The sequence below is a fragment of the Camellia sinensis genome, chromosome 3 (genome assembly GCF_055761805.1).
Source record: "Camellia sinensis isolate YWXY chromosome 3, ASM5576180v1, whole genome shotgun sequence".
Lineage (NCBI taxonomy): Eukaryota > Viridiplantae > Streptophyta > Magnoliopsida > Ericales > Theaceae > Camellia > Camellia sinensis.
In genome coordinates this window covers 224971978-225116156 of record NC_138963.1, presented here as the reverse complement: position 1 = coordinate 225116156, position 144179 = coordinate 224971978, and the positions used below count along the sequence as shown (strand labels likewise).

The window sequence follows — 144179 nt, the reverse complement described above, 5'->3', positions numbered from 1 at the left end:
TTAAGTAAAAACCAATTGAAAAGTAAAAGTGGATAAACTTAATCCATGTAAGGAATTCAACCTTTTCCGTTTAATAGCCAAGCCTAAAATTCAACTAGAACAGTAATACCCAAAATAATCATTAGACAATCTAATTTCTATTTCTTAAAAAAATAAAATAAAAAAAATAAAAAAAATAAGACCCTGATCCTATGAACAAAACCAAACAAAATGATTGAGACTTTAGGTCAAATTACACATTAGTAAAGGCATTTTGAGCATCAAAGTAGTGTTTGGTCCACTAAAATAAAATGTGAAAATATTCATTCCACTGTTTGATTGATTAAAAATAATTATAAAAATAAAGGGTAGCTAAATTATTATTCACCAAAAATAATCATTCCATCTCATTCCAATGAACTAAATATAAACCTTCAATTTGTGGCTAGACCATTTATCTTCTAGGAAATTTTTTTTTTATTTAGGCAATGAGCTAAAGTGGCATAAAACTTGAGCAGCTTCTACTTAAAAGCTGTCATTTTGTACAAATGAAACCTTCAAAAAAAAAAAAAAAAAAGAACAATACAAAACAAAATAAAAAACAAAAAAAAAAGTGTGAAGATTGAGCTTTATGTTTTATGTTTCTCTGCTTGTTTAGGTCAATCAAACTTATTCACGTGCATATGCTAACAATTGCTACCAGTCTACATGACATAAATTATTAAAATTATAAACCAAATCAAAATAAAGCTTTGTATACCAGTCTAGACATGTTCATGAAGTGATTAAGAATGTTTTTTTAAAAAAATAAAGAGACAAAATTAGAGATATTACTAGAGGCAATAACAATCACCTTGCTTGGTTGGGTTTTTTTGAATTTTTTTTTGAAAAAGTCACTTGAAAGCTATTTTTTGAAAAAAAGTGGTTGTTTGGTTTCCAAAAAAATACATCATTACCATTTCAAATTTCCCTCCAAATTAATCATTGAAACAAATAAAAAAACACAAAAAAATCACATCAAAACATTCTCTCATTTTTTTAAATATATATATATACATACATACATATATGTATATACATCATTCGTATAATCAAATTTCCCTCCAAATTAATCATTGAAACAAATAAAAAAACACAAAAAAATCACATCAAAACATTCTCTCATTTTTTTAAATATATATATATATATATATATACATACATACATATATGTATACATGATTGGACCTATGGTTACATTATGTGGCATGTACCCATTTATGGGTATATATCTTACCATTAACTGTATCACTTTTTATAAAATTTCCACTCATTGCAACCATAGAAAACGTAATTTTTTTTTCTAATTTGGCATTAAAAAATTTATTTCGTATAATCAAATTTGAATAAATGTTATGCACAAAATGAAATCATAAATTTGTATTCGCAAAATCGTACGTTGGACAAATTTATTTAAAAATTTTCAACATAATCCAACTTTATTTACAAATTTGCAAAAATGGTAAATTCATACAAATTTCGAAAAAACGTAAATTTATACAAGTTTCCAAAAAACACAGTGAATTTATGTACACCAAACCGAAAACCGTAGGCGCCATAAAAACTCCCAATTATTTCAAATTCGCATTAAAAAAAAATGTGAATCAATGTGTACATTTATTTATGAAATCCTAAATTCTTTTACAAATTTACGATTTAAGACATCACATATTTATGTTTATATTTATTTTCAAAATTGTTCAATTTCCATGAAATTTAAATAAATATTCAAACTGAAAAATAGTTCTGGGTTGTTTGTGTAAATAACAAAAAAAGGAAAATGTACCTATATATAACCATACTCTTTCCATGGATGATAGATACAGACACAAACAGATTAGGGAAAAAATTAAACAAGCAAATATAAGAGGTTTGGGTGGAACAATACACACCTTTTGTTACCAAAGCCAATATCCATATACAGATTTTATACTAAACATTCATAACATAAAATGCATAAAGGAATATGTGTGAATTTTTTTCCTGCTAAGAGTATGAAAATGTCAAACAAATTTTAAATCTAAACATTCATAACCGAAATTTATATAAGAGAAGTTGACAACTTACTAAGGCAGTGCAAGCATCCATACAATATTCAGTGCACTAACATCAACAAGGGTCATTACATATATCCATATGTCCTACTGCAACACATAAGTCAAACAAACTTCATAGGTCTTACATAATTCTAACCACAAAACATTATCCAACTGAACAATACAAATGACAACTTTAATGTGGTACTATGGATGAACCCTATGGTTGTTCCACATTGCTGTCGCAATTTCATCACGAAGTTGAACCATTTCATTCATGGCTTCATCTGCTTCATTGGAAATGCCTGCCGCAGGAGTTACGGGTGCTGCTTGGCCCGCACGTGCATTACGGCGCCTATTGAACCATGGATCATTTGCAGAGTGCATGCGAATCCAGTTGTGACAAGCACAACATGCTGTAACTATTGTGCCTTGTCGCACTTGCATGTAGTTCGGCATAGATCTCAATATAGGAAAATGATTCTTCAACACCCCAAAGCTTCGTTCTATCACATTTCGTAGTGATGAATGCCGATAATTAAACAACTCCTTATACCCATTTGGACGACGTCGACCTCCACGAAATTGGTCCAAATGATAGCGTTCTGAACGATATGGTGCGAGGAATCCTGTCATATTTGTGAAACCCGCATCGACCAAGTAATATTTACCTACATGAGTATGTCACATTAACACAAGTTTATTGGAAACTATTTTCAAGTAAACTTTTAAAAGCGTCCTCATTACAAACCAAAACCCTTACCTGTAGGAGGAAGCGGGAAGGATACATCGAGCCGTGTAAGCGCATCGGATAACACTCGCGAATCAGTTGCACTACCTTCCCAACCGGGATAAACAAAAGTAAATTTGAGGTCAAATGAGCATGCTGCAAGAACGTTTTGTGTCAGTGCAACCTTCCTACCGCGATATGCTGTTCTCTTTGAAGCCGGTGCATGCGCCGCAATGTGCGTACCATCGATTGCCCCAATACAGTCCTACATTACGCAAATATGATAATTATTACATTTGTGTGCACCCAAATTTTATGAAATACTCGTCAGAAAAATTGCAAACAAACAAGGGGTCCCAAGCTAACCTTAAACCATGGGTAATGCTTCCGGTTGTTTCGAATTTTAGGAGGAATAACATTCGGGTCAGGAGGTCGAATGATAAGGACAGCAAGACGACACAATGCTCTCATCATAATTTTGAAATGTCGGTGAATGGTTTCCGTTGAGTGTTGAAAACGATCAGCCGCAAGTCTATGTCTTTCACTATGTCCACATATATATAAAAATATAGCAAGGGATTGCTCTATAGATAACCTGTTCTTGTCCACCTTTATGAACTCTCTGCGTTTCAATTCATCACAAAGGGACCTGAACGTTGGTGCATCCATCCGCAAGACCTCCCGAATTGTGCGCGGATGACCATTCAATAAATGTTGAGTGTACATTTCTCCAGTGTATGGACATGTCCGTTGGGGCTGCTTCCCCAGAATTCCGTTGGTTGCTTCCCACATCTGGCTTACCATGGCAAAGTCCAAGTCATCATCGTCCGATGCAATAAATGACGACCTCAACTGCACTGCAATACTGTCTTCACTGTCCTCAAGATCAGCACTGTCCGGACTGTCCTCGCTGTCTACGCTGTGCTCGGTCTCCAAGCTTTCCCCACTTGAATCCATCTCCGCTGTGATGTTGTCGTAGTTGGGAAATTCATTTGACTGACTAGGGTCCATTTTTGTAAACACGAAGAAAGTAAGATGAACATGAAAATGTAATTTCACATCGACACATAAATTCATACTATTATCCATCCATAACTTTGTAGTATGAAATTTCTAATTTCTGAAATGTTTCACTAGGATTTTTAAGTGCAAGAAAAGAAATTTGAGTAGCACAAGAAAAAAAAAATGACAACAGTTGGTGTACGACAAGAAGTCCACCAAAAAAAAAAACATTACAACAGCGCGGATGAACATTTTGCTGCTGTTCTGTTGCTGCCTATGTGTTATATTTAGCAGTCTGTTTGGTTTGGTCTCTGTGTTATATACAGTTGGTGAAAATCCTCACCTTGTGTCCCATTGAAGATCCAAACCCTAACTAATCATATAATATTTTTATGTAATTTAATTATAAATAAATAGACTAACTTTGATAAGTTTAATACAAAATTAGATACGAAAGATACATTTTATAGATCATAGAAGAAGCTCCATGTACAAACACATAAAGACATAGGTAAAGGCCTCTATTTCTTTTCCGTCATGTTCATGCTCAACATAGAGACATAGGTACAGGCCTTAGTTTCAATTTTTTTTTCCTGAAATATATTAGGTGCAACTGGTCACTAGTGTTATATGCACAGAAAATCTGTGCAAAGAAACTCACATGGAAGCCAATATCACATGTGAGTTTTATATTCAAACTTCTGAGAACAACTTGATCCAATATGCATTTGGAAGTGCTAGATTATATATCCATTTCAGTGCCTCATATATGGAACATGAAGGATATACAAGTACAGGAGATTGTATTGTGAACTGCATACTCCACCCTAATACCAAACACAATTCAAATTCAAATCAATGCTATAATTTCTTCCGGATCATTTTCTACTATTTTGATAATAAATTTTTTCTAGCACAACAATAAAGGATTAATAACTGAAATGGACTTAAAAAGCCCTGTTCGAATTGTAATATTCAAAATATTTGGGGGAAAAAAGAACAGACATCACTTGTAAATATTACCAACGCTACTAATACCAATGATAAGTTCTGACTCCGCAAACATTTTGAACAGTATGCAAACAATTGTCCACATCACTCCTTGATTTATTGTTGAAATAAAAAAGCATTTCAATGAAAAGGGAGAAGCAATAAGAGTAAGCTAAAGAGGTAAATTACGCGGAGTATTCCCCATATAATAAACAAAGAAATAAAGAGGAAAAGAAAATAGTCTAAGAGAAGGAAAGCAAAGCAACTCTGATAGGTTGAAGGAACAAAAAGGCAGAACTACATAGGAAGGCAGATGATATCTATATAAGACAACAGTTACCAAATGAAAATTTTATCCAAAGTAATTGTACATATTAACCAAAGATGCACTTGTATAAAGAGCTGAATAAATATGATTACTTTTTTCTCACTACGTATATGACAATACAACTGTGGATGCTAGGGTGCTGAAGCACACACCAAAGTGAAGCATTTTAAGGAAAGGGCAGAAAATATGTATTACAAAGATTTAGGAAATCTTTCAGCCTTAACTCAGAATATTGCATAAAAACAATGAAGTCAATCATTTTCTTGAAGCACCATAAACAAATAGTCAACTACATACACAACTACAAGCATGTCACTAAAAAGAGCGCACACAATGGAATTATATACGGTAAACTGACTGTTATCTTCAAGATATAATCAACTGTTTACATTAAGAGTTCAACTTCTTCATGAACCACCAGAACAAAAACAGTTTCATGGTTATTTTTGGTTCAAGAACAATTTATGATTTAACTGGACAACATAAAAAGTATGCATCATAATAACTGAATAGCTAAGGAGAAAATTTATGAGGACCATAATCATTTCGGGTGATGCCACTTGGGCTAAAAAATTAGACCCACTTTTCAAACCCAATGATGTGCCATTGCCTTAGAATATCTAAGGCAACACTGTCTCTCATATCTTCTCTAATTATCAATCAATCATCTTATTTACATATCATTGGGTCTAGAAAGTGGGTCTAGAAAATTAACTTGTATATCATTTTCCATTTCATAATTAAATTACTTCAAACAATGGGACATTGGATAAGTAGAACAATGATAATTTGTCTTATTTGGAAGACATGTTACAATGATCTGATAGATTACCAAAAGTTTGAGGCAAACATCTTATATCCAGTCTGGTTTCCTGCCTATGTCATCTTTTTCTGGTTCTTTTCTTTTTATTTATTTTTTATTTCTGAACATTTGGACATTAAAATTTTAGAATGTTCTGTCATTGAAGTTTCATAACATTGATCCAACCTATGAAAGGAAGGACTAAAGAACAGTTTTAATATGAAGCCAAGTATATGTAGCAGCATAATTTTAAGCAACTCAGGAAAGTCAAATGAAATAAGGCTGACAAAATATTAACCAATTTTACCAATATCATATATGCAGTAAGCAAGTTAGCATTGTGTGGTTGCTTGCATAACTCAATTTTTTTTCATATATATATAAATGTTCTTATGCAAATGCTTGCGCGGAAAATGCTTCAGCAGGGGAGGTCAGTTACAGCATATAAGATAAGCAGCAAGAAAAAAAAAAGGCCGTCTATGTATCGTTAGATGTACTTCACTAATTTAGAAGAGTCCACATACCATACAAAGCAACTACAGTCTATGTGGCATAAAATGACCTGAAGAAGAAGGGAATAAAACAAAGGAGAAAAATGGAACACAATTCAAACCACTATAGTAGTATCCTAATTCATTACACCAAAGCCACATATACAGGCAAACCAAACTAATCCTATAAAGAAACAAAATCCGAAACAAATTCAACTTCATATATAAATTAAACTCCTAAATCAACTAATTTTCTTAATCTTCAACTTCATATATAAATTCAACTTCACTAATTTTCATATATAAGGACACCCTATTTTTACTCTTTTCCTTCATGTTAAAAGCACAAATATGCTGCATGTTTGACTGCCAATCTTAACTCGAGCCATAAAGTAATTTTGGCATCGCCATATCAGAGGCTTTGATAAATGCAGGAAAATGAGATCCAGAATAATATCCTTTTAAATAAATCACAACTAATGAAGACATGGAGATTATAATATAAAAAATGTGCACGAAGTATATATTATCAAAAAATATTAGATATATGATGTAGATTACAATAACTGTATTTATTAACCTTTACATAAGTAAGAAAGCTTCAATTCAAACAGTTATTAGCAACAAATTATCCTGCACCCACATATACATGAATGAATCCTACACATACATCAATAATGAAGACCTAAAAACAATTGTGAGAGTTTTCAAAAAATGGGATCTTCAAGCATTTTTCGACTTATAAAAGTTCTGTTTGTGTACTTTAAAAGACCAGAGGTGAAATCAGAGTTCACATAATTAGAGTCCACATAGTAGTCCAAGCAAACTAAGGAACTACCACATAATTAAACATTGATTTGTTTTATATGTCCAAGCAAACTAAGGAACTACCACATGGCATTAAAAAGCTAAACATTTTCAACAGAATAAAAGTTCAAGGGATCTTCAACTTTTTCAGCCACCTAGGAAAAAAATGCACTGGTACATGAAGGATATAATGAGAAAATCAATCAGAAAGGTGTTTGTAAAGAACAAAAGTCAACATAACATAGAATACCACCGCATTATGCATGACAATTTATACAAGTCCATAACTTCCTTTCAAAGTCCATAACTTCCTTACATAACCATAGTTGACAAATGAAACGGATTAAAAATATAAAAAAAAAAGTAGGCGCCGATTTTTAGTGTTTTAGCTACATACGCTCACATACAACAACTTGGATGCTGACCAAAACGAAATTGCATCAGTACAAAGTCCATCATCCCTAAGCAAGCTTACGAACCCAATGCAGCTGCATGTTGGGTAGCATCAACATGAACATTTTCCTCGTTGCTTTATCGCGGAAACTCTCACACGCCTTCACGTATTGGTCGGGAGTGATTTCGTCCATTGTTGCCAAACATTGGCTACACGCTGCAATGGAGTTTTGTTGTTTCTCAGCCTGTAACGCCCTCAAAAATATACCCATTATACATATATCCTTGACATGCATTATTTAAAGAAAACACTTTAATAATTCATTATAATATCCATCAGAGTCTTACTAAACAAAAGCATTACATGTAACATCAAAGTAAATGCCCTACCGGCTTACATCTTCCCAAGTCAACACTTGGACACAAAGTATGAGTTCTAACTCAAATATAAATAAAGCCCTAGGCTTGAGTGTTTACATGTACTAACAATGAAAAACAAATAACTAAAAATAGTCTTCAAAATCCAAGTCCTTCCAAGCTAAGTCCTTGGAGGTAGCTTATCACCTGAACCTGAAAATGATGTTCCCATAAAGGGTGAGCCACAGCCCAGTAGAAATATACTAAACCACATATAAGCAATGAATAAAGCAATAGCATTCAACAGATGGTTAACCAAGATAATCAATTACTTCATTTTACAGTCTCATGACACTATTGTCTAAGACACGTTTTACTTTCCAATTTTATCAACAAGGCTCAGAACCTAGCCAAACTTACAACAGTGAATTACATATATCATATTCACATCCTTCCAATATCAACAACAAATGAGACTCAAGTTCAAATCCAAACACTTCATACTTCCAGGTTGATACACATTTTAGTGCTGTATCAATAAAACACTTCTATATAAATAAGCACACATAAAAGTGATGCTAATGGTGTCCATCCCCTATCTCCTCCCAAACAAAATCCGGTTTAGAGGTCCATCCCCTATCTTTCCCTAAACCGTGGAGTACATCCCCTATCTCCTCCCACACAAAACAATGTATTCAAATACAATGCTCAATCAATACACGTATTTTATGTATCAATGCAATAATCAAAATTAATGACTTAACCAATGTGATTAGTTTCAGTTATTCCTAATCCACATGCAATGTCTACAACAATCACGACTATCCTCCACCGATAGCCCAAAACAGTTATTTCTAAACTGAAAATAACTATGTCAACAATTCAATAGACAAATGATTCAAATTATCCAACTATGCCATTTAATCAATGAATTTCCCAATTCCATGAATTTAACCATCTTTTCCCAATTCCATGAATTAATTATACAAATTAATTTAATAATACAACTAGGGTTTTTCCCAAAATTTACCAAAGTATCCCCAACATATCAAAATACCAAAACTTAGAACAAAACCTATAAAATGGAGTAGGAAATCCCTACCTCGAAGAAAACAACCCAAATGGTGAAGACAGAGATGAGTGCCCAAATACTAATGTGCTCCAAATCGCCAAATGTTCAGATTAAATGAAAGCCCTCGACTCCCTCTATATTTTTAATAAAGCAACTAGGGTAGAAACACCCTCTAAATAGATCAAATCTAAGAAAGAAGGTGAGTAGGGAGAGAGAGAAGTCGGACCTAGGGTTTGGAATCAAAAGAAGATGAAAAAGACTGATCAAATCCCGCTGCTGAGTATATAAACTGGACAGGCTCGCTCGAGCGAAGACTTGGTCGCTCGAGCGACCAGACACAGAGAAGCTACGCTCGAGCCAAGGAAGCCTTGCTCGAGCCAACAACCCAAAAGCTCGCTCGAGCGAAAGAAAACTCGATCGAGCGAAGAACTCAAACCCTCAGGTCTGTAACCAGACACACGCTCGAGCGAAGGAACTATCGCTCGAGCGAAGAACGAACTAACTCGCTCGAGCGAAGAAAAGCTCGCTCGAGCCAAGAATGCACAGCTACAGGTCCTAAAACAGACGCAACCTCTCGCTCGAGCTACCAAACCCCGGCTCAAGCGAAGAACCAAAAAAACAGCTCGCTCGAGCGACAAACTCCTCGCTCGAGCGAAGATCCAAAATTCTGGACAACAACACTTGGTTTCTAAATCCAACCAACCTGAAACAAACCTGCCCAACACATCCTATAAGTCCAAATGAGAAAATAAGGGACAACAACAACAATTATACAATGACAGAATCTACGGAACCTAAGTCCAGATACAATAATCAAATGGGAGAAGACCAGGGTCGCTATAACCTCCCCCCCTTCAAGGAATTTCGTCCCCGAAATTAAGCATAAGTTTTTGAAAACAGATTCCCTTTTTTTTTTTTTTTTTTTTGACAATTCATTAGTAAACATCTTGACCCAAAACTGGTCATTTCATCTCTTTATCAAGAGGCATCTCACATTAAATATATAACACAACATATATCTCAACCTGTATCATTATTATGCATTATTCCTTTCAATGTTAACAATTCCCATATCATATTCAATCGCATGATATATACAACCCATTCAACAATGTACTCAACAGATGCAATATTACACTAAACTTCTATAATGAAGCAAGTTTCAAGATACACCCATTTACCAATACAAACTCAATGTTTTAAAACTTAAGACATATATAAAGCTCTTAAGTTCAACAATATAACAAAATCTAATTATAAGATTACAAATCAACAAACATGTCCGGATATTTCTGGCGGACTTCCAACTCACGTTCCCAAGTGGCTTCCTCCACTCCGTGGTGTTTCCACAAAACTTTGACCAAAGGGATGGTTTTGCCTCGCAAAACTTGATCCCGCCTATCCAAGACCCGAACCGGTCTCTCCTCATACGAAACATCCTCATCAATCACTAAATCAGTCCAATCCAACACATGTGATGGATCCGACTCATACTTCCGAAGCATACTCACATGAAACACGTCATGTACTCCGGACAACTGCGGTGGTAAAGCTAAACGATAAGCAGCATCGCCAATCCTCTCAAGGATCTCAAACGGACCAATGAACCGAGGGGACAACTTCCCACTCTTCCCAAATCTCATCAAACCCCGTCTAGGTGATATCTTCAGAAAGACATGATCACCCACCTCAAACACCAAAGATCTCCTCCTACGGTCGGCATAAGATTTCTAACGACTCTGTGCTGTAACAAGTCTCTTACGAATAAGCTCAACTTTCTCCGTCGTTTCCCTCACCAACTCCGGACCCAACAGAGGTGCATCACCCACCTCGGCCCAACACACAGGAGATCTACACGGTCGGCCATACAAGGCCTCAAACGGTGCCATACCGATACTAGACTGGAAACTGTTGTTGTAGGCAAACTCCACCAACGGCAAGTGCCTCTCCCATGTCCCACTAAAGTCTAGAACACAACCCCGAAGCATATCCTCAAGGATCTGAATAGTACGCTCAGACTGCCCGTCAGTCTGAGGATGGTAAGCCGTGCTAAAGGTCAACTTAGTGCCTAAGGCACTTTGCAAACTCTGCCACAACCTGGCAGTAAAACGAGGATCTCTATCTGAGACGATCGTCACTGGAACCCTGTGTAACCTCACTATATCCCGAATGTACAAGTCGGCAAAATGATCTACCGAATCTCTCACGCGCATAGGAATGAAGTGCGTCGACTTAGTCAACCGGTCTACAACCACCCAAATAGTATCACTACCCCGCTGAGTCCTCGGAAGACCCACAACGAAGTCCATAGTGACGTGTTCCCACTTCCACTCGGCAATAGGCAAGGGTTGCAACAAACCCGCTGGCCTCTGATGTTCGGCCTTCACTTGCTGACAAGTAAGGCACTTAGATACGAAAGCTGCCACATCTCTCTTCATACCCCGCCACCAGAACTGGCGACCCAAATCCCGATACATCTTAGTGCCTCCCGGATGCACCGCAAGGCGTGAATGATGAAAATCTCGGAGTACCTCCTCTCGACAAGACTCTGGCACAAACAGACGGTCTCGGTATCTCACACTGAGGTCGGGATACACTGCCAAACCCTTCTCAACCTTCCCACCAGAAATCTTCTCACGGAGGGTTTCTACCTCAAGGTCACCCCTCTAAGCCTCTAACACTCGAGTCACGAGTGTAGGCTGTACAACAACAGAAAGCAAGGCCGCAGCCTCTACGGATTCTCCCAGAAGTAAGTCAAACTCCCCAAGTGTACCCAACATCTCCCATTCTCGGATGGCTATTCTAGCTATGACAGCAACAGGTTTTCTGCTAAGGGCATCAGCCACCACATTGGCCTTTCCCGGATGATAATGCAACTCAAAGTCATAATCCTCTATAAATTCCATCCACCTCCTCTGCCTCAAGTTCAAATCTTTCTATGTAAACAAATATTTCAGACTCTTATGATCCGAGAACACCTCGAACCTCTCACCATAAAGATAATGCCTCCAAATCTTCAAGGCAAATATCACAGCTGCTAACTCTAGATCATGCGTAGGGTAATTCTGCTCGTGAATTTTCAACTGACGTGAGCCACAGGCAACTACTTTCCCTTCTTGCATTAACACACAACCTAGACCCTCTCGTGAGGCATCACAATAGACTGCATAACCCAACCCTCTCTCTGGAATAATCAATACTGGAGCGGTGGTCAGTCTAACTTTTAACTCCTGGAACGACTTTTCACAAGTCTCACCCCATACAAATTTGACTCCCTTCCGAGTCAGTCTAGTCAACGGTGACGCTAATCTGGAGAAATCTTTCACAAACCGACGGTAATACCCAGCTAATCCCAGAAAACTGCGGATCTCAAACACACTCTTAGGCTGTGCCCAATCCTGCACTGCCTCAACCTTGGATGCATCAACAGACACCCCTTCCCCGGATACCACGTGGCCTAAGAATTTGACTTCCCTCAGCCAGAACTCACACTTCCCAAACTTGGCATACATCCTATGGGCTCTAAGTAACTCAAGCACCAATCTCAAGTGTTCCTCGTGCTCCTCCTCAGAAGGCGAATAGATAAGGATATCATCCACAAAAACGACTACAAACCGATCCAAGAATTTCCGGAAGATCCGGTTCATCAAATCCATAAAAGCTGCCGGTGCATTGGTGAGCCCAAATGGCATCACCAGAAACTCATAGTGGCCATACCGTGTACGGAATGCCGTCTTCGGAATATCCTCCTCCCTGACCCTCAACTGGTGGTAACTCGATCTCAAGTCTATCTTAGAGAAACAACGGGAACCCTTCAACTGGTCAAACAAATCATCAATACGAGGCATAGGGTACTTATTCTTAACCGTAGCCCGATTCAATTTCCGGTAATCTATACAAAGTCTCAAAGCACCACCTTTCTTTTTAACAAAGAGGGCCGGTGCTCCCCACGGCGTAACACTAGGGCGTATAAAGCCCTTATCTAGCAACTCCTGGAGCTGAATCTTCAACTCAACTAACTCGGCTGGGGCAAAACGATAAGGTGCCATAGAAATCGGCGCCGTGCCGGGCACTAGGTCAATAGAGAACTCAATCTCTCGATGCGATGGCAAACCAACAAGATCCTCGGGAAAGACATCCGAGTACTCAAAAACCACCCTTGGCAACACAATCTGAGACTCATTATCCTCACTAATCGAAAGGTTAGCAAGTAGACCACTAAGCTCACTCCGTCCTCGCGGAACATACCCCGATGGCAACACATTACCCACCCGGTCCCCCAGAAAATGAAAATACTCTCCGCTCACGGTACAACAAGTGACCCTCTGGCGGTAGCAATCAATAACTGCCCGGTATGACGATAACCAGTCCATACCCAAAATAACATCAAAACCTCTCATAGGCATAACTACAAAGGAAAATGGGATTCTATGGTAATCAACCTCTATATCACAACCCCTAACACCGTGTTTCAAAATCAATTCACCCCCAAGAGGTGACACTACACAAATAGGAGATGCTAACTGTGCCAACTCCAACTCCAAAACAGATGCAAATGCAGCAGACACAAAGGAATGAGATGCACCCGTATCAATCAAAACATTAGCAACCGAGTTGCAAAACAAGAAGGTACCTCTCACAACTGCTGGTGCCGGTACAAGATCCTGCGCGGTAACAGCGTACACGCGCCCAGACGACCTCTGATCAACCTGCTCACCCCTAGGAGCATAAGATTGCTGCACTGACTGGGACGATGAAGCCCCCTGATTGGCCCTCGAGGCCTGACCCGACTGAACTGGCTGCTGACCCTGAATCTGCCTCAAACCAGATGCACCAGGTGTGCCACCCAACTGCGGGCAATACCTCTTCATATGCCCTGGCTGACCACATTGATAACACGAGAGTGGCTGGCCTCTACCCTGACTTTGGCTCTGAGATCGAGCCGAAGATGATGCTGCTCTCTGCACTTCTCCCCTCTGAGGACAAACTAGAGACTTGTGGCCTAGCTGGCCACACTTGAAACAGGTAATGTCTCCCTGACTGTCTTTTCCCGAACTTGCACTCGGCACAGGAAAAGTCGATCTAGAAAAGCTACCCTGAGACTGCTGAGGATTAAAACCCTTCTGTCTCCTACCATCACTCTGACCATCCTGACTCCTTTTGGAGCCCTTCTGTCCTTCCTCCTCCTCCTGCATCATAATTTCCATGTGGGCTGCAGCATCAACCATACGCCCATAATCCCGAATCATAGTTCCCCCAACTCTCAACTTGAGGCCACGCCTCAACTTCTTCTCAAACTCAATACAACGGCGTTCCTCAGACGCCACCAACTCAGGTGCAAACCTGGACAAACTAGTAAATGCAGCCTCAAACTCGGCCACTGAAGAACTCGACTGCTTAAGCTGACAAAACTGGTCTCTCAGCTTCTCTCTGACTGCTGGAGATAAAAACTTCTCCTGGAAAGCATTCACAAAAGCCTCCCATGTACCTCCTATACGACCCTTAGTAAACTTCCACCACTGACCCGCATCCCCCTTCAACTGGAAATATGCCAAGGTCACTTTCAACCCCTCGTCTTCGATGCCAAGCATCTCAAACGTCTTCGTTGTCTGTTCGAGCCATTCATCTGCCTTAAACGGCTCTTTAGGATCACCCACAAATTCATCCGGGTTAGACCGGAAGAACTCCCTCTTCAGAAAGGAAGGTCCTGCATCCGCAACAACAACCTGAGCTTGATTCTCAGCTCTGAGAATGCCTACAGACTCCCTGAATGGCCCTGCTATCTCTCGGGCTAGAGCGCCCATAGCCTGCTGGCCTACTGGCTCGGCCACATTGGCCTGGCCAATTCCCTCCTGAACTGTCGGAATCTCCTCTGGCACAGGCACCTCCTGCCTACCCGGCCTACCACGCCTACCACGTCCTCGTCCTCGTCCTGACATCCTAATAAAGGAAACAAAGACATTAGCACATTAATAAATGTGCTGAAGCTAAACACTCACGTCCTAATGCATTGGACAACAATAATTCATTCCACGTAAGCACATAATCACATAAGCACCTACGAATTTCATTCCCGGATAATGATAGTCCCAATGCGTTACTATAGTTCAAGTTGGAAGCAGCAGTGATCAAGTGCCTTTCCAACAAGACTACAAGAAACTCAAGGGTCTAATCATCATCCCAGAAACAACATTCCATACCCACATAATCACATAAACATGTTATCACATAAGCATATAACGTTACATTAAGTCTCTATCAAACGAGACGAACCCATTGTTATACTAATCACTTCCCACGTACCCAAAGTATTCAAACCTGGTACGCTTTGATACCAAGTTGTAACGCCCTCAAAAATATACCCATTATACATATATCCTTGACATGCATTATTTACAGAAAACACTTTAATAATTCATTATAATATCCATCAGAGTCTTACTAAACAAAAGCATTACATGCAACATCAAAGTAAATGCCCTACCGGCTTACATCTTCCCAAGTCAACACTTGGACACAAAGTATGAGTTCTAACTCAAATATAAATAAAGCCCTAGGCTTGAGTGTTTACATGTACTAACAATGAAAAACAAATAACTAAAAATAGTCTTCAAAATCCAAGTCCTTCCAAGCTAAGTCCTTGGAGGTAGCTTATCACCTGAACCTGAAAATGATGTTCCCATAAAGGGTGAGCCACAACCCAGTAGAAATATACTAAACCACATATAAGCAATGAATAAAGCAATAGCATTCAACAGATGGTTAACCAAGATAATCAATTACTTCATTTTACAGTCTCATGACACTATTGTCTAAGACACGTTTTACTTTCCAATTTTATCAACAAGGCTCAGAACCTGGCCAAACTTACAACAGTGAATTACATATATCATATTCACATCCTTCCAATATCAACAACAAATGAGACTCAAGCTCAAATCAAAACACTTCATACTTCCAGGTTGATACACATTTTAGTGCTGTATCAATAAAACACTTCTATATAAATAAGCACACATAAAAGTGATGCTAATGGTGTCCATCCCCTATCTCCTCCCAAACAATATCCGGTTTAGAGGTCCATCCCCTATCTTTCCCTAAACCGTGGAGTACATCCCCTTTCTCCTCCCACACAAAACAATGTATGCAAATGCAATGCTCAATCAATACACGTATTTTCTGTATCAATGCAATAATCAAAATTAATGACTTAACCAATGTGATTAGTTTCAGTTATTCCTAATCCACATGCAATGTCTACAACAATCACGACTATCCTCCACCGATAGCCCAAAACAGTTATTTCTAAACTGAAAATAACTATGTCAACAATTCAATAGACAAATGATTCAAATTATCCAACTATGCCATTTAATCAATGAATTTCCCAATTCCATGAATTTAACCATCTTTTCCCAATTCCATGAATTAATTATACAAATTAATTTAATAATACAACTAGGGTTTTTCCCAAAATTTACCAAAGTATCCCCAACATATCAAAATACCAAAACTTAGAACAAAACCTATAAAATGGAGTAGGAAATCCCTACCTCGAAGAAAACAACCCAAATGGTGAAGACAGAGATGAGTGCCCAAATACTAATGTGCTCCAAATCGCCAAATGTTCAGATTAAATGAAAGCCCTCGACTCCCTCTATATTTTTAATAAAGCAACTAGGGTAGAAACACCCTCTAAATAGATCAAATCTAAGAAAGAAGGTGAGTAGGGAGAGAGAGAAGTCGGACCTAGGGTTTGGAATCAAAAGAAGATGAAAAAGACTGATCAAATCCCGCTGCTGAGTATATAAACTGGACAGGCTCGCTCGAGCGAAGACTTGGTCGCTCGAGCGACCAGACACAGAGAAGCTACGCTCGAGCCAAGGAAGCCTTGCTCGAGCCAACAACCCAAAAGCTCGCTCGAGCGAAAGAAAACTCGATCGAGCGAAGAACTCAAACCCTCAGGTCTGTAACCAGACACACGCTCGAGCGAAGGAACTATCGCTCGAGCGAAGAACGAACTAACTCGCTCGAGCGAAGAAAAGCTCGCTCGAGCCAAGAATGCACAGCTACAGGTCCTAAAACAGACACAACCTCTCGCTCGAGCTACCAAACCCCGGCTCAAGCGAAGAACCAAAAAAACAGCTCGCTCGAGCGACAAACTCCTCGCTCGAGCGAAGATCCAAAATTCTGGACAACAACACTTGGTTTCTAAATCCAACCAACCTGAAACAAACCTACCCAACACATCCTATAAGTCCAAATGAGAAAATAAGGGACAACAACAACAATTATACAATGACAGAATCTACGGAACCTAAGTCCAGATACAATAGTCAAATGGGAGAAGACCGGGGTCGCTATACAGCCTGGCTCGCTTCAGCCATTTTGTTTTGGGGAGCAAAAAATTGTTTTTTGGCAAGGTTTGTGGCAGTCCATGTATCAAGTGCGAAATCAAAGTGTGCACCCTTTCGCCCACCATCATTGCCACTACTCCCACCTACCTTCGGGTCAAAATTCCCACCTACCTTCAGGTCATCATCTCCGTCCATGTCGTCATCAATAGGGATGAAATTGGTATTTGAGTTGATTCCAACACCAAACAATGCACTTTGGATATCCCTTTCTTCATCAGAGGTTGGGGGTCCTTGGGTTGAAGCACGGGCAAGTGCACCAGTGGCTTGGAAGTTGGCAAAGAGGACGTCTAACAAGTCTATGTGGTCTAGACCCTTTTTCCTGAACACTTTTGCTCCGGGATGTGCCTACAAAAATAAAAAACCAAAGATATGGTAAATAAGAATTGTTCGAGTTAATGTACTGCAGTATGAAGGTTGTAGTCAATCCTACGATGGTGGTTGTTACCTTCACATAGTGATCCCAGACATCATCCGGGGCCATGACCGTTTTCCTCTGCTCATCCCAACCGAACCCCGTATGGTTTTTCAATTTCACAAATGTATTGTACGTTTGCCTGATGCGGTGGTACTTTTGTTTTAATCGGTTAACTGTGTACCTAACTCTGAACTAACTGTACAGCTCGTCATCAATTCGAGTCCAATGCCTTGTGGTAAAAGAGTTTTTTTTGGTTAATGAGGGGTCTTGCTTCACCTCCTCGACCATCAGTTGGATGAAGGCCAACTCAATCCTATTTGGCCACAACTTCAGTTCTTGCGCATCCACAACGAACCCCTCACTGTCCATCTATGAAATACACGTATGACAGCTGTGATAATTTTTCATGTGTCATGGGTAAATGTTAAGTGATGAGGTCTTACATACCATGGTGAAAGTAGCAAGTTACAAATTCCATTTGACTGACAGTTGGTTTTAATGCATTCTTGTTTCAGTAAACATTGCAAGGAATAGAGGTCTGATGTTTTAATGCATTCTTGTTTGAGTAAACATTGCATGTAACACATTTACAAAATGTAGCAAAGTAATATTTACCTCCACGTCGTTTTCAGCAAAAGAAGATGAGTCTGGTGTGTGTGCTGCCTTTTGCTTCGTCTTCAAAGCATCTTCAGTAAATGGGGGTGTACCTAAATGAACTGCACAGTGCACTTTAACAATATGGTTTGATATCCTTGTTCAAGAAAAATACATTTAATACAATTACAAGGGCTGAAAGACCTTACTCCTTTCCTCGCGAATCTTGGTACAGCGGAGATCGAATCGACCACAAGAAACTGATGGTGTCACTACATCAACAATGATGACAACAATACAATAACAAAATAAGTAAAAACAACAAAAACCAACAAAAAGAGAAGGACTTCAAATCTGAATGTATGTACACCAAACCAGAACAGTGAAAACTGGTAAAAATCTGCTTCATTTTCATGTAAGAGATGACCATTCAATACCGATTTTGAAACCACAGTTGGGAAAGGGGAAACTATGACGAACTGAACAAAATATAATAAAGCTAATTTCCGAAATGGAAAGCAAAAAATCTATGCTTACTATGTTTGAAATGTGGAAAATACATTCTGAAATCAAAACCAGTTACCCGAAGGTAGAGAAATTTCTATCAGTTTCAAATGATTAAATCATTTTCCAAAAGCAAAGCAGCGAACTAAACATTCATAATATGAATTTTTTTTTTTCAGATTCAACTAGGGATTTGGTGTATGAATCAAACCACACCAGTTTTAGGTTTATATATAAAACTTTAGTTCCGAGATTCAAGTACCATTTTCGTCTAACTGGTACCGTAGAGAATAGATTTGTTGAAAAAAATTTCATTTCCTACAAATTTATGAAGAAGAACACTTGAAAATGGAAGGGGTAAATGGAGATCAAAATGAACCCAAAAATCACACCAAAAATAGTGCGACTAACCTCTTTCTCGTCGGATCTTCGTCACCCTGAGCTCAAAGCGACCACACCTGAATAATGTCTTCGTCGCTGGCCGTCGTCGTTGCTTTGGTGTTGCCGACCTTCGCATATCAACAAAAGTGAAGATGTGGTAAAATGTTTGGTAAAGGTAATAAAGAGCAAGGCAGAGGCTATGAAGAGGAGGCAGAAGTAGATTCAACTACAGCCTACCTATTCGTAGAGAATCAGATGGCTCATTTATTTTTTTTGAAAACATAACATCACGTGAAGAATCAGAGGGCTCGTTCATTTTTTTGAAAACATAATTCATTTTTCAGAATAACCAAACAAATTGTATAAAATTTTCAAAAAACTATATTGAAAAAACCACAACCAAACACAGTGAATGTATTTTCCGAAGTCGTGTGCTTTTGCATAAAAAAATATGAATTTGGTATAAACACAAACAGTGATAATGCCCACAATACACATCAACAATGCTTGTCTCGTAACTTTGTCCTCTCCACCTAGTTTCCACATCAGTTTGCACAAAGTACAAAACAAACATCAAATAATCGTAATAACCCAAAATTTCCATGAAACCTCAACCTAAACAGTGAAATGTGATCTTATTTTATTGGACCTTTGAAAAAATGCAGCTAAATCAAGTGATATTTTATTGGACCTTCAAAAAAATGCAGATGAGTCAAGTGACGCAATGGTTGAGCAATCTCAGCAAATACTACATGAACTTCAATGCCTAACACCAAATACCATAAAGTTGGTCCTTTTCACAATAAATGCTAGTTTAGTGCACTACAAAACTTCACAACAGCATAAACAAAACTGACATCACCAAGAAATAGCATGGAAAGAACATGACTAAAAGAGGGACGAGCTTTAGAAAAAACACCTATGAATAAAGATATATGAATAAATACAAGAAGCATATACTTGGACTGCAAATAGTGAAATCGACAGCAATTAGAAATTGGCTACTTGCTCTTTGGCTAACGTAAAAAGCAGCAACAGAGTTTAAAACAAGCTTTGCCCACATTCACAAAAAGAACAAAATCAATGCTTAAAAACCCTGAAGAACATAAAGCCATAATTTCAGAACTTCCAAACTAGACTTTCAAATATGATAACCACTAAGCCATGGCAAACATTTAGCTAAAGCAAAGCACACCAACCCCCAATCATTATGCCTGATTGCTACCACCCCTTGGACCCCTGCCATCCGTCCACGGCCACGTCCATAGCTTAGGCTCAACTCCACCTAAGCACCTACTGTGTTTCAGCGTCAAAAATTAAAAAAACTACAAAAATGTTACTGAAAAATCTAGAAATCCCCTAGATGTTGATTTGTGATTATGTATCAATTTTAAGCAGAATATAACAATCCCAATCAAACAATCAAGACAAAGAGACACAACGATTTTACGTGGAAAAAACCACAATTGGACACCTCCAACTGTGATAAAAAAACCACGGGCGACATCCACAAGAACAATCCACTAAGAAGATTTAAAGGAATTACATAGGTATACTCTCAATTACCTAGCGAATCCACAACGCCTAATTGAACCAACCTCTATGTGGCTCTTCCAACCCCATCTTCACCCCGGAATTGTCTTTCTAATGAGCCACTCTGGATTCCACCAAAGCTTCAGGCTCGAATTCTTCAAAATCCACCGAAGAACAACTCTCTCTTTTGTGTATAACAAACCAAACCTTTGATGTACTCTCTTTAAATCATGAGTTGAATACTCAATAAAAACATCAAAGAAAACTAACAAAATATCCTCAGATATAATCCTTAAGAACCAAAAAGAAGATCTGGAGGAGTTCAATCAATCCTTAGTTTTGGGAGAAAACCAAGTATTTATAGAGAACCAAAAGTAATCCTAGACTGGGAAGAAAACAAACTCCTTGAGAAATCCGGATTCTGAGGCTCGCTCGAGCGAAGCTTTGCTGGCTCGAGCTAGGAGTGTATTTTTCATGATTTCTACTAGTGCCTTGGCTCGAGTAATGAATCCTTGGCTCGAGCGAGGAATACACTCTTTCAGGTTTTTGTATGGACGCAATCCTTGGCTCGAGCACGCATTCCTTGGCTCGAGCGAGCAAGCCCTAGCTCGAGCGAGAATTCCTTGGCTCGAGCGAGCAACGACGGACATGCAATTTTGAATGCAATTTTGCATTTTGCTTCGGCCGCGAGCTGGCAATCCTGAAAACATTAACATCACAAACTTCTCTGCATGGTTCGATTCGGGTTTGGATTCGCATCTAATAAACCCATAGCCTCACTGAAATAAAAGTGCGAAAATAAATACATCTGAAAGGAGTTTTGTCAAACGGGGTTGCCAAGAATAAAAACCTAACAGTTACAGCAACTCAAATGAATTCCTAAATTCTGGCCATTTCATAGAGATGGCAACGAACATGACACTAAAAATCTTGTCCACTAGAAACAAGCTCTCCATAAGATAACAGAGCCATCATTGTGAGAGAAGGTAAAGAGAGCATCAATTCATGTCAAACACTAATTTCTTTTCTACAAAAAATTAAAAACCTTCCGGGAATAACAGTCAACCTCTGAACCCCATACAAGAAAGTCACTTTTTTACAAAATCTAATAGAGCCAATCTTTTACCACAACATTAATTTTTAGTACAACGGTAAGTAAACCTTATTATCATTATCAAAGAACCTATGTTGGCATACTCACACATTAGGGGAAACCAAACCAGGTTTGCCACTACTTCCAGTTTCAAACACTATTAATAACTTCACATAGGACATAGCAGAAAATGATATCAAAAAGCAAGTCCATCAGGCAGCAACTAATTCCCCCCACTTTGTAGAAAACAAGCAACTACTTGCTCATAAGGTGCAGGTGCACATTGCCACAGCAAATTATATATATATATATATATAACAGACTTCACAATAAGGTTCACCTTCAGAATAATCAAGTGATTCACAGCGATGTAAAGTTATGATATGTTTAATCAAACCAGAAATATTTACTTATAAAAAACATGTATTTGATAGAACCAGAAGCCAATGAGCAGGCAGCTAAATGCTAGCCACTAGACACTTAAAGAACCTAAAATAAGAAGAAAACTTTATTGATGGAAAAGATTACAACAAAAACAAGAGAGGGTGCACAAGCATCATAGCGAACAAATGGATCCCAACTAGATTGTCATCCAAACGCACGCCCAATCATATGCTAGCACCCCAGGAAGTTGATGAGGAACCAACCTCCACAACACTACACAACAAACCGATTACAACACCAAAGTAACAAAGCAAATGACCCAATACTGCCCCAATAACAGCTACAGCAACAGATTAACAGATCCAGAGCAATAGAGTCAGATCAGAACAGCAAGCTGAAGAAAAATAGAGCAACAGCCAGAACAAACCAGTAGCAGAGCTCACACAAATTAGCAGCACCACACATGAATGAAGTAACAGCAACAGCAACAGATTAATAGATCCAGAGCAACAAAGTCAGAGCAGAACAACAAGCTGAAGAAAATAAAGCAACAGCCAGAGCAAACCAGCACCAGAGAGAGAGAGAGAGAGAGAGAGAGAGAGAGAGAGAGAGAGGAGGTTCAGAAAATGAAATGGCAGCCTGGTAGGGAATCAAATTAATAGGAGGAACCTCAATGAGAATGGTCACATTCAAGATTGTCGCTTTTTAAAATCAGGAAAAAAAAAATGTTATGTACCTAGAAAAAAACACTATCTGGAATTTGTAATTTCTTATTGTGAGGGTCACACAAAATGAATCTAATCACTAAATTTCAAAATTTTGAGTACTTTTCTAATACATATCCTTCTTATTTTAAAATTACCTTTTAAAATTACCAATCTGAATTTGGTTTTAAGGAGCTCCAATAATCTGACTTTCTATGTCTCATCAAAAGGTTTTGAGAATTAATGAATTTGACAGCAGTGGTGGGGCAAGCTGACAGATTTTTATTTGGTGGGGATACTGAATTTTTTTTTGTGAAAGACAACATTTTTAGGAGTTCAAAATCAGTACAATTTGAGGTTCATGACACAAGTCATATATGGACTCACTTGAGAGACTTTGCAAAGGGGTTTTTAATTGAGAAATTACGGCTTGCATTCATTGTATGTCGTGGATGTGGTGCTGTGAAAAGTCAATTTTGTTGTAGTGAAAGGCTGTATCATTCATAGTTGAATGATCAACTCAAAGGCATTCATTAGTGTTCACCAATTGCTAAGCACATTGGCTCCAGCAATAGTTTGGTTATTTTATTTTTATTTTTAAAAGCCAGTAAAGGCGTACATAATAAGATATAGCAAATATATATTGGCAGGAAATGTGATTAATATTTGTTACTTACGTTATTTTAATGTTGCATGGGAATACATTCATCGTACACATCACCACGAATAAAAGCGAAAATAAGAAAGGACAGATATACGTAGAATACAGGATTTATGTGACTATACATGCTCCTAACAATGTTTCCAAGTGAAGCAAAAGAAAGAGTCAATCATCTATTTCCAATGACCTAGCATACTTCATCCTTTGTGTTTAATAGAACCTTCAAGAGTAATCATGACAGATAACAGGCATGTAACACAAATAGTCTAAAATCCTATATATATAACCAAACTTGTAACATTATGATTGACAAGTTTTGTTTGTAATATAAATTATTTTTACATAGTTCTGGCTGCCTTTTGAAAATCAACAAAATCATAAAGCTTACCATTTCCAACATATAAAGAGAGAATATTAATGAGACCAAAGAAACACAGGTAGGCAAATATACAAGTAAATGTGTACAACTTTATAATTTGTGTAGTACTACTCGAGATATAATATCAATGCATTTGTTTATATTCTGGTTTGCGAAAAATTTTCAAAAACCAAATTCATAAAACTCAACCAAATAGATTTGATTCCCAACATCACTAGCAGTGAGGCAAGACCAAAATATAAAATGCACACATTAAAAAAGTAGGGAAAGAAGAGCATGTACATGCAATGAAACAGACCAGGTTTTTCTCTTTAAACATAAGTGAATAATGCAGCAAGCAAGCAAACAATAACAAGGAAGGTGATACCACAGAATCGATTCAATAAATCACCAAATATAACTATCTTTAAACAGAATCAAGCATGTTTTGGATTTATTTTTTAAAGAAAAAACACAAAGGTCAGTTCCCTAACTATACGATCCGCTAAGACAATAAATCATACACCTAAAATCGAATTTAAATATGGTCATAACGTAATCGTGAGTCGTGAGTGAGAGATGCAGAATCAAGTATCAGATTTACAAGAGAGAGAGAGATAGAGAGAGAGTGTCTGGAAAAACTCAAGAAAGTGAGTTCAAAATCAAATGATGATGATAAATAAAATAAAAAAGTAAACAATGATAGAAACGAATCAAAGATTGATCGCTGGTAAATTACCGCAAAACCTGAATCTGAAGGGACAGCGGGCGACTCCTCCTCCTCCTCCTCCGCTCTTTCTATCTCCCTCTCTCTCTCTCTCTCTCTCTCTATCTATCTATCTGTATATCTGTTTCTTGCAAGGGAGGGAGTGAATGGATGGGTTTAGGGTTTGTGTGAGTCGTTTGGTTTGGGTTTTAAAGTAAAGTCACGCGGTTTGTCCAGCGAAGAGTGAGGTATCAACAAAGACTGATAAAAACAAATAGGAACTAATTATCACACCATCAATGCACCACCACCACCAACAATTGAAGATCTCCAAGTGGCTTAAAAATTTAATAATGATATATTATTTTTATTACAAAAGATTAATATCGATATATTAACCATATATGTCATACACATGTCAAAAAATATTATTCCAAGAGTTGACTCAATTGAAGATCTCGTAGTCAATTCATTGTTATATTGTTAAATAACAAAGATTGATATGGACAACCATTAATGTACTAATTAGCCGTGTCCTATACGTGTGAATAATTTCAATAAATATTATTCCAAGACTCTTTTTTTTTCTAATATTCTCAACATGCAATACTATGCTGATAAACATCATGCATAAAAAGAAAAAAAAAAATCAATAAAAGTATCTCAATGGTACCACCACGTAAACAATATCACAGGTACTCATGAAATATCTAATAATTTTTCTTATTGTACAACATGTGATTTGTGACTCGTAAAAATTCGAGTTTTACTTTAAGGTAGTGTTTGGTTCACTAGAATGAAATGAAATAGAACGATCATTCCATCAAAATATTCATTTTCATATTTGGTAGATTAAAAAAATAATAACAAAATACATTATAAATAAAAATAAAAAGGTTGTGACCCCCTTTTTGAGAAACCTCCACCACCCCCAATGCATTGTGATTGGTCAACTTTTTATTTTTTTTGTTTTTTTGTCCTCTTATCTCTGGCTGACATGTGTTTGTAGGGGTTGTGGAGATAATAATAATAATAATAATAATAATAATAATAATAATAATAATAAAGTTTGTATTATTTCTGTAAATAAAATCATCATTGACCATTTCAAGAGAATGATCATTCCATATAAGAGCTTAAAAAATTATCGTATTATTTCATTCCAGTGAACCAAATAAATAAGGATGATTTTAAGTATCCGGCAAGATTAGCGGGAAAATAACAGGATGACACGAGGAAGAGGAAGAGATGCGTATGAGAAGGAACACATACATCATGCTTCCACCATGTACTAATTTAATAAAACCATATAGACTTTCAACAACCCTACTCTTTTGTAAATCTCGAACTGAGCTGCAACAGTCGAGAACAATTACGAGGCAAAGCAAAACACGACATAAGCACTTGAAAAAATTATTCAGGATTTCACCTATAACTGATATGTGCGGATAAAGTTCATTACCTACGACACACTAACTTTAAATATACATCATAAATACTCCCTCTGTCCCAAAATATTGGTCCCTTTTGGGGAATCCAACTTTTTTTGGTAGTACAATTATTGCATTTGAAAAAAGTTGATTTTCCAAAATTACCCTTTTGATAGTACATTTTTTGAGAATATCAATGTCATAATTGTACTTTTTATATTGTTTATTAATTTAAAAGAAGGGCAAAATAAGAAATTTACATTATTTTTGTACTTGATTTTTGAAGAGGGACTAATATTTTGGGACAATAAAAAATGGAATAAGGGACTAGTATTTTGGGACGGAGGGAGTATTTCATTTTCAATGTTGAAATTCTAGTTAAAGTTTTCATGCTATCTTCTATCTAGAATTATAGCTTGAGGCAGATAACAAAACTAACACCAGGTACAACCCACACAAAATTGAAATAGTCAGATACTAATACCAAACAAAAAATATATATCCATCATCAAATTCAAGTTCTGAGAATGTACAAAGTAATAGGGGAAGAAACAACAATTGATCCAGCTCTGAAACAATGTGGCCCCCCAAGGACAAATAATATGACAGAAACAACTAGAAAACAGGACAAGGTTCAAATTCACAATTGGAAAGCGATACAAACCAGATATGTGGGGCCTCCAATGGTCACAAGTCACTAGGGAATGTATGTCATGCTTAGAGATATAGATAAAGAGTAAAGTACAACCAGGCAAGTTAGCACCATCACACGATTGCCACCTTTACAGCTACATCAAGAAGCGATCTCACATGGGTATCGTTCCTCTTCCCCAATTTTGCCTTCTCAGCCTCTTTGAATGTTTAACTTTCTTCTTTCCTCTTAAGAGGAAATTTTTGAGACATCTTTGCTTGATCTGTTGTATTTCATGTGGCTCTTGACAAGCTGCCCAGCTGCAATGGCGGATATCAAGGAGAGTTCCCCTGCCAAAACTGAACCAGCTACTATGGTTGCTAAAAGCCTTGAGTTCGATCCTGGGGACTCCTTGCTTGCACCTTTCACGCCAAGAAGGTTCAGGCAAGCCGATTGAGATGCAAGTTGAGTCCCACCTCCAACTGTGCCCACCTAGAACAAACAAAAAACCAAATAAGTTACAGTTATAGAAAATGGTTTAAGAAACTCAAACAGAAATACAGTTCAATATTCTGAATACATTTTGGTTCCCTAGAAGTAAAAAATATAAGTAGCAATGCTTCACAATTAGTTGCAAAATGAAGTAATAGTGTAACAGAAAAGCACTCTGCCTTAAAGGTCCACAGATGAGGCTACACAATGCTTGCAGCACAACAGTACAGAACCAAACAAACAAAAAAACACTGATATTTGGTCAAGATGGCAATACAAGCAGTGCATTGGATTTCCCTACTCCATTTTGAAAACAAACCATTCCTATTTCATCTATTCAATCCACAAAACACTGATTTCCCAAAGAAAATCTCATCGTCGGCCCCAAAAAACTCTTAAACTGTAACCCTAGATTCACATCGCCTTACCACCGTCGTCGGCCACTGCTATTCCACTTCTTCTCACCACTGTGAAGGTTTACATCGGAAGGATGGTGGTTCGTTTTTCCGTGTTTCCCGTCGGTTGACTAAGTGTGGTCCATCGATTTCCATACCCACCCACAATGAGGAACAAAACTAAGCAACATCATTCCACCTTCTGTTTTTTAGTCATAATGTGATCACCGATGTATATATTTACATTGCCTATTACTATTGTTATTTTTGGATTTGATTTTGTAAACATCAATGATGTGAACATTCACATTACTATTCAGTAATGGATAAACACACATTAGATCAGTTAGTGAGTAAATATTCAAACTGTGACATCAATGTCAGACTTGTTAGTGTTGTTGGTTATTGATGGTCATGAAATAATAAAAGTCCAAACTATGGATGGTTGTCAATCTTGTTTTGGTTACATGTGAATTCTTGTAGGCATGTTGTAAATAATATCATATTATTTCACTTGTTATTGATTAACATCAATGTCAATATGTACATTCTAAACATAATGTCAATAATTACATTCTAAACATAATGTTAATATTCACATTGTAATATTCTGAACATAATTTTAATACTCACGTTGTGAATATAATGTTAATATTTACATTGTCACATTCACATTGAATATTCACACCATATATTTGGCTATGAATATTCACAGTCAAACACATAAGTGTGATGATGTGAAGATTAACATTGTGTATACGTCGTGTTAGTTTAATAGTTGTAATGTGTGATTGTTCTCACATCTTCATGTGAATGTTGGTTTGTCATGTGCTATCACATTTTCACGTGAACATTTGCACCAGCTATTCACATACTATTTCACCATCACCATCCCATTATTTATATGGCATATAATAATTAACACTTATTATCACTATTCATTTGTGAACAGTAATATTTAATTTGTTTGTATTTGAACAAACAGGTCTTTCCTATAGATTTGATGGCAAAAGAAAGAGAGTGGAATCCCGTGCCAAAGGCAAACTCGATCAAACAGCTAGTTCCTAACAAGTGAACATGAAAAAGGTCAACTACCAGTCAAATATTGTCACGACCCAAACCCGCCCTTAAGGGGTTAGCGTCGTAACCGGCCAGTAATCCATGATTACCAAAGGCCTGTTTTACAATAATGACAATAATACAATATAAAGGGGCAAGCGGAAGCCAATCAATAGTAACATACATCATCCAATGAGCTGTGAGGACCTGAATGGAAATAAACTTCCATACACACATATACCAATGCACACATAAGTCCAAGTCTATGTCCAACACATATATAGAAGCTTAAGTCCAAAACATCCAAGACATGTTAGGGAGTAAAACCCCAAGCCAAAAACAAAATGTAAAACATTTACTTAGACATTAAACAACTCTCCAAAAAGGGCGGAAAAAGATCACCCAAAAAGCCTTGACAACACGTTGTTTGGTTTTAATTTTTTTAAAAATTAATTTTTTTATTTTTCGTTCTTTTTATTTTTAATAAATATTTTTAAAAATTTAAATAATTTTTTTTTTAGATGCACTTTACTCAGATGTATCTAAAAAATAATATTTTAAAAAATCAATAAATACATAAGAATACGAAAAATGTATTAAATTTTCGTATTTTTTTTATATTTTTGGTATTTAGTAAATTTTTGAAAGATTTCTTTTATAAATATTATATTTTATAAGTGTATTTATGTTAGGTGTATCTAAAAATTAAAAAAAAAACTTGTTTAAAATATTAAAAAAATTTATTAAAAACAAAAAAAATTAATTTTCTGAAAAATAAATCCTGAATTATGAAACCAAACAAAATATAGCTTAGTTGGTCAGAGTCTAGATGCAAGACATTCCCCCCTCTTCAGGTTATGGCCTTTGATGTACCAAAATAAATAAATAAACATGACTCGACTTGCTACTAACATTCCAAGCTCCTGCAACATTTTTGGATGGTGATATTTTTAACCATTAGTTATGCAATAATGCTATAGTGACTAAATTTGGAATGAAATGTAATACATCAGTAACACATTAAATGATATTCAAAATTTGATGGCCATATATAAGGGAAGAGTCACAGTCAGAGAGTGTTGGTGGGATATACAATAGTTGAGCCATTTTGAAGCAAGCGGCTACGGTTTAAGGTCACTCAGGGAAAGGGGGTCCCAAATACAATACAACATGTTCTGTGCCATGCTGACACTACTGGTGTTGCTGCTGAGCCCTGCATATGCATTTCATGGGACCACAACACATACATACATACATACATACATACATATATATATATATATATATATAATAGTGAATCTTTACCTTTTCGTGGTTGCGGATGAACCCTGATCTGGAAAGCCCACCAAGTAATATTTGCTGCTGCCATGACTTGTCCAATCATTTATTACAACGTGACAGAGGTAAAAAATGGGCGGGCTTGCTGTTGGTCAAAACGGATTACGTATTAAAACAATCTAATTTAAACTCGTCCATTTAACAAACAGCTTTAAACGGATTGGATTAAACTAGGTAAGTGTAAAACAAATCAAGAGAAGCAGCTAAAGAAACTATGGCCCCTAAAATTGTGTTTAGATTATGGATAATCCCTGTCCAAATTCATAATTCTCACTTTCTTTCAAAATTACTACCCAAATCTATGATCCAAACAGTCACAAGACAAGACAAGTGACCAACAAACAATATACATCCTCATATCCTGTCCACAGCATCAATTTCAACAAAAACTAAAGTTCCATGTAATCGTGTAACATTAATTGCAGTGTTCAAATACCATATTTCAAATTAACTGGAGTCATGAGTCGCAGCGCTATTGCAAAATGAACAAGGATCGTTTGCAACAATACCCAATACAACATCTATAGAACAAAGAGGTTCTGGATATGAGAATGCTTGATGATACAACTTGTAAAAACTACAACAGAATGCCAAGATCATTTAGTCCACAAGTCCGGCTAGTCTACAGATTTCAATGGAATCAACCAGAGTTTCTTCTATCGGTCTGTAACTCCAACCCAGCTTCTGCAATTTCTCTGAACTGAGCTTTTCTTCTTCCTTTCCCTCAGTAAATCTGGCAATGTGTAATTGAATGAAACAGCAAATTTTAACCCAACAAAGGTAACCCATAGTAATAATTCAGCTACACTTATTGGTGATAGACCACAAATATAATTCAACTGCTAATACCTAATCTATTATATAATATAAAATTAAAAAAATGAAAAGAAATTCGTACAGCTGGAAAATCCTTTTAGATGAATATATTATGGAGAGACAGAAACTTACTTCTTAGGATAATTGTAGTTCGGGTAGTTTTTCCTGAGTATTTCCACCAGATCTTGTGACTTGATCATGTAAGCTGTGCATATATATACCTTCCTTCGGCTTCGGGCTTCTCATATGCCAATAGCAGTGCTTCAGCTACATCTCGTACATCTACTATCATCCTCAAATTGTTTTCGAATTCATCATATCCCTCTGTAAATAACAGGATTGCGAGAAGTCAGGACATCAAGTGCTACAGTTTTCACTGGCAAACCATTTTCAAGAAGAAAAAACTATATACCAGATGACTAGTAATAAGCAACGTACTGATGAAGTCATGGCACAACTTATGAAAAATTATGCACTGCTTGAGTGCCTTTCAAGTGTGCTCTGAGCAAGCCTCTGTGGGCTCCCATTATGCAGAAATCCCAGCACCCTGCTCAAGCACACTTTCAAGTGGGCATCAAGAGCAGCTCTATGGACTTCTATGAAGTTGAAATGTCACCACATTTCTTTAAACCTAGGGCTCTAGACATATGCAGAGCTCCCAGGGGGCACCTCGCTCGAGCGCTCTTCGATCGGTGCCCTTGGGACTTGCCCAATTAATCTTGTTTTGAATAGTTTCCGATCATAAAGACCACAAGACTAAGCATAAGTTATTCTAGTCAAACTATGACTTGAAAAGCATGTGTCCTAGACTAATACAAGATATCATATGTAAGTAGGATCGAAGCACACTTTGCATTATCTCTAAAGATCTTTAATCTTGATCAGTTACAGACAGTAACGCCCTCAAAATTAACCCATTACATATATCATTGACATGCATTATTTAAAGAAGACAATTAATTAATTCATTCATCAGAGTATTACTAAATAAAGCATTACATGTAACATTGAATAAAATGCCTTACAGGCTTACATATTTCCAAGCCAACACTTGGATACAAAAATATGAGTTCTAACTCAAAACAAGAAAAGCCCTAGGCTTGAATGTTTACATGTACTAATAATTAAAGACAATTAGCTAAAGGTAATCTTCTTCAATCCAGGAGCCAAACCCTCCCAAGCTAAGTCCTTGGAGGTAGTTTATCACCTGAACCTGAAAATGATGTTCCCATAAAGGGTGAGCCACAGCCCAGTAGAAATATACTAAACCACATATAAGCAATGAATAAAGCAATAGCATTCAACAGATGGTTAACCAAGATAATCAATTACTTCATTTTACAGTCTCATGACACTATTGTCTAAGATACGTTTTACTTTCCAACTTAATCAACATGGCTCAGAACCTGGCCGAACTTACAACAGTGAAATATATATATATCATATTCACATTCTTCCAATATCAACAAACAAATGAGACTCAAGCTCAATTCAAGCACTTCATACTTCCAGATTGATACACATTTTAGTGTTGTATCAATAAAACACTTCTATATAAATAAGCACACATAAAAGTATTGCTAATGGAGTCCATCCCCTATCTCCTCCCAAACAAATATCTGGTTTAGAGGTCCATCCCCTATCTTCCCCTAAACCGTGGAGTACATCCCCTATCTCCTCCCACACAAAACAATGTATGCAAATGCAATGCTCAATCAATACACGTATTTTCTGTATTAATGCAATAGTCAAAATTAATGACTTAACTAATGTGATCAGTTTCAGTTATTCCTAATCCACATGCAATGTCTACAACAATCACGACTATCCTCCACCGATAGCCCAAAATAGTTATTTCTAAACTGAAAATAACTATGTCAACAATTCAATAGACAAATAATTCCAATTACACAACTACGCCATTTAATCAATGAATTCCCCAATTCCATGAATTTAACCCTCTTTTCCCAATTCCATGAATTACTTATACAAATTAATTCAATAATACAACTAGGGTTTTTTCCAAAATTTACCAAAGTATCCCCAACATATCAAAATACCAACACTTAGAACAAAACCTATAAAATGAAGTAGGAAATCCCTACCTCGAAGAAAACAACACAAGTGGTGAAGACAAAGATGAGTGCCCAAATACCAAAGTGCTCCAAATTGCCAAATGTTCAGATTAAATGAAAGCCCTCGACTCCCTCTATCTTTTTAATGAAGGATCTAGGGTAGAAACACACCCTAAGTGGATCAAATCTAAGAAAGAAGGTGAGTAGGGAGAGAGAGAAGTCGGACCTAGGGTTTGGAATCAAAAGAAGATGAAAAAGACTGATCAAAACCCGCTGCTGTGTATATAAACTGGACAGGCTCGCTCGAGCGAAGACTTGGTCGCTCGAGCGACCAGACACAAGAAGCTACGCTCGAGCCAAGGAAGCCTTGCTCGAGCCAGCACCCCAAAAGCTCGCTCGAGCGAAAGAAATCTCGATCGAGCGAAGAACTCAAACCCTCAGGTCTGAAACCAGACACACGCTCGAGCGAAAGAACTATAGCTCGAGCGAAGGATGAACTAACTCGCTCGGGCGAAGAAAAGCTCGCTCGAGCCAAGAATGCAAAGCTACAGGTCCATACTGGATGCCATCTCTCGCTCGAGCGACCAAACCCCAGCTCGAGCGAAGAACCAAAACGACATCTCGCTCGAGCGACCAACTCCTCGCTCGAGCGAAAAACCAAAAACCTGGACAGCAACACTTGGTTTCTAAACCCAACCAACCTGAAACAAACCTGCCCAACACATCCTATAATTCCAAATGAGAAAATAAAGGACAACAACAACAATTATACAATGACAGAATCTACGGAACCTAAGTCCGGATACAATAATCAAATGGGAAAAGACCGGGGTCGCTATAACCTCCCCCCCTTCAAAGAATTTCGTCCCCGAAATTAAGCATAAATTAAATTTTTTTTTTTTTGAAAACAGGTTTTTTCTCAATTCCCAAAGATATTATAAAACAACAATAAACAACTTGACCCAATACTGGTCACTTCATCTCTTTATCAAGAGGCATCTCACAACATATATATAAAACAATATATATTTCAACCGGTATCAATATTATGCATTATTCCTTCCAATGTTAGCAATCCCCACATCATATTCAATTGCATGATATATATAACACACTCAGCAATGTAATCAACATATGCAATGATATACTAAACTTCTATAATGAAGCAAGTTTCAAGATACACTCATTTACCAAAACATACACAACGTTTTACAACTTAAGACATATGTAAAGCTCTTAAGTTCAACAATATTACAAAATCTAAATACAAGATTACAAATTAATAAACATGTCCGGGTATTTTTCGCGGACTTCCAATTCATGCTCCCAAGTGGCTTCCTCCACTCCATGATGTTTCCACAAAACTTTTACCAAAGGGATGGTCTTGCCTCGCAAAACTTGATCCCGCCTATACAAGACCCGAACCGGTCTCTCCTCGTACGAAACATCCTCATCAACCACTAAATCGGTCCAATCCAACACATGTGATGGATCCGGCTCATACTTCCGAAGCATACTCACATGAAACACGTCATGTACTCCGGACAACTGCGGCGGCAAAGCTAAACGATAAGCAGCCTCGCTAATCCTCTCAAGGATCTCAAACGGACCAATGAACCGAGGGGACAACTTCCCACTCTTCCCAAACCTCATCAAACCCCGTCTAGGTGATATCTTCAGAAAGACATGATCACCCACCTCAAACACCAAAGGTCTCCTCCTACGGTCGGCATACGATTTCTGACGACTCTGTGCTGTAACAAGCCTCTTACGAATAAGCTCAACTTTCTCTGTTGTTTCCCTCACCAACTCTGGACCCAACAGAGGTGCATCACCCACCTCGGCCCAACACACAGGAGATCTACACGGTCGGCCATACAAGGCCTCAAAAGGTGCCATACTGATACTAGACTGGAAACTGTTGTTGTAGGCAAACTCCACCAACGGCAAGTGCCTCTCCCACGACCCACTAAAGTCTAGAACACAACCCCGAAGCATATCCTCAAGAATCTGAATAGTACGCTCGGACTGTCCGTCAGTCTGAGGATGATAAGCCGTGCTAAAGGTCAACTTAGTGCCTAAGGCACTCTGCAAACTCTGCCACAACCTGGCAGTAAAACGAGGATCTCTATCTGAGACGATCGTCACTGGGACCCCGTGCAATCTCACTATGTCCCGAATATACAAGTCGGCAAGATGATCTACCGTATCTCTCATGCGCATAGGAATAAAGTGCACCGACTTAGTCAACCGGTCTACAACCACCCAAATAGCATCACTACCCCGCTGAGTCCTCGGAAGACCTACAACGAAGTCCATAGTGACATGCTCCCACTTCCACTCGGCAATAGGCAAGGGTTGCAACAAACCCGCTGGCCTCTGATGCTCTGCCTTCACTTGCTGGCAAGTAAGGCACTTAGATACGAAAGCTGCCACATCTCTTTTCATACCCCGCCACCAGAACTGACGACCCAAATCCCGGTACATCTTAGTACCTCCCGGATGCACCGCAAGGCGTGAATGATGAAACTCTCGGAGTACCTCCTCTCGGCAAGACTCCGGCACAAACAGACGGTCTCGGTATCTCACACTCAGGTCGGAATACACCGTCAAACCCTTCTCAACCTTCCCACTGGAAATCTTCTCACGGAAAGATTCTACCTCAAAGTCACCTCTCTAAGCCTCTAACACTCGAGTCACAAGTGAAGGCTGTACAATAACAGAAAACAAGGCCGCAGCCTTAACGGATTCACCCAGAAGTAAATCAAACTCCCCAAGTGCACCCAACATCTCCCATTCTCGGATGGCTATACTAGCCATGTCACCAACAGGTTTCCTGCTAAGGGCATCGGCCACCACATTGGCCTTTCCCGGATGATAATGCAACTCAAAGTCATAATCCTCTATAAATTCCATCCACCTCCTCTGCCTCAAGTTCAAATCTTTCTGTGTAAACAAATACTTTAAACTCTTATGATCTGAGAACACCTCGAACCTCTCACCATAAAGATAATGCCTCCAAATCTTCAAGGCAAATATCACAGCTGCTAACTCTAGATCATGTGTAGGGTAATTCTGCTCGTGAATTTTCAACTGATGTGAGCCATAGGCAATTACTTTCCCCTCTTGCATTAACACACAACCCAGACCCTCTCGTGAGGCGTCACAATAGACTGTATAACCCAACCCTCTCTCTGGAATAATCAGTACTGGGGCAGTAGTCAGTCTAACTTTCAACTCCTAAAACGACTTTTCACAAGTCTCACTCCATACAAATTTGACTCCCTTCCGAGTCAGTCTAGTCAACGGTGATGCTAACCTGGAGAAATCTTTCACAAACCGACGGTAATACCCAGCTAATCCCAGAAAACTGCGGATCTCAAATACACTCTTAGGCTGTGCCCAATCCCGCACTGCCTCTACCTTGGATGTATCAACAGACACTCCTTCACAGGATACCACATGGCCTAAGAATTTGACTTCTCTCAGCCAGAACTCACACTTCCCAAACTTGGCATACAGCCTATGGGCTCTAAGTAACTCAAGCACCACCCTCAAGTGTGCCTCGTGCTCCTCCTCAGAAGGCGAATAGATAAGGATGTCGTCCACAAAAACGACTACAAACCGATCCAAGAATTCCTGGAAGATCCGGTTCATCAAATCCATAAAAACTGCCGGTGCATTGGTGAGCCCGAATGGCATCACCAAAAACTCATAATGGCCATACCGCGTACGGAATGCCGTCTTCGGAATATCCTCTTCCCTGACCCTCAACTGGTGGTAACCCGATCTCAAGTCTATCTTAGAGAAACAACGGGAGCCCTTCAACTGGTCAAACAGATCATCTATATGAGGCATAGGGTACTTATTCTTAACCGTAGCCCGATTCAATTTCTGGTAATCTATACAAAGTCTCAAAGCGCCTCCTTTCTTTTTAACAAAGAGGGCTGGTGCTCCCCACGGCGAAACACTAGGGCGTATAAAACCCTTGTCTAGTAACTCCTGGAGTTGGATCTTCAACTCAACTAACTCAGCTGGGGCAAAACGATAAGGTGCCATCGAAATCGGCGCCGTGCCGGGCACTAGGTCATTGGAGAACTCAATCTCCCTATGCGGTGGCAAACCAACAAGATCCTCGGGAAAGACGTCCGAGTACTCACAAACCACCCTTGGCAACACAATCTGTGTTTCCTCATCCTCACTAATCGAAAGGTTAGCAAGTAGACCACTAAGCTCACTCCGTCCTCGTGGAACATACCCCGGTGGCAACACACCACCAACCCGGTCCCCCAGAAAATGAAAATACTCTCCGCTCACAGTACAACAAGTGACCCTCTGGCGGTAGCAATCAATAACTGCCCGGTATGACGATAACCAGGCCATACCCAAAATAACATCGAAACCCCTCATAGGCATAACTACAAAGGAAAATGGGATTCTATGATAATCAACCTCTATATCACAACCACTAACGCCTTGTTTCAAAATCAATTCACCCCCAAGAGGTGACACTACACAAATAGGAGATGCTAGCTGTGCTAACTCCAACTCCAAAACAGATGCAAATGCAGCAGACACAAAGGAATGAGATGCACCCGTATCAATCAAAACATTAGCAACCGAGTTGCAAAACAAGAAGGTACCTCTCACAACTGATGGTGCTGGCACAAGATCCTGCGCGGTAACAGCATACACGCGCCCAGACGACCTCTGATCAACTTGCTCAACCCTAGGAGCATAAGATTGCTGCACCGACTGAGACGATGAAGCCCCCTGATTGGCCCTCGAGGCCGGACCCGACTGAGCTGGCTGCTGACCCTGAATCGGCCTCAAACCAGTTGCACCAGGTGTGCCACCCAACTGTGGGCAGTACCTCTTCATATGCCCTGGCTGACCACACTGATAACACGAGAGTGGCTGACTTCTACCCCGACTCTGGCTCTGAGATCGAGCCGAAGAAGATGCTACTCTCTGAACTCCTCCCCTCTGAGGACAAACTAGAGACTTGTGGCCCAGCTGGCCACACTTGAAACAGGTAATGTCTCCCTGACTGCCTTTCCTCGAACTAGCACTCGGTACAGGAAAAGTCGATCTAGAAAAGCTACCCTGAGACTGCTGGGGATTAAAACCCCTCTGTCTCCTACCATCATTCCGACCATCCTGACTCCTTGGGGCCCTTCTGTCCTTCCTCCTCCTCCTGCATCATGATTTCCATGTGGGCTGCAGCATCAACCATACGCCCATAATCCCGAATCATAGTTCCCCCAACTCTCAGCTTGAGGCCACGCCTCAACTTCTTCTCAAACTCAATACAACGGCGTTCCTCAGACGCCACCAATTCAGGTGCAAACCTGGACAAACTAGTGAATGCAGCCTCAAATTCGGCCACTGAAGAACTCGCCTGCTTAAGCTGACAAAACTGGTCTCGCAGCTTCTCCCTGACTGCTGGAGATAAGAACTTCTCCTGGAAAGCATTCACAAAAGCCTCCCACGTACCTCCTATACGCCCCTTAGTAAACTTCCACCACTGACCCGCATCCCCCTTCAACTGGAAAGATGCCAAGGTCACTTTCAACCCCTCGTCTTCAATGCCAAGCATCTCAAACGTCTTCGTTGTCTGTTCGAGCCATTCATCTGCGTTAAGTGGCTCTTTAGGATCACCCACAAATTCATCCGGATTGGACCGGAAGAACTCCCTCTTCAGAAAGGAAGGTCCTGCATCCGCAATACCAGCCTGAGCTTGATTCTCAGCTCTGAGAATGCCTACTGACTCCCTGAATGCCCCTGCTATCTCTCGGGCTAGAACGCCCATAGCCTGCTGGCCTACTGGCTCGGCCACATTGGCCTGGCCAATTCCCTCTTGAACTGCCGGAATCTCCTCTGGCACAGGCACCTCCTGCCTACCCGGCCTACCACGCCTACCGCGTCCTCGTCCTCGTCCTGACATCCTAATAAAGGAAACAAAGACATTAGCACATTAATAAATGTGCCGAAGCTAAACACTCGCGTCCTAATGCAATGGACAACAATAATTCATTCCACGTAAGCACATAATCACATAAGCACCTACGAATTTCATTCCCGGATAATGATAGTCCCAATGCGTTACTATAGTTCCGGTTGGAAGCAGCAGTGATCAAGTGCCTTTCCAACAAGACTACTAGAAACTCAAGGGTCCAATCAACATCCTAGAAACTACATTCCATACCCACACAATCACATAAACATGTTATCACATAAGCATATAACATTACACTAAGTCTCTATCAAACGAGACGAACCCAATGTGATACTAATCACTTCCCACGTACCCAAAGTATTCAAACCCGGTACGCTCTGATACCAAGTTGTAACGCCCTCAAAATTAACCCATTACATATATCATTGACATGCATTATTTAAAGAAGACAATTAATTAATTCATTCATCAGAGTATTACTAAATAAAGCATTACATGTAACATTGAATAAAATGCCTTACAGGCTTACATATTTCCAAGCCAACGCTTGGATACAAAAATATGAGTTCTAACTCAAAACAAGAAAAGCCCTAGGCTTGAATGTTTACATGTACTAATAATTAAAGACAATTAGCTAAAGGTAATCTTCTTCAATCCAGGAGCCAAACCCTCCCAAGCTAAGTCCTTGGAGGTAGTTTATCACCTGAACCTGAAAATGATGTTCCCATAAAGGGTGAGCCACAGCCCAGTAGAAATATACTAAACCACATATAAGCAATGAATAAAGCAATAGCATTCAACAGATGGTTAACCAAGATAATCAATTACTTCATTTTACAGTCTCATGACACTATTGTCTAAGATACGTTTTACGTTCCAACTTAATCAACATGGCTCAGAACCTGGCCGAACTTACAACAGTGAAATATATATATATCATATTCACATTCTTCCAATATCAACAAACAAATGAGACTCAAGCTCAATTCAAGCACTTCATACTTCCAGATTGATACACATTTTAGTGCTGTATCAATAAAACACTTCTATATAAATAAGCACACATAAAAGTGTTGCTAATGGAGTCCATCCCCTATCTCCTCCCAAACAAATATCCGGTTTAGAGGTCCATCCCCTATCTTCCCCTAAACCGTGGAGTACATCCCCTATCTCCTCCCACACAAAACAATGTATGCAAATGCAATGCTCAATCAATACACGTATTTTCTGTATTAATGCAATAGTCAAAATTAATGACTTAACTAATGTGATCAGTTTCAGTTATTCCTAATCCACATGCAATGTCTACAACAATCACGACTATCCTCCACCGATAGCCCAAAACAGTTATTTCTAAACTGAAAATAACTATGTCAACAATTCAATAGACAAATAATTCCAATTACCCAACTACGCCATTTAATCAATGAATTCCCCAATTCCATGAATTTAACCCTCTTTTCCCAATTCCATGAATTACTTATACAAATTAATTCAATAATACAACTAGGGTTTTTTCTAAAATTTACCAAAGTATCCCCAACATATCAAAATACCAACACTTAGAACAAAACCTATAAAATGGAGTAGGAAATCCCTACCTCGAAGAAAACAACACAAGTGGTGAAGACAAAGATGAGTGCCCAAATACCAAAGTGCTCCAAATTGCCAAATGTTCAGATTAAATGAAAGCCCTCGACTCCCTCTATCTTTTTAATGAAGGATCTAGGGTAGAAACACACCCTAAGTGGATCAAATCTAAGAAAGAAGGTGAGTAGGGAGAGAGAGAAGTCGGACCTAGGGTTTGGAATCAAAAGAAGATGAAAAAGACTGATCAAAACCCGCTGCTGTGTATATAAACTGGACAGGCTCGCTCGAGCGAAGACTTGGTCGCTTGAGTGACCAGACACAAGAAGCTACGCTCGAGCCAAGGAAGCCTTGCTCGAGCCAGCACCCCAAAAGCTCGCTCGAGCGAAAGAAAACTCGATCGAGCGAAGAACTCAAACCCTCAGGTCTGAAACCAGACACACGCTCGAGCGAAAGAACTATAGCTCGAGCGAAGGATGAACTAACTCGCTCGAGCGAAGAAAAGCTCGCTCGAGCCAAGAATGCAAAGCAACAGGTCCATACTGGACGCCATCTCTCGCTCGAGCGACCAAACCCCAGCTCGAGCGAAGAACCAAAACGACATCTCGCTCGAGCGACCAACTCCTCGCTCGAGCGAAAAACCAAAAACCTGGACAGCAACACTTGGTTTCTAAACCCAACCAACCTGAAACAAACCTGCCCAACACATCCTATAATTCCAAATGAGAAAATAAAGGACAACAACAACAATTATACAATGACAGAATCTACGGAACCTAAGTCCGGATACAATAATCAAATGGGAAAAGACCGGGGTCGCTATACAGACACTAACCTATTCTCACTAACACGCATTTTGTCTATGGAAATTAGCAAGGCATTAAATCACTTTACAAAATACTCAGGAATAAAGGGAACATGATCTCTATCTGCTGGCAATTCATTTGCATGATGTCATCTTGAATACTGTCATGGAATCTGTGAAAATCCAAATCATCTATAAAAATTTTTACAAAATGTTAGTTACCTCAATTTATTTGGCTGTGGAGCTCACTAGGTTGGATTGTTAAGTATTTGCACGTGCCTTCTCTTCCCATTTTATTTTTTTATTGCATCTTTTTTTTACTTTTTTCCTGTGTGTGTATTTTCAGGGGTGGGGGATTGGTTCCACAAGATTGATATCCAGCTTCAAGTGTTCCATTTAAGTGCAACCAAAGTTGACATGCTGTTTCAACATCAACCCACATCCAACGCTTTAACATTTTTGCTTTTTTGAAGAAAGCAAAAATGCAGCATGTGTTTGCACAACATTTATTTGTGCATCCGTACACATCAAATTATACACAAGAATGAGTATGATTATCTGTATGTACACATGTACATTTATTATTTATACATGCTTTTATGACCACTTATATGCCTGTAAGTTCTCACATAAGTATTATACATACCTTTATGCCTATATACAAATTTATATATTTATATATGCATATTTTTCTACATAGAGATGCATTGTAAGTACTTTTATCCATACATATATGCTACACATGTCTTACTAAGGCTTGGTTTGGCATAACTAAAAGAAGTCAAAAAGTCAAAAAGTCACTATCCTATTTAAGTCACATCATCTTATTTAAGTCACATCACCTCTCTACCACATCACTTCAAACCTAACCCATATTTCATAAAGGGGTTGTTTGGGGTGTCCTAAATAAGTGCACTTTTTGTCTTTTTGGATTAAAAAGTTGGGGAAAAAATATGGATGTTTGGGTTAACTTTTTGACTTTTTATGAAAAAATGTGTATTAAAAAATTGCATAAATAAGTGTGTAGGAGAAGATAGGGTAGGAGCCGTACGGAATGGCAGTGGTGGCTAGCTGGGTGAGTAGATAAAAAATATTGTCTACTTCTCGGGCTTTGATTGGATGGTATTGTTTGGCCGGTGGGGACCCACCACGGGTCCCGTTTTTCTAATCGGAACCGTTCAATGTGTAGAACTCATCAAGTACTACATACTTGTAAAAAATCACGTTGATTGGATATCGATAACTATCTGATCGTGTTAGTTTTCTTTGTCAACTGTTAACTATAATACCATCCAATTTTTATATAAAACTGATTTGATCATGTAGTTAGCGATATCCATAGATGTGATTTTTTACAGACATGTAGTACTATACGAGTTCTACATATTGAACGGTTCGGATTATCAAAACGAGACCCTTGGTGGGCCCCCACAAGCCCAACTTTACCATGCAAATAAGTGAATGTACACATGTTATTATTTTTTGTTTTTCCTTTCATTGCAGGTGGCTGACGTATCCGTACGTTGATGGGTTGGTCAGGTTAAACTTTTATATTAATTTACTATTTAAATTAATATTTGTATATTATTTTTTTAATATTTTTTTTGGTGAATAGTGATAACTTTTTAACTTTTTTGGTAACTTTTTTACTTTTTGGCTTTTTCAAGGGTTGCCAAACCGGCCCAAAAAGTCAAAAAATGCACTTATTTAGTTTATCCCAAACAATACCTAAATTGATTTTTAAATGTATCCATACCTAATTGTACATTATATGACCACATGCTATTATCAAAAGTAATTTCATATGCATATTAATAAAGATCATGGAAAGAAAAAAAATAGCAAATCTGGAATTTTACATGAAACACATTTAGGACATCAAGAATTAAATATTTGGAATAATTTCAAGTCTTCATATCATTATAGTATGTTTTAGTAATTAAGGGTATAATGGTAATTCCAACAATTGTTGAACATAGGTTGTAGGGGTCGCCCATGGGTTTTATTTTGGGTCAAATTATTAAATGGGTCATTATATATGGGTTTTATTATGTCTAAAATAATTTTAGTAGTCAAAAGTTCAAGTTTTCTATTTTGATATTGGAGTAGAATTAGAAATCATTACAGTTTCCTATTATGATTGAAGTAGAAATGGAAGTCATAGTTGGTCTAGATCTAGAATATTAGTAGTTGTTAAATATTTTTAATTTCTATTTGATTTATAGTCCTTATAGAATTAGGAGAGTCTTTAGCCTATAAATATGTAACGCCCTCAAAATAAACCCATTATATGTATATCATCAACATGCATTACTTAAAGAAAACAATTTATTAATTCATTCATCAGAGTATTACTAAATAAAGACATTACATGTAACATCAAATTAAATGCCCTATGGGCTTACATCTTTCCAAGCCAACATTTGGATACAAAATATGAGTCCAAACTCAAATACAAATAAAGCCCTAGGCTTGTTTATTTATCAAATAAAAACAAACAACTAAAGATAGTCTTCAAAATCCAACTCCTTCCAAGCTAAGTCCTGGGAGGTAGCTTATCACCTGGACCTGAAAATGATGTTCCCATAAAGGGTGAGCCACAACCCAGTAGAAATATACTAAACCAAATATAAGCATTGAATAAAGCAATAGCATTCAATAGATGGTTAACCAAGATAATCGATTACATCATTATACAGTTTCATGACACTAATGCCTAAGACTTGTTTTACTTTCCAACATTATCAATATGGCTCAGAACCTGGCCAATCTTACAACAGTGAACCATACATAATATATTCACATTCATCCAGTGTCAACAAACAGATGAGACTCAGGCTCAAATCAAAACACTTCATACTTCCAGTTTGATACACATTTTAGTGCTGTATCAATAAAACACTTCAATATAAATAAGCACACATAAAAGTGATGCAAATGGAGTCCATCCCCTATCTCCTCCCAAACAAAATCCGGTTTAGAGGTCCATCCCCTATCTTCCCCTAAGCCGTGTAGTACATCCCCTATCTCCTCCCTGTTACAGCGCCCGCGTGGGCCTCGTGCTACAGTTCGGACTCGATTTGTGTCACGGTTCTTAATCTGAACCAAAGAGTCCAAATCTGGCAAATCGTTTGAGAAAACAGATTTTGTTGAAAAAGTAGTGCCAAACATGGACTGCTTTGCCAGATACAGAGTCGCCACCTAAATATTTTAAAATGGGGGAATTTAGGAAACCCTGACTCGGTGCCGAAGGCCACGTGTCCGTCATCACCGGAGTTGTCTCGGCTCGGGAGCTTGGGTACGATCGGGGAAGGTCAGCTATGAGCACCCCCTTTCGCCCGGTCCGAAGACCGGCCTCTACTAACCGTGATATCCGTTTTTGAAAACTTTACGTGTTCTTATTCCATTTATTAGCCTAGAATTACTACGTTATGCGCACAGCAAACAAGTATAGACTAGATTGCCTAATTTGGAAATAAACATTGCATATCCGTTTGGTTTGAAAATGCTTTGGAATTTGCTACTCGCAAGTAGGCTAAAATACGGATTTCAATGAGTTCTTCCAACTCAAACAATCCAACCTTAACCCACAGGCATCCAAAACAGTTTAACACATAAGCATCTAGCCACATGTTAAGCATGCTGTCATGGTAACATTCACACTCATGCGATATGCTAAAGCGGAAATACTTACATAGTACTCCGTGCCAAAACAAAGAACTTGTTAGCAAACATGCATGATCCAAGTCCATGTGAAGTGCCTAATGCATCGCATACAAAATGTTACTAGAATAGGCTCGGCTATCCTAAACATGTCATGTGAAAATGCACAATTATCACATATTCAGTTTGGAACTGAAGTACTGATGCAGTTAGCGTGATGTACCGAGCCTAATGCATGTAATACGAATGCATGGATGCACGCATGCATAGCATGAGGTATGCTAAATTAAACGTGTCCTAATCTACCATCAAAGCGGGTAAGTAAAAGGGAAGAAAGAAGTGAGGTTGGAAGACATACACACCACCCACACACACTTATTACAGATTTGCCCTCGCTCAGAGGGACCGAATAAATATTACAAATTAATTAACTACGCAAGCTAATTAAATATTACAAATTAATTAATTAACAAATTAACTAATTTAGGAAAACAGTAAAACGTCTCGAGAAGCGCGCCGCCATGCGCAAGCTGCCTCTGTTTTCCTCCCTTTCTTCCTCTGGAGGTTGTCAAAACCTCAGGACTACATCCTTGGACAGAGGGGATCATCACCGGCTAGATGAAATTTCCACCGGCAGTGTTGTATGGCCATCGGCACAAAGTTGAAGCTGTCGGCAGAGAAAATAGTGCCGGTCGGCACATTACACTGCCGGTCGGCAGAGTATTCCTGCAGAACCTGCAACTCACAGCAACAGAGGGCAAAACAAGGCATGGCAGCACAATTCAAAGCATGTATGCACCAACCATGTCTCTTATCATTGTAATGACTCAAAGGGACATGTGCCTCGGTTCTCGGACCACCAATCACGCATTTCCATGCATGATGGCCCAAGGAACCAAGTATGCAACTTTGATTTCAAATGCATGCAAACCAATCAAACAAATTAGGCCCTATTCCTATCACCAATTCAAGGAACAAGGCATGCATGCAAAATGCAATGCAACCTAGGCATACAAGCTAGGAATGCAACATGGCATGGCAATTAACTCATGCAAGCATACAAGCATGCATATGGCAATACAAATGAGTGCAAAGATGGACTTAAACATGAATTAGGCGACTCTAAAATAGGCCTAAAACAGTAGCTATAAGTGCTAAAGAGTGAGAGCTAAATGGCATGCACACACATATGCACATAAGGACCAACACTTAAGCACAAAACAAGCAACATTCAAGCACACTTGAAAGGAGGAGTCATGGACTAATTAGCATGCAACATGAGCCCTAAAATTATGTTATAAAATGATGCCAAATCAAGTTATAAATCAAGCCCAAACATGCAAAGAGTAGTCCAAGTGTTCAAGGCAAATCAATAATGCATTGAACTACACTTATCATGACCAAACATGGCATGCATTAAACAACTAAAAACAGATTTTTAGCATGTTAAAACAAAGCCAAAGGACTCCTTAGATGGCATCTAAGTGGCCCAAATTCAAAGGCATACACCATGGCCAAAACATGGAGCATTGTAACACATGCTTTCAAAGCATTAAAGAGGCATGCAAGGCAATCAAACAAGCATGGAAATGGGACTGAAATGACATGTAGAATGATCCCAAATCACCAAAACAATGCAAAGATGGCATGCTACACATGCACATACTCAAGGCCAACAAGCCCAAATACAAATGAGCTATATAATGCATGCAAAGATCAACCCAAACGACTATGGACAGAGCTAAAACATGGCAAAATAAGCACATAAACTTCACAAATGCAAGCCTAAAACATGCTCCAACAAAGGCTAACAACCTAGAACATATTAAGGCACAAATAGGGTATTACATGGCAACTATGCTAAACATGCATGAAGTTCCAAAACCAACTTGAAATCATGTTATATCATGGATATATAAGCATGAAAAACAAACCAAATATGCTCAACACACATTCAAGCATAGGCTTCCTTAAGAGGCCAAAATAGGTCCTTTTCAAGGACAACAAGGAGAGGGGGTGGCCCTCTCCTTCTTGGGACTTCAAAGCATCATCTTCACCACTGAAATCCCTCAATATTTCAGTGGTGAAGAGACCTCAACACCAAAATCCCGGAGCTAGCACAAAATGGCTCAAAATGAGGCCTTTTGAGGCCTAAGGGTGGTCAACAACCCTCAAACAACAAAACACTCTTAATAAACAATAAAGAGGGCTTAAAAATAGAACTTTTTTATGTTATACAATAATCACAAAAACAGCTCTAAGACTAGTAGAAAATTGATGTAAAAATGGGGAAAAAAAGGACTAGGATCTCACCCTTGATGCCTTCTTCAACAAAGATGCTCCAATGGCCTCCTTGAGCTTGAATCCAAGACCAAAACTTCAAAACACACTCTTTAGAACCTCAGCTCCAAGAGGAAGGTGAAACACTAGGTGTTTGTGTGCAATAATGAGACACAAAACACCTAGTATGCAAAATGAGAGGAAAAGAGAGATAGGTTGTGTATGTCTAACCCTAACCCTAGAAAACCAGAGCTCTCCTCTGTATTTTCTCTCTCAAAAATGTCTAAAGGCCTCCTTTTTGCCTTAGAGAGAGCTCTTCTCTATATGCCTCTTGTAAAGCTTACAAGACAAGCTTTGCAAGAGGGAGATCCCTCCATACACGTGTATGGAGGGGAGCAAAAGCTATACAGCTGTCTAAAAATATCTGCAAAAGCAGATGAACAGCAATCGGCCGGCAAAAAATGCCATCTTGGCCAAACAAAGTGCCGACCGGCACAAAATAGTGCTGACCGGCAACAAAGAGTGCCGGCCGGCAAACTATATTGCCGGTGGCAGCAAAAACCAGCCGGTGGCATCTAGCCACTGCCGGTGATGGGTGGGGATGGTCTACAAGCCCCACCCTGCCCTTCCAAGGCAGGATGCAAGTGTTTGGTGCAAAACCAGACACTAAACGGTCGAGTTCGGAGATCCTGAGGCAAGGCACGCAAGCCGAGACCTCCGGGAACTCCAAACGAACACAAACATGGATAATCACCGGGTGTTCAAACGGTGACGTCCAAGTCATGAGGACGGTCAAAAATGGGGTGTCTACAGTTGCCCCTCTTCGACAGAACTCGAAAGTCATAACAATGACGGGAGTGAATGTCAAAGCCCAGAGACGACCCATTTTTGACAAGGCCGAAGACTTAGACAAACATGCAAGACAAAATAAGATATGCGCCCGAAGGCAGGGGCAAAATGCAAGACAATGCACAGAGCCGAGCATAACTTATGATCATGCAAAGAAAGCTGTAATGAAGCAAACATGCGACAATTTTAAGCTAGCATACCAAACTACACTACAATGCAGAAAGGATGTAAGAGAATTATGGAATTCTACAACAAGCACGACTATCCTCCACCGATAGCCCAAAACAATTATTTCTAGACTTGGAAATAAATATACCAACAATTCAATAGACGAGTGATTTAAATTAACCAACTACGCCATTTAATCAACGAATTCCCCAATTCCATGAATTTAACCATATTTTCCCAATTTCAAGAATTAATTATACAACTAGGGTTTTTCCCAAAATTACCAAAGTATCCCCAACATATCAAAATACCAAAACTCAGAACAAAACTTATAGAATGGAGTAGGAAATCCCTACCTCGAAGAAATAGCCCCAAAAGAGAAGATGGAGATGAAGACCCAAACTCCAAAGTGCTCCAAACTACCAACAATTCAGATTAAATGGAAGCCCTCGACCCACTCTATCTTTTTAATATAAGATCTAAGGTAGAAACTCACTCTAAGTAGATCAATCCTAAGAGAGAAGGTGTGTAGAGGGAGAGAGAACTCGTACCTAGGGTTTTGGAAATCTCGCTCGAGCCAAAGACCTCTGCTCTCAGGTCTTACTACAAAACGTAATCCTCGCTCGATCTAAGAAACCCTGGCTCGAGCGACGGACCAAAACAAAGAGCTCGCTCAAGCGAAGAAATGCTCGCTTGAGCGAAGGGTTAAAATTTTGGGCAGCAACCCATTGCTCCCAAGCTCAACCAACCTGCTATAAACCTGCCCATTGCATCTCCCAACTCAGAAATAGGAAATTAAAGGACGGTAACAATCATAATACAATGGCAGGACCTACGGAACCTAAGTCCGGATACAATAATCAAATGGGAAAAGACCGGGGTTGCTATAATCTCCCACCCTTCAAAGAATTTCGTCCCCGAAATTAAGCATAAGTTTTTGAAATCAGATTCTTTCTTCTTTTTTTTATGTGACAATTCATTAGTAAACATCTTGACCCAAAACTGGTCATTTCATCTCTTTATCAAGAGGCATCTCACAATATAAATATAAAACAACATATATTTCAACCTGTATCATTATTATGCATTATTCCTTTCAATGTTAACAATTCCCATATCATATTCAATCGCATGATATATACAACCCATTCAACAATGTACTCAACAAATGCAATGTTACACTAAACTTCTATAATGAAGCAAGTTTCAAGATACACCCATTTACCAAAACAAACTCAATGTTTTACAACTTAAGACATATATAAAGCTCTTAAGTTCAACAATATAACAGAATCTAATTATAAGATTACAAATCAATAAACATGTCCGGATATTTCTGGCGAACTTCCAATTCACGTTCCCAAGTGGCTTCCTCTACTCCGTGATGTTTCCACAAAACTTTCACCAAAGGGATGGTTTTGCCTCGCAAAACTTGATCCCGCCTATCCAATACCCGAACTGGTCTCTCCTCATACGAGACATCCTCATCAACCACTAAATCGGTCCAATCCAACACATGTGATGGATCCGGCTCATACTTCCGAAGCATACTCACATGAAACACGTCATGTACTCCGGACAGCTGCGGTGGTAAAGCTAAACGATAAGCAGCCTCGCCAATCCTTTCAAGGATCTCAAAAGGACCAATGAACCGAGGGGACAACTTCCCGCTCTTCCCAAACCTCATCAAACCCCGCCTAGGTGATATCTTCAGAAAGACATGATCACCCACCTCAAACACCAAAGGTCTCCTCCTACGGTCTGCATAAGATTTCTGACGACTCTGTGCTGTAACAAGCCTCTTACGGATAAGCTCAACTTTCTCCGTAGTTTCCCTCACCAACTCCGGACCCAACAGAGGTGCATCACCCACCTCGGCCCAACAAACAGGAGATCTACACGGTCGGCCATACAAGGCCTCAAACGGTGCCATACCGATACTAGACTGGAAACTGTTGTTGTAGGCAAACTCCACCAACGGCAAGTGCCACTCCCACGACCCACTAAAGTCTAGAACACAACCCCGAAGCATATCCTCAAGGATCTGAATAGTACGCTCGGACTGCCCGTCAGTCTGTGGATGATAAGCCGTGCTAAAGGTCAACTTAGTGCCTAAGGCACTCTGCAAACTCAGCCACAACCTGGCAGTAAAACGAGGATCTCTATCTGAGACGATCGTCACTGGGACCCCGTGTAACCTCACTATGTCCCGAATGTACAAATCGGCAAGATGATCGACTGAATCTCTCACACGCATAGGAATGAAATTCGCCGACTTAGTCAACCGGTCTACAACCACCCAAATAGCATCACTACCCCACTGAGTCCTCGGAAGGCTCCCAACGAAGTCCATAGTGCCGTGTTCCCACTTCCACTCGGCAATAGGCAAGGGTTGCAACAAACCCGCTGGCCTCTGATGTTCGGCCTTCACTTGCTGCCAAGTAAGGCACTTAGATACGAAAGCTGCCACATCTCTTTTCATACCCCGCCACCCGAACTGGCGACCCAAATCCCGATACATCTTAGTGCCTCCCGGATGCACCGCAAGGCGTGAATGATGAAACTCTCGGAGTACCTCCTCTCGACAAGACTCCGGTACAAACAGACGGTCTCGGTATCTTACACTCCTGTCGGGATACACCGTCAAACCCTTCTCAACCTTCCCACCGGAAATCTTCTCACGGAGGGTTTCTACCTCAAGGTCACAACTTTGAGCCTCTAACACTCGAGTCACGAGTGTAGGCTGCACACCCACAGAAAACAAGGCCGCAGCCTCAACGGATTCGCCCTGATGTAAATTAAACTCCCCAAGTGCACCCAACATCTCCCATTCTCAGATGGCTATACTAGCTATGTCACCAACAGGTTTCCTGCTAAGGGCATCAGCCACCACGTTGGCCTTTCCCGGATGATAATGTAACTCAAAGTCATAATCCTCTATAAACTCCATCCACCTCCTCTGCCTCAAGTTTAAGTCTTTCTGTGTAAACAAATATTTCAGACTCTTATGATCCGAGAATACCTTGAATTTCTCACCGTAAAGATAATGCCTCCAAATCTTCAAGGCAAAAATCACAGCTGCTAACTCTAGATCATGCGTAGGGTAATTCTGCTCGTGAATTTTCAACTGACGTGAGCCATAGGCAACTACTTTCCCTTCTTGCATTAACACACAACCTAGACCCTCTCGTGAGGCGTCACAATAGACTGCAAAACCCAACCCTCTCTCTGGAATAATCAATACTGGAGCGGTGGTCAGTCTAACTTTCAACTCCTGAAACGACTTTTCACAAGTCTCACTCCATACAAATTTGACTCCCTTCCGAGTCAATCTAGTCAAAGGCGATGCTAATCTGGAGAAATCTTTCACAAACCGACGATAATACCCAGCTAACCCTAGAAAACTGCGGATATCAAACACACTCTTAGGCTGTGCCCAATCTTGCACCGCCTCAGTCTTGGATGTATCAACAGACACTCCTTCTCCAGAAACTACATGACCTAAGAACTTGACCTCTTCTAGCCAGAACTCACACTTCCCAAACTTAGCATAAAGCTTATGGGCTCTAAGTAACTCAAGCACCACTCTCAAGTGTTCTTTATACTTCTCCTCAGAAGGTGAATAAATAAGGATGTCGTCCACGAAGACGACTACAAAACGATCTAAAAATTCCCGGAATATCCGGTTCATCAAATCCATAAAAATTGCTGGTGCATTGGTGAGCCCAAATGGCATCACCAGAAACTCATAGTGGACATACCGTGTACGAAATGCCGTCTTCGGAATATCCTCCTCTCTGACTCTTAACTGATGATAACCTGATCTCAAGTCTATCTTCGAGAAACAACGAGAACCCTTCAACTGATCGAACAGATCATCTATACGAGGCATAGGGTACTTATTCTTAACCGTAGCCCGGTTCAATTTCCGGTAATCTATGCAAAGTCTCAAAGCACCACCTTTCTTTTTGACAAAGAGGGCCGGTGCTCCCCACGGCGAAACACTAGGACGTATATAACCCTTGTCTAGTAACTCCTGGAGCTGAATCTTCAACTCAACTAACTCGGCTGGGGCAAAACGATAAGGTGCCATAGAAATCGGCGCCGTGCCGGGCACTAGGTCAATAGAGAATTCAATCTCCCGGTGCGGTGGCAAACCAACAAGATCCTCGGGAAAGACGTCCGAGTACTCACAAACCACCCTTGGCAACACAATCTGAGTCTCATCATCCTCACTAATCGAAAGGTTAGCAAGTAGACCACTAAGCTCACTCCGTCCTCGCGGAACATACCCCGGTGGCAACACATTACCAACCTGGTCCCCCAGAAAATGAAAATACTCTCCGCTCACGATACAACAAGTGACCCTCTGGCGGTAGCAATCAAGAACTGCCCAGTATGACGATAACCAGTCCATACCCAAAATAACATCGAAACCTCTCATAGGCATAACTACAAAGGAAAATGGGATTCTATGGTAATCAACCTCTATATCACAACCCCTAACACCTTGTTTCAAAACCAATTCACCCCCAAGAGGTGACACTACACAAATAGGAGATGCTAACTGTGCTAACTCCAACTCCAAAACAGATGCAAATGCAGCAGACACGAAGGAATGGGATGCACCCGTATCAATCAAAACATTAGCAACTGAGTTGCAAAACAAGAAGGTACCTCTCACAACTGACGGTGCTGGCACAAGATCCTGCGCGGTAACAGCATACACGCGCCCAGACGACCTCTGATCAACCTGCTCACCCCTAGGAGCATAAGATTGCTGCACCGACTGGGACGATGAAGCCCCCTGATTGGCCCTCGAGGCCTGACCCGACTGAGCTGGCTGCTGACCCTGAATCGGCCTCAAACCAGATGCACCAGGTGTGCCACCCAACTGAGGGCAATACCTCTTCATATGCCCTGGCTGACCACACTGATAACACGAGAGTGGCTGGCCTCTACCCTGACTCTGGCTCTGAGATCGAGCCAAAGATGATGCTGCTCTCTACACTCCTCCCCTCTGAGGACAAACTGGAGACTTGTGGCCCAGCTGGCCACACTTGAAACAGGTAATGTCTCCCTGACTGCCTTTCCCCGAACTAGCACTCGGCACAGGAAAAGTCGATCTAAAAAAGCTACCCTGAGACTGCTGAGGATTAAAACCCTTCTGTCTCCTACCATCACTCTGACCATCCTGACTCCTCTTGGAGCCCTTCTGTCCTTCCTCCTCCTCCTGCATCATGATCTCCATATGAGTTGCAGCATCAACCATACGCCCATAATCCCGAATCATAGTTCCCCCAACTCTCAGCTTGAGACCACGCCTCAACTTCTTCTCAAACTCAATACAACGGTGTTCCTCAGACGCCACCAACTCAGGTGCAAACCTGGACAAACTAGTAAATGCAGCCTCAAACTCGGCCACTGAAGAACTCGACTGCTTAAGCTGGCAGAACTGGTCTCTCAGCTTCTCCCTAACTGCTGGAGATAGGAACTTTTCCTGGAAAGCATTCACAAAAGCCTCCCATGTACCTCCTATACGACCCTTAGTAAACTTCCACCACTGACCCGCATCCCCCTTCAACTGGAAAGATGCCAAGGTCACTTTCAACCCCTCGTCTTCGATGCCAAGCATCTCAAACGTCTTCGTTGTCTGTTCGAGCCATTCATCTGCCTTAAGCGGCTCTTTAGGATCACCCACAAATTCCTCCGGATTAGACCGGAAGAACTCCCTCTTCAGAAAAGAAGGTCCTGCATCTGCAACAACATCCCGAGCTTGATTCTCAGCTCTGAGAATGCCTATTGACTCCCTGAATGCCCCTGCTATCTCTCGGGCTAGAGAGCCCATAGCCTGCTGGCCTACTGGCTCGACCACATTGGCCTGGCCAATACCCTCCTGAACTGCTGGAATCTCCTCTGGCACAGGCACCTCCTGCCTAACCGGCCTACCACGCCTACCGCGTCCTCGTCCCCGTCCTGACATCCTAATAAAGGAAACAAAGACATTAGCACATTAATAAATGTGCCGAAGCTAAACACCCACGTCCTAATGCATTGGACAACAATAATTCATTCCACGTAAGCACATAATCACATAAGCACCTACGAATTTCATTCCCGGATAATGATAGTCCCAATGCGTTACTATAGTTCCGGTTGGAAGCAGCAGTGATCAAGTGCCTTTCCAACAAGACTATTGGAAACTCAAAGGTCCAATCAACATCCTAGAAACTACATTCCATACCCACATAATCACATAAACATGTTATCACATAAGCATATAACATTACACTAAGTCTCTATCAGACGAGACGAACCCATTGTGATACTAATCACTTCCCACGTACCCAAAGTATTCAAACCCGGTACGCTCTGATACCAAGTTGTAACGCCCTCAAAATAAACCCATTATATGTATATCATCAACATGCATTACTTAAAGAAAACAATTTATTAATTCATTCATCAGAGTATTACTAAATAAAGACATTACATGTAACATCAAATTAAATGCCCTATGGGCTTACATCTTTCCAAGCCAACACTTGGATACAAAATATGAGTTCAAACTCAAATACAAATAAAGCCCTAGGCTTGTTTATTTATCAAATAAAAACAAACAACTAAAGATAGTCTTCAAAATGCAACTCCTTCCAAGCTAAGTCCTGGGAGGTAGCTTATCACCTGGACCTGAAAATGATGTTCCCATAAAGGGTGAGCCACAGCCCAGTAGAAATATACTAAACCAAATATAAGCATTGAATAAAGCAATAGCATTCAATAGATGGTTAACCAAGATAATCAATTACATCATTATACAGTTTCATGACACTAATGCCTAAGACTTGTTTTACTTTCCAACATTATCAATATGGCTCAGAACCTGGCCAATCTTACAACAGTGAACCATACATAATATATTCACATTCATCCAGTGTCAACAAACAGATGAGACTCAGGCTCAAATCAAAACACTTCATGCTTCCAGTTTGATACACATTTTAGTGCTGTATCAATAAAACACTTCAATATAAATAAGCACACATAAAAGTGATGCTAATGGAGTCCATCCCCTATCTCCTCCCAAACAAAATCCGGTTTAGAGGTCCATCCCCTATCTTCCCCTAAGTCGTGGAGTACATCCCCTATCTCCTCCCACACAAAACAATGTATGCAAACACATAACATATACAACACACAATCAATACACATAATGTCTGTATTAATTCAGCAGTCAAAATTGATGACTTAATCAATGATTAGTTTCAGTTATCCCTAATCCACATGCAGTGTCTACAACAAGCACGACTATCCTCCACCGATAGCCCAAAACAGTTATTTCTAGACTTGGAAATAAATATACCAACAATTCAATAGACGAGTGATTTAAATTAACCAACTACGCCATTTAATCAATGAATTCCCCAATTCCATGAATTTAACCATATTTTCCCAATTTCAAGAATTAATTATACAACTAGGGTTTTTCCCAAAATTACCAAAGTATCCCCAACATATCAAAATACCAAAACTCAGAACAAAACTTATAGAATGGAGTAGGAAATCCCTACCTCGAAGAAATAGCCCCAAAAGAGAAGATGGAGATGAAGACCCAAACTCCAAAGTGCTCCAAACTACCAACAATTCAGATTAAATGGAAGCCCTCGACCCACTCTATCTTTTTAATAAAAGATCTAAGGTAGAAACTCACTCTAAGTAGATCAATCCTAAGAGAGAAGGTGTGTAGAGGGAGAGAGAACTCGTACCTAGGGTTTTGGAATCTGAAAGTGGATGAAAAACTGATCTGAAACACGCTGCTGCCTATTTAAACCTGACAGGCTCGCTCGAGCGAATACTTGGTCGCTCGAGCGACCAGACACAGAAAAGCTACGCTCGAGCCAAGGAAGCCTTGCTCGAGCCAACAACCCAAAGGCTAGCTCGAGCGAAAGAAATATCGCTCGAGCGAAGAACTCAAACCTTCAGGTTTGTAACCAGACACACGCTCGAGCGAAGGAACTCCCGCTCGAGCGAAGAACGAACTAACTCGCTCTAGCGAAGAAAATCTCGCTCGAGCCAAAGACCTCTGCTCTCAGGTCTTACTACAAAACGCAATCCTCGCTCGATCTAAGAAACCCTGGCTCGAGCGACGGACCAAAACAAAGAGCTCGCTCGAGCGAAGAAAAGCTCGTTCGAGCGAAGAAATGCTCGCTCGAGCGAAGGGTCAAAATTTTGGGCAGCAACCCATTGCTCCCAAGCTCAACCAACCTGCTATAAACCTGCCCATTGCATCTCCCAACTCAGAAATAGGAAATTAAAGGACGGTAACATTCATAATACAATGGCAGGAGCTACGGAACCTAAGTCCGGATACAATAATCAAATGGGAAAAGACCGGGGTCGTTATAAAATATATGTGTAATCTCAATGATTGAGGAAAAAGAGTTAATATTATGAAAATTTAAGATTGTGTTTGTGTGATTGGCATATTCGTTGTGAGGGTGAAGCACCTTTCTCTCTCTCTCTTTTCTTCTTCTTCTATCCAGCAAGATCACTGTTCACAGTGCTTAGAACAACCACCTAACAGCCTCTAAACACTTGTGTTTTCATTCCCAAAACCCTACCCCTTTACAAACCCTTAAACTCCTATATTTTTAAATACTTTTGCAGTCACAAACTCCAACCAAATCTAGTCCTATAAGTCTATTATTGTTGCTTCCAGTATAGTTAACCCAAGCTCACTACTTGTAGGAAAGTAATTCATACTCGTCCTACATTAGTTTGGTATCAAAGTGTCAAGATCCTATCTTGTTCGTTACCAATCTTTTGATGAAATTTCTTTCTTTATTACAATGTTGACAAGCATTGAATTAAATTTGAAATTTGAAGCCTCGTCAACAAATTATAGAGCTACTAAGAAAGATGTTGTGATGTTAAAGGAGGATTTTGGGATAATTAAGGAGGATATTGCAACAATAAAGAGTGATGTGCATACTATCCAGACAACTTTGAATGGATTGAAAGCTTTCATGAAAATATTAGTGGCTGTTGCTTTAGAGAAGATTAATATCTAAAAGCAAAAGGATGATAGTGTTGAAGATTTTGAAGAAACTGTAAAAGAGCAAGATGAACATGTTGTTAATATTGAAGATCTTGAAGAAATGAAGGCGAAAATTAATTTGTTTACTAAAGAAACCATGAAAGATCATCATGATCAAGAATCTAAAGCCAAGAAAGCCAAAGAAAATAATAAGAATGCCACTGAATTTTCTAGTCTTCACAAAAAAAATGAAGTTCACATTGAGTTTGTTATTCCTAATAAATTTGATGTGGTCAATGGAGTGATGACAACATTGAATTTTTTGATTTTCTCATCGTTCATTCAAAACAATCAATTTAAATGTTTGCAAGTGCAAGATTCCATAATCCTCATACTTCAACATTATAAAACTCGAGGTCGAGTTTTTTCGAATGCAAGGGAGAATAATGAGAATCATAGAGAAAAGAAAAAAGAAAAGCAAATCTGGAATTTCACATGAAGCACATTTAGGACATCAAAAATTAAATATTTGGAATAATTTCAAATCTTCATGTCATTATAGTAAGTTTTAGTAATTTAGGGTATAATAATAATTCTAATAATTGTTAGGCATGGGTTGTAGGGGTCGCCCATAGATTTTATTTTGGATCAAGTTATTAAATGGGTTATTATATATGGGTTTTATTTAGGGATGGGCACGGGTCGGTTGCGGCCATAGAACTCCTAATTCATCATCTGTCCATCAGATTGGCGGATTGGAGAAAATCAATCCGCATCGGTCCGCTAATCCAGCAGATGTGGATTGAGCGGATTGGCAAATAGATGCGAATCGATTTGTCAGTTTAAAATTTTATAAATTTTCAACATAATTCAACTTGTGCACTTCCTAAAAAAAAAAATATTACGTTAATGACTTAAAAAAGTATTAAAATCACTGCATACCTCATCCACATATTACAATCACAACATGCCTCATCCACATAAAGTATTACAATCTGTGATTCCTAAAATATAAAAATAATTCAAACCACCAAAATCATGAATAGAGTAATGGTAGAGATTGTATCTCTCTGTATTGTTACATCTATATCTGTTTTTTAAAATAAAAATCAACCAATATATATCATCTTTTTTATTTATTACTTTCAAATTTAGATTAAAAAACCAAAAAATATAGATAAATAATATATTTATTTTTTTCAATTCAAAAAATATATTCAAGTTGAAAACTCTTTTTCAACAGACTATATTCAACAGAATATTTAAACTCTTTTTCAATTGAAAACACAAACAAAATATTAAACAAATTGAAAACAAAGTCTTATAAATTAGTAGAGGTGCTGGTGGTTTGGCGGTTCGGTTGCGGCCAACGGAACCTCAAATCCGTCATCTGTTCAAAATTAGGCAGATTGAAAAAATCAATCCGCAACTATCCGCTCGTCATCACGCATCCGTTCAAAATGCGGCGGATTTATTCGGTTCAGTTCGGTCGGTTTGGATGGATCAGTATATCCGCTGCTCACCCCTAGTTTTATTATGTCTAAAATAATTCTAATGGTCAAAAGTCCAAGTTTCCTATTTTGATATTGAAGTAAAATTAAAAGTCATTAAAGTTTCCTATTATGATTGAAGTAGAATTGGAAGTCATAGTTGGTCTAGAATATTAGTAGTTGCTAAATATTTTTGATTTCTAAATTTGAGTTATAGTCCTTATAGAATTAGGAGAGTCTTTAGCCTATAAATATATGTGTAATCTTAATGATTGAGGAAAAAGAGTTAATATTATGAAAATTTGAGATTGTGATTGTGTGATTGGCCTATCCCTTGTGAGAGTGAAGCACCTCTCTCTCTCTTTCTCTTCCCTTCTATCCAACAAGATTACTGTTCACATCACTGTTCAGAGATAGCGACCCCGGTCTTTTTCCTTTAGATTATTGTATCCGGACTGTCACGCCCCACTTTTTATTACTCGAAGTCATTACCAAATTCATTAACTTAATTCAATTTCAAGGATAACATACGGAAAATAAACTGATACATTCAATCCGTAGAAGTGATTAACAATACTCTCATTCGTATGCAAAGTAAATATTACATGAACATACTTAATAAATTGCCCATGGGCTTACATCACTTAAGATACAAGAAGAAGGGTGTAACCCTTTTACAACAATGGCATTCCGCCAACATAACTGAGGCCCCGTGGCCAGTAAATAAGTAGATCCAAATCTTGCAGCTCAACCTGCTTAATACCTGAAAAAGATTCAACAACGTGGGATGAACATATAGTCCAGTAGGGAACTCAACATGATCCTCAACAATAACAACTTACAGATAGCTATGATCATGAACACTCATTCTCGTACTAGAATAGTAATGTGACAGTTTATACAAAATATATATGTATGAACTTTTCTCGAAAACAACCGTTTTATTCAACGCTACAAGTGGTTTGTCTTTCCTTTTTCCTTTCATTTATCCCCATTCCCAATCTTTCATAACATTAACAAGTACTTAGGAAATAATCTCACTAAGCCCGATACCCTCTTCCATTTCCTATAAATACTCAGATGTACCTTTTCAAACATGTTTATCTATAAAACATTCGTTCTTCTCCATACTTTCCAAAAGACAAAAATGACATTTTGGTTCGTTTCCATTTCTATCATAACTATACATGCATATCTTTGTAAAAATATAAATTTACGACCCACCAACATGTATACAATCAACCAATGGAGCAACTCGGTCCTCCGAACTGTAACCAATCAAATCCATGATATTTTCAGTTACAACGAAACAACAGCAATCCCATTTCACTCTACTAGCTATGTGCGTAGTAAGCCAACAATACACCCCACTCAACAACATTAACAACAAGCCAGTTTACCAGGCGCTAGCTGGAGGGGTATGGTACCTTCGATTATTAGCGCAGTCAGTTCTCCAGGCGCTAGCTGGAAGGTAATGGTACCTTTGATTATAAGCGCGGGGTATAACACCAACAATCACAGCACATCAAGGCATAACCAACATGTATAATGCATATACATAAACTATCAAGACACCAGCAATGTGTTAAAATATATGAACACATGATTATCTCCTTCCGAGCAAATATACATATATATAATGTATCTAGCACTTCATCACATACGATGTTCAATTAATCAATGGCACAATGCATACCCGACAATTCTACACAACCGTGTCATCCTCCACCGATGACCAAGGACAAAACCTCTAGATGCATATAGTTAGTACATCTATTAAAAGACTCAAATATCATGAATCACGAACCCAACAACAATATTAACATGATAGTTAAAGATACAACTTCTACATGTGTGTTCAACACTCAAGATACCACAATCCAATTCTCAAACTTATTTCGAAAACACTTCCCTCATTTTCACAAAAATGATTCCATTTCCTTGTTGTTATCACAAAACCAACTCCACTAATCATGTTTCCATAAAATCAATTCCCAAGCCATGGTTAATCCTTTAGGTATTAACACCCTTACCACACTCATTTGACAAAAGAGATTTACACACAATGGTCAACAAACCCCCATTATAATTTACTCAACCAAAATATAATTTAGGGCTTTTCCTCATTTAACTACAACATGCTAATTTATATTTATTTTAGCCAAGACAACAATCAATGAAGCCAACCCATTCTCTACACAACCAACCCTAGGTTTATTTCATGATTTTCAAACAAATCCAACGTGATACAATTTTCATGCAATACAAAAATTATCACATGTCTATCTGTAGACGGAGTATTGAAAAAGAACAAGGAGAATCCCTACCTCAAATGAAGAACTCAAAAAGAGAAGATGACCCGACATCAAAGTGCTCCAAATCCCAAATTTCTTGGATCACAACGAAGCCCTCGACGATCAACACACTTCTTACAAAGGCCCAAGGTGAGGAAAACACTCTAGCTAGATCAATCCTAAGAGAGAAGTTAGGTTTTAGAGTGAGGTGCTCTCCAATGGCTTTTCGGAAAAGTAAGAGAGAGAAAGGAAATCAAAAAGTGATTCAAAAAGCTGAATCTCGGTGTGTTATACAGATCGACCCGCTCGAGCGTCGAACTCCCCGCTCGAGCGTCACTCACAGATCCCCGCTCGAGCATCCAATTCCCTGCTCGAGCGGCGGATGCACGCTCCCAGAACTTTTGCAGAACAGGTCCCCGCTCGAGCGTCCAACGCCCCGCTCGAGCGTCACACACAAACTCTTGCTCGAGCGTCAAGCCTCACGCTCGAGCGTCCAACACCATAGAGGAAATACTGGGAAGGTGATTTTCCCGCTCGAGCGCCGAAACCCCCGCTCGAGCGGAGAGGCCAAAAACTGGGCAAAGATTCTAAGTTCTAAAACATAACCAACTTATTCCCAACAAGTCCAACACAACCCAAAACTCTAAGACAAAGAGTAAGGGATAGAAAAGAGGATAAGACAACAACAAACCTACGGAACCAAGTCCGGATTACAGTTCAATAACAACAGGGAATACCGGGATCGCTATATGGACTTAGGTTCCGTGGATCCTGTCAGTATATATTGGTTGTTGTCGTCCTTTAATCTCTTTGTATTTGAGTTATAGGATGTGTTGGGCGGGTCTGTTACAAGTCGGTTGAGTTTAGATGCCAAAACTAGTTGCCCAGATTTTGACCTGTCCGCTCGAGCGGGGATTCTTTTGTTGCTTGTCCGCTCGAGCGGGGGTTTTGGTGCTCGAGCGGGATTATCACCCATCCAGTATTTCCTGTGCAGTGTTGGACGCTCGATCGTGGGATTGGACGCTCGAGTGGAAATGTGTGAGTGCCGCTCGAGCGTGGAGTTGGACGCTCGAGCGGGGACCTGGTTCTGCAAAAGTACTGGGAGTGCGTATTCGACGCTCGAGTGGGGAGTCGACTACATCAGTCCGTGATTTCACTTTTTAGATCACGTTTTGACCTACTTTTCTTTCTTAACTTTTAAAAACCGCCCCTTGAGAGTCTCTCTCTCTCAAAACCTGCATTCTCTCTAAGAATTGATCTACCTAGGGTGAGTATCTAACCTTAGTCCTTTATTAAAAAGATAGAGTGAGTCAAGGGCTTCCATTTAATCTGAACGTTTGGTGGTTTGGAGCACTTTGGAATTTAGGTCTTCATCTTCGTCTTCTCCATTCGGGTTATTTTCTTCGAGGTAGGGATTTCCTACTCCATCCTATAAGTTTTGTTCTAAGTTTTGGTATTTTGATATGTTGGGAGTACTTTGGTAATTTTCGGAAAAACCCTAGTTATATTAATAAATTAATTTGTATAATTAATTTAAGGAAATTGGAGAAATTGGTTAAATGCATGAAATTGAGGAATTCATTGATTAAATGGTGTAGTTGGATAATTAAAATCACTCGCCTATTGAATTGTTGATATATTTATTTCCAGTCTAGAAATAACTGTTTTGGGCTATCGGTGGAGGATAGTCGTGTTTGTTGTAGACATTGCATGTGGATTAGGGAAAATTGAAACTAATCAATTTGTTTAAGTCATAAATTTAGACTATTGAATTAATACAGAAATTACATGTATTGATTGAGCATTGCATATGCATATTGTTTGGGAGGAGATGGGGGATGTACTCCACGGTTTAGGGGAAGATAGGGGATGGACCTCTAAACCGGATTTTGTTTGGGAGGAGATAGGGGATGGACTCCATTAGCATCACTATTATGTGTGCTTATTATATTGAAGTGTTTTTACATGTTATTGATACAGCACTACAATGTGTATCAAACGGGAAGTATGAAGTGTTTTGATATGAGCCTGAGTCTCATTTGTTTTGTTGATATTGAAAGTAATGTGAATATGATATATAGTTCACTGTTGTAAGTTTAGCCAGGTTCTGAGCCATGTTGATAATAATGGAAAGTGAAATGTGTCTTAGACATTAGTGTCATATAATGATACAATTGATTATCTTGGTTAACCATCTATTCAATGCTATAGCTTTATTCAATGCTTATATTTGGTTTAGTATTTTTCTACTGGGCTGTGGCTCACCCTTTATGGGAACATCATTTTCAGGTTCAGGTGATAAGCTACCTCCAAAGACTTAGCTTGGAAGGATTTGACTTTTGGATTTTGAAGACTATCTTCAGTTAGTTGTTTTGATTTGATAGTACATGTAAACATTCAAGCCTAGGGCTTTACTTGTATTTGAGTTAGAACTCATATTTTTGTGTCCAAGTGTTGGCTTGGAAAGATGTAAGCCCGTAGGGCACTTAATTTGATGTTACATGTAATGCTTTTATTTAGAAATACACTGATGAATGAGATAATGAATTGTTTACTTTAAATATTGCATGTCAGTGACAAATATATAATGAGTCTATTTTGAGTGTGTTACATCAGAGTACTTAGAACAGCCACCCAACAATCCCTAAACACTTGTATTTTCATTCACAAAACCCTACATTTTTACAAACCCTTAAACTCCTATTTTATTAAATACTTTTGCAGCCACAAACTCCTACCAAATCTAGAACTATAAGTCTATTTGTTGCGGCTACCAGTATACTTAACCCGGACTCACTACTTGTAGGAAAGTAATCCATACTCGTCCTACATCACATATACTTCCATATATGGCCATTTCATCCTTATGTAATGACTTTAATAGGAAAGCATAATTAAATTCTGTAGGGTGACTTCAGTGCTTTTGAAAGGGTTCAATCAAAGCATTGCAAGACTGAACTTTGGAGCTCAATTGGCCTCACCTTCTAGAAGTTCAATCATAATGAGAATGATTGGAAAAACAAGCATCACCATTCCTCAAGGCTTAACATCACCAAAACTCGGGCATTATATATATATATATATATACACATTTATCCTTTTAATAGAAATTGGAGTCCTAGATTGTAGGCTTAAAGCATAACAAGAAGGATAAAGCAGAGCAAAAATGCTTCCCATATGGAATGTAATACCAAAAGTAACTTCTCAAGCATTAAAGTTCAAAAGTTAACATTCCACCGCAGCATATAAACATGCATAGGAACACATATGAGCACATCATTTAGAATAAAAGAAAACAAGATTTACATGGATAAAAAATGCTACTTCTACCTGAGAAAATAAAATGATATAGGTTTTATTCAATTAGGTACCTTTTGAAAGCTTAATGAGAACCAAACTACTAGCATTTGCTGTGGACTGGAGCATTGGCCCCAAAACATGGGTTGGACACACTCTTACAACATCAAGCCCACTTCTTTTCGCATACTCAAAAGCCTCACTTTCTGCTTTTGTTTTGGAAAGACAATACCAATTCTAGGGCAAAGAACCAAAAAATCAATATAAATATAGAAAACATTAGCATGGAACCTACAATTTTAAAAAGCTTTGAATAATATCAAGCAGAAATGCACTACAATCGCAACATAATCATTACAAGTTTAAAGTTGGCTTGTTTAATTGATTACATTAGTTCTTCTGCAGTATTCCGCATCAGACCAACAAGTCTCGTCCTTCACTTGACCCTTGGGCCATTCAGGGTTCACGGAAACAGCAGCTCCAGAAGATACAACCACCACTCGTTTGACATTTGCTTCAGAACATGCCTTGAGTACTTTAAGAGTACCCTTCACAGCAGGCTCAATTAGTTGCACCTGCACTAAAGTTATTAGATACTATGGAAGTAAAATAACTCACCAAACTCGTAACACATTAAAGTCCCATTGAAGATAAACATTCAATGATTACACATGTCATCACATTTCAATCCTGTGATTACCTGTGGATTAACTTTGCTATCATAGATGCAACTAAAATGCCAGCAACTCCCCCAAGTGACATGCCACATTGATCCTCAATTGGTGAGAAGTAGGGAAAGGTGCTAACACTTTAATAGACAAGTGCACATAAAGAAAGTAGTCCAAGAGTGTAAAATACAATTAGGAACTTGGAACATAGGAACAATAACAATGATTGGAAAGAGAATGAATAATTTTTTTTTTTTACAAGAAACAAATGGGTAAAGGAAAATCTAAAGCAGTTAAGGAGGTTAAAATTAAATTGAAGGCTTACAATGCTCTCTATCTTGAGTTGTACGGATGGAGAACAAGATACATAAGATGAAGAGAAAAAAAAGACGGAGACCAAGTTCAGGTAACAATTTGGATATTATCTATCTACTATGTCACCAATGAATGGTGGGACTCATTAAACCAATGGGTTGGTGACACAACAAGTGGTATTCAAAATTTGGTACCCAAAAGTCACCATAGGATAACTTGCTCAAAAAATGAACCCATGTAGGCAACCCCAATTAATTGGGACAAAAGTTTTGTTGAGATGAATTAAGAATTGAACAAAACACAAGCATGGTCGGACCGGTATCATATTTTCACGATTCTTATTCTCGTAAGTTGGCTCAGTCCAAAAAAGTAGCAAAATCAAATAGCTAAACACATTAGATAAAGAGATGCAATATCCAGAAATTCTCGCTGCCATAAGAATCCAAGTTACAGTAGAATTGAAGCCATATGGGCTGATGCAGGCTGAATGTATGGACTATGAAGCAGTGTTACGTGGTCATCCTAATATCAAGATGAGGACAATATGCAACACTCCACATAGGTTCAGAAGTCAATATAGATATAAAATTGCCAAGAAGAATGCAAATGATTTCAATAAACAAGTTCAATCACAAGGTATTCTTGCCTCCAGATCTGGCAAGCTGCCGGGGGGAACTGGACTGGCGACATGGAACACTCCGACACACCTCGTGATGGCTGCAGAAAGAGAGTTGTAATCCAGCAGGTCCACCTTGAAGAGTTTAAGCTTCTCGGATGCTTTTTCAAGTTTTTTCAAATGAGAATTTTTCTCATCATCTGCAAGATAAATTGAATAGGATTTACAGAGCCATATGAAAATCTTTTAGATCAAGGAATATATGTTCATAAACATGTTATTCTAAATTAAAACAGAAAGAGCACACTACAACAAAAGTAATCTATGGTGACAAAAAGTAGTGAAGAAAATAAATTTTGTCACTAAATAAGAATAATTCGTGACGAATTATAAATTTTTGTCACATATAATAAAAAAATGAAACTAATAGGGGACAAAATTTATTTTCGTCAACAAATACTTTTTTTTAGGTGAGGAAAAATTAAGTTCCGTCACTGAAGGTTTTCCCGCTAATTTTTTTTTTTTTTTGTGGTGCCAAAATCTTGAGACTTTTGATGAGAAAAAAATTTGTCACTAATTATAAAATTATTAGTGAAGAATATATTTTCGTCACTAATAATTTTATATATATATATATTTTTTTTTGAGAAATTTGATTTTAAATATTTTAAGACCATTTGGTTAGAAATATATTTTTGTCAGTAATGATTTTTAATATTTTGAGACGTTTTAGTGAGACAATTGTTTTATCACTAATTTTGGAGGGAAAATTTTGACATATTGGGCGGTAATAAAAAAAAAAAGACTACGATCTTTTTTTTTCCCCTCTCTCTCTCTCTCTCTCTCTTTTTTTTTTTTATCAATTTTCCTCTCTCTCTCAAAACAAAACACAAGTTAATTAACTTTCTAAGTAACCTATCGTGACGAAAAGTAGTGAAGAAAATACATTTCGTCACTAAATAAGAATAATCCGTGACGAATTATAAAATTTTATCACATATAATAAAAAAGTAAAAATAATAGGTGACGATATTTATTTTCGTCAACAAATACTTCTTTTTAGATGAGGAAAAATTAAGTTTCGTCACCCGAGGTTTTCTTGCGAAATTTTTTTGGATGGCGCCAAAATTTTCAGACTTGTGGTGAGAAAAAAACTTGTTCCTAATTATAAAATTATTAGTGAAGAATATATTTTCGTCACCAATAATTTTTTATATATATTTTTTTCAAAAACTTGATTTTAAATATTTTAGTGACGAATTTTTTGAGAAATATATTTTTGTCAGTAATAATTTTTAATATTTTAAGACTTTTTAGTGAGGAAATTATTTTGTTACTAATTTTGGAGAAAAATTTTGACATATTGGGCGGAAATGAAAAAAAATAGACTACTAACGTTTTTGTAAATTTTTTTTTTATCAGTATTGCTTTCCCCTCTCTCTCTCTCAAAATAAAACACAAGTTAATTAGCTCTCTAAGTAACCTACACTATAGGTAATTACACTTTTGGCAACTAAAAAAAATTTAGTCGGCAAAAGTTGTGGAATTAGCAACCAACAATTATATTAGTTGGCAAAAGTCACTACTCCAAAAATACTTAAAGATTACACTTACAGAAATTAAAACATGACACTTTTAATGAAAGTGTGATTGAAAAACTCAAATCAATATTTCAATCACATCTAATTTAATTAAATAGAATTATATTTATTTTTTAAGTCACTTTTTAATTAAATGTGATTATATATAATTTTTTAATCACACTTTTAATTAACGTGCGATTATATATAAATATATAAATATAATTTTATTTTTATATCTAATATTCCCTCATCCTTATTCTGAAGAACATGAAGCATCGTTCGAAATGTCTACAGCCTCCCCCTCTCTCATTTCAAACCCTTATTTTGAATCTGAGGAAACCGATCGACTCACTCACTCTTTCCCTAAACCCTAATCTCTCTCAATCGATCGAATCAACAATGATTCATCTTAGTGATTTCGATTCATCTCAGAGAGGGGGTGAGAGATTCATCTCAGTGAGGAATCTCTCTCAACCGATCGAATCAACAATGAGACTTGTTGCTGTTGCCACTACTCTCTGTTTCATCTCTTCCTCTCTTTTTCGCTTCATCTTTTTCCTCTCCTTCTACTCACACACGAAAACCACTTTTACCGACCCAATGGTTTAGTCAATTCAAGGGTTTCCGAACCCAAAACCTCAAAGAAAATGATGATACAAAATAAGAAAGATAGGGTTCGAATTTGGACCACAACGGAAAAAGAAGAACAACAGTTAGTCTATGAAAGTCTTTTTTGGGGGTAATTTTTAAGCTTTATATTTTCTTCTTTTATTTATTTTTTTTAACGCTTAAGGGTTTGGTTTGTTGCTAATATGTACCCTGTTTTTGGAGCTATATATTATATTTTCAGTTGTCTTTTTCTTTTTTCCTTTTTTCCTCCCTTCAAAGGCTGCAATTGAGTGCATGCTACTAATAATTTTCAGTGATTTGCAGGTCTAGAAGGTTCGCATTTGGACCACAACGGAAAAAGAAGAACAACAGTTAGTCTATGAAAATCTTTTTTGGGTAATTTTTAAGCTTTATATATATATATCTCTCTCTAGGTTTATATATATCTGTTCTAAGCTTTATATATATTATACTTCAAATTGAACGAAAGGTGGATTTTCGGTCGTTTTGTTTCAGCTACAAATGTCGCAATCTTTCTCTTTCCATTTGTTGAAATCAACTAGATTTAAGTTGTTGCCTTATTTGTTGCAATAGATCAGTTTTATGTTGATTGATAATTGGAATTTTATGGAACAAAATAGCCTAGAAACTTGGAATCAAACCGATTTCTATAGCTCAAATACACATCTTCAGTGGTCTGATTCTAATCCAAAATTTATGGAACTGTACGGACCGATTCAATCGTAGGTCCACTCCAAAACCGAATCAATCTGGTCCACGAAAACCCCTAGTTACTATAGTACAATTTATAACCCCAAATAAAACTATTCAAACCTAAAACCCTAGCCAATCAATATCCTAACAAAATCCTACCTCATGGCATTCAATCTAATACCCAATCCTCTTAAAACGATGGTTCTCTAGAAATTCTAGTACCTAGTCTTTGCAAATCAAGCAAATACAGCCCTTCTTAAAAACCCAATAACCTTTCTCTACTATATTTACAAACCATAACTAACTAAATTGAATTATCTCCTTGTCTTGTGCATGAAAATGATTACCGTTCTAACTATGTTATTTTGCATAGATGTCCACCTTGATTGTGAATCCAGAATCGCTAAGTTTTTGGGAACTCTTGATTGCATACTATATCCTTATAGACTTTCCACCATGTTCAGTGCAATTCCATCTCTTTCTAAGACGGGGGATATTATTGTTGCGTGAGTATTATCTTTACTGTTTAATTATTGATTTTCATTTGGTATGGCATAAATCTTTTACATTGTGTTTCCCTTTCTCTTTCCAAATCCCTCTCCAAATCCCCAAACCAAACACAACGTTAAGGCTACGAGGACTTTCCTACAAAGGTTACTATTGAAGAATGCATGACAAGTATTGTTCAATGGTTGACTATGTTTTATTTAGTTAGTCGTTGAAAGTGCTAATATTGTTATATGAAAACATAATGATATGTTATTGCTTTTGTATCGTTTCTTGACTAAATTTACCTGCTGTAATATGATTGTGAAAAGAGCGAAGAGGGCTAAGACTGCATATTAGCTGACTGTGTTCTGTTGATGTAAATATAATCATTTGAGTTTATATTAAGTTGTGGATATTTTATATCATGAGCTTATAATAAGCCATTCAGCTATAATAAAGATGCTGATCAATGGTTTAAATGGTTGTGCCATATTGGATCAATCACGATCAATTGGCAATTTGCTTTCTCTTTTTGTTGTTTAGTTTTTTGAGAACCTCTATTAATTTGTATTTTGGAAACATTTATGCATATACATGGCAATATGAGTAGTTATTGGCACATTTTTTTGGGTCCCTTAAAATTAGCATTGGTTTGGCTTTGCAATCTGCCATGTATATGAGGTGAATTTTTTTTCTCTCTATTTTAGAGCTTTTCTTATTGATTTATTTATTTGGGCTGGGGGTGGGAATTTTTTAGGGATGAGGGTGTCCACTGGGGAATACAAAATGGCCTTTATCTTTCCAGAAGCACAATTGTGTATTTCAAGCACAATGACATGGAGTCTCTACAAAGTACTTCGGAGAAAGTTACTGTAGAAAATAAGCGAGCTAAGAAGCTAAGGCGCTATATTGTGGTTGAAGCTGTGTACCAGGTATCTTTTGGCAATTATGCTTTAATTTTACTATGTTGATAACATATCTTGTAGCTTTCATCAGACTAGTATTGACAATTAACAGTTTCCTTATTTACTAATACCATATTATCATGTATACCTTGCATTTCTATTTCCCGTGCAGGATTGGGAAATGTTAATGTTTTGACAGATTTCTTCAATTTGCAGAATTCAGGTCAAATTGCTCCATTAGATGAGATCATCCGACTGAAGGAGAAATATCGTTTCCATGTCTTATTGGATAAGAGCAACTCTTTTGGTGTGCTTGGCAGTTCCGGAAGAGGTATCACCGAGCAATATGGGGTTCCGGTATGTTTTGAAGATATTTTAGATTTAGTCAGTTCATTAATTCTCAATTTGTGGTTTTATGATGGTGTTGGTACTTGGTTGGGTAGATTGAGAAGGTAGATATCATAACTGCTTCCATGGGACATTCATTGGCCACGGAAGGAGGATTCTGCGTAGGAAGCGATAGAGTCATTGCTCATCAAGTATGAAATTACCACCACTTGAAAAAGGGAACCTTGTTTGGAAGAATTTTTTTTTTTTTTTTTATAATCAGAATTCAGTGTCTATGTAGTTGTTTATTTACTGATTGATATTAGTGCTCTTTTTTCCTAGTTTTCTATTCTTAATTGTTGATGACATGTTACATGTTTGCAGCGTCTCAGTAGTTCTGGTTATGTCTTCTCTGCTTCCTTGCCTCCGTATCTTCCAACTGCTGCTATTACTGCTATTGATGTTCTGGAGGAAAATCCTGATGTTATTACGAAACTGAACAAAAATATTGTTGTACTATGCCAAGGTTTGTTTTATTTTCAGTCTCTTTTAATCTATATCGAAGTGCTAGGTACTCATTGGGGATATGGTTGATGTGTCAGCTATCCTCAACTTGAGATCACTTATAAAGTGCCTATGTTACTATCTCGAAGTGACTCGGGAAAATCTTGTAGCTCCATTGGCATCAGATGAGTCAGTGTCACTGATATATTGATCTATTGTTGGATGCATGGACCTCTTAGTCTAGTTGCACATGTGATGCTTAGAGGTTATGTAAATCAACCACTTGCAGCTAGAGAAAGCATAAGAAAAATGTTAATCTGGTTGATAACCTTTATGTTTACAATTTTCTGCTTATATTTGCAAAAAAATTGAAAATTGGAAATAAAAACTTGTTTGTCATTTGTTTTGGTTTTAAAAAAAAAAAAGTTCAATTAGTTTACAAGAAGTTACTAAATTCTATAAACAAAAAAGTTATTTTTATTTGTTTTAAAACAAGGTTTCATTCCTTTCTCCCTTCCCCACCTCCTCCTGCCACCACCCACAGCCTATCAATACTGCTGGCGACCCATCCGGCCACCACCCAAGTCATCGGCCACTACTTTTGGCTGCCAGTCACCACCTCTGGCTTGTCCCTTCCACCTCTGGCCCCATTGGTCACCATCTCCGGCGAGTCCCCCTCCACCTCTGACCCCCTCCTGCCGCCCCTCCCTTGTACATGTGTTTTTTTACCTTCATTCTTATAAATATATATATATATATATATATAACAAACATGCTTAATGTTGTGTGTAAATAAAAAACAACAAATAGTCAATGTTACCAAACAGTAGGTGTTTGTGGTACTAGCACTTCTTTATCCTGCATCTTTGCTAGCTCTTTCAAGTGTTGCTGAAGGTGTTGGTTACCAATTCAGGGGTATGTGTGGCTTTCACCTTTCAGTCAAAATAGAACAACAGAACTAAATTGTTTTTATCTGATCGGTCTTAACCATTTGTCTCTTATATTGGCAATTGCAGGATTGTCAAATATACACGGCCTCAAGATTGTGAGTGACGTGAAATCCCCAATCGTCTTCCTTGGACTCAAGAACTCCACAGGATCCTTGAAGAGCGACTCACAATTGCTTGAACATATTGCTGAGCAGGTAATCCAGCAGTTCTCAGATTTCTTTCACTCCTACTTTTTGGCAAGTCAATGTGAGTTACTGGTTACACATTCTGATGGAACGATTTGTGTTTGTTGGAAAATTGGGCCTTTGGCTCATTTCTGTGAAATTTCAACTAGAGAAAATGAGTTTTGGCAATGTGCGAGTTGGTTTATAACTTTAGTTTTGGGAAAACCATTTTCAGGTTATGTATATATTGTATGGCATCATGATCACTTGCCTACACAATTTCGAGGTCTTAATGTTTGTGCACTTGCAGGTATTGAGGAAAGACTTAGTCTCACAAGGTTTCCATAGCAAAATCAGAGTGGGTGTCTTCTCCTTCAAACTCTTTGATTTCAAGAGAATTCTCTCTTTCATGCACCATGAATATCAATAAACGTTAATCTTATGTAACCCAAGGGTACTCTTGCTTTTACTCCCCACTACAATTCACATAATTCACAAATCTTATGTAACCCAAGGTTTTGTGTACTGAATTTTGATCATAACTCTGACAACACAATTCGCACAGTTTTTGGCAATTTCTGTTTTGATTACAATTTTATGCCTACATAACATTTTATGTTGATTTTTTATTATTGCTGAACAAGATGCTAGTTTCATTTAACTTTCATTGCAGCCAATAAAAATGATGGATGATTTTTTGAGATTGGCACGAGAAAATACTGCAAAAAATTTAGAAACATGTGGTGTTCTTGCTGGTTCATTGGTAATTGGTACAAGATTTGTGAATACAAAAAGAAAATGATAACTATGTTTAGATATTTTATACTCGTGGTTACTTATGTACTTGATCACATTTTGTAGAAAAACAGGGTGTTCCATATCACTACACTGATAGTCCTAAAGCAAGAGTCAACTTCAGACTCGGTAAGATAGTTTTTCTGTGTTGTGTTAATTATTGTGGTGCTGTTAGTTCTCCCCTGCTTTCTCTTCTTTCTTTTCAATTTTAAGTCTTGTATATTTCTGTCTTGATATTTCAGCTTTGTTAGTTTTTGATGTTGTCAACTTGAAACTAATGAATAGCTAATTGCAAATCGAGTACCACTTTGGTATTTTTTTGGTAGAACTAAGGTTCTATGATTAAGTGATATGATATCTAAAAAAGCCAGAATAGTCCCATTTTCCATTTTGATATATTTATCATGCTTTTGCCACCGATACAAATGAAGCAACATTCCTCACTGGTTAATGTGTCCTAAAATGGAGGTGAGGTGGTTATGAAAGAAAGCAATTTAAGTTAAGGGTTTTGATGAAAATAGTTTTTGATAAGTTGCAATTTTAAAACATGGGCAAAATATCGTGGTTAGTCTCTTGATATTTGAAAAAAAAAAAAAATAACAGTAGAATAATTTTTTTTGTTGTTGTTGTTGTTGTTGTGAAAACACTTAAAAAGTCTGAGGGAACTCTCAGTCATAGCCGTTCCACAACAGTGGCATCAAATCTTATAGAAAGCTTCTGTGTGTGTCATTGATGTCGAGTCCTACCCCATACCTGCAGCATGTCATGTAGTGTCCATGTGGGCCATTGGTTTCACGTTTGCAGTTTTTTATTTGTAGCTACTGATAATTTGAATGATGCTTATCAATACATTTTTTAATGTTCAGTGTCAGACCTTGAATGAAGAAGAAATTTTTGAAGTCCAAGACAAATATTCGCTTTTTCCTTTTGGGTGGATCCATGTAAGTGTTTCAGTAGCTTGAGGAAGAAAAAGCGTCAACTTGAGAGTAAGGAAGAAAGCTGCAGCTGTATCTGTGTGGTTGCTGCTAGTGCTGTTTATGCAACGCTTTTCTTGGGTTTATTCTCTAGTTTTGCTTGCTTTTTCTCTCTTAAGGGTTGTGCAAGTGTATTTTGTATTGTTTTTGGCTACTCTATTGAATGTTCTTGTTTCCTCATGTGGCAAACGAACATTCCTTTGTGTGGTTTATTTCAGGATGATTCTGTTTATAGTTTATTTAGTTTAGTTTATCTGTTTGGTTTTGTTTCTCTTGTATAGCTCTACTTTTTTTAGTTTGCTTTTGTAAGGCCTGGGGAATGCCCCTTCTATATCTCTAATGTTTTTCTTGTTTATTTTCTTTGCAGATTGGTTTTTGATGACGTATGGAAGGATACTTGCAAATTAAGATCAAGTTTTGAATTTTTTTTCCTAGACTAATACTTAGTTCTAGTTGCAAATCAAGATCGAGTGTTATTTATTTTTGTTTTTTTTGTGAACTCCACGATAGTTCATTTTAGAATTTGTTATGATGGTTTTGTTGTTATACTTAATGGTTTATATTATTAAAGTTGTTTAATGGATATATTTTGATTTATAATATAAATTGTTTAGTGAATTTTTGTGTGGAGTGATGTATAATAGCTAGTAGATTTCTTAGTACAATTAAAAGGCTATTGGAATATGAGCATCGATATTTGTGAAATAATAATTGAAATTGAAATTGAAATATAAAATATGGAACAAGTTTAGTGACAAATTTGTTTCGTCATTTATACTTGTTATTATGACAAAGTGATTATTCGTCACTAATAAATATTTTTTGTGACAAAATTTATTGCAGTTTATATATGGAAGTTTTTATTGATTTTGTTGTTTGGTGGCGAAATATATTTCGTCACGTATATATATATATATATATATATTTGCGACGAAATATATTGTCACCCATGACGAAATTTTTTGTCACCTTCACATCTTTCTGTGATGAAATTATTTCCTCATCAATGATCAACATAGGGGACAAATTTATTCGTCAACTAAAACTATAAATATGGTATTGAATAATTATTTAGTGACAAAAATGAGAATTTTTAGCGAAAAAATGTTGTTTTATTGGTGACAAAAAATTTCGTCACTGAAGTAATTTCATTGGTGACGAAATTATTTTTTGTCACGGTGGTTTTTAGTGACAAACATTCAATGACGAAACCGGTGACGAAAATATTTCCTCACAAATATCTATAGTGACGAAATTAGTTCTTTGGAGACAAAAAAAATTCGTCATCCAAGACCCAATTTGTTGTAGTGGCATCAACTAGAGAGAGAGAGAGCTACAATAATCATACGAGTTGAATAGATGATGAGATTGGTATGTAAAAGATATAACAGTGGTTAGAGAGGCGATGGAAAGTTGAGGAGAGGGAGAGGGAGAGGGAGAGGGAGAGGGATAGGCATAGGGATTGGGGGACTTACGAGGATCTCTGACGGTTCCATGGATGGAGTAACCATTGGAGAGAAGAAGCTTCACCAACCAAGAACCTACGTACCCTCCCGCCCCTGTCACGCACACTGTGCCCTTCTCTTCCGCCATTCACTCGCTGAGTCAACCACTACTACGCCCTACAGCCACCACAACCCACTCATACTGCCCTCACCTCATCAAAAACACACAAGTCTTATAAAAAAGATAATTACGAGTCGGTTACGGAGGCTTTTCCATATTAAGTCTATTTTGTATCTTAATTTTTAAATTAGGTCTAGTTTGGAAAGAATTCTCAAATCAAGCTAAAGCGTTATTACAAATCGCACTTTCACTGTTTGGGGCCGAAAAGTTGAGGAACATTGAAAGCGCTATTCGAAATCGCGCTTTTAATTAAGTAAGCGTGGTTGCAAACCATGCTTTTAACATAAATTTTTTTTCTGAAAAAACGTGATTTCAAACCACGCTTTCACTGTGCATCCCATTTTAATTTGTGTTCTGAATTTCACAGTGCATATAATTTTTTTTTTCCTGAAGAAAGCACTATTCAAAATCAAGCTTTTACTGTTCACTACAAGAAGCGTGGATTGAAACCACGCTTTCACTGTTCATTTAATTTAAATTTTTTTTTTCTGTTGTCATTGTTTTTGGTGGTAATGTAATTCATTAAAAAAAAAATTCTTTTGCCTTTGTTTTGGGTTTGAAGGTGTAATTGAGAAATTTTTTTTTTGTCTTTACTAAAACCGTTTTCATGTAATTTTTTTTTTTATTTTTTTGTTTTGGGTTAGAAGGTGATAATGTAATTTATAAAATGTTTTTGGCTTTACTAAATTTTTTTTTGGCTTTACGAAAAAATATGTATTAAAAAATTATATAAATTAGTGTATAGGAGAAGATTTGATGGAATAGGCGGTATAGTGGGCTGAATCCAAGGATAGCGTCGGCAGAGTAGAGGCTAGGAGATGATTTCCTGCTTTTTGGGCATTGAATTGGAGGTGCTGTTTGGCCCGTGGAGGTGCTGTTTGTTTTACAGGGCGACAGCAACGGGCTCTAGGGGAGTGCGACGGAGGATCCGGATTCATTTTGGCAACGCAGACAGAAGCCACAGAGAGAGAGAAAGAGAGAGTGACAGATTCTTTCCTATTCCCTGACCAACTACGCCGTGCCACCTCATGTTTTGATTGAGATCTCCCGCCACTTGGCCGATGATACCCGAGTACTAACAATAAAAGACTCATTTTACCTCTCTTGCCTATGCTCTCTGCTACCCTTCCTTGTGGGGTCTTTCTACTAGTATTACCATATCTATCAACATTTTTTTTCACCAATTTTACACTACATTTTTTTTCACCAATTTTACACTACATTTTTTTTCACCAATTTTACACTGATTTATTTAGGACTGAGCATGAAATCCATGAAATTCATAATCTGATTCAGTTCAGTCCAATTTGATAGATTTAGATTGATTTTTTTAATCTGTGGTTCAGTTCTAGATTGAACTCCACGATTCCGAATTGGAACCGATCCAGACCATATATAAATAGTCTATATTTTTATTATACACCATACCCCATAGTATCTTCTCTTATTCCATATAAAACCTAAACCCAAACCTAAACTCGCGTAGGATCTTTTTTTATTACTTTTGTTTGTTAGTTTTTAGTTTTAATCTGTAATGGTCTTAATACTTATGGTGAAACTAGTTTTCTTATGGTTGTTTAAATTCTAGAACAATATGTCACTATTATAGAAAGATATGTTGCTATTGTGAAACTAATATAGTGTTATGTTTATGTTCTTATGAAATTAAAGTGTTATATATATTTTTTTGTTACTTAATTATGTGAATCTGTGATAATAAACCGATCCAATCTGTGTTTAAATGGATTGGTTTAGATTGGTTTCATAATTTAAACAGATTGGATTGATTTCAATTTTTCAAGAACCGTAGATAACGGATTGGTCTTGGTTTTACCTCAATCCGGTCCAATCCGGACCATGCTCGCCCCTAGATTTATTCATTTAAATATCAATTATAAAATAAATTTTAATTATTCAATAACAAAAAATTAAAGCCTCATTTGACAACTCAGTGCTTTAGCCTAAAAATCAAAAAATTAGTAAAAAAACTAAAAAGCCAGCATTTTATACCAAAAAAATCAAAAGATCTCTTTTCTCTCTACTTTTTGCACATCTTTTCATAAAAAATTAAAAAGTCATTCCAAACATACTAGTTTTTTTTCCTAAAATAATATGTTCCCAAACGAGGCCTAATTGCTTCAATAAACTCTTTTTATTACTACATAAAAAGTAAAAAAAATAAAAAGTTCAAACAAAATTGAGTTATGAGGCAACATTACCTTCAAAATAAAAGAAAATTTTGTGTGCAAGAAACGAAATTAAAATTGAAATAAAAATACTAGGTTGTATGAGAAATTTTCATATAAAAAAAAGTTGTATGTTTTTTATTTTTTTTTTTTTTGTTTAAGTAGTATATTCTGTGCGCTTTCCACCTTTCTCATCATTTGGTGAAGTATCTCTGTATTTTTTTTAATGAAATTATGGCTCATTTTTTCATTCAAGGAAGAACTCTTCCAGTGTTAAGGTTTGACCCCCATGGAGCTGGACCACAAACAAGGGTAACCTCTGTGATTGTACAATTGTTGCTGTGGATTTTTTTTTATATTTAAAAATATATACATTGGAATACAAATACAACTTTTGAAATAAAATATTAGAAAGAACTTACGCACGCACGTACGTTGGGAGAGTAAAAACCCTTGATTTTCTAGTGAGATAGAAGATCAAGTGCTTCGGCTAACTGGGTATATCAACGGGGGTTATGCTCTAGCAAAGTGGGGTTATGGAGCCAACCAACCAATACTTCCTACTTTTACTTCCAGACCCCTTCATATGTATGTCCCCTTATTATACGTTACTCAGCACAAGAAACCAAATAACCCAATAATGGATAGGAAAATCTACAGGAAGTGTTGTTCTTTATATGGTTCACGGTTTCCAGGATTAACTGAATTACAGAACATGAGGTATTACTTGTTAGAACAATCTTCTGTGTAAAAAAAATAAATTGAAACTAAATCAAACAAAATAAAATAAATAACTTACAGAATTTATTTTTTTGAACTGAATGAAAAATAAAAGACCAAGTCGAGTGTGTGACACTCTGTTCTTAAGACAAATTCGCCCTGGTTCGGTGCTTCCGGACTAATGGCGTCTATCTCCCAGGATATAATTATCTTCACAAATTTATAGTAGCACTCCAAATAAATTTGTCCGGTGAACTAGAACCTTGTGTTCTATACTCTCTTTAATTTTTCTCTAAAACTAGAATGAAGAATAAATAATGCAAACAGAGCAAAGTTGGACAGCAAGAAAATCAATTTTTTCTGTCTATTTTCTGGATGCAAAGACTGCAGAGCAGATCTGAATTTATAGGCATCTAAGACAGCCGAACAGGTGCAGTATTTTGAACTGAACAGGTAAGGTTTCAAATGAACAAGTGCAAACACCAATTGAACAGATAACTGCTGGAAATAAGATCTGTTTGAACTGTGTGAACCTATCGAACAGTGCAGATTTGGAACTGTAACTGCTGGGCAGTTATGAGCAGTTTTATGCAGTTAATCTGTTGAAAATACGGACTGAATTTGGTAATATATGGACAGAAAATTAATTTCAATTTTGACACAAAATTGGAATTTAATTTCATTAAGATTTTCTGGAAAAAATTCAAATAAATTTTATCCAAAAAATTAATATCAGAACCGACCCACAACCGCGCACGGCTCGGCTCGGTCGGACGGGCGGCGGCGCGCGTGTGGTAGTTTGGGCTAAGGTTCCATTTGTCCATAACTCCTCCCTTCTACAAACTTGGGGTGCCCCTTGGGGCCCAACCCAAGTGTTGTAGTCTAGAGCTTGTATACAACAAAAAAACTTTCTTAAAGTTTCAATGTGGGACAACCCATTTTAAGGAAATCCACATTTAAATCTTTAAATGTCCATTCCACGAACCCGAAAACGACGTGAACTTCCCATTCACTCATAAATGGTTTTGACGAACCGTCTTCGCCGTGTGACTTGCCACACGGCAAGGAATACATCACCTCTTCAGACCCACCCCAAAAGACATTTGGAGCCCCCTCCATTTTGGGCTCAAAGTTGGCCCAAAATAAGCCTTATAAACCAAATTTTCCAACATTACTCGTATTTCAGGACGACAGCTTCAAGAATACCATCAGATCTGAAGTGGGGTGAAAAAAGCCTTGGATCAACAGGTCCTGGCGGACTGAAAGAAAGTGTGAATGGTCCGGGTGGGCATTGTTGCTGAAATTTCATTTCATAAATACGGGAATGTCTCAAAACAGTTTTTCCACCAGTTGATGTCACACCCCGTACATGGACCTTTCGATCACGTTCAATCTCACAGCTGAACTGACCTGCTAGAATAGATGCTATCAAGTTCTTAAAAGTAAACACAGAGTCTTGTAAAGAAAGCCACCAAAAGAGCAAAGAAAAAGATTTTTTAGATCACTCAAATGAAATACAATTACATTATCCCAAATGCAAGACAGATTTTGGTTTTAACTCGTGAAAGACTAAAAATAGAAGATCATGCATACCATGTGTGTACATGTTTCTTGAAGCAAAAGAGTAGTCATAGTTATTAACTAAATTTAAATGGTCTAATGCAAAAACAAAGATAAACTAAGGATAAATGCACCATAAAGCAATTGTTTATCCACTCCCAAGGCATACGTAAATGCACCAAAGTACGTTCTGAAAAATAAACTAAGCATAAATGCACCATAAAGCAATTGTTTATTGACTCTCAAGACATACATAATTGCACCAAAGTATGTTCTGAACAAATAATTTCAAACTATCCTATTTATAGATTCCACTACAAAATTTTAGTAAACAAATTGACCACATGCTGGAGACGAATCTCATGAATCTCTTTCTATAAAGGTTGTCTAGATAACTCCTGCACTTCTATTTTACTGCTGGCCTTTCGGGAATTATCCAAACCTAAGTACATACTGAGCAAGTTGACCACACGCTGGAGACAAACCTTGTGATTCTCTTTCTATGAAGGTTGTCTAGATAATGCCTGTCATAAAAAATAAAAACGAAACCCATAACTAATTAGTAGCCTCCATAATTTCCAAGAATGCAGATCCATTAACTGGCAGTGCCATTTTTCATCCAACAATTGTAAACCTGGTGGTGCAGTATAGTGTTCTTACCACCTTCTTTGCAGATTTTTTTCCGGTAGAGTCAAGAGGGTTCCTTACACAGTCTTATCAATCTAAATAACATGTTTGGCAGATATGTAGTTTTATGCAGAATAGTACGCCTAGGCTGCTGTATATTCATCCTTACAACATGTTTTGGTGGTCTGTGTAACATGCAGTTCCATACCATAAAAAATAACGTGCTTATAAGTTTTGTTGGCATGTATGTAAGTTTATGTAGTATATGACGTCCTACTTCCTCATAGGTTTTGTCCTTTCTTGGTTTGGTTTTGAGTGCAGTTTTCTAAGTGATTTGTATATGCACACAGAAGTTTAGTTTCTAGGCTTCAGTTTTTATATAGGGTTTTCGCTCCTTTAAGGTGGTTTTGGTAATAAATTTATGCTTACAAAAAGAAAAAAGGCCGTCTTGCTTGCCAAATAGGCAATATTTTTGAAGAAAAACATTTATTCATTTCATATCTGTTATGAATTACATAACAGTATTTATATACAATGCTGAGACTGAAAGATAACTAATCACTGTAACTTCTTAACTAATTCCTAACCACTTAACCAATTCCTAACTGATTTCCTAACTGACTATACAATGCATTTGATATAACAGATTTTGAATGGACAGCTGGAGCTGTAGCAGTTGCAACTGATGCAACTGATTCTGAAGCTGAAGCTAAACCTGGAGCTGGTGATGCTGGAGCTGAAGCTGCTGTTGTGGTTGTCTTATCACCCTCTTGCAAGCTGATGGGAGAAGGAGAGACCAGAAGCTTGGCTTGAAGATATTGAAACCGAGACACAGAGAGAGGTTTTGTAAAGATATCAGCAATCTGATCCAGAGAAGGAACATAACGGAGTAAAATCCGTTTGCGGGCAACTTTTTCGCGAATAAAGTGACAATCGACCTCTATATGTTTTGACCGAGTGTGAAACACAGGGTTGGAAGCTAAGGCAATCGCCGAGAGGTTATCACACCATAAAATGGGAGCAACCGAGGAAGGAAGCTGAAGTTCATGAAGCAACATTTGTAACCAGGTGAGTTCAGCAGCAGTATGCGCCAAAGACCTGTATTCTGCCTCTGTGGAGGAACGAGACACGGTGGGTTGTTTTTTTTGCGGACCAAGAAATAAGATTCGAACCAAGATACACACAATAGCCTGACGTACTGCGACGATCAAGAACATCACCAGCCCAGTTAGAGTCAGAGAAAGCCTGTAAATCAAAAGAACTAGGACTGAATGTGAGACCATGAGTTAAAGTCCCTTGAATAAAACGCAGCAATCTTTTGACTGAAGCAAAATGCCCAACAGTTGGAGCATGCATATGTTGACAGGCTTGATTAACGGATAGTGACAAATCAGGCCTGGTGATTGTAAGGTATTGTAGAGCCCCAACGATACTGCGATAAAGTTCAGGTTGACGAAATGGAATATGAGAACCTGAAGAGAGAGAAGGCTTGACAGAACTTGGGGAATGGCAAGGCTTGCAATTGGCCATCCCAGCCTTAAGAAGAATGTCAGAGGCGTACTTATGTTGAGACAGAAAATAAGAATCACCACAATCCTTAATGGAGACCCCTAAAAAATAGGAAATATTCCCCAACTCTTTCATGGCAAAGGCAGTATGCATGTGGGCAATAAGAGAGGCAATGTGAGAAGAATTATTACCTGTGACTAGGATATCATCAACATAGACTAAGAGAATAGTGATGGTAGAAGCTGTCCGTTGAATGAATAAGGAATTATCACAGTGACTGTTAATGAAACCTTGAGATAAAAGAAAAGTAGAGAATGTGGAGTACCAAGCTCTCGGTGCTTGCTTTAAACCGTAGATAGCCTTTTTTAAGAGACAAACATGATGTGGATGAGCAACACTAAGAAAACCAGGTGGCTGAGTCATGTAAACTTCCTCCTCTAAGGTTCCATGAAGAAAAGCATTACTTATGTCAAGTTGCTTTAGAGGCCAATGATAATGCAAGGCAACACATAGTAAAATGCGAATGGTGGGTTGTTTGGCGACAGGGCTAAAAGTGTCAGTATAATCGATACCCTCTTGTTGGAGAAACCCCTTGGCAACCAAACGAGCCTTATAACGAGCAATAGAGCCATCAGAATTATGCTTAATGCGAAAAACCCACTTGCAGCCTATGGCAGATTTGAAAGAAGGTAGAGGAACCAATGACCAAGTACCCTGGGCGAGAAGAGCATTATATTCCTCCGACATTGCTTTATGCCAGATAGAGGACTGAAGAGCTTGCTGATAGGTCAATGGTTCAGTGTCAAAATAGGCAAAAGAAGCAGCAGAAGAAGAGGCCAATAAGGCTTGAGAAGAAGTTTTAGATCGAGTGAGCATAGGGTGTGTGTTAGGGATAGAAGGAGGAAGAGGAAGATCAATAGAAATAGAAGAAATGGGAATAGAAGAAGGAGGCTGGACACTAGCAGAAAGAACCTGATCAGTTGAGACAGGAGACGGAGAAGGATGAGCAGACGATGGTGTAGGCTGAGACAGGACAGTAGGAAGAGGGACAGAAACAGATTGAGGAAGAGAGGAAGACTGAAAATTTAAAGAAGGTGACCAGAAAAAAGACTGGAGCTGAGACAAAGTCTGAGACAGGGGAGCAGCAGAGACTGTAGCTGTAGCTGTGGTAGAGGTGGTACGAAATGGAAAGATGTGCTCATGGAAGATGACATGACGAGACAAATACACCTTCCCAGAGGAAGGATCTAAGCACCTGTAGCCTTTGTAAGAAGGATGATACCCGAGAAATACACATAAAGTAGATTTAGGTTGTAGTTTATGAGATGTGTGGGGTTTGAGCCAGGGAAAACATTGGCAGCCGAACACACGCATAAAGGAGTAATCTGGAGATTGATGGAACAACAATTCATAAGGAGAAGCATGAGGAGTGGTAGAACTAGGCAAACGATTAATCAAGAAAATAGCTGTAGAAATGGCATCAAACCAGTACTTGATAGGAAGGAATGAATGATGAAGCAAAGCAATAGCAGTTTCAGTGATATGCCTATGCTTCCTTTCAGAGACTCCATTTTGAGGAGGTGTATGTGGACAAGAAATTTGATGGAGAATACCATGAGTGCGAAAATATTGAGTCATAGATGAATTAACAAACTCAGTGCCACCATCAGTGCGAAAAATTTTCAGATGAGTAGAAAATTGATTTGCAACATAAGCTGTGAATTCCACAAATTTAGCAAAAACTTCACTCTTGTAACATAAGGGAAAAAGCCAAGTAAACTTGCTATATTCGTCAACAAAGATTACATAGTATTTGTAACCAGAAACAGATGGTAAAAATGGTCCCCAAACATCACTGTGAACTAGTGAAAAAGGTTTATTTACAGTGGAGTTAGAAAGATTAAAAGGTAGTCTATGACTTTTGGCCATAGAGCAGTGAACACATGGGAAATCATTATTCTTGGCTTTATTACAAGCAACAGAAAGAGAAGACTTCAGTTTATTAAACTTGAGAGGTGATGGATGACCCAACCTCTGGTGCCAAACAGTTTCAGGCACAGCAGTAGCAGTGGAATGAAAGAAAGCATTATGAGCAATAGAAGGAGGAGAAACAGCAGCAGCTGATGAAGAATATGCAGGCTTGGATGGTGCATGAAAATGATATAAACCATGGGAATTAAGGCCCTTGTGTAAGATGCCCTTCGTGTGCTTGTCCTGAATAATGAAGGAAGAATCATCAAATGTAATGGTACATTGATTATCTTTAGTGAGTTTATGCACAGACACAAGATTAGAAGTAATAGGAGTGTGCAAAACTTTATTGAGGTTGAAAGTATGATGTGGAGTAGGCAAAAGACCTTTACCAGTATGAAGAATAGGGATAGAATTACCATTACCAACAGTGATATGATCAGAACCTTGGTAGGGTTGATGAAGACTCAGATTTGACAGATCATTAGTCATATGATCAGATGCAGCCGAATCAAGATACCATGGGGAAGAGTCATAGTGAGATGGAGCAGAGGCCACATAAGCTTGAGAGTTTGACAGTCCAGTTGATGTGCTAGTTGATGATTGTGAAGATTGATAAGATGGAGAGGCAGTTTGCTGAGACTGTGGCTGTGGCTGATAAGCAGCATCTAACCTATGCCAACAATCCAAGGCTGAGTGATTAGTCTTACCACAAATTTGACAAATCAAGTTGTTGTAGTGTTGGTGTTGTCCTCCTGATAATTGTCTACCTCTCCCTCTAGGAGAGTATCGACCTCGGGAGCCAAATCTAGAACCACCTTTGGTACCTCTGAATGAAGACCTGCCTCGGCCAAAAGAGCCACGAGTAGTAGCATATGCAATGGGAGATTCATGTGCCTGAAGCTTCTTTGTTTTGGAATCAATATGCAGAGACTCTGAACAGAGGAGAGAAGAAAGTTCCTCCATCGAAATAGCTTCAGTTCTTGCTCGAATTGTAGTCTTCAAAGCATCAAATTCATCTGGTAAACCGTTCAAGGTGAGAAGAACTAGATCTTCTTCTTCTATAGGAGAAGAAGCAAGTGCAAGTTGATCTGCCAGAGTTTTAATCTGAGACAAGTATTCTTCAATTGTCTGAGAGCCTTTAGTCAGATTATTCAAACGATTCTTCATTTGATGAATATGACTACGAGACACAGTAGTAAATCTTTTACAAAGAACATTCCAGACCTCTGCACTGTGTTGCAGATGCAAAATAGAAGAAAATATCACAGGTGTGAGTGTAGCTGTAATACAACTCAGGAGATGTGCATCAATCTGTTTCCACTGTGCATAATCTGGATTGATTTCTTCAGCTCCATCAACATTTTTGATTGTTAATGATGGAGGAGGAGAAGAACCATCCACAAACCCTATTAGATTTGTAGCTCGTAGAATATTAAGAACTTGACTTCTCCAAATGATAAAATTTGATGAATCTAGCTTAACAGTTATAAAGGAATTGAGATTTGAGATGAGAAGACTGAGATTTGGAGGAAGAGTGCTTGAGGTAGTCATTGAAGATAGGGAAGAAGTCATTGAAGATTTGTGAAGCTTCTTGTAGATGAAGAACTACAGAGAAATTGATATCAGAATTTTAGAGTGCTCGTGAGAGCTATAGACGCTCTGATACCATGAAGAAAAACATTTATTCATTTCATATCTGTTATGAATTACATAACAGTATTTATATACAATGCTGAGACTGAAAGATAACTAATCACTGTAACTTCTTAACTAATTCCTAACCACTTAACCAATTCCTAACTGATTTCCTAACTGACTATACAATGCATTTGATATAACAGATTTTGAATGTACAGCTGGAGCTGTAGCAGTTGCAACTGATGCAACTGATTCTGAAGCTGAAGCTAAACCTGGAGCTGGTGATGCTGGAGCTGAAGCTGCTGTTGTGGTTGTCTTATCAATTTTAAGTTTTTATAAAATTTAGAACAAGGCAAGGGAAAGGAAACACTATCCAAGAGAAAATTGCTTGAAAGCATTATATTGCTACAGGCATCAGTTGCAATTACGTTAAATGCACTAGATCAAAGTGTCAGGTGTACATGGTTGTCTCCAAGAATCAAACTCGTTCCCAAATGACATAGATACTCCATCAGCATAAAAATATTTATGCTAGAAGATGCAAAAACACACAGGGTAGCCCAATGCCTTGGATTCCTTGCACTGGATAGAAAGAACATGTCTTCTCATCCTTAGATGCAATAGAATCTTTTTGACCCAGTTCAGCATTAAGAAAAACTTGGATTTTTAATCCCCTGTAACTTAAAGGAGTTGCCTTGTTGGTAAGCAAGGACTATTAAATAGTACGACAATTAATGTTATCATAATTTATCTATAAATATAGCAAAAATTTAAGAAAAAAAGAGAAACAAACCAGGATCTTTTTTGACCCCAGGCAGAGCAACTTGAAAAAAATAGGCAGATTTGCTAACACCAATGTCCACAGCTCCAATAGCTGGTACAGTTCCCCCTCTTGTAGCTGTTCCAGTCAAGATAACAGATGCCTTTGAATTAGACTGTGACGTATTTGGAACCGGTAAAAGGGGCATCATGAAGGGCCCATCCAAATTGCTTGTACTTGGGACCAGTGACATTTCAAAAGGATCACAATACCGCCCTTTTTCCATTTCATCTTGAAACTTTGCCGATGAGTTTCCATTTGCATGCGAATCTTTTCCTTCCATGGTCTCCCACAACTTGTTCATATAACCCTCTTAACCTTCTTCTCTAAATCTCTGGTCAAAGTGTTATGAATTTGGAATTCCGAGAGTTAAACTTGAAATTATATCTCCCAGCTAAGCGTTTAACCTTTCAAGGCTAGCCTCTTTCACATAAAATTAAGTTGATCATGAATAATAACAATCAACAAAATCTTGGGCCAAATTAAAAGAACCGAAATATAGATAAAGAACTCAGTCCCTAGCCAAAACTTAATATTAAACTAAGAAGTATGGACACAGACACGTGTGTAGACACCCCATTTTTGACCGACCTTAAGACTCAGACGTCACCGTTTGAGCACTTGGTGATGTTGCGTAATGTGCTCGCTCAGAAGTTTCAGAGTCGCGGCCGTGAGCCCTGCCTCCGGACTTCCGAACCCTCTTCTGTGCCTTGTCTCGGTTTGCGAACCAGACTCAGTTTTCTCTGTTTCTTTTCCTAAGGGGAGGGAGAGGTTCAGTAGACCATCTCTTAGTGGCCGTGGGCTACATTTTGTGGCCATAGGCCATTTTGCCCATTTTAGAGTCCGGTTTCCGGTTTTTCGGGACCGTTGGCCGTGTGCTTCGGTTCGGGACCGCCTAACCATCTCCGTTTGTTCTGATTTTTGGCATACTTCCTTTCTGCTCCCTTTTGAGGGACACTGGGGTCTGAGAAACCCACTTCGTGGCCGAATGCCACTTTCGGTGCTTAGTAGCCCGTTTTCGGGACCCCGAACTGCGTGTTTTGGCCCCCGAGCATTCGTTTTGCATCGGTTTTTGTTCATTTTTGGCAGGTGCCTCTGTTTCATCACCAGGAAGGTCACTGGAGGGAGGGAGGCCAGCAATTATCTTGGCAACCAGTTATGTTCCATTTTCGCCCTCCGACACCCGTTTTTCGCACTTCCAAGCCAATGTTGAACACCTTGGGGCCACTTTCTTCAACCCCAAACCACATATTTGTGTTGTATACACATGGGAGGACCCTAAAAGTTCATGGCCGGCCAGAAAATCCAATTGAACCTTTTGAACCCTTCCTTCCGAGCCAATGTTGAACACCTTGGAGCCACTTTCTTCAACCCCAAACCACATATTTGTGTTGTACACACATGGGAGGACCCTAAAAGTTTATGGCCGGCCATTAATTCCATTTGAACCTTTTGAACCCCTCCTCAAAATGGCTTGTTCTCTCCTGTTTTAGAGTTTCCAAATTCGAACCACAGGGTTGTGAAGAGGAGACCTGGGAGGCCACCTTTTTGTGGTGGCCGGCCACTAAGTGAACTTGACCCTTTTGACCCCTAGCCGGCCGGCTAGGGGGGGTGGCCGGCCGGCCACCTGCAAGCCCAAAAGGTGGCCGGCCATGTTCCTCATGCCTGGTACTTTACAGCTGTATAGCTGTTTCCCCCAGAAAATATCTCAATCCGGGGGATATTTTGTGGGGGAAAGCCTTGGTCCTTTTCCCCCACCATTTCCTTCCATGCTCCCCCTCCTTTTGGTCCTTATAACCAGCTTCAAGCATTGTTCTTGGAGGTTGGAAAAATTGGTCTTCAAGCTTGCATACAAAAATCCCTCTCTATCTCTCTCATTTCCTTGGAAAACCTCTAAGTCCAACACCACCATTTCTTCTACACCACCAACCTCCACCCTTCCATCCTCCATTCCAGAAGTTTGAAGGTGTTCTCCAAGGCCTAAGGAGCCACAAACTCAAGCCAAGAGGCAACCAAAGTCAAGCCTTCAAGGGTAAGTAGTATTTTTCCCTTTTTAAGCTTATTTTGGTATCTTTTCTTAGCCATACATGCTTATTGTTTTGAGCTCCGGCCCTAACTGAAAGTGGCCTTCTTTTGAGCTCATTTTCTTGTTCCATTAAGGGCTCAACCCTGTTTGAGCCCCCCATCTTGCACTTGCTTCAATATCTCCCTTGAATGCCATTTTCTTGCATGCTTTGGCAGCCCATTACGCTTCCATTTTTGGGCATTTTACAGAACTAAAAATAGGCTTATTTTGAGCCCCTCTTCAACATTTAAGAATGTCTCAATACTGTTTGGGACCTCCATGCTATACTTGCCTTTATATCCCTCTTTGGTCCCCATTTCTTGCATGTTTTGGTAGCCTATTATGCTTCGGTTTTGGCCTTTTTTACAGTACTAAAAATAGTCTTATTTTGGCCCATTATTCATGTTTCATCAAGGGTCTTTGGCCGTTTGTGGAATATTTTGTAGACTTTGTGTTATAGCCACTTTTGAGCCTCATTTTGCATTGCATTTCTAGCATGTTTGTATACTGTTTTGGGGTTTTTACATTTCTGTAAATATGCATATTTTTGGTCCCTCTTCAATGTTGTAGAAGGGAATTTTTCAGTTCGGGCTTTGCATATTCCACTTGCCTCTTTGGCCACCTTTTGGCCCTTTTTCTTGCATAAGAGCTTAGCCATATCTATGTTTGTTTTTAGGGTTTTTACAGTTCTCTAAAGTGGCTTATTTTTTGCCCCTCTTCAATGTTGTTGGAGGGCCCTAACCTATTTGGAGTTAGCAGCTGTGAGTTGCTTCATAATCTCATGTTTAGGGCCATTTTTGCATGCCATTGTTGCCCTATCTTTGCTTGCTGTTTGGCCATGATTTGTACTGGAAAAATTCTTATTTTGGGGCTGTCTTGCTTCTGTCTTTTCATTCCATGTACCAATTATGCATGCTTTGTATAGCTGTAGTTCATTCTATGTGCCTAATTTTGCATTTCGGGAGAGATCCCATGCATCGGGTGTGTTTTCGCCTCATTTCGGGGCTGTTTTTCCCCCACATTTCATTGCTGAAAATCCATTAACATGTTTGCATATCATTTTTGCCATATTGCATTGCATATACCATTGCCTCGGTTTGCGTGCCCGTGTGCATGCATTTCGAGGCACTTCATTTTCATCCATCGGCCTCTTATATGAGTGTGGTTGAGGCTCTCTCATGTTAGTATAAGTCCATGTTGCATTCTATATGCCATTTTAGCCATATTGCATTGCGTATGCCATTGCCTCGGTTTGCGTGTCCGTGTGCACGCATTTTGAGGCACTTCATTTTCATCCTTCGGCATCTTATGTGAGTGTGGCTGAGGCTCTCTGATGTTAGTATAAGTCCATGTTGCATTCTATATGCCATTTCCATGCCATTGCATTGCATATACCATCGCCTCGGTTTGCGTGTCCGTGTGCACGCATTTCGAGGCACTTCATTTTCATCTATCGGCTTCTTATGTGAGTGTGGCTGAGGCTCTCTCATGTTAGTATAAGTCCATGTTGCATTTTCCATGCTATTGCATTGCGTATGCCATTGCCTCGGTTTGCGTGCCCGTGTGCACGCTTTTCGAGGCACTTCATTTTCATCCATCGGCCTCTTATGTGAGTGTGGCTGAGGCTCTCTCATGTTAGTATAGGCCGATATCATATTTCCATGTCATTTCCATTGCATATGCATTTCCTCGGTTTGCGTGCCCGTGTGCACGCATTTCGAAGCATCTCATTTTTATAGCATTGTGTATGTTAGGATTGTATCTTAGTCGCATTCCATGCATGTCATGCATATTGCATCGTGTTCGGGATAGGAGTTTGCCCGGGCACGGAAAACGAGGTGCATTTCGTACTCCGAGTGACGGAATGTGTCTCAATTCCCCAGTCACCGACACTCCGGATTATCCATGATGGAGTTAGGTCTTGTTGTGTTTTTATGTGCATTCATTCCATATTGAATTGTGCAATTCGACTCCTCGGCCATCATGCCTCGATATGCGTGATTGGTGGCACGAGGATCGAGGCATGCATATATCTCTGAAAATACATTGCTATGCCCCTTTCCTATTCTCTGTTGCAGCAAAATGAAGAATCAATTACTTTTCGTAGCTCGGCACGCTTTCCAAGATTAACTGCTAAACATAGGCTAATTGGGGCATCCCGGTGGATTTCCGCGCAAGACAACCCGAACATGCATCATCCATCGGAAGCAAGGCAGTCCCTGGCTTGCATGCCAGTTTTATTTATTTTCTTAATTAATTTGTTAATTAATTAGAAATTTGTATATTATTCGGACTGTAATATTTGGACTGTAATATTCTTTCATTCGGGACTGTATATTTATTCGGACCCTCTGTGCGAGGGCACAACTGTAATAAGTGTGCGTGTGTGTGTTGTATGTCTTCCAACCCCACGTCTTTCTCCCTTTTATTTATCCGCTTATGATGGTTAGATTAGGGCATATTTCAATTAGCGTACAGTATGATAGCATGTTTGCATTCATTCATCTGTTTTGCATGCACCGGGCTCGGCGCACCATACTAACTGCATTGTATTTTTCAATTCTAAATTGAATACATGTTAGTTGTAGCATTTCATATGCCATGTTTAGAATAGCCGAGCCTGCTATAGTTTGCATTTTTGCATGTGTTGCATTAGGCATTTCTGTATACTTAGGATTCATGCATGATTTCTAATACAGTTTTTGTTTTGGCTTGGAGTACTCGGTAAGTTTTATGCTTTAGCATCCTTGCATGCGTGTGAGTGACTGCCATGAATAGCATGCTTACCATGAGGCTATGTGCTTATATGATATAATTGCCTGAATGCCTGTGGGTGAAGGTTGGGTTACTTGAATTGGAATAAATCATCAAATGTGTGTTTTAAGCCCACTAGATAGTGGCAAAACCATCTTTACTAAGCCCACCAGAGGGTGGCAAAATCTGCATTTTTAGCCTACTTGCGAGTAGCAAGCCACCTTTCAAACAAGAAAACATGAGATGTTTTGTTCCAATCCAGGCGACCTGGTCTATGCTTGTATGCTGTGTGCATCACATAGTAACCTAGGCTAATAACCGGTTAAGGACACACAAAGTTTTCAAAAAATAGATATCATGGTTAGTAGAGCCCGGTCTCTGACCGGGCGAGCGAGGGTGCTCACGAAGTGACCTTCCCCAATCGTACCTAAGTTCCCGAGCCGAGGCAACTTTGGTGATGACGGACACGTGGCCTTAGGCAACGAGTCAGGGTTTCCTAAATTTCCCAAAATAAAATATTTAGGTGGTGACTCTGTATCTGGCAAAGCAGTCCATGTTTGGCACTTCTTTCAAAAATCTGTTTTTTCAAAACGATTTGCCGGATTTGGACTCTTTGGTTCAGATTAAGAACCGTGACAAATTTGAGAGTCCTGAGCTGTAGTGACCCCCAATATGAACAGAACGGGAGCTCGTTCCTCCCGGGTCGTTCGGGGACGTCTACAACGTGACACGACACGGATACGCCGACACGTTAATTTTCAAAAAATACTAACCACGACACGTGTGGAACACTCATGAAATATATGATTTTATATATTTATTATATGTTATATATATAAATATAAGTTATTAATTTAAGATTTATTAGTGCATTACCCTGAATTAAATGTTATTCGTCATTTTAATCTATTTTATATTCTTCTAAATTTTAACATAAAAAAAAATATTTCACTTCGCAGACGGGGCCTGTTTTCTGCAGAAACAAAAACAGAGAGCTAGAGAGAGAGAGAGAGAGATGCATTTGAGCGAGAACGAGGGGATAGAGGGTCAAACCTTCGTGGTAGCCGGAGGGCTTGGATTTGTTGGGTCTAGTCTTTGCTTGGAGCTCTTAAGAAGGGGTGCTCACCAAGTTCGGACCTTTGACCTTTGTACCACTTCTCCCTGCTCCCTTCATCTCCTCAACAAGGGAGTCCATTGCATCCCAGGCATCTCTCTCTCTCTCTCTCTCTCTCTCTCTCTCTCTCTCTCTCTCTCGGGTCTTCTTTCTTTTTTCTTTTCTTTTTTTTGTTTCCCTGAAAATGATGAATCAGGATTTTGAGTTCCATTTCTGCCGAACAATTCTTTGATTACTTGATTCAGGATCATTGTGTAGGATTTTTAATTTATATATATATATACATACATACATGTATTAGAATACTGATCCAAGTAAAGTAATTAGTCAAGTTAAAGATGGATTGTTGCCCTCAATGAGATCCAGTGGATTGTCTGTTCTGGTAACTCTGAAAATGAGGAAAATAAAATAAATAGATTAATTTTTGAATCTTGCAAATTTTGTTGTTTTGTTTCCCAGAAACAAATGATATAGCGATCCCGGTATTCCCTGCTATTGTTTAACCGTAATCCGGACTCGGTTCCGTGGATTCGTTGTTGTTTTATTCTCATTTCTATCCCTTACTCTTTGTGTTAGAGTTTTGGGTTGTGTTGGGCAAATTGGGAATAAGTTGGTTGTGTTTTAAAACTTAGAATTTTTGCCCAGGTTTTGGTCTCTACGCTCGAGCGGCGATTTTACGCTCGAGCGGGTTTTTGTTGTTGTCTTTCCTCTCTAGCGGCAGTTGGGACGCTCGAGCGTGAATTTCCTCCTCTCAGCATTTTGGTTGTCTGCAGAAAATTCTGGGAGAGTGCATCCGGCGCTCGAGCGGATCTTTGGACGCTCGAGCGTGAACCTGTGTCTGACGCTCGAGCGGGGTGTTGTACGCTCGAGCGGACCTGTTTTATATCAGTCCGTGAAATCACTTTTTTGATCACTTTTTTATTTCCTTTCTCTCTCTTACTTTTTCAAAACCTCCATTGGAGAGCACCTCACTCTAAAACCTAACTTCTCTCTTAGGATTGATCTAGCTAGAGTGTTTTCCTCACCTTGGGCCTTTGTAAGAAGTGTGTTGATCGTCGAGGGCTTCGTTGTGATCCAAGAAATTTGGGATTTGGAGCACTTTGATTTCGGTCATCTTCTCTATTTGTGTTCTTCATTTGAGGTAGGGATTCTCCTTGTTCTTTTTCAATACTCCGTCTATAGATAGACATGTGGTAATTTTTATATTGCATGAAAATTGTACCATGTTGGATTTGTTTGAAAATCACGAAATGAACCTAGGGTTGGTTGTGTGGAGAATGGTTTTAGCTTCATTGATTGCTGGCTTGGCTAATTAGAATATAAATTAGCATGTTGTAGTTAATAGAAGAAAAGCCCTAAATTATATTTTGGTTGGGTAAATTATAATGGGGGTTCGTTGACCTTTGTGTGTAAATCTCTTTCGTCAAATGAGTGTGGTAAGGGTGTTAATGCCTAAGGGATTAACCAAGGCTTTGGAGTTGATTCTATGGAAACAAGATTAGTGGAGTTGGTTTTGTGATAACAAAAAGGAAATGGAATCGTTTTTGTGAAAATGAGGAAAGTGTTTTCGAAATAAGTTTGAGAATTGGATTGTTGTATCTTGAGTGTTGAACACACATGTAGAAGTTGTTTCTTTAACTACCATGTTAATATCGTTGTTGGGTCTTTGATTCATGAAATTTGAGTCTTTTAATAGATGTACTAAATATATGCATCTAGAGGTTTTGTCCTTGGTCATCGGTGGAGGATGACACGGTTGTGTAGAATTGTCGGGTTTGCATTATACCATTGTTAATGAAACATCATATGTGATGAATTATTGAGATACATTATATATGTATGCTTGCTTGGGAAGAGGTAGATATGTGTTCATATACTTTAACACATTGCTGGTGTCTTGATAGTTTATGTATATGCATTATACATGTTGGTTATGCCTTGATGTGCTGTGATTGTTGGTGCCGCGCCCCGCGCTGAGAATCAAAGGTATCATACCCTTCCAGTTAGCGCCTGGAGAACTAACCGCGCTTAGAATCAAAGGTATCATACCCTTCCAGCTAGTGCCTGGAGAACTGACTGCGCTAATAATCGAAGGTACCATACCCCTCCAGCTAGCGCCTGGTAAACTGGCTTGTTGTTAATGTTGTTGAGTGTGGTGTATTGTTGGCTTACTATGCACATAGCTAGTAGAGTGAAACGGGATTGTTGTTGTTTCGTTGTAACTGAAAATTTCATGGATTTTGATTGGTTACAGTTAGGAGGACTGAGTTACTCCATTGGTTGATCGTATACATGTTGGTGGGTTGTAAATTTATATTTTTACAAAGATATGCATGTATAGTTTTGATAGTAATGGAAACGAACCAAAATGTCATTTTTGTCTTTTGGAAAGTGTGGAAGAGAACGAATGTTTTATTGATAAACATGTTTGAAAAGGTACATCTGAGTATGTATAGAAAATGGAAGAGGGTATCGGGCTTGGTGAGATTACTTCCTAAGTATTTGTTAATGTTATGAAAGATTGAGAATGGGGGTTAATGAAAGGAAAAAGGAAAGATAAACCACTTGTAGTGTTGAATGAAACGATTGTTTTCGAGAAAAGTTCATACATATATAATTTTGTATAAACTGTCACATTACTACTCTAGTATGAGAATGAGTGTTCATGATCATAGCTATCTGTAAGTTGTTATTGTTGAGGATCATGTTGAGTTCCCTACTGGACTATATGTTCATCCCACGTTGTTGAATCTTTTTCAGGTGTTAAGCAGGTTGGGCTGCAAGATTTGGTTCTACTTATTTACTGGCCACGGGGCCTCAGTTATGTTGGCGGAATGCCATTGTTGTAAAAGGGTTACACCCTTCTTCTTGTACCTTAAGTGATGTAAGCCCAAGGGCAATTTATTATGTATGTTCATGTAATATATACTTTGCATACGAATGAGAGTACTGTTAATTGATTCTACGGATTGGATGTATGAGTTTACTTCCGTATATTATCCTTGAAATTGAATTAAGTTAATGAATTTGGTAATGACTTCGAGTAATAAAAGGTGGGGCGTGACAAATGATCCGAGTAGTGAAATTAATTTTTTTTTAAGTTGCTCTTTTCTTTTCCTCATCTTTCTTAGCAACCAAATGAAGCACTTGGAAGCTTCTGCCAAATGCAATATTTTCTTCCTTCTCTTGCATATTTAGTTCATAACATAGTCCACACACTGTTTTGAATCTACAAAACATGATTGCATCAGAATCTGTTTAATAAAACTAATATGTGCTGTATGACTGTATCTCACACACATTTGCTTAGATTGCCTTTGCTATGAATATGATATTAACTGCCATTGATAGTCATAGTCATAGTCATATTGGCTGCAACTTTCTTAGCCAAATTCTTATAATGATAGGAGATGTCACCCGCAAACAAGATGTTCAAAAAGCGTTACACGGCGCAGATTGTGTTTTTCACCGTGCTTCATATGGCATGTCTGGGAAAGAAATGCTCCAATTTGGCCGCGTGGATGATGTGAATATAAACAGAACTTGCCATGTCTTGGAGGCTTGTGTTGAGCATGGCGTTAAGAGGCTTGTTTATGTGAGCACATACAACGTTGTGTTTGGGGGTAAGGAGATTATCAATGGCAATGAAACCTTACCTTATTTCCCTCTTAATGATTATGTTGATCCATACAGCCGCAGCAAATGTATTGCTGAACAGTTAGTTCTAAAGAGCAATGGGCGCCCTCTCAAGTAAGTAATTTTACTTTCACAAGTTCACCAGTCGGGCTGTCTTTGACATCTTGTTTAGTAGGTGTGCTTCTCACTTCTTTAACTATATTTTTATGACTCTTGTTGTTCTTGGTTTCAAGTTTCAACTGGTTTGAAAAATAAATAAACAAATAAATTGTCACTTTTATGTATTAGCAAATGGGTTGGTATGTGTCAAGCATCTACTAACATGAATATGAAATTTTCCATAATATATTTTTGAACTATAGAAGTAGCATAGAGAACAATGTTGTGATCTATTAAATAGAGGTTAAAAGAGTATGCATAACTTGTGATCCTAACAAGACACCTTAAATAAACATGAAAAAGCAGTACCTTGAACAGTGTAAAAATGATTCTGATGTGCATTGCCTCAAGCAGATCTATAAGACACTGCCTTTGCTTAGAAAAGTCATTCAACTTTCTTATGACTCATTGAATTCCCTTCTTTAATCTTGCAAATCCTAGCAATCTGAGTAAGAAGACAGTGTTTCAGATGCAATTCTTACTAGACCCCTACTACAAGTACAGGGTTCTTTGTGGAAATTATTGTTGACTGTTGAGAACTTCATCTTAGTTGTTTTCTCTCTTCAATTTACTTATTCAGGTTATATTGAAGAATTATGCATTCTCACTTTTCAAAATTTTGTTTGTTATCTGGAAAATAGCATAAGAAAGTCAAACTCAGATTGATGAAAATATCCTCCCTTTTTCAGATTTGCAGTATCAAGTTCTTTGCGCCTTTAGAGAAAGAGAATCAACACATGAATTTCAATGCTTGACCTGACCTCGTCTAGTTTGTAAGATTCTGATTTATGTACGATGTATCTATGCTATGTAGGAAGAAGAATGGAAATCTCTATACATGCGCAATTCGTCCGGCTGCTATCTATGGACCAGGTGAGGAGAGACATCTCCCCCGCATTATAAATCTTTCGAAGTTAGGTCTGCTGTCATTCAAAATTGGTGAAGAAAGAGTGAAGTCAGACTGGGTTTATATAGATAACCTTGTTCTGTCCCTAATATTGGCTAGCATGGGACTCTTGGATGACATTACCCAGAGGGAAGGACGTCCAATAGCTGCTGGTCAACCATACTTTATATCAGATGGTAATATTCAATCCATTTGCTTAGAAATATTTTACTTATTTCGTGGCAACTAGAGCTATTAAAGTTGAGTAATGCTATACAAACTAACACAACTTACAAAGTCACATGATTTGTACCTATTATATTATTTGAGTGGGTCCCATTTCAAATACCGAAGTCTTATGACTGCGTGTCACATATCTGTGAGAAAAGTTAGTAAGATTTGTTAGTTTGTATAGTATTGTCCATTAAAGTTATTGATTAACCCTTGATTCCAAGGAAGGACTACTTGAATGTGAAAAACTGATTAGTGACTAGAGTCAACTGTGTTTAATATTTAACTGTTTTCCATGCAATGGTTTAATATTAGGCAATGATTTACAGGGTCTCCAGTCAATAGTTTTGAATTCCTTCGCCCACTACTCCAGAGCCTGGAGTATGACCTGCCAAAGCGGTCATTAGCTGTCTCTCATGCTCTTGTTCTGGGAAGGATATTCCAGTTGGTCTACACTATCTTATATCCATGGTTGAACCGATGGTGGCTTCCTCAACCATTGATGCTTCCTACTGAAGTGCACGAGGTTCACTTCTAAATTACCTCGGTTTCTGGTTGAATATAATTGTAGACTTGTAAAGCATTCCTTACTGCTTACAAAAACAACAAACATTGGGTCTTGGGGGTGGGCTCCCTTCAAGGTTCAGGGATTGAAACCTCTTAGGTACTAACAATTCCTTGGGGCCACCGGACTAGGGAAAAACCCTTGAATTAATGGTGGTGCACTTGAAGGAAACTCCTTGCCGAGAGCCTGTGCATCCCTAGGGATTAGTCGGGCTTTGATCCTCACACCTAGTGCCAATCCAAAAATAAAATAAATCAGAGAGAAGGGTTATCTCCCTTATATTAGCGGTTTTTTCCCATATATTATAGTAGTACTGTCACGCCCCCAAACCGCCCCTAGTAGTTTGGAGCCGTGATGGCCAGTAATCCGAGGTTACCGAAGGCCGACTTACAAAAGTCACACACAATCAGAGTATGAAATATGGGGCTTACAAGTGTGGAAGCAATATATACAAAAATATGAGTAGTCCATGAGAGTCGTGCATAAGTCCAATGGAATGACATACATTTTTTACAGAGTCTTAAAACATAAATACAATAAGGAGATAAGATACAAAATACATCTTGACCAAAAGGCTTCTCAAGCTGACGTATACGAGTACACATGAAATATAAGCTAAGAAGCATGATCTTCAAGATGGTACAAAATGCAATCCCAAAACAGGTCGGCAATGCACCCAAAAACATATCGGCATTACGTCTAGGCCTCATTGCCTTCTTGTTCATCACCTACATATATATAGAGAGGGTGAGCTTGGATACTCAGTGAATGATATTAGAAATAAAGGTTTTGCAAGATTGATATCCAGGGTCTCTTTCAAAACAATACATAGCATACTATACAATCGAGGGGAAAAACAAGTTCGTTGCCGGTCTTTCAAGTTCCTTGGATGTTAATAACATCTACATATATTACAAAGGGGCGATGACATATCAAGACAAGAGTACAGTTGCATTATAGTCCCCTGACACTAAGGACTTTCAAGACAAGAGCGTAGTTGCATTATAGTCCCCTGACACTAAGGACTTTCAAGACAAGAGTGCAGTTGCATTATAGTCCCCTGACACTAAGGACTTTCAAGACAAGAGTGCAGTTGCATTATAGTCCCCTGACACTAAGGACTTTCAAGACATGTCATCAAAACAAGGTAGTGTTTGATATACAAATAGGGATAGTCACTCATGCTAGGTCAAATACTTTTCATCAAAACAAAGCAAAACGAGATTTATCAAAACAAGTATAACATAGCTTTATTAAAAATACCACTCACATAGCTCTTCCAACGTCGGGGTCGAGACAAGCCCAAGTCCTACAAACACATGGCAAAGCCTATTGAATGCACTTTCAAACAAGTTTCATATGTATACTAATGATCTCGAAAAACATGCTGGGCACTAACCAGGTCTAGGCCGAGGTTCCACACCTCCTTGCCGAGGTGTGTCCCCGAGGGCCACATGCAAGGAAAAGAGGTTGGGAAACTCTGGGTTTCCCTCTGCTGATGAACATGAAGAACATGAGTACGAAAACATGAAGAATATGAATGTTCATTTACAATCTGTTATTACAAAATCTGGGATTTTCATGCTACGAGTTTGAAAACATGGACCTGGGTACCCGTACTTGAAGTTCTTGCGGAAATAAACACAAAAACATGATTCTCTATGCAAGCTTTCGGATCAAAACAAGACTTTTTCTTCAAGAACGTATGAACATTATTTTCTCTTTCTAAAATCAGTTTCAAATTAATACATGATGTGCAGAACAAGTTCAATCATGCAATGCAGCTAGATAAACACAAGGAACAACAAGAGTAAGCCAAGGATCTAACCTCAATACACGAATCTAACGCTTCGATCTCTTGGAATCAAGCTTGAAGACTTACTTTCCCACTCTAAAACTTCCTCTTCCTCCTAGAGCTTCTCTCTCTAAAAGGCAAGGTTATGATATCAAATGATAGTTTTCCTTACCCGGTCCTGGGGTTAACCCTCTGCGGGGACACGTGGCGGCGACTGGTTGGGTTTTTCCCTGAAAAAGTGGCTGACAGACCAGACAAAGCATGGCGAAAGGGTGTTCAACAAGTAAAGCGGTATGGGCTCTCTGACGAGGCAATGACATCGGCTAGTAACAAGGCGTATCTAACAAGCTACATGAAATGGCACTCCGGCAAGGGGTGACATCGGCTAACAAAAGGGCTTCGGCAACTAAGGTGACAATGACCTCGGCTAGGAAGGATAACTCTTGACTAAGCTGTGCCACACCTTGGCCTAGATGTGCCACACCTCGGTCTAGGTCATATCACTCCAGGACGAGATCATTTGGGTGCAAAGGTAACATCTCGGCCAATGCGTCAAAGCAAGGATGGAGGTCAACAAAGGGGTTCCAAGATACTTCTAGGCTGAGGATGACCTCGGCTCGGAATGGTCTAGGCGTAACGTAACCTAGGCTTGGCATAACATCAGCTAATCATAACTTAGGCAAGGCGTGACCTAGGTTTCACATCAAGGAAGGAGCAAGGCAAGCACACAACACTTAGACAATTCACAAAGGCATCAAAACTAGGTATGGATCTCACTCACTTAAGCAGAACAAGTCACAAACATACGCATACAAGCTTAACAAGCCATAATCATACAGATGCTCATGAACATGATTAAGACGTAAAATGTGGGTTCCTACAAGTACAGTCTAAAGTACAAAAGTATCCTTACACAACGCAACATAACATAAAATCACTTCCTACTTGGATCTTATAAAGGGTCATCTATATACCCCTCTACTGGTTTCAATTTAAGTGGTTAATGCAACATATCGTCACTTTGATGCATACCTCCTATTGCCACTCGGCAGTTTCCTAAAATTCTGCAGTTCTCACTTGGCCTAGTTGCAATTGATCCTGCACCTTCCCACATGGTTTACCATAATTCCTTCCACCCCATCTCAACACCCACATTTCCAGACAAACTTGAAACATTCTCTAACATCTGTTGTTAGGTTTTGCAAGTTTCACTACTGTGTACTGAACCATATCTGATATATTTGTGTGTGTTTTATTTCTTGACAGGTTGGGGTTACTCATTACTTCTCTTTCCTAAAAGCAAAGGAGGAGCTTGGCTATGTCCCTATGGTGAGTCCTCAGGAGGGCATGGCCGCAACCATATCATATTTTCAAGAGAGGAAAATGAGAAGTTTGGACGGGCCTACAATATATACATGGATGTTTAGTGTAATTGGAATGACTTTGCTATTTATTGCTGCATATTGGCCAGCTTTCGGACCTGTGTCGTTTTTAAGAGATTTATGTCTCTTCTTCTTCCGGTCTATGTGGGTAATGAGAATGGTGTTCATTTTGGCTACAACAGCTCATATTGGAGAGGCTATGTATGCGTGGAATCTGGCAAAAAAAGTGGATCCTTTGAATGCAAGAGGCTGGTTTTGGCAGACTCTTGCGCTTGGGGTTCTTTCATTGCGTTTCCTGTTGAAGAGAGCCAGGAAGTAAGTTGGAGCATCTATTGTCGATATAATCTTTTTAGCAGCTCTATTTACTACTGTATAAGGGCAGTTCCTTCATAGGCAGTAAAATAGGACACAGCTAGGGGTTTAGATTTTTTTGGTAGTGTTGAAAAATGTGATCAGAGATCCTCTTTTTATTTCTATGAACAACCACTGTGTCTCTATCAAAGGAGATTTGATTTGATTTGATTTGATCTGCGGGAGTATCTAAAGCCCGAAGTGAATCCGCCTAGTTTGAACTTTGATTGCTGAGAAAACAGGTATGTAAAAAGAGTAGATCTACCTCTGCTAATTTGCCCTGACCCAGCTCAGCTCTTCGACCTCAAGCCCAGGGCTAGTAAGCTGAGAAACCATGCTGTTTTCCTGGGTGTTAACAAGATGGGATTAATGAGCTGGAATTTGAGTTTGAGCAAGCACACCTGGGAGCCTCAAAATGCATCCTTTAATAATAATAATAATAATAAAAATTATTGGACATTCCACCTTTCATAATTTTGTTTAGAGTAATGCTCTATAGAAACAAATTTTGTGTTGAAAAATTCATACAAATGATGTATCTTATTTGTATCTTGTTTTTTGAGGAATCTCATTTATATCTATTTATGGGGAGTTGACATATCCATCATTTAAGTATAAGAATCTTATTATCACATCATTCTTTTCTTAAATTTTGTGAGAAAATTTTGTTTGAATATCACTCCTCTTTAATATCATTTAACCAAGTTAAATTATTAAAAAGGACAAAAAAATCCTCCCTAATTCCGGCCAGTCCCTACCTAGATCTTCCTGTCATGGCCCCACGCTTTCCCATTGTTCGGCATCAACCAGACACCTCCCCAACTTACCACCACCCTATCCCCTTCTCCCAACCAATCGCACTCACCTCCCCTATTGCAAATCGACTTATCCCTCCTTTCTGTGCAATTCTATCTCTCCTCCTCAAGGCTCTCTAATGGCAACAGTGGGGGTTAGGGTTCAAGTCTGAGAGGGAGAAGGTGGCGTTGGCAGGCCGGATATGTGGAGGGTGTGTAAAGGTAAGGTGAACTAATTTTGGGTGCATCAAACAAAAATCAACAAAATTTAAATTTGAGTGTCGAAAGGTACAGGATATCCAACAATTTTTTCGTGATGCATTTAGATACTTCCATTAAATATTACCTCTGACAAACTGTGCCACCCAAAACAACTGGGAAAGAAAGACAAAGGCATTGAAATGTTCACAAGTTCTGCAACAAATATTGGATGAAGAAACTGCAATTTACTAGTACGACAGTATTAACCAAGCAAAAACTACCAGGAGAAATGGGCTAGAATCATTAAGGAAACCTAAAACTTGATCACTGGAGAAACAAAACAAAGGAGACAGTTTGGTACCATTTAAATCTAATGGACAACAACAGAGACTCTACTATTCTCAACAAAAAATAAATTAAAAATAAAAAAAAAGAGGCTACAACAGCCAAAACACCGACATACTACAATCACCATGAGCTGTTCTATAGAACCTTACTAACACAACTAATTAATAACTTATCAACACAATTGGAGAAGGGCACCCACTGTCACTACAAGGTTGGCTACTCCTAACAAGACCAAGGTCACACTGCAAAGTTAAGTCACCAGTTGTCTTTATTCTGCACCACTAAAATTACACAATGCGCGCACTTAACTTACAAACGGGGTCTCTCAAAGGGTGAACGAAAGCCAAGCTCCACAGAAAGATCACCTCCATGGCATGGTCAACATGCCTTGGGGGTTACTGTTGTTGTAAGCTCCTGTGCTGTGGTTGAGTGGGCTCCCAGGTCCACTAGATGACTCACTGAGCGGCCCATGCGATGGCGGGCTGGTAGCACCTGTTGCACCACCACCACCACCACCAACTGGGAAGAGCTTTGATGGAGCTGACAGCTGTTCCATTTGATTTATTGCCTTTGATTCCTTGCCACCATCAGCGATGAAACTGCCCATAATCAACTACAATGGAGGAAACCCATTATTATAGTTGTCATTATACAGACACGGCTGTGTGTTAAAATGGAACTTTGGTTGAGAAATGTCTAGTGGGTGGTTAAAACCTTTTTTTTTCCAATATTGATCAATAAAAATCCTTTTTTCTTTATTAATGAAAATACAAGATCTATATGTAATCAGCAAATCTGAAAGGTAATGGAAAGTATTTAAAAGGTGGAGCTGGATTAAACTATCAATGACGAAGATAGTCAACAGGAAAATATATAATGCAATAAATTACGAGGAAAATAAAAATCAGTTCTCATGCTGCAAAAGCAGAACAAATGGATGGGTGTGCTTTGTATGAATGGACTTCTCAAAACAAATAATAGGGTAGCATAGACAGAAATGTGGTATACTGATGACACAAAATGAAACCCTGATATGAAAAATTCTCAAAAAAATAGTATTCAGGAAATTATCAATGGTAAAACTATAAACATGCAGATGTATTTATGTAATGCACTCGTATGTAAATCAAAAAACAATATTTTTTTTTCCAGAATATTGATATGAAAACTATCGTTCTTTATTGGGTAAAGTGTAAGGTTGTTTGTGAGTCAGGCAGCTGGACCTCCCCTGCCATTAAATATCTACTGTTGAAGTTAATGGACGAGGGACAAGATGATGATCCATTTACATTACAGGTAATTTTATTGTGGACGTCGATTTCCCCTTTTGTAATCAATTTTCTTACACCACCCAAGGATGGGGACCTACCGGTTTAGGTAAATATCTAATGCGTTCCCCCAACTTGAAACAAAAAATAATCAACAATTAAATCAGCTTATCTATAAAACATGGGGTACACTGGATTAGAATAGAGGTATACCATTAACTTCATATGATTTTGAACTTTGAATGCAATGATGAAACAAGGGGCATGAATACATGAGTATAGGGTCTATTTTGTATCACTCTCATTTTGATGTTTCTGTTTCCATTTTTAATTTTTATTTGCATTTTTTATTTTCCAAAAACATAGATAATGAAAATTTGAAAAAACTCCAATTTTCATTTTTGTGTATAAATAACTTTAAAAAATTCAAAAAGCAAGTTAGAAGTGTTTCTTAGAAATGGGATGTTCTAAAATATAGAAGAAAAAAAAATCCGAACACAGTTGTCACAAATAGTTTGCCAAACAAGTTTTCCATGTCATTTTCCATTTCTTCTGTAATCTAGAACAGAAAACAGTATTCAAAAATGATACCAAATGCACCCTTAGTATCCGATATGAATGCAACACCGCAATAGAAGCATTTATGCTTCATAGGCAACCTTGGATACAAAAAAATGTTGTTGCAACTGCACAATATCACCTCATCAAACAATGACCAGCTACCAGGGAATGAGTATACCTGTGAGTGTGTTGCATCATTTTGAAGCATACCGAGCTTTTTTTTCATCAAAAGGGCTAGCTGGTCCAGCTCTAAACTAAAGGGAAAGATGTTTTCGAAAATGGTAATAGTGGTTTTTTGCAGCAGTGATATAAAATATCCAGTGCAAGAGGAACCACTGAATTCTTGGAAACAACTCCAAAAGGACAGCCTAATTTTAACTCAAACTTCCTAGATTTGTAATAGCGAGAGATTCATGCCATGCTTCACATTTGACTATGAATTGGAATTTCTAATTGTTCCAACTTAGCAAGGCTGTTTAGGAGTTTGCCAAACTATTGAAAGGGAATGAGAGTTTTTCATGCCACAGTTAGGACAATGAAGTAACAATACTGACTCTTTAGTTTCTCAAATTTGATTCTATAAAGTACGTACCAGAGTAAGACCAAGGATTGGGCCAGTAGATGAGGTGCTCCCTTGCTAGGGGTGATGTTTGGGTTCGAGTCTTACCTGTTGCATGATGCAACTTCCCCTTCCCTCTTCCTCCTCCTACTGATTGTTAAAAAAAATTAAAAAAATTTAAAAAGGTATGTACCAGAGTGGATCATTGTCAAAGAACAATAATGAACTAAGGCAAGTGTCTAGATCACATCCACTAGAAATTTATGTTTTGTTTAAGTATGGACACAAATTGTCGGAGCACAGAGCCTGGTGAGACTGCAACGAATTAAGCAGGGTGTAAAGTTGTGAGCTTTCACCAGAAAACCTTTCAATCACTCGCTCACCTGACTGTAAAACACGGACTTTGTGTTGAGGGTTATACTGCCTCGGGCACTGATTGCCACTGTAAAGATTGTTTCTCATATATATTTCCCCAATTATACCAATCAGAAAAAGGGAAAGAAGAGAGAGAGAGAGAGAGAGAGAGAGAGAGAGAGAAAAAGAGAAGTTAAGCTAGAAAAAGCAAAGATTGTTTTATATCTTGGCCACCCCAACACCAGTACTGATCTATTTATCAATTTCACAAGATGATAAATTTTAAAATCGACTGCGCAGTTTTACAAAATATGCAAAAGATTTGCAAGAGAACCAGGCAAACCTGAACAGGGGTTGCAGCAGCAAGAAGTCCTGCAACACAGCCACCTAAAACACGTCCATCTGGTCCAGCTAATGTGACACTCAACCCACCAGTTCGGCTCCGCTGACCCACCAACCTCTGTCAGCAGAAATGAACCACACAGTGACAGAATATCGAATCGCCCCTACATCATTAAATACAACCAACCATTTTGTAAAATAGTATTAACTATCGAAACATACACATATATTGATTACCAACCAAGCAGAAAACGTGTCAAGAATCATCATAATAATAACAAATAGATTGTGGCACCTGTATGTCACACCAAGTGTCAAACAGCCGCATGAAGAAATCACTTCCAAAACTAACTGAATCATATGGTAGATTCTCCTAACGGAATGACTCAACCATAAACAACAATTTATCACTAGTTTTGACATCAGCAATATTTTCCTATTGCAGGTGACAATTCTTCATAAACATTTAACAAAATAGCATCAATAGCACAGAAACATAGTTTAGATTCAAAATTTCGTAAATTCACCGTATTTTCCTTCAGTACATACTTGGAATTCAGGACTCATGATATTTAATACAAACTCGTAATTATTTCTGAAGAGTGGACAAGTTTGTATTCCACTGCAACATCATTGTAAAGCAAGGTTAGACAAACCTCATATGTTGCAGTTCCACCAGATGTTGCCACTTGGCGAAGTGTCACATTGAACATGCCACCATTTGCAGAAAGGATACAAACAACCCTTGGACCATTCTGAGAGAATGACATTATCTTTGATGACACATCCTGAAAATAAAAATAACTCAAAAAATTAGAATAATACCAATATAAAGGAATAGGATAATACAAATTAGTATGGAATTCTGGTAGGTGCACCAGGACTAGGCAATACTTGAAATCATCATCCCGCCTATTATTTCATTTTTTAGCATCTACTACAACATATAACAAGGATTGGCTGCAAGTTTGGTGTCGACATTTATGCCAACAATACATGCCAAATTTAACAAATTACCAAAAGCTTCCTTTAGTCACTTCAAATAATTAGTAATAAAGAATTTACCAAATCAGAACATTAGGTGGTACTCAACAAATGTTATCTTGGAAGCAACTTCCCCCTTCCCTCAATCTAAGCTTGTGGTTCTTTCTATGGCTATGGTGAGCACAAAAAATGGCATGAGTATAACTCTTGTATATAAAATGCCCACCAAAGACGTAGATGAACTAAAAATGGAAAAAAAATTAGATTACCTGCGGACCATTAATCAGGCAATAATAAAAGGGAGCCGCTATTCCCACTCCACTTTGCCCCAAATACACTTCCTTCTTTGTCCTTATTATGCATACTTACTATTCTCACGCCACTTTGCTCCAAATACACTCACTTCTATGTATTATAAGGATAAAGGAGGGAGCGTATTTGGAGCAAAGTGGAGTGAAAATAGTGACTCCCTAATAAAATGCCCACAAAGAGATATCTACAAGCCTACAAGAACATATTATTTCAAAACAAGTGTTGTAGTGATGTCGAATGACAAGGGGCCACGGGACAAGGCAGAGGCAACACAACATGGGGGGGGGGGGCGGGGGAGGACATGTATGTAATGCGCCAGTTGGCATATCCCTCTATTTTATTAATTTATTTTTTGGGGACATGGCAACTAGTTTTTTTTTTTCCCCTCACTCTTCTTTAGTGCTTTTAACTCCACCAGGGTTGTTAACAACTCCGCCGGTCCCAAGCCAGGTTAAGGAGGAGAGTTGTGTGTTAGGTAGCCTACAACCAACACGTAAAAAAGCCGCTCGAATCTCTTATGACAATAGCCCGATTGGTGGGATTGAGATTTATAATTATTTTTTGAACCAGGCTTGAACAAATATATAGAGACCCGATGTTAGGGCCGAACCGGGCCTAGTTTGGGTAAACACAAAATCCCTTATTATATAATGTCAGGTTAGCCCGACGTTTGTCCATGCCTAATATCGGGTACACAACATGCGTACAAGTGTGGCTTAGACAGACAGGGTTAGTACGCCATGGGTACATTTCAGGTACAATTATGGGTACATTTCGGGGTACAATTATGGGTACATTGCGGACATAAATGTAATTTTTTAAAAATAGAGGGGTATGTTGTGCGTATTTTTATAAACTTAAAAATTACTTTAATTATTTTGTGCATTTGATTTTTAAATTGTTACATATCATGTACTATTATAAATGACAATTTTTTTTTCCTTATCACATAACTAACTGTACATTTATCTTTTTTTTTTTTAGATTTTTCCGTATAGGCATACCCATAACGAACCATTAGCCATGCTTCCTAGACTACTAACTGAGGCTTCAACTATGAAGCACTGGCATGGGTACAAGTACTGATACCTGTACGATATGGGTACGTCGATATGTTAAAATTTGGAAAAAAGTAAGGTATGGATACGGCTTAGCACGTTTGTAAAAAAATATTTATTTTTAGTTTGGAGTAATGCAAAAATTGATTAAATGGTTTAATTTGTTAAGATCCAACATACAATTAACATTTAATGTCAAAAGTAAAGGTATAAACCAAAACTAAATATCATTATATTAAATAACTTACAAATCATAGCTTATTTTAAAATCATGCTAAGTATAAAATTAAAAATTAAAAAGAAATCTACTGAAAGAAATTTAATCTCTGTAGTAAAATGAAATATTATTTTTACTAAGGTATGGTACGGTATGGTACGGTTTGGGTATATACTAGGTACGTTTGTGTCTTGGTTGTAAGAATCGTGCAACCAGGTGAAGAATCTTCGCAAGAAATGCGATTCCGCGTTTCTTAGAAAGAAACGTGTAAGAATTGTGTTTCTATAAAGAGAAACGCGATCCTGTCCAAGATGGAATCATAGGTGGAAATAAAACAACTCAGAAGCTATGAAGCACGAAAGAGAAAGAGAGAACAAAAGAGAAAGAGAGAAGACCTTATCGGTTTTCGGTGGTCGTTGCTCATCGTCTCTTGTCACTGCTCTTCTTCTTCTTTAATCTTCTTCGATCTTCTTCTTCGATCTTGTAGAGAAGACTTACAGTTGCTATAATAGGAAACGTGCACCGTGCTTGGACGCCGACCAATTCGCCGATCTCGTGTAGGCGATGGAAATGAAAGAGAAAGAGAGAGCTCCCTCTGTCTCTGTGTTTGTGTTTAGGGTTGTTGAAGAGACCTTTATATATATAAAAAGCTAGGCAAAGCCCTAATGGGCCGTAATGGAGGGGAAGTATCGGCCCGTTGTGTATTTGGGTTTTGGATGAAACTTTGGGCCATGATGATTCATCATTTTAACTTCATTGGCCCAAAAAAATAAAATAAAAGGATAAAATGATGTTTTAGCTGTTAATAAAATATCTAATTAAATCATATATAATAAAAAATCTAATAAAATCTATAAAATAAATCATTCAATTTTTATTTATTATTTATTTTAACATATTTTATTATTCGTTATTTGTTATATATTTTTTTATTTATAATATATATATCAATTAAAAATAAAAAATAAATTAAAAATATTATCAATAAAAATAATACCTAAGATAAAAATAATAAATACATTTAAAAATAACTATTTAACTCATCTTTATATAATAAATATATTTAAAAAATAATTACTAAAATATATATATATATATATATATATATATATATATATGCATATATTACCGCTCCCTGAGGCGCTCCCTACCTAAAAAACTTCTATCGGCTCCCGCTCCCGCCTCCACTCCCGCTTCATGCAACTAAGGTTTGGGTACGTCAAAAATTAAAATGAAAAAATTTGAATACGTATTTTGTATATCCAATATGTATATAGAAATACTATACAAAGTACTATATACCAGTAAGTACCTGGTACGGATACAGCATATTTATTGAAGTAGGCATGCTCCATACGTTTTTAAACACACATTTACCAATATATGCACATTGATAAATAAGCAGGACAGGAAACTTACAACCATTGCAACGAGCACCAGGTAAAGCAACCCGAAAAATGTAGGCACTTTCGCTACGACCGATCTCAACACTACCAAAATGGTGTCCGACTCTCCGTTCATTTGCTGTTCCAGTCAAAACCACAGCTGGGTCCATATTGATGTTCCCAAATTTGGTTCTATAGACAACAACTAAAGTTTCAATTCATTCTCAAAGTTATTCACCAAAAGATTTGGGCATAAATAAACATATAGCTACGCTAGTAAAAGATGAAACCTTTGAAGCTTCACTGTTATACCATATCCAGAAACAAATTTAGTCCAACAGAGATATAGCGATCCCGGGTTTACCCTTATTGTACAGTGATCCGGACATGTGTCCGTGGATGTTAGTAGTTGTTTATTATCGTGTTTGCATCCTTTCTACTTTGTATATTGAGTTATAGGATGTGTTGGGCAGGTTTGTTACAGGTTGGTTGTGTTTGGGAGCCTAGTGCTGCTGCCCAGATTTTTGGACCTTCGCTCGAGCGAGGAGTTGGTCGCTCGAGCGAGAGTTGAGTTCGTGTCTGGTGGGTCGAGCCAAAGTGGCTTCGCTCGAGCGAGCGATTGCATCTGGTTCTGGACCTGAGAGTTGCATTTCTTGGCTCGAGCGAGCTTTCTTCGCTCGAGCGGTCTGGTTTGTTCTTCGCTCGAGCGAGAAGTCTGTCGCTCGAGCGTGCTTCTGGTTGTAGACCTGAGGGTTTGAGTTGTTGGCTCGAGCGAGCATTCTTTCGTTCGAGCGCACTTCTGAGTTTTTGGCTCGAGCGAGGACTTCTTGGCTCGAGCGAGAGTTTTCTGTGTCTTGTCGCTCGAGCGACAAAGGCTTCGCTCGAGCGAGCGTGTTTTATATCAACGGACAGTAGCGGTTTTGAACATCAGATTTTCACTTTCTTTTTCTTTCAAACCCTAGATCCGAGACCCTCTCTCTCTAAAATTGACACTCTCTCTAAGATTTGATCTCCCTAGAGTGTGAATCTAACCTAGGGCCTTTGTTAAAAAGATAGAGGGCGTTGAGAGCTTCGACTTAATCTGAAAAAGTTTGGATTTGGAGCACGTTGATCTTCGAGTCTTCATCTCCTTTTTGGCTCAAACTTCGAGGTAGGGATATCCTACTCCTCTCTATGGGTTTTGTCTTTAAATTTTAGTATTTTGAGATGTTGGGGTTGGTTTGGTAATGTGGTGAAAGTTTGGAACTTTTGTGTAATTTTACAAAAGTTGGGGTTTTATCTATAATAAACCTAGATGCATGTTTGGCATAGAGAAATGGAATAAATGTCGAATTATTGATGAAAATGGAACCTAAGGGTTGAATGGTAATTATGGATAATGACCTAATTACATTGTTTGATTAATTGGAGTAATTAATTGTGAGGAATGAGAAAATGAAATGAGATTGTTGAGATTGGGAATGCAAAGGGTTAAAGGGTGTAGTTGAATTATTTATCACTCACCGGAATGAAATGTTGATTAAATATCCATTTGTGCATTTATTTTCTGTTTAGAAATAACTGCTTTGGGCTATCGGTGGAGGATAGTCGTGATTGTTGTAGACAATGCATGATGATTAGGCAAACGGAAACTAATCAATGGAATGTGTCATGGAATTTGACGGTTGATAGAATACATTAACTGTATGTATTGTGTGAATGTATATAGAACCAATGTGTTTGTATACGTTATGTGTAGAGGAGGAGATGGGGGATGTACTCCGCGGTTTAGGGGAAGATGGGGGATGTACGTCTAAACCGGATAGTGTTGGGAGAAGATAGGGGATAAACTCCGTAGATACAGCTCATATGCTTGTCTAGAGAAGTGAAGATAGAGCTTATATGCTTATCTTTGTGAAGTGTGGATACAGCTTATACGCTTATCTGTGAATGTGGGATATTGTTGTTATACATATCTGTTGAGAATGTGGATACAGCTTATATGCTTATCTGTGAATGTGGGATATAGTTTTTATACATATCTGTTGAAATAATGATAGAGCTAACATGCTTATCTGTTGAAAAAGGGAAAATGAAAGGTAACTTGGACTCATAAGTCGTATGACATAAATATGTGATTTATGTGAATGTATCAGTGTTGGCCATCTATCAATTGCTAATCTTTTAGTCATTATTCATGATTGGTTTAGTGTATTTCTACTGGGCTGTGGCTCACCCTATATGGGAATATCATTTTCAGGTACAGGTAGCATGCCACCTCCAAGGACATAGCTTGGGAGGCTAGAGGCGGACATACTTTTGTCGTTTTCTTTTTGATGTATTACATGTAATTCCAAGCCAAGGGCTTAATGTGTAACGAGTTAGTACTCTTTTGTTTTAACCAAGTGTTAACTTGGAAAGTTGTAAGCCCATAGGGCATTTGCTTTTGTTGTTAACATGTAATACTTTTTGTAATGAGAATCTGATAAATGGAAGAATGTGGAACTATTACATATCAATGCATATCTTTATTGATGGGTTTAATCTTGTTAATTTGAGGGCGTTACAGAGAAATTAGGAAAAATGAAATGAAGGCAATCTTGGCTCAGCTCCACACACATACACATGCAAATGTAGAAACAATCTATGAGCAAGTCAAACTATGTGATTCAACTCTGTTATTGCCCTCTATGTCCACTCAGTTGTCCCTATCTTCATCATTATAAGTTACAATATTCTGCACTACTATCCATTCTATTGCAAGTGCAGATGCATCATTACTGCTGCCACTATAGTGTGATGAGGGATAAATAAGAGAGGATAATTAAATTCATGGAGGCAAAATTGTCTTTAAGAAAGAATGCTGGCATTTTAACAAACACTACAAGAAAAAAGGGTTTTTACGACGCGCAATGCATGCCGTAAAAGCCCTTTTACGACGTGCAACGGCACGTCATATTATGACCAGTCATGGAAAGTTGTTCACTTTCAATGACATGCTTCGCACGCCGTTAAAAACTATTTAACGACCTGTTTTGTACAATTTAATATTACAAACAAGCTTCACAATATATGAAAGTTTGAGAAAAGCTCTTGAGTAGAAAAGCAAGCAAGCAAACAAAAGCAGAAGCACGAGAAAAATGAAAATGAGTTAATTAATAATGCCATAGAAAATTTACCCAAATATTTTGTTGTGAGTGCATCCTACATTCACCACCTCCACGCACCCTATGTTCATCTCTACCGTTTTCCTCCCTAAAAAAATCATAATACAATGGCAAGAAGCATTTGTTTACTTAAATTTAGAATCTTAATGTAATCCATATGCAAAACGACAAGCTTGAGTAGAAAAGCAAGCAAGCAAAAGCACAAGCATGACAAATGTGCAAGTTTACCTGAGTTTCTCCATGTGAGTGTCCATTTGCCCCTTTGCTTGGCTCCTGCAAGTATTAATCAATTTTTTATTTTTACAAACTTTGTGAAATGTTCTTATATCTATGATGGGAAGTACCAAAGTTAAAAAACAATTAAATTTTATAGGAAGATAAATTTAACCTCATATATTGTGACATTGTTCTTTTTTTTTTTTTTACCTCATTTTGCCTTTTTCCTTTTAACATTTCAGCTTTTATCTCCCGGAGCTCTTGTTCTAATAGCAGCAATTTTTCATTTAGTTGTCTCATATTTTGATTTTGGTATGCTGCATCAACTTTCGATGGCAATGCTCCAAATCCAAGCCCTCTTGCACTACCACGCCGTTCTAGACCAAATGCTTGAACAATTGCATCATCTTCGATAGACATTGACCCTTCTTCTGTAGAAGGCTTGTGAATCTCTTGAACCTTATTCTGCAACATATAACATTTATGATGAGGAACCCAAGTCTGCTAACTACAAAAACAAGTGCACAACTCACCTATGAATTTTTTCATAAACTGAAAGGAAACACCACCCCCATTCCTTTTATTGAGCATAATTACGGCATGTTGCTGATGGTAATGTTTAGTTCAAGTCTCAAGAAAACAACACTAATATTTCTTCTCTAATCAAATCCAAAAACCCAAAATCCATAGTTTGTACTTATATTCAGAGAAGAAAAAGAGGAAGAGGACGTACCAACTCTACTAACTACAAAAATAGGTACAAAACTCACCTCTGAGTTACTTCACCACAATAAGACAAGCAATTATCAAACAAATTGAAAAAATGAAGTAATATCACAAGCACAACTTGTAACGCCCTCAAAATAAAGCTATAATATATATATCATTGACATGCAATATTAAAAGAAAGCAATTCATTATCTCATTCATCAGAGTACTACTATATGAAAACATTACATGTAACATCAAATTAAATACCCTATAGGCTTACATCTTTCCAAGCCAACACTTGGACACAAAAATATGAGTTCTAACTCAAATACAAATAAAGCCCTAGGCTTGAATGTTTATCAAATAAAAATAAATAACTAAAGATAGTCTTCTTCAAATCCAAAAGCCAAATCCTTCCAAGCTAAGTCCTTGGAGGTAGCTTATCACCTGAACCTGAAAATGATGTTCCCATAAAGGGTGAGCCACAGCCCGATAGAAAAATACTAAACCAAACATAAGCATTGAATAAAGCTATAGCATTTAATAGATGGTTAACCAAGATAATCAATTACATCATTATACAGTCTCATGACACTAATGTCTAAGACACGTTTTACTTTCCGACATTATCAATATGGCTCAGAACCTGGCCAAACTTACAACAGTGAACTATATATATATCATATTCACATTCTTCCAATGTCAACAAACAAATGAGACTCAGGCTCAAATCAAAACACTTCATACTTCCAGTTTGATACACATTTTAGTGCTGTATCGATAAAAACACTTCAATATAAATAAGCACACATAAAAGTGATGCTAATGGAGTCCATCCCCTATCTCCTCCCAAACAAAATCCGGTTTAGAGGTCCATCCCCTATCTTCCCCTAAACCGTGGAGTACATCCCCTATCTCCTCCCACACAAAACAATGTATGTAAACACATAACATATACAACACACAATCAATACACATAATGTCTATATTAATTCAACAGTCAAAATTGATGACTTAATCAATGATTAGTTTCAGTTATCCTTAATCCACATGCAATGTCTACAACAATCACGACTATCCTCCACCGATAGCCCAAAACAGTTATTTCTAGACTTGCAAATAAATATATCAACAATTCAATAGGCGAGTGATTTAAATTATCCAACTACACCATTTAATCAATAAATTCCCCAATTTCATGAATTTAACCAAATTCCCCAATTCCCTTAAATTAATTATACAAATTAATTAATTAATACAACTAGGGTTTTTCCCAAAATTATCAAAGTAACCCCAACATATCAATATACCAAAACTTAGAACAAAACTTATAAAATGGAGTAGGAAATCCCTACCTCGAAGAAATAGCCCCAAAAGAGAAGATGGAGATGAAGACCCAAACTCCAAAGTGCTCCAAACCACCAACAATTCAGATTAAAACGAAGCCCTCGACTCACACACTCTTTTTAATGAAGGATCTAGGGTAGAAACACACCCTAAGTGGATCAAATCTAAGAGAGAAGGTGAGCAGGGTGAGAGAGAAGTCGGACCTTAGGGTTTGGAATCTAAAAGAGGATGAAAAACTGATTAAAAACCCGCTGCTGTCTAAATAAACTGGTCAGGCTCGCTCGAGCGAAGACTTGGTCGCTCGAGCGACCAGACACAAGGAATCCTCGCTCAAGCGAAGAAAAGCTCGCTCAAGCCAAGAATGCAAAGCTACAGGTCTATACTAGACGCAATCGCTCGCTCGAGCTAAGAAAATCTGGCTCGAGCCACCAAACACAAAATACAACCCTCGCTCGAGCGACCAAGTACTCGCTCGAGCGACCAACCCAAAAACTGGACAGCAACACTTTGTTTCCGAACCCAACCAACCTGAAACAAACCTGCCCAACACATCCTATAACTCCAAATGAGAAAATAAAGAACGACAACAACAATTATACAATGACAGAATCTACGGAACCTAAGTCCGGATACAATAATCAAATGGGAAAAGACCGGGGTCGCTATAACCTCCCCCCCTTAAAAGAATTTCGTCCCCGAAATTAAGCATAAGTTTGTAAACATAAACTAGTTTTTCTCAATTCCCAAAGATATTATATAACAACAATAAACATCTTGACCCAATACTGGTCACTTCATCTCTTTATCAAGGGGTATCTCACAATATATATAAAACAACATATATTTCAACCTGCATCATTATTATGCATTATTCATTTCAATGTTAACAATTCCCATATCATATTCAATCGCATGATATACACAACACATTCAACAATGTAATAAACAGATGCAATGTTACATTAAACTTCTATAATGAAGCAAGTTTCAAGATACACCCATTTACCAAAACATACTCAATGTTTTACAACTTAAGACATATGTAAGGCTCTTAAGTTCAACAATATTACAAAATCTAAATACAAGATTACAAATCGATAAACATGTCCGGGTATTTTTTCGCGAACTTCCAACTCACGTTCCCAAGTGGCTTCCTCCACTCCGTGATGTTTCCACAAAACTTTGACCAAAGGGATGGTTTTGCCTCGCAAAACTTGATCCCGCCTATCCAAGACCTGAACCGGTCTCTCCTCATACGAGACATCCTCATCAACCACTAAATCGGTCCAATCCAACACATGTGATGGATCCGGCTCATACTTCCGAAGCATACTCACATGAAACACGTCATGTACTCTGGACAGCTGCGGCGGTAAAGCTAAACGATAAGCAGCCTCGCCAATCCTCTCAAGGATCTCAAACGGACCAATGAACCGAGGGGACAACTTCTCGCTCTTCCCAAACCTCATCAAATCCCGTTTAGGTGATATCTTCAGAAAGACATGATCACCCACCTCTAACACCAAAGGTCTCAAATGGTGCCATACCGATACTAGACTGGAAACTGTTGTTGTAGGCAAACTCCACCAACGGCAAGTGCCTCTCCCACAACCCACTAAAGTCTAGAACACAACCCCGAATAGTACGCTCGGACTGCCCGTCAGTCTGTGGATGATAAGCTGTGCTAAAGGTCAACTTAGTGCCTAAGGCACTCTGCAAACTCTGCCACAACCTGGCAGTAAAACGAGGATCTCTATCTGAGACGATCGTCACTGGGACCCCGTGCAACCTCACTATGTCCCGAATGTACAAGTCAGCAAGATGATCTACCGAATCTCTCACGCGCATAGGAATGAAGTGCGTCGACTTAGTCAACCGGTCTACAACCACCCAAATAGCATCACTACCCCGCTGAGTCCTCGGAAGACCCACAAGGAAGTCCATAGTGACGTGTTCCCACTTCCACTCGGCAATAGGCAAGGGTTGCAACAAACCCGCTGGCCTCTGATGTTCGGCCTTCCCTTGCTGACAAGTAAGGCACTTAGATACGAAAGCTGCCACATCTCTCTTCATACCCCGCCACCAGAACTGGCGACCCAAATCTTGATACATCTTAGTGCCTCCCGGATGCACCGCAAGACGTGAATGATGAAACTCTCGGAGTACCTCCTCTCGACAAGACTCCGGCACAAACAGACGGTCTCGGTATCTCACACTCAGGTCGGGATACACCGTCAAACCCTTCTCAACCTTCCCACCGGGAATCTTCTCACGGAGGATTTCTACCTCATGGTCACCCCTCTGAGCCTCTAACACTCGAGTCACGAGTGTAGGCTGTACAACAACAGAAAACAAGGTCGCAGCCTCAACGGATTCGCCCAGAAGTAAATTAAACTCCCCAAGTGCACCCAACATCTCCCATTCTCGGATGGCTATACTAGCTATGTCACCAACAGGTTTCCTGCTAAGGGCATCGGCCACCACATTGGCCTTTCCCGGGTGATAATGCAACTCAAAGTCATAATCCTCTATGAACTCCATCCACCTCCTCTGCCTCAAGTTCAAGTCTTTCTGTGTAAACAAATATTTCAGACTCTTATGATCCGAGAATACCTCGAATCTCTCACCATAAAGATAATGCCTCCAAATCTTCAAGGCAAATATCACAGCTACTAACTCTAGATCATGCATAGGGTAATTCTGCTCGTGAATTTTCAACTGACGTGAGCCATAGGCAACTACTTTCCCTTCTTGCATTAACACACAACCCAGACCCTCTCGGGAGGCGTCACAATAGACTGCATAACCCAACCCTCTCTCTGGAATAATCAATACTGGAGCGGTGGTCAGTCTAACTTTCAACTCCTGGAACGACTTTTCACAAGTCTCACTCCAAACAAATTTGACTCCCTTCCGAGTCAATCTAGTCAAAGGCGAAGCTAATCTGGAGAAATCTTTCACAAACCGACGATAATACCCAGCTAACCCCAGAAAACTGCGGATCTCAAACACACTCTTAGGCTGTGCCCAATCTTACACTGCCTCAGTCTTGGATGTATCAACAGACACTCCTTCCCCAGAAACTACAGGGCCTAAGAACTTAACCTCTTCTAGCCAGAACTCACACTTCCCAAACTTAGCATAAAGCTTATGGGCTCTAAGTAACTCAAGCACCACTATCAAGTGTTCCTTGTGCTTCTCCTCAGAAGGTGAATAAATAAGGATGTCGTCCACGAAGACAACTACAAAACGATCTAAAAATTCCCGGAATATTCGGTTCATCAAATCCATAAAAACTGCCGGTGCATTGGTGAGCCCAAATGGCATCACCAGAAAACTCATAGTGGCCATACCGTGTACGGAATGCCGTCTTCAGAATATCCTCCTCCCTGACTCTTAACTGATGATAACCCGATCTCAAGTCTATCTTCGAGAAACAACGGGAACCTTTCAACTGATCGAATAGATCATCTATACGAGGCATAGGGTACTTATTCTTAACCGTAGCCCGATTCAATTTCCGGTAATCTATACAAAGTCTCAAAGCACCACCTTTCTTTTTAACAAAGAGGGCCGGTGCTCACCACGGCGAAACACTAGGACGTATATAGCCCTTGTCTAGTAACTCCTGGAGCTGAATCTTCAACTCAACTAACTCGGCTGGGGCAAAACGATAAGGTGCCATAGAAATCGGCGCCGTACCGGGCACTAGGTCAATAGAGAATTCAATCTCTCGATGCGGTGGCAAACCAACAAGATCCTCGGGAAAGACGTCCGAGTACTCACAAACCACCCTTGGCAACACAATATGAGTCTCATCATCCTCACTAATCGAAAGGTTAGCAAGTAGACCACTAAACTCACTTCGTACTCGCGGAACATACCCCGGTGGCAACACATTACCAACCCGGTCCCCCAGAAAATGAAAATACTCTCCGCTCATGGTACAACAAGTGACCCTCTGGCGGTAGCAATCAATAACAGCCCAGTATGACGATAACCAGTCCATACCCAAAATAACATCGAAACCCCTCATAGGCATAACTACAAAGGAAAATGGGATTCTATGATAATCAACCTCTATATCACAACCCCTAACACCTTGTTTCAAGATCAATTCACCCCCAAGAGGTGACACTACACAAATAGGAGATGCTAACTGTGCTAACTCCAACTCCAAAATAGATTCAAATGCACCAGACACAAAGGAATGAGATGCACCCGTATCAATCAAAACACTAGCAACCGAGTTGCAAAACAAAAAGGTACCTCTCACAACTGATGGTGCCGGCACAAGATCCTGCGCGGTAACAGCGTACATGCGCCCAGACGACCTCTAATCAACCTGCTCACCCCTAGGAGCATAAGATTGCTGCACTGTAGACACCCCATTTTTGACCGTCCTCAAGACTTGGACGTCACCGTTTGAACACTCGGTGATCATCCATGTTTGTGTTCGTTTGGAGTTCCCGGAGGTCTCGGCTCGCACGCCCTGCCTCAGGATCTCCGAACTTGACCGTTTAGTGTCTGGTTTTGCACCGAACACTTATGTTTTGCCTTGGAAGGGCAGAGAATGCCTTATGAGGCATCCCCACACACCACCGGTAGTGGCTGGAGGCCACCGGATGGTCTTTTTCTGCCATCGGCACTTTTGTTTGTCGGTCGGCATAATTTGTTGCCGGTCGGCACTGTTTTTTGCCGAAATCGCATTTTTGGGCAGCCGACCACTATTCATCCACTTTATGGAGATATTTTGTGCCAGCTGTGATAGCTGGCACCAACTCTCCCCCCCTCCATACACGTGTATGGAGGGATCTCCCTCTAAGCAAGCTTGTTGAATAAGCTTTGCAAGAGGGAGTCATATAAGAGGAGGGCCTTCCTCTTTGATCTAGGTTAGACTCTTGCAACAAAAAACCAGACCTTGGAGATATAGATACATATTATCTCTATACCTCCCTCTCTCTCCTCCTTTGTGTGTGTTTCTTAGCTCAAAAGGTGGTTTTTACCTTACTTTTGCACCATTACACACACCATTACACCTTACTCTGAGATTGAGGGACTTGGGGGGTTGTTTCTTGAGTTTTTGGACTGGTTTTGATCAAAAGAAGAGGGCTAGACCATTTGTTCTTCAAGGGTTCTTCAAGGGTGAGCATCTTGCTTTTTATTCCCAAAACTTGCAATAGTTTTCTACCTATCTTGCTTGCTGTTTTAGCCCTTGTGTATAACATAAAAAAGTTTTATATTTTCATGCTTTAGAACTTTCATTAAGGTGGTTTGGTGTTTTGGGTGCAAACTCACTCTATTAGGCCTTGTTTGGCCACTTTTGTTGCCTCTTTGGTTAAGCTTTGGTCATCTTTGTATGTTGATCCCTTCACCACTGAAAATCAGTGTATTTTTAGTGTTAAAAAAGTCGGTTTGAAGTCTTGCATAGGGGAGGGACACCCCTCTCCCTTTATGGTCTTGTTTCCTTGAGTTGTGGCCCAAAAGGGTGACATGCATGCTTGCTTGGTTTTTGCTTCATTTCAGAACTTTTTGGGTGTTTTTAGGTCATGTGGGATCTCTGTTTTTGGCTGGATTTATGCCACCTTGTATGCTTGTAATACTTGCTTTGTATTGCTCCATTTTGCTTAGAAGTGTATCTCATGATTAGGCCATAATTCTTGTGTGTGTTGGGTTGGTTCCATGAAGATGTTAGCACTTTTTTTTCATGCTTAAAACTTGTTGGTTATCCATTTGGTCATGTTTGACATGTTTGATATGGTTGCCATGCATTTTGGCTTGTGAGCCCTTAAGTACATGAATCACTAGCATGCCTTAGTTGATCCACTTTAATGAGTTGAAGTTGTTTTCCATGTTATTTTAGTCCAAGAATCATGTTTGCATGTGTGCATGCTTGACCTCTTTCATGCCTTGGGGGTGTACTCTCTTATGCCTAGGAAAGAGTCTTGGTGGTAGCATTTCATGAGAGGTATTGTAGCTGCCATACTAGGAGGTTTCGGAGTCCCATTTTGCATGTAAAATTTCTGTTCTCACTTGTCTAAATCATGCCATGAGAAGTCATGTTGATGGGAGTAAGTTGCCTCCTTTTTGTGCCTTAACTTTGGGACCATTAGCTTGCATGTTGGCATGAATTGTTGTCCATCATTTTGGGCACTTTTTGGTGCTGTCTTGGGGTGGACTAAGGACTGTCCCTTTATGATCCAAAGGCTCCATTGCATGCTTGTTTTATGTAAGTTGCATGATTGCTTCATTAAGCCTCATAGCATGCTAATCCCATTACCAAATTGGTCTATGTTTGCACCACATTTGCACCTTGCATGCTTGGCATTACACATTTGTCATGTTGGTTGCATAGTACTTGTTGTGCTTTACATTTTGGTACCATGCTGCATTTTGAGCCTTGTGAGCATAACACGCATTGCATCGTTTGGCTTGGGGTGTCAAGCCAAACATGAGGGTCAAGGCACATTCATACTCCAAGTGATGCAATGTACCTTGATTCTCGGTCACCAGGGCCTCTGACTTCGACATGATAAGGCTTCGGATCTCATTTTGTTTGTTACATGCATCCTTACATTGAGTGGCGAATTTGATCCCTTGGGTCATCATGCTCCATTGATGGCTCAAAGATCGAAGGCCGTGCTTCTTTGAGTTTAAAACATGATAAGAAGCACAACCATGCCTACATGTACCTGAGAACCCCATGCCATACACTGTCTGTTCTCTGTTTGCTGTCAAATTGTCTTCTGCAGGAAGTTTCTGCCGACCGGCAGAATTTAGTGCCGACCGGCAATATATGGAGTGCCGAGGAATCCAACAAGTGCCGATGGGAATTTTGAAGTGCCGGTGGGAATTCTGTCCGGCCGGTGGTGCTCTGCAGGATGCAAGGAACTTGCTCCAGTACTTTGGCAATTTTCAGAAAGACAAGGCAGTACAAACAGAGGCGGCAGGAGTACAGTACGGGTTTTCCGGGCGAGACGGATTCGAGCATGCATCATTCGTGCATCCCGAGGAAGAAGCTGCGGCTGCCCTCTTCTTTCCTTTGCCATCTTTTCTTTTAAATTAAATTAGAAATCTTGTAATAATTTTATTCGTTTATTATTTTGGGACTGTAATATTTATTTGATCCCTCCGAGTGAGGGTAAAGATGTAATAAGTGTGTGTGGGTGGTGTGTATGTCTTCCAATCCCCATTTCTTTCTTCCCTTTTATTTAACCGCTTATGATGGTAGATTAGGGCATTTTTTGAAATTAGCATACCTTATGCTATGCATGCGTACATCCATGCATTTGTATTGCATACATTAGGCTCGGTACATCACGCTAACCGCATTTGTATTTCAAATTCTAAACCAAATATGTGATAATTGTGCATTTTCACATACCATGTTTTAGGGTTAGCCGAGCCTGCCTAGATTGCATTTTTGCATGTGATGCATTAGCCATTTTTAACATGAACTAGGACACGCATGTTTGCTAACTAGTTTACTGTTTTGGCACGGAGTACGATGTAAGTATTTTTGCTTTAGCATCCAGCATGCGTGTGAGTGTTGCCATAACAGTATGCTTGCCATGCGGCTAAGTGCTTACATGAGATAAACTGCTTGAATGCCTGTGGGTGGAGGTCAAATTGCTTAAATTGGGATAATGCGTTAAAACTGCGATTTTTAAGCCCACTAGATAGTGGCAAAACCATCTTTTCCAAAAGCCCACTTGAGGGTGGCAAAATCTGTATTTTAGCCTACTTGCGAGTAGCAAACCATTTTCAAAACAAACATGAAATGTTTTGTTCCAATTTGGGCGATTTGGTCTATACTTGTTTGCCGCGTGCATAACATAGTAATGCTAGGCTAATAATTGGAATAAGAACACATAACGTTTTCAAAACTGAATATCACGGTTAGTAGAGGCCGGTCTTCGGACCGGGCGAGAGGGGGTGCTCATAGCTGACCTTCCCCGATCGTACCCAAGCTCCCGAGCCGAGACAACTCCGGTGATGACGGACATGTGGCCTTCGGCACCGACTCAGGGTTTCCTAAATTTCCCCATTTTAAAAATATTTAGGTGGCGACTCTGTATCTGGCAAAGCAGTCCATGTTTGGCACTACTTTTTCAAAAATCTGTTTCTCAAGACGATTTGCCAGATTTGGACTCTTTGATTCAGATTAAGAACCGTGACACAAAATCGAGAGTCCGAACTGTAGCGAGGTCCCCCCCGCGGACTTGTTACAGTTTCTGGCGACTCTGCTGGGGAGTAATGCGAGAGCTTGACTCAAACTCGTGATATCCTATTTTGATTTCGTTTATATGGTTCTTTGCATTGCATGTGCATTGGTGCGCCTAGGAACACAGTGTTTACCATCTGCCATTCCTGAACGGTTTGCCGGAGGCTTGTCTTGTCAAGGCATGTCCATAAGGCTAACCGGCTATGGGCTCTGACAGCATGGGAACACAAACCCTGGTTTACCGGGGCACCCTTTTTGACCATTCGACCTAGTTCATATTCGGATCCATAGTGACCATTCCAAATTAGGACAGGCTGCTTACCCGACATTAGGTTGTTTGAGAACCGCTGTGTGCGTAGTGAAACCCTAGCTCCTGACAAAATAGTACAGGGAAACCCTACCCCAACATAGGGGTGTTTTGGCTCTCTTTACTTGCTATGTGCTTTTAGAATGTATTTCTACAGGGGAATGTACATACCAGTTTGCAAGTTTGGGCATCAGGCCTGAGGGCATCAGTATCAGTTTAAGAGAATCAGTTATGTGACACCCCTGTTCCGTAGTATGTTAATTGGTCCTTAACATGATGTGATTATGTATCTTGATATGATTTTGTGTTCCACTATGTGAAAATATGTGGTTTGAAATTTTATCTGTTCACCGTAGGAATATCTGTTTGAGTAGTCTGCTTTGGAAATTTAATTGAGGGCCTTATCGGCCACGGAACCCGAAATTGATTACGCCATTGTGGTTGGCATAATTTTTAGGGCCTACGGTGAAATTTAATTGAAATTTGATTCTGGTCAATTTAAACTGATTAAAGTGATAAATTAAGTACCCCATTATTTTATATTAAAATATTTGTTAGTGGGGCTTGTTGTATATTTGTATTGCACTATCCTTTAGCTCTCTAAAAACTCAAAATCTGAGTTAGACAATTGAGAGTGAGAGAGAGGCCGGCCATGGAGAGAGAAAGGGAGAGATTTGTGTAATTTGGGCCCAAGACTTGGGAATTTGAAGATCTAGCTCAAGATTTGGCTAGAGCTTGAGTGTTGAAGCTCTTAGGTAAGTGATTTCATGAACTCTTACTTGTAATTTGTAAGTTCAAGGGTTGTTTGTGATCAAGAACATGTAATGAGTTGATTTTTGTTGAGATTGAAGTCTTAGAACTCATGCATGTAAGAAATTACTTTGAATTTGCATGTTTGAGCTTGAAACACATGATTCATGTGGAGTTTTGGTTAAAGCTCATGTTGTAGTCACCATTTGTACCATCTAAGTTGAGAATGATGAGCATCTCCCACATGCATGTACAAATCATGGGAGTATAAGTCTTGAATGTTTGAATTTGAGCATGTTGATGATGGGTTTGAGATAATTTGGGACATGCATGTAGATAATTCATGTAATTGAGCTTCCTAATGTTGTAATCTTGCATTAGTAGCGTGTTAGCATGTGTAAATGTGTAATTTGAACCATTGCATGCAAGAAATGTAGATGGAAAACTGATTTGGAGCTCAAGAACACGATCTGGGAAACCCAGATTTTTGAGGTCCGCTCGAGCGGGGTAATGGCCGCTCGAGCGGGAAAATCGTGCTCCCAGCATTTTTGCAGAGTTGAATGTCCGCTCGAGCGGGGCACTTCACGCTCGAGCGTGGATTTTTGTAGACAGACCTTCAGCTCGAGCGCTCCATTCCACGCTCGAGCGCATCTTTCGTGCAACCAGTACTTTTGCAGGCCTTAAGGGTCCGCTCGAGCGGAGAAGCTTACGCTCGAGCGGGGACCCTGTTTCTTGGAATTTTGTTCATGCATTCTGTGATTCGTTTTCCGTTCTCTTTCACTTGTAAGCACTCTTAGGCATGTGTTAAGCATTGTAAATGAGTTAATGAGATAAGAACAAAGCCTAAAGAGGAATATGTGAATTAAAGAGCGGATTGAACTGTTAGTGACCCTTTTGTATTCATGAAATGTGTAGGGTCAAACTCCAGGGCGCATCCACAAGCCGATCACTGTGACTAATATCAATATTTGAAAACTTGTCAATGTCCAATTGTTATTCCCCTATAAATATTATGAGTTGTTAATTGGGATTGTGGACAAAAGTCTGACAAGAATAAATGAATGAGTGGGCCAAAGGCCGTTTTGACATGAATGAGTGGGCCAAAGGCCGTTTTGACATGAATGAGTGGGCCAAAGGCCGTTTTGACATGAAAGAGTGGGCCGAAGGCCGTTTTGACATGAAAGAGTGGGCCGAAGGCCGTTTTGACATGAATGAGTGGGCCGAAGGCCGTTTTGACATGAAAGAGTGGGCCGAAGGCCGTTTGACATGAATGAATGGGCCGAAGGCCGTTTGACATGAATGAATGGGCCAAAGGCCGTTTGACATGAATGAATGGGCCGAAGGCCGTTTTGCCTTGAATGGAAACCCGGATGGGCCAAAGGCCAGAATGTTTGGAACTACAGTTACTTGACTTGCATTTCGTATAGTTATATATATTTTGCTGTTAAACAGAAGTATGAATTGGGCCCAAGGCCGTTTGGAGCATGTTGTTCTACATATTGTTATGTAACTGTTATATTTGATATTATTCACTGGGCTATCGCTCACGCTCATTCATGTATTTGTAGGTGAGCCAAGGGAAGTCCAAACCTAGCCCCAGTGAAGTCTGCTAGAAACAACAGGAGTTTTGGGAGAGTCAGCCTTGTGCCTCGCGCATGAGACCATCCTTGCCCTTTTACTATGTACCTATGTTTTGTCTTGTTGGCAAGGACCTAGTGCATGTCTGTATATAGTCTGTTATAGGTTGACTCGTTTTGGACGATCCTGTCTGTAATGAATTTGGTGAAACCGTACTTTTGATGTGAGTTATTAACGTATCTGAGTATGGTTTGTTTGATGTGCATATAAGCACGGCTCTATGGACAAAGTTTTTAATTTTGCTTCTGTTTGGCCCCCATTAACTCTGTTAAAATACGTTTAGAACAGTCTGAGGCTGTAGGTAATCTCATGATTACTGGCCGGTTACGTCCTTAACCCACGGGGGCGGGTTAGGGTCGTGACGGAGTGGTATCAGAGCACGAGTTAATAACTCACACACTTGTCCAAAAAGAGCAATAAGCGTCTAGATAAGATCTAGGATGCATTCATGTGATAAATACGAGTTTGGAAGCATTGATTATATGCTTAAATGTTTTGTTATGAATAATTATATGTGTAAGTTGTGAACTACTTGCATTACGAATTATCTGGAAATATGTGCTCCTTAGTGTATGTGTACTTGTGTACCTTTGGTATGAAATATAATGCAAGTTTAATCAGATGGTGAGAACCAGAGGTGATGAGTTAGAGGAATCCTCTGCTGCCAGACTGGACAGAATGGAAAGACTGATTCAGGAAATGGCAGAAGCTTTGAGACAGCAACAAGAGTGGCAGCAACAGTGGCAGCAACCACACCCGCCACCTCCACCTCAGGCACCGCCCGTGCCAGATAATCAAAATGATGATCGGATAATTGCTCTCACCAAGGAGTTCAAGAAAATGAAACCACCACAGTTTCATGGTGGACTGGATCCTTTGAAAGCGGAAGCTTGGGTTCTTGGGATCGAAAAACTGTTTGAAGTATTTCCGTGCTCGGATACACAGAAAGTGCTTCTAGCCACTTTTATGTTAGAAGACGAAGCGAGAAGATGGTGGATGTTGATGCGAGAAAACCACAGGGATGTTGACTGGGTGAAATTTTTGGAAATCTTCTATGACAAGTACTTCCCGCAGTGTGTCCGGGACAGGAAAGTGGCAGAGTTCATGGAACTCAAGCAGGACAGCATGACTGTAGCTGAGTATGAGGCCAAATTTACTGAGTTGGCCAGGTTTGCACCACACGTAATTGACACTGATTATAAGAAGGCAAGGCATTTTGAAGGTGGGCTCCGAAGTGACATCCTAGAGCGAGTGAATGTCCTGAAATTGGAGACCTACATTGGGGTGCTTGACCGGGCCATTATATCAGAGGCTAACATAGCTAGACAAGCTAAGCCAACGACCGAATGGAAAGGCAACAAAAGACAAGGCTTCTTTTCGAAGAAGAGATTTTTGAAAAAGCAAAACACGGGCTCCTCAACTACTTCCGGTTCTTCCCGAGACACAGCTCCCATGTGCAACACTTGTGGCAAAAAGCACCGTGGAGTCTGTTACCGTACATCAGGAGCCTGTTTTAAGTGTGGGAAACAAGGGCATATAGCCCGAGATTGTAATCAGAATAGTGGGAAGATAGCTGCTAGCTCCACTGCATCGATCCCGAAGCCGGGAAACACTCTGAGATCTGCTACTACTGGGGATACAGTGAGACAAGGGAGAGTCTTTGCGCTCGTTCCGGGTGATACACGGAATGCCAATGCCGTTCTCTCAGGTACTATCTCGATATGTAATCAGGATGCTTTTGTGTTAATTGATTCTGGATCAACGCATTCGTTTGTGACATATGCATTTGCATCTAGACTGAAAAGACCCCTAGAATTTTTGCCATATTTGTTATGTGTGTCTGCTCCATCGGGAGAATCTGTGTTATGTGACTATATATATCGGTTTTGTGACGTGCATATTGAGGATGCTACCCTATATGTAGATTTGTTGCCCTTAAACTTTAGACACTTCGATGTAATTTTGGGCATGGATTGGTTGACCAAATATTATGCTACTATAGATTGTGTGACAAAGAGGGTTGTGTTTAAACCACCAGAACAGGAAGAAATTGTGTTTGTGGGAAATGGGGTAGTACCTCCACCATATTTGATATCTGCAATGAAAGCATGTAAATTGATCAGGAAGGGATGCCAGGGTTATTTGTGTTATGTATTGACTGAACAATCCGTGAATGTTGAATTGAATGATATTCCCATCGTTAGAGAATTCCCAAATGTGTTTCCAAATGAATTACCAGGGGAATTGGTAGACAGGGAGATAGAGTTTACTATTGAAACTGTGCCAGGCACCCAGCCTATTTCTAAAACTCCCTACAGGATGGCTACAGCCGAAATGAAAGAATTAAAAGAACAGTTGCAAGACCTTCTTGATAAAGGGTTTATCCGGCCCAGTACTTCGCCCTGGGGCGCACCAGTGTTATTTGTAAAGAAAAAGGATGGTACCTTACGCCTATGTATTGATTACCGGGAATTGAACAAGGTAACGATAAAGAACAAATATCCCTTACCCCGTATTGATGACTTATTTGATCAGTTGCAGGGATCACGGGTGTTTTCTAAGATTGATTTGAGATCTGGGTATCATCAGCTGAAGGTTAAAGTAGAGGATGTTGAGAAAACCGCATTCAGAACGAGGTATGGTCATTTTGAATTCCTTGTCATGCCATTTGGAGTGACTAATTCTCCGGCAGCGTTTATGGACCTAATGAATAGAATTTTTAAAACCTACCTTGACGAGTTTGTTGTAGTCTTCATCGATGATATTTTGATTTACTCTAAAGATAAACTTGAACATGAACATCATTTGAGGATTGTTTTACAAATACTTCGGGAAAGAAAGCTATTTGCTAAGTTAAAGAAATGTGAGTTTTGGTTGGATGAGGTTATTTTCTTAGGGCACGTGGTCAACAAGGAAGGAATTTCAGTGGACCCGCAGAAAATAGAAGCAATTGTGAATTGGCCTACACCAACTAATGTGACAGAAGTTCGCAGTTTCATGGGCTTAGCTGGGTACTACAGAAGGTTTGTAAAGGACTTTTCGAAATTAGCTGTGCCTCTTACCCAATTGACACGTAAAGGAAAACCATTTGAGTGGAATAGTGAAAGAGAATCAGCCTTTCATGAATTGAAGACAAGATTGACCACTGCACCAATTTTGACACTACCTTCAGGTACGGAAAATTTTGTGATTTTCAGTGACGCATCTTATAAGGGTTTGGGTTGTGTGTTAATGCAGAACGGAAAGGTTATTGCTTACGCCTCCCGACAGTTGAGGCCACATGAGAAGAATTATCCAACACATGACCTAGAATTGGCCGCAGTTGTTTTTGCTTTGAAAATCTGGCGGCATTATTTGTATGGGGCAAAGTGTGAAGTCTACACAGATCATAAAAGCCTAAAATACTTCTTCACGCAGAAAGAGTTGAATATGCGTCAGAGAAGATGGCTGGAATTGATAAAAGATTACGACCTAGAAATTCAGTATCACCCCGGAAAAGCTAATACAGTGGCTGATGCCTTGAGCAGGAAATCAACAGGGAGTATGGCTTGTTTGCTTACTGAATAAAGGGAGATTTTGCAAGACTTTGAAAAGTCTGAAATTGAAGTGGTAGTGTGTGAACAGGGCGGATTGATAGCCGCTATTACAGCCGAGCCGGCAATTGTTGATGAAATCAAGCAAAAACAGAAAGAGGATGAGTTCCTCAGAAAGGTAATTGATGAATTTGAAGTCAGCCCAAAAGCAGAGTTCAGTATCGAGAATGGAATGTTGAAATTTCGAAACCGAATATGTGTTCCAGTTATTCCGGAGCTAAAGAAGAGGGTCTTAGATGAAGCCCACAGATCCGTATTTGCTATGCATCCGGGTAACAATAAAATGTATCGGGATTTGAAACAAACCTATTGGTGGCCTAAAATGAAGAAAGAGATTGCAGAATATGTGTCCAAGTGCCTTCAGTGTCAGCAAGTTAAGGCCGAACATCAGAAACCAGGCGGTCTACTTCAACCTCTCCCCATTCCTGAGTGGAAGTGGGAACATGTGACTATGGATTTCGTTGTTGGCCTACCTCGGACTTCCCGAGGTATGGATTCTGTTTGGGTTGTAGTTGATAGACTGACTAAATCTGCACATTTTCTGCCTGTCAAAACTACATTTACTGCTTACAGGTTGGCTACTATTTATGTTGATGAAATTGTCCGCTTACATGGAGTTCCAGTATCCATTGTGTCGGATAGAGATCCGAAGTTTGTATCTAGATTGTGGAAGAGTTTGCAGGAAGCTATGGGAACAGAACTAAGGTTCAGCACTGCATTCCACCCACAGACAGATGGGCAGTCAGAACGAACAATACAGACTTTGGAAGATATGCTTCGCATGTGTGCTTTGGATTTTCAGGGGAGTTGGGAAGATTACCTGCCACTTGCAGAATTTGCCTATAATAATAGCTTCCACTCCAGCATCGGTATGGCACCATACGAGGCTTTGTATGGTAGGAGGTGTAGATCACCTATTTGTTGGACAGAGGTCGGGGACAGAGCTTTGCTCGGGCCTGAAATTGTACAAGACACCTCTGAAAAGATCAAAACTATTCGGCAAAGGCTCAAAACAGCTCAAGACCGACAGAAGAGTTATGCAGATGTCCGGAGAAGACCTCTTGAGTATAAGGTCGGCGACCATGTGTTCATCTGTGTTTCTCCAATGAAAGGCCAAGTCAGGTTTGGGAAAAAGGGCAAGTTGACACCCCGTTATATTGGGCTGTTTCAAATTTTGGAGAAACTCGGTCCAGTTGCTTATAGGGTTGCTTTGCCACCGGGATTTGAGCAAATCCACAATGTGTTCCATGTGTCAATGTTGAGGGGTTACCTCCGAGACCCGTTGCATGTGATTGATTATCACCGGATTGCTATTGATGAAAATATGGAATATGATGAATGGCCGGAAAGAATTGTTGACCGACAAGTGAAAGAATTGAGAAACAAATCCATTCCAATGGTGAAAGTGGAATGGAAGGAGCACTATGGGACAGATGCTACATGGGAAAAAGAGGAGGAAATGCGTCTACGCTATCCACATTTGTTTCCCGACGAAGGTAAGTTAAGTTTGGAGGACCAAACTTCCTAAAGGGGGGAAGACTGTGACACCCCTGTTCCGTAGTATGTTAATTGGTCCTTAACATGATGTGATTATGTATCTTGATATGATTTTGTGTTCCACTGTGTGAAAATATGTGGTTTGAAATTTTATCTGTTCACCGTAGGAATATCTGTTTGAGTAGTCTGCTTTGGAAATTTAATTGAGGGCCTTATCGGCCACGGAACCCGAAATTGATTACGCCATTGTGGTTGGCATAATTTTTAGGGCCTACGGTGAAATTTAATTGAAATTTGATTCTGGTCAATTTAAACTGATTAAAGTGATAAATTAAGTACCCCAATATTTTATATTAAAATATTTGTTAGTGGGGCTTGTTGTATATTTGTATTGCACTCTCCTTTAGCTCTCTAAAAACTCAAAATCTGAGTTAGACAATTGAGAGTGAGAGAGAGGCCGGCCATGGAGAGAGAAAGGGAGAGATTTGTGTAATTTGGGCCCAAGACTTGGGAATTTGAAGATCTAGCTCAAGATTTGGCTAGAGCTTGAGTGTTGAAGCTCTTAGGTAAGTGATTTCATGAACTCTTACTTGTAATTTGTAAGTTCAAGGGTTGTTTGTGATCAAGAACATGTAATGAGTTGATTTTTGTTGAGATTGAAGTCTTAGAACTCATGCATGTAAGAAATTACTTTGAATTTGCATGTTTGAGCTTGAAACACATGATTCATGTGGAGTTTTGGTTAAAGCTCATGTTGTAGTCACCATTTGTACCATCTAAGTTGAGAATGATGAGCATCTCCCACATGCATGTACAAATCATGGGAGTATAAGTCTTGAATGTTTGAATTTGAGCATGTTGATGATGGGTTTGAGATAATTTGGGACATGCATGTAGATAATTCATGTAATTGAGCTTCCTAATGTTGTAATCTTGCATTAGTAGCGTGTTAGCATGTGTAAATGTGTAATTTGAACCATTGCATGCAAGAAATGTAGATGGAAAACTGATTTGGAGCTCAAGAACACGATCTGGGAAACCCAGATTTTTGAGGTCCGCTCGAGCGGGGTAATGGCCGCTCGAGCGGGAAAATCGTGCTCCCAGCATTTTTGCAGAGTTGAATGTCCGCTCGAGCGGGGCACTTCACGCTCGAGCGTGGATTTTTGTAGACAGACCTTCAGCTCGAGTGCTCTATTCCACGCTCGAGCGCATCTTTCGTGCAACCAGTACTTTTGCAGGCCTTAAGGGTCCGCTCGAGCGGAGAAGCTTACGCTCGAGCGGGGACCCTGTTTCTTGGAATTTTGTTCATGCATTATGTGATTCGTTTTCCGTTCTCTTTCACTTGTAAGCACTCTTAGGCATGTGTTAAGCATTGTAAATGAGTTAATGAGATAAGAACAAAGCCTAAAGAGGAATATGTGAATTAAAGAGCGGATTGAACTGTTAGTGACCCTTTTGTATTCATGAAATGTGTAGGGTCAAGCTCCAGGGCGCATCCACAAGCCGATCACTGTGAGTAATATCAATATTTGAAAACTTGTCAATGTCCAATTGTTATTCCCCTATAAATATTATGAGTTGTTAATTGGGATTGTGGACAAAAGTCTGACAAGAATAAATGAATGAGTGGGCCAAAGGCCGTTTTGACATGAATGAGTGGGCCAAAGGCCGTTTTGACATGAATGAGTGGGCCAAAGGCCGTTTTGACATGAAAGAGTGGGCCGAAGGCCGTTTTGACATGAAAGAGTGGGCCGAAGGCCGTTTTGACATGAATGAGTGGGCCGAAGGCCGTTTTGACATGAAAGAGTGGGCCGAAGGCCGTTTGACATGAATGAATGGGCCGAAGGCCGTTTGACATGAATGAATGGGCCAAAGGCCGTTTGACATGAATGAATGGGCCGAAGGCCGTTTTGCCTTGAATGGAAACCCGGATGGGCCAAAGGCCAGAATGTTTGGAACTACAGTTACTTGACTTGCATTTCGTATAGTTATATATATTTTGCTGTTAAACAGAAGTATGAATTGGGCCCAAGGCCATTTGGAGCATGTTGTTCTACATATTGTTATGTAACTGTTATATTTGATATTATTCACTGGGCTATCGCTCACGCTCATTCATGTATTTGTAGGTGAGCCAAGGGAAGTCCAAACCTAGCCCCAGTGAAGTCTGCTAGAAACAACAGGAGTTTTGGGAGAGTCAGCCTTGTGCCTCGCGCATGAGACCATCCTTGCCCTTTTACTATGTACCTATGTTTTGTCTTGTTGGCAAGGACCTAGTGCATGTCTGTATATAGTCTGTTATAGGTTGACTCGTTTTGGACGATCCTGTCTGTAATGAATTTGGTGAAACCGTACTTTTGATGTGAGTTATTAACGTATCTGAGTATGGTTTGTTTGATGTGCATATAAGCACGGCTCTATGGACAAAGTTTTTAATTTTGCTTCTGTTTGGCCCCCATTAACTCTGTTAAAATACGTTTAGAACAGTCTGAGGCTGTAGGTAATCTCATGATTACTGGCCGGTTACGTCCTTAACCCACGGGGGCGGGTTAGGGTCGTGACAGAGTGGTATCAGAGCACGAGTTAATAACTCACACACTTGTCCAAAAAGAGCAATAAGCGTCTAGATAAGATCTAGGATGCATTCATGTGATAAATACGAGTTTGGAAGCATTGATTATATGCTTAAATGTTTTGTTATGAATAATTATATGTGTAAGTTGTGAACTACTTGCATTACGAATTATCTGGAAATATGTGCTCCTTAGTGTATGTGTACTTGTGTACCTTTGGTATGAAATATAATGCAAGTTTAATCAGATGGTGAGAACCAGAGGTGATGAGTTAGAGGAATCCTCTGCTGCCAGACTGGACAGAATGGAAAGACTGATTCAGGAAATGGCAGAAGCTTTGAGACAGCAACAAGAGTGGCAGCAACAGTGGCAGCAACCACACCCGCCACCTCCACCTCAGGCACCGCCCGTGCCAGATAATCAAAATGATGATCGGATAATTGCTCTCACCAAGGAGTTCAAGAAAATGAAACCACCACAGTTTCATGGTGGACTGGATCCTTTGAAAGCGGAAGCTTGGGTTCTTGGGATCGAAAAACTGTTTGAAGTATTTCCGTGCTCGGATACACAGAAAGTGCTTCTAGCCACTTTTATGTTAGAAGACGAAGCGAGAAGATGGTGGATGTTGATGCGAGAAAACCACAGGGATGTTGACTGGGTGAAATTTTTGGAAATCTTCTATGACAAGTACTTCCCGCAGTGTGTCCGGGACAGGAAAGTGGCAGAGTTCATGGAACTCAAGCAGGACAGCATGACTGTAGCTGAGTATGAGGCCAAATTTACTGAGTTGGCCAGGTTTGCACCACACGTAATTGACACTGATTATAAGAAGGCAAGGCATTTTGAAGGTGGGCTCCGAAGTGACATCCTAGAGCGAGTGAATGTCCTGAAATTGGAGACCTACATTGGGGTGCTTGACCGGGCCATTATATCAGAGGCTAACATAGCTAGACAAGCTAAGCCAACGACCGAATGGAAAGGCAACAAAAGACAAGGCTTCTTTTCGAAGAAGAGATTTTTGAAAAAGCAAAACACGGGCTCCTCAACTACTTCCGGTTCTTCCCGAGACACAGCTCCCATGTGCAACACTTGTGGCAAAAAGCACCGTGGAGTCTGTTACCGTACATCAGGAGCCTGTTTTAAGTGTGGGAAACAAGGGCATATAGCCCGAGATTGTAATCAGAATAGTGGGAAGATAGCTGCTAGCTCCACTGCATCGATCCCGAAGCCGGGAAACACTCTGAGATCTGCTACTACTGGGGATACAGTGAGACAAGGGAGAGTCTTTGCGCTCGTTCCGGGTGATACACGGAATGCCAATGCCGTTCTCTCAGGTACTATCTCGATATGTAATCAGGATGCTTTTGTGTTAATTGATTCTGGATCAACGCATTCGTTTGTGACATATGCATTTGCATCTAGACTGAAAAGACCCCTAGAATTGTTGCCATATTTGTTATGTGTGTCTGCTCCATCGGGAGAATCTGTGTTATGTGACTATATATATCGGTTTTGTGACGTGCATATTGAGGATGCTACCCTATATGTAGATTTGTTGCCCTTAAACTTTAGACACTTCGATGTAATTTTGGGCATGGATTGGTTGACCAAATATTGTGCTACTATAGATTGTGTGACAAAGAGGGTTGTGTTTAAACCACCAGAACAGGAAGAAATTGTGTTTGTGGGAAATGGGGTAGTACCTCCACCATATTTGATATCTGCAATGAAAGCATGTAAATTGATCAGGAAGGGATGCCAGGGTTATTTGTGTTATGTATTGACTGAACAATCCGTGAATGTTGAATTGAATGATATTCCCATCGTTAGAGAATTCCCAAATGTGTTTCCAAATGAATTACCAGGGGAATTGGTAGACAGGGAGATAGAGTTTACTATTGAAACTGTGCCAGGCACCCAGCCTATTTCTAAAACTCCCTACAGGATGGCTACAGCCGAAATGAAAGAATTAAAAGAACAGTTGCAAGACCTTCTTGATAAAGGGTTTATCCGGCCCAGTACTTCGCCCTGGGGCGCACCAGTGTTATTTGTAAAGAAAAAGGATGGTACCTTACGCCTATGTATTGATTACCGGGAATTGAACAAGGTAACGATAAAGAACAAATATCCCTTACCCCGTATTGATGACTTATTTGATCAGTTGCAGGGATCACGGGTGTTTTCTAAGATTGATTTGAGATCTGGGTATCATCAGCTGAAGGTTAAAGTAGAGGATGTTGAGAAAACCGCATTCAGAACGAGGTATGGTCATTTTGAATTCCTTGTCATGCCATTTGGAGTGACTAATTCTCCGGCAGCGTTTATGGACCTAATGAATAGAATTTTTAAAACCTACCTTGACGAGTTTGTTGTAGTCTTCATCGATGATATTTTGATTTACTCTAAAGATAAACTTGAACATGAACATCATTTGAGGATTGTTTTACAAATACTTCGGGAAAGAAAGCTATTTGCTAAGTTAAAGAAATGTGAGTTTTGGTTGGATGAGGTTATTTTCTTAGGGCACGTGGTCAACAAGGAAGGAATTTCAGTGGACCCGCAGAAAATAGAAGCAATTGTGAATTGGCCTACACCAACTAATGTGACAGAAGTTCGCAGTTTCATGGGCTTAGCTGGGTACTACAGAAGGTTTGTAAAGGACTTTTCGAAATTAGCTGTGCCTCTTACCCAATTGACACGTAAAGGAAAACCATTTGAGTGGAATAGTGAAAGAGAATCAGCCTTTCATGAATTGAAGACAAGATTGACCACTGCACCAATTTTGACACTACCTTCAGGTACGGAAAATTTTGTGATTTTCAGTGACGCATCTTATAAGGGTTTGGGTTGTGTGTTAATGCAGAACGGAAAGGTTATTGCTTACGCCTCCCGACAGTTGAGGCCACATGAGAAGAATTATCCAACACATGACCTAGAATTGGCCGCAGTTGTTTTTGCTTTGAAAATCTGGCGGCATTATTTGTATGGGGCAAAGTGTGAAGTCTACACAGATCATAAAAGCCTAAAATACTTCTTCACGCAGAAAGAGTTGAATATGCGTCAGAGAAGATGGCTGGAATTGATAAAAGATTACGACCTAGAAATTCAGTATCACCCCGGAAAAGCTAATACAGTGGCTGATGCCTTGAGCAGGAAATCAACAGGGAGTATGGCTTGTTTGCTTACTGAATAAAGGGAGATTTTGCAAGACTTTGAAAAGTCTGAAATTGAAGTGGTAGTGTGTGAACAGGGCGGATTGATAGCCGCTATTACAGCCGAGCCGGCAATTGTTGATGAAATCAAGCAAAAACAGAAAGAGGATGAGTTCCTCAGAAAGGTAATTGATGAATTTGAAGTCAGCCCAAAAGCAGAGTTCAGTATCGAGAATGGAATGTTGAAATTTCGAAACCGAATATGTGTTCCAGTTATTCCGGAGCTAAAGAAGAGGGTCTTAGATGAAGCCCACAGATCCGTATTTGCTATGCATCCGGGTAACAATAAAATGTATCGGGATTTGAAACAAACCTATTGGTGGCCTAAAATGAAGAAAGAGATTGCAGAATATGTGTCCAAGTGCCTTCAGTGTCAGCAAGTTAAGGCCGAACATCAGAAACCAGGCGGTCTACTTCAACCTCTCCCCATTCCTGAGTGGAAGTGGGAACATGTGACTATGGATTTCGTTGTTGGCCTACCTCGGACTTCCCGAGGTATGGATTCTGTTTGGGTTGTAGTTGATAGACTGACTAAATCTGCACATTTTCTGCCTGTCAAAACTACATTTACTGCTTACAGGTTGGCTACTATTTATGTTGATGAAATTGTCCGCTTACATGGAGTTCCAGTATCCATTGTGTCGGATAGAGATCCGAAGTTTGTATCTAGATTGTGGAAGAGTTTGCAGGAAGCTATGGGAACAGAACTAAGGTTCAGCACTGCATTCCACCCACAGACAGATGGGCAGTCAGAACGAACAATACAGACTTTGGAAGATATGCTTCGCATGTGTGCTTTGGATTTTCAGGGGAGTTGGGAAGATTACCTGCCACTTGCAGAATTTGCCTATAATAATAGCTTCCACTCCAGCATCGGTATGGCACCATACGAGGCTTTGTATGGTAGGAGGTGTAGATCACCTATTTGTTGGACAGAGGTCGGGGACAGAGCTTTGCTCGGGCCTGAAATTGTACAAGACACCTCTGAAAAGATCAAAACTATTCGGCAAAGGCTCAAAACAGCTCAAGACCGACAGAAGAGTTATGCAGATGTCCGGAGAAGACCTCTTGAGTATAAGGTCGGCGACCATGTGTTCATCTGTGTTTCTCCAATGAAAGGCCAAGTCAGGTTTGGGAAAAAGGGCAAGTTGACACCCCGTTATATTGGGCTGTTTCAAATTTTGGAGAAACTCGGTCCAGTTGCTTATAGGGTTGCTTTGCCACCGGGATTTGAGCAAATCCACAATGTGTTCCATGTATCAATGTTGAGGGGTTACCTCCGAGACCCGTTGCATGTGATTGATTATCACCGGATTGCTATTGATGAAGATATGGAATATGCTGAATGGCCGGAAAGAATTGTTGACCGACAAGTGAAAGAATTGAGAAACAAATCCATTCCAATGGTGAAAGTGGAATGGAAGGAGCACTATGGGACAGATGCTACATGGGAAAAAGAGGAGGAAATGCGTCTACGCTATCCACATTTGTTTCCCGACGAAGGTAAGTTAAGTTTGGAGGACCAAACTTCCTAAAGGGGGGAAGACTGTGACACCCCTGTTCCGTAGTATGTTAATTGGTCCTTAACATGATGTGATTATGTATCTTGATATGATTTTGTGTTCCACTATGTGAAAATATGTGGTTTGAAATTTTATCTGTTCACCGTAGGAATATCTATTTGAGTAGTCTGCTTTGGAAATTTAATTGAGGGCCTTATCGGCCACGGAACCCGAAATTGATTACGCCATTGTGGTTGGCATAATTTTTAGGGCCTACGGTGAAATTTAATTGAAATTTGATTCTGGTCAATTTAAACTGATTAAAGTGATAAATTAAGTACCCCATTATTTTATATTAAAATATTTGTTAGTGGGGCTTGTTGTATATTTGTATTGCACTATCCTTTAGCTCTCTAAAAACTCAAAATCTGAGTTAGACAATTGAGAGTGAGAGAGAGGCCGGCCATGGAGAGAGAAAGGGAGAGATTTGTGTAATTTGGGCCCAAGACTTGGGAATTTGAAGATCTAGCTCAAGATTTGGCTAGAGCTTGAGTGTTGAAGCTCTTAGGTAAGTGATTTCATGAACTCTTACTTGTAATTTGTAAGTTCAAGGGTTGTTTGTGATCAAGAACATGTAATGAGTTGATTTTTGTTGAGATTGAAGTCTTAGAACTCATGCATGTAAGAAATTACTTTGAATTTGCATGTTTGAGCTTGAAACACATGATTCATGTGGAGTTTTGGTTAAAGCTCATGTTGTAGTCACCATTTGTACCATCTAAGTTGAGAATGATGAGCATCTCCCACATGCATGTACAAATCATGGGAGTATAAGTCTTGAATGTTTGAATTTGAGCATGTTGATGATGGGTTTGAGATAATTTGGGACATGCATGTAGATAATTCATGTAATTGAGCTTCCTAATGTTGTAATCTTGCATTAGTAGCGTGTTAGCATGTGTAAATGTGTAATTTGAACCATTGCATGCAAGAAATGTAGATGGAAAACTGATTTGGAGCTCAAGAACACGATCTGGGAAACCCAGATTTTTGAGGTCCGCTCGAGCGGGGTAATGGCCGCTCGAGCGGGAAAATCGTGCTCCCAGCATTTTTGCAGAGTTGAATGTCCGCTCGAGCGGGGCACTTCACGCTCGAGCGTGGATTTTTGTAGACAGACCTTCAGCTCGAGCGCTCTATTCCACGCTCGAGCGCATCTTTCGTGCAACCAGTACTTTTGCAGGCCTTCAGGGTCCGCTCGAGCGGAGAAGCTTACGCTCGAGCGGGGACCCTGTTTCTTGGAATTTTGTTCATGCATTCTGTGATTCGTTTTCCGTTTTCTTTAACTTGTAAGCACTCTTAGGCATGTGTTAAGCATTGTAAATGAGTTAATGAGATAAGAACAAAGCCTAAAGAGGAATATGTGAATTAAAGAGCGGATTGAACTGTTAGTGACCCTTTTGTATTCATGAAATGTGTAGGGTCAAGCTCCAGGGCGCATCCACAAGCCGATCACTGTGAGTAATATCAATATTTGAAAACTTGTCAATGTCCAATTGTTATTCCCCTATAAATATTATGAGTTGTTAATTGGGATTGTGGACAAAAGTCTGACAAGAATAAATGAATGAGTGGGCCAAAGGCCGTTTTGACATGAATGAGTGGGCCAAAGGCCGTTTTGACATGAATGAGTGGGCCAAAGGCCGTTTTGACATGAATGAGTGGGCCAAAGGCCGTTTTGACATGAAAGAGTGGGCCGAAGGCCGTTTTGACATGAAAGAGTGGGCCGAAGGCCGTTTTGACATGAATGAGTGGGCCGAAGGCCGTTTTGACATGAAAGAGTGGGCCGAAGGCCGTTTGACATGAATGAATGGGCCGAAGGCCGTTTGACATGAATGAATGGGCCAAAGGCCATTTGACATGAATGAATGGGCCGAAGGCCGTTTTGCCTTGAATGGAAACCCGGATGGGCCAAAGGCCAGAATGTTTGGAACTACAGTTACTTGACTTGCATTTCGTATAGTTATATATATTTTGCTGTTAAACAGAAGTATGAATTGGGCCCAAGGCCGTTTGGAGCATGTTGTTCTACATATTGTTATGTAACTGTTATATTTGATATTATTCACTGGGCTATCGCTCACGCTCATTCATGTATTTGTAGGTGAGCCAAGGGAAGTCCAAACCCAGCCCCAGTGAAGTCTGCTAGAAACAACAGGAGTTTTGGGAGAGTCAGCCTTGTGCCTCGCGCATGAGACCATCCTTGCCCTTTTACTATGTACCTATGTTTTGTCTTGTTGGCAAGGACCTAGTGCATGTCTGTATATAGTCTGTTATAGGTTGACTCGTTTTGGACGATCCTGTTTGTAATGAATTTGGTGAAACCGTACTTTTGATGTGAGTTATTAACGTATCTGAGTATGGTTTGTTTGATGTGCATATAAGCACGGCTCTATGGACAAAGTTTTTAATTTTTCTTCCGTTTGGCCCCCATTAACTCTGTTAAAATACGTTTAGAACAGTCTGAGGCCGTAGGTAATCTCATGATTACTGGCCGGTTACGTCCTTAACCCACGGGGGCGGGTTAGGGTCGTGACAAGTTATCTGCGGGTATCAGGGTTCAGTGTTGGGAACAGAGTTTGTTTTTGGGGAAAACAGTGATCAATATCGAGGAACAGTGTGTTCGGCTCACTGACTTTGTATTGAATATCCAACTGTGTATTATATGTTTATTTTATGCTGTTGTGCTGTCCGGTTGTTGGTTTATTTATTGCTTTATTTATCTTTTTGCTAGGTAGTTTAGCATCATTGCGTCTAACCCAGTAGACATTCCCCAAGCACTCGGTATCAGAGGTCGCCGACTCCATCGATCTGAGGATCTGATAGAAGGACAACCAGTGTACCGTTCTCTACCCCCGGTTACTAAACGGAAGGCAACTAAACAGAGGACATCGGTTCAACAGTCAGTGCAAAGGGCGTCGTCTACCCCACCTGTGTACAGTAGGGATCAGGATCCCGTTTCACCCACAGAGAGGGAACGCATACCAGTAACTCAACCAGAGCAGAATAGTATGGCTAGCTTAGAGGAGATGGTGCGCCAACTTCAAGAAAGCATGAAAATGATGCAGCAGGATGCTGTCCGACAGGCAGAATTCGCCAGACAACAAGCTACAGTCATGAGTGAGCAAGCGGATTTAATTGGGAGATTGCAACAGCAAACTGGAGCATCACCTTCGCAGCAAATCCCTCCTCCATTAAGGGTTCCAATACCCGCAGAGACACCAAACGCCCGGAATGTCCAAGAGGATACAGACATCCCAACAGGGCCAGCTCCCCTCCCGATTCCACCTCAACAATCCAAGGCACCCACCCCCATCAATCTGTCGGATTCTCCCTTCGAGTCCGAGGTGGACCCCATGACGTTAAAAATGTACAAGCTTGAAAAGCTGTTCAAGAAATCTCAAGGTGCGAAGTCCATTCCGGACATTGGAGACGGATACATCGACACAGCTGTGACGCTGCCAGATCGGTTTAAGATGCCACAAATTGATCGTTTTGACGGATCTGAGGATCCCATGGTACACCTGCGACTATTTTCAGACGTCCTAAGGCCAATGGGCCTCACTAGATTGCAGAAGCTATCTTTATTCGGCCGGACCTTGTCAGGTGTGGCGGCCGCATGGTATGCCAAGTTAGACGATGACTTCAAGAGAAATTGGGACGAGATGGCCGAGGCCTTTATCATGCAGTACTCGTATAACACACAAATCGAGATCACGACCCGGGATCTCGAGACAACGAGGCAAGAACCCAAGGAGAGCTTCTCAGAATTTGTAACCAAATGGCGAGCTAAGGCTTCGATGATAACCTTAAGACCCACAGACAAAGATCAGATTCGGATGATTGTGCGCAATCTCCAGCCGAAGTTAATGCAAAAGATGATCGTAGTCCCCTTCCCTACCTTTGCTGATCTGCATGAAATGGGGGTACAGATCGAGGACGCCCTAAGACAAGGGTGGATTGATAATGACCGGGAGCAACCCCGCAGAAATTTCAATCGTAATACTAATGCAGGCCCGAGCGGCGCTACGACTGCCAGGACCTCCGAAGTGAGTATGGTCACCACTAACCCTTCCCCAAGAAATACATCGCCGGAGAGCGCCGGTGTCGAGAGTTTAGCTCGGGAATGGAGCATTTTAAGTACAGGGATCAGTGAGCAATCTACTGCATTGACACAGCCAGAACAAGAGAGATTCGAGGATTCTGAGAGGATCAGGAAAGCAAAATGCCACGTGGGGGTCGAAACCGCCACAAGTACGGAAATGGAGAATGCTGCGAGCATAGGGATAAAAGGTACTGCGAGTATCGGGACAGTTGTGCCAGAACCAGACAGATGCTTGTCAGCTGCAGATGGTATGTGGTGGGAAGACGACGATCTATGTCTGGCCCACACGGACGAGGATTGGAAAGATAACCAACCAGATGATACCTGGTATATCGGCGAAGTCGATCACATGACTAAGAGTGGACGGTATTTCAACCCTCCACACCTAGATCAACCAGAGGCGTCTGGAAAAGATAATGATGCAGAGAAACAAAAGGAGAAGCAACTCGAAGACGAGGCCGTGTTGAGACAATTAAAAAAGATACAAGCAGACATCTCCATCTGGGGACTGCTTATGGCTTCTCGAGTACACAGACAGGCTGTCCTTTCAGCCATGGACAAAGCCAAACTTTCCATAGATACCACACCCGAACAGCTGGTGGGCTTAGTCTTTTCGGGAGGAAGTTCCCCGGCATTGAGTTTTTCTGACAATGAACTGCCACCCGAGGGTGCGAACCATAACAAGCCGCTCTATATCTCTGTCGAGTGCAAAGATAAATGGATACCCGTGGTGCTTGTTGACACGGGGTCCGCCATCAACGTCTGCCCAGCAAGGACAGCTTATGCGATTGGTTTGAAAGTCGCGGATTTTGTGCCAACGGCTCAGGTGATTCGGGCGTATGACAACACAAGCTGGGAAGTATTGGGGACAGTTAAGATTCAAACAAAGATTGGGCCGGGACAGCACGAGATAGATTTCCACGTCTTGGAGGTTCCTGCAACGTTCAACCTGCTTTTGGGGCGGCCGTGGCTGCATCAGGTAAAGGCGGTCTCCTCTACCCTACATCAAATGGTGAAATACCCCTATGGGAAGGGAGTAGCCATTGTTTTTGGAAACTCATCAATTCATCCACCACTGGAGGTATCTACGCCTGTTCTAGAAATCGAGCACAGTATGGAAGATGTGTTCATATCAGGTTTTACCTTGGCCGAGGCTCGGGTCGTACAGAACATCATGGCAGCTAATGAAGGGGTGTATGTCAGTGCCCAAGCAGTCTATCTCATGAACAAACTCCAGCACATCCCTGGGATGGGATTAGGCAAGAG

At 39.4% G+C, this 144179-nt stretch overlaps 5 protein-coding genes and 1 pseudogene across 12 annotated transcripts; 2 read left to right on the top strand and 4 right to left on the bottom strand.

Moving 5' to 3' along the window:
- Positions 1 to 2073: 2073 nt before the first annotated feature.
- On the bottom strand, positions 2074 to 3795 carry LOC114280326 (uncharacterized). The gene is made up of 3 exons (XM_082918892.1): positions 3151 to 3795; positions 2818 to 3049; positions 2074 to 2725 (listed from the first exon to the last, which is right to left on the bottom strand). Exons 1-3 carry the CDS (start codon positions 3793 to 3795, stop codon positions 2262 to 2264), a joined length of 1341 nt encoding a protein of 446 aa, XP_082775018.1. The 3' UTR covers positions 2074 to 2261.
- Positions 3796 to 17893: 14098 nt separating this feature from the next.
- Positions 17894 to 19774, bottom strand: LOC114278834 (uncharacterized). Its single transcript, XM_028220972.2, has 4 exons — positions 19368 to 19774; positions 18662 to 18724; positions 18474 to 18574; positions 17894 to 18249 (listed from the first exon to the last, which is right to left on the bottom strand). Exons 1-4 carry the CDS (start codon positions 19471 to 19473, stop codon positions 18217 to 18219), a joined length of 303 nt encoding a protein of 100 aa, XP_028076773.2. The 5' UTR covers positions 19474 to 19774; the 3' UTR covers positions 17894 to 18216.
- A 10859-nt stretch (positions 19775 to 30633) lies between these two features.
- Positions 30634 to 75763, bottom strand: LOC114316508 (cinnamoyl-CoA reductase 1-like; annotated as a pseudogene). Its single transcript, XR_014365342.1, has 6 exons — positions 75530 to 75763; positions 66071 to 66240; positions 64831 to 65016; positions 64516 to 64678; positions 31070 to 31261; positions 30634 to 30854 (listed from the first exon to the last, which is right to left on the bottom strand). The product of XR_014365342.1 is annotated as a cinnamoyl-CoA reductase 1-like (transcript).
- On the top strand, positions 67855 to 74672 carry LOC114320427 (long chain base biosynthesis protein 1b-like). Of its 7 annotated transcripts, none has more exons than XR_014365341.1 (11): positions 67855 to 68362; positions 68557 to 68628; positions 69320 to 69452; positions 70193 to 70367; positions 70557 to 70697; positions 70784 to 70879; positions 71052 to 71193; positions 72188 to 72315; positions 72596 to 73209; positions 73947 to 74021; positions 74422 to 74672. XR_014365341.1 is itself a non-coding variant. In XM_082922413.1 (11 exons), the coding sequence occupies exons 3-11, from the start codon at positions 69403 to 69405 to the stop codon at positions 74431 to 74433; spliced, it is 882 nt and encodes a 293-aa protein (XP_082778539.1). In that variant the 5' UTR covers positions 67855 to 68362; positions 68557 to 68628; positions 69320 to 69402; the 3' UTR covers positions 74434 to 74672. The 7 variants fall into 7 exon arrangements, 6 of the variants coding, with proteins under 6 accessions (XP_082778539.1, XP_082778538.1, XP_082778537.1 ...); XM_082922413.1 differs by having other exon boundaries at positions 73147 to 73209; XM_082922412.1 differs by having other exon boundaries at positions 73147 to 73209; positions 73947 to 74066.
- A 3994-nt stretch (positions 75764 to 79757) lies between the features above and the next one.
- LOC145823134 (increased DNA methylation 3-like) lies at positions 79758 to 86997 on the bottom strand. The gene is made up of 2 exons (XM_082922397.1): positions 86688 to 86997; positions 79758 to 79996 (listed from the first exon to the last, which is right to left on the bottom strand). Exons 1-2 carry the CDS (start codon positions 86995 to 86997, stop codon positions 79758 to 79760), a joined length of 549 nt encoding a protein of 182 aa, XP_082778523.1.
- Positions 86998 to 92507: 5510 nt separating this feature from the next.
- Positions 92508 to 101823, top strand: LOC114292704 (uncharacterized). The gene is made up of 5 exons (XM_082922398.1): positions 92508 to 92738; positions 96055 to 96397; positions 97257 to 97525; positions 97889 to 98085; positions 101186 to 101823. Exons 1-5 carry the CDS (start codon positions 92549 to 92551, stop codon positions 101618 to 101620), a joined length of 1434 nt encoding a protein of 477 aa, XP_082778524.1. The 5' UTR covers positions 92508 to 92548; the 3' UTR covers positions 101621 to 101823.
- The last annotated feature ends 42356 nt before the right edge of the window (positions 101824 to 144179 follow it).

What these genes read in the sequence shown, in the direction of transcription:
- LOC114280326 (XM_082918892.1), bottom strand. Translation starts at nt 3,795, where the DNA reads ATGGACCCTAGTCAGTCAAATGAATTTCCCAACTACGACAACATCACA. An exon ending in AGCATTACCCATGGTTTAAG is followed by an intron (nt 3,050 to 3,150) that starts GTTAGCTTGGGA and finishes TGCGTAATGTAG; the next exon opens with GACTGTATTGGGGCAATCGA. An exon ending in CTTCCCGCTTCCTCCTACAG is followed by an intron (nt 2,726 to 2,817) that starts GTAAGGGTTTTG and finishes ATACTCATGTAG; the next exon opens with GTAAATATTACTTGGTCGAT.
- LOC114278834 (XM_028220972.2), bottom strand. Translation starts at nt 19,473, where the DNA reads ATGCGAAGGTCGGCAACACCAAAGCAACGACGACGGCCAGCGACGAAG. An exon ending in CAAGATTCGCGAGGAAAGGA is followed by an intron (nt 18,575 to 18,661) that starts GTAAGGTCTTTC and finishes TGCACTGTGCAG; the next exon opens with TTCATTTAGGTACACCCCCA. An exon ending in TTGCTGAAAACGACGTGGAG is followed by an intron (nt 18,250 to 18,473) that starts GTAAATATTACT and finishes AAATTATCACAG; the next exon opens with CTGTCATACGTGTATTTCAT.
- LOC114320427 (XM_082922412.1), top strand. Translation starts at nt 69,403, where the DNA reads ATGTTCAGTGCAATTCCATCTCTTTCTAAGACGGGGGATATTATTGTT. An exon ending in CCGAGCAATATGGGGTTCCG is followed by an intron (nt 70,698 to 70,783) that starts GTATGTTTTGAA and finishes TTGGTTGGGTAG; the next exon opens with ATTGAGAAGGTAGATATCAT. An exon ending in TTGAACATATTGCTGAGCAG is followed by an intron (nt 72,316 to 73,146) that starts GTAATCCAGCAG and finishes CACATTTTGTAG; the next exon opens with AAAAACAGGGTGTTCCATAT.
- LOC145823134 (XM_082922397.1), bottom strand. Translation starts at nt 86,997, where the DNA reads ATGGAAGGAAAAGATTCGCATGCAAATGGAAACTCATCGGCAAAGTTT. An exon ending in TGGGGTCAAAAAAGATCCTG is followed by an intron (nt 79,997 to 86,687) that starts GTTTGTTTCTCT and finishes CTATTCTAGCAG; the next exon opens with GTCAGTTCAGCTGTGAGATT.
- LOC114292704 (XM_082922398.1), top strand. Translation starts at nt 92,549, where the DNA reads ATGCATTTGAGCGAGAACGAGGGGATAGAGGGTCAAACCTTCGTGGTA. An exon ending in GGGAGTCCATTGCATCCCAG is followed by an intron (nt 92,739 to 96,054) that starts GCATCTCTCTCT and finishes TTATAATGATAG; the next exon opens with GAGATGTCACCCGCAAACAA. An exon ending in AGCAATGGGCGCCCTCTCAA is followed by an intron (nt 96,398 to 97,256) that starts GTAAGTAATTTT and finishes TATGCTATGTAG; the next exon opens with GAAGAAGAATGGAAATCTCT.